Consider the following 144,179-nt stretch of genomic DNA (forward strand, 5'->3'; position numbering starts at 1 on the left):
GAAATAATATCATTGATATCAGAATCTACTAAACTTTATACTGAAAAAACAGTCTAAATATTATTTATGTCACTAAATAAATTGTGAAGATAGATTTTTTCTTACTTCAAATATTATTAATTATTTTTAAAACGAGCGACCCGCTAGGCTTCGTACTGACAACATTAAGTAATAAAGAAAAAAAAAATGTCATGAGTACAATTTAGGTATACCAGTATCAATTTTTTTATAATTGACTCACAAGAGGTACGAATTTCACCTATCTAAAATATTTGTAATGATTAAAAACTATTTCATATTAAACGTTCGAAATTCAAAAATAATTTGGAACATTTATGATTGATGATTGATATTTGAGTCTTTAATATTAAAATTCACAAGAGTAGTCACTGTTGTCCCATATCTGAGGTTGTCGTACCCTCAGTCGCCTCAACAAAGTGACTTTTATAAATAAACATGAATATCCTAACGTAACTAATAGACCATGGCTCAGTGCGCGGATATCCGTCCATATATCCCGGAGCGGTAATAAAAACCGTTATAATCTTAGCCCGGACACTGCGAAATGCGGGACGTCGTCTGCGAGCCTCCAGATTCGTACAGACAACGATCGCTGTTATTTTATATAACCATATATTATTACAAAGAAGTATTTACTGTTTGTTTTTAAAATTTATATATCTTGGTTTTAGTTAAACAAAAACAACATAAAACATAAGAGAACAAAATATGTACAAACATCGTTCTTGATAGGGCTTTTTGTATGGGTACCACCCACTCATGAAACACAATACACCCAAACAGAAATACTTGGTATTGTTGTATGTGTTGTGTTTAGTTTGACGTGTAAGTGACCTAGGGTAACAACATGCACAAGGGACATAACATCTTCGTTATTAGGGTTGATAGAGCAATGGTGATGTAAGGAATGGCCTACTTGCCAGACCGCTTAATTATATCATAAAAAATATATCCAAATGAATAAAGAGCTTGATATTTAACTTACTATCGACATTTAATTTTGCTATACTTACAATAATTCTCTGCTTTAAAGTAAATTTCCAGGCAAAATATTGTTTAAAATAAACATCAATGATAAACGTCCTTCTAAATTGATTACGACCACGGCACTTAATATCATGTTAATATGCTTTCAAAACCCAATGAAATGTCAATCCGACACATTACATAAAATTCAGGTATAAGATGAAATGGTTTTACGTGCATTCCAAGACAGCAAAGCAAAAGCAAAGCAATTTCCAAAAAAACTTTCACTAGCCCCTTGACTTAAAAAATGAGATCCACCCTGAGATCTGCAAACCTAGAATTTAAAAAAAAATAATCTAATCTAAGAAAAAATAGTTGTTATTAAAAACCATCCTGTATCTAAAATTCTTATAAGCTTAAAAATACACTCTCGTATCTCAAGACTTTACCGATACCCCAGAAAATATGTAAGCGTCTTATTCTGTACGTAACCAGGAAATTGGAGTCTGCGTTTATCGGACGCATCGGCAATCCGACCGTGATCGAGTAGAGATTGTGTGAAGAAAAACATAACGATAGTGGAAATATTACCGCTTATATTGAAAATGGCCTCCCAGTTCGGAAAAATAACCTTTATATCGAACTGAATATTGCAATATCTTATCTGATAAGACAGTAAACAGAACAAAAAAGATCGGCATTCAAATGGACTTCAAATTAAATATAATACGACTAATAAATGCTCTTATAGGGCTTTGTGCAAGCCCGTCTGGGTATCACCACTGTTGTGTTGTTGTGTTCCGGTTTGAAGGGTGAGTCAGCTAGTATCAGTATCGACAATGAAAGGAATGGGCCATTGTCTATAGGCGAACTTTACCAAATTTATGTACCTTAAGTACTTTCAAATTTTAAAAAGCGACTAAGATGTTTTTTTGTCAAATTCATCCTTGATTCAGCCATTCATAGATTCATCGTCTAAATCCATGTTCCTATATTAATGTTAAAATATACTATACCGATCTTAAATACCATGAATAAAAGCAAGCGTAAATATTTATACTGAATACATAAGAAATTTTGGAAATCACCGCCTGTCATCGTTCTTTGGGTGTAAACTTAAGACTTGGTGAGATTATTAGTCTGTTCTGCATTTCTCATACCTGATGAATACACTTATGCCTCTCATGGAGGTGTATTAAACCACATGACAATAATCTTAGCAAATATAGTTTATATTATTTTCTGTGTTTACATTCAGTCGTATTCTACACTTAAACAATTTTTAAGTCGAATGTCGTTCCTTCATACCAATGCACCTGCCAATACTACCTTAAATAGACGTATAAACTTGCAATAAATTTATAAGACAGATTTTTATAATTCTTCTATTCTAATCTCCTTAAATTACAGTAGTTAAAGATATTATGTAGTAATTTAAAACCAAATTAGTAAAAAACAATAATGTTGTATTTGGATTTGAATTTTCACGAGATCAATTTCACCATTTTTGCATAAAAGTCGAACTCTTCACTTTTAGTTGAGGAGAAATTCGCAAGAGGGAACCTAATGCTTAAGTAAGTTTAACCTAATTAAACTTTAAATTTCAGCAGTAATTCTTCAAATAAAGAGCCATCTATGATTTTCAGTAATGAAATTGGCGAACTTCAACCTGGCGCCGTCACTAATTGCTGATAACTTTCCGTAAGCCACTCGCGGGTCAGAGCATTTCCGTCGGCTGTTAAACATTCCTTAATGACCTCCGCTCGTTAAGAGGAAAGGTTTCGGCTATTCTTGAAAATTAACAGTTACACCGATTCCCGCGACCAATCTAACTTAAGCCACCACCCCTCCCGAATTTCTCACTACCAGCTAAACGTTTGCGGAACTCTCGTGTTTATGCGAAGTTCAGTATTAGCTGGTTAGAGGTTTTGCGGTGGGACATAAAGTTTTATGCATTTGAAATAGCCCGAAAATTGCTCATTTGACGTTTTCAAAGCGGCAAACAGCAGTTCGTTTATACCATGAACTAGAAATCTTGATTAGACTTGATGCAGTGTTATGCTCATTCAGTTAACGTTCATACTGATGGGCGATATCGTAATATGTTTAAGTGGATTTTGTGATACTGGATATTTATTATTAAGTGTTCATATAAAATTATTGCTACATTGAATAGACTCTTTGGATTAATATTTAGTTAATAGCTTTTGAACATCATTTTAATTGTTACAATTAAATTTTAGTTAAATCGCTTTTGAACAGAAACACTATGATAGCATCCACTAATATGCTATTAAGAATATAATAAATTATAACAACAATAATAATAATAATTCTATTCAAGTAAACTTCACAATGAAGCGTTTTTGAATCATTGATAATAATTGAATACTAGCACCGTTTCGGAAAGTAGTCTTTAGTGGGAAGAAAGGGTAAGAAACTCGCATCGGTGCATTTTTCAAATATACATACTTACAATGCTGTTCTTTACAACAATTAATAAAAACACGAGTTAACTCCAGGCTTTTCTTCCTAAAAAGTACTCTTTTCAACCAACTTCAAAAAGGGGGAGGTTATCAATTCGTCTGTATTTTTTTTTGTGTTCGTTAGCTCATAACTTTTCACGGAGGGAACTGATTTTAATATTATTTTTTTTAACGCAGTGCCTCCCATGTGGTCCCATCTTAATTTGGTGTATAATGTAGTTAAAATAATTGTTATATTTGGAGTCGGTGTCAGCTCTTGGATGGCTTGGTTTTATACGATAATATACTGGCGTGCCCGTGCCCGTGGCTGACACCGGAACCAAATATAACAATAACTATAACTACATTATATAATCGTAAATCGACTTTTAAGTAGTCTAATATTTTCATTTCATTTTACTTAGGAGAACTCTAAAATATATTTCGAATACGCAATTATTTTTATTACTTTTTAGTGCATATTCATTTCTTTTGTTTGAAGTTGGTCTTTCTTTTGGTTAAAATTGTTATTTATTTTATGAATAACCAGATTTATTTATTAAAGCCTTCTTAAATTTTGTAAATGGTAAATTGCATACTATTTCCCATTATCCGTCTGGGCATGTTTTACCAAGGTGACTATTCCCATAATAAGCAACTCCTCACGACTATTAGTATGAACTATAAGTTCAAATTCTATTTTCTTTCATTATTGGGACGCAAAATCCAACACGACCGAAAATTTTCAGACTAAAGACCATCGGCTTAACGTACCTTCCGGGATTGTTCTGCCAACTTCCAAACTCTGGATTGCTACTGAAAATTTAATTACAATATTACTTAATAAACTTTTATTGACCCGTTACAACCTAAGACCTCAAAATCCACAAATTATGTATCAGGATTCAGAAGACATCTCAATGGAATATCAATTACAAAGCTTGCCTATAAACGTCTTAAAGCGATCTTTCTAAATCATCAATATGGATAATCTTTTGGTACAGGAATGACAAAGTAATGTAAATACAAAATAAATACACACGTAAATAAAACTATTTATAACGGATGAATCGCGTATATTAATTATTTTTAAACATCCCGACGTTTCGAGCACTTTGCAGTGTTCGTGGTCACGGGCAGACTAAGATGACATTTGTCTATTTGAAGAACAAAGGAAATATTATTAACAACTACCGCCAACGATTTCTCAATTGGTATCTTGAGTAACGTTCCGGTTGCACGCAGAAGGCACTAACTGTATCTTTAGGTCTTGCAGTCTGTTGGATTTGGGATTTTAAATTTTTAATAAGTGGATCCCAGGTGTTAGAAAGTCTCCAACCATCTTCTCTATTGAAGTTCGGATGTTTTTGAATTTCAATAGCCTCGCGTATCATTCTAGGAATGAATCTGTGTTCTCTAGCGAGGATCTGTGGTTTATCAAATCGGATAAAATGGTTAGGTTTATCCAGAGCATGTTCACAGACTGCAGACTTAGAAGAACGCCTATTTTTGACATCTCCTATATGTTCCTTGACCCTGGTACCGATACTTCTCTTTGTTTGGCCTATGTAAGATAAACCACACTCACATTCGAGTTTATATACTCCTGGAGTTTGTAAAGGAATATTACTCTTGATAGGTCTCAAGAACTGGCTCACTTTCTTATGAGGCTTGTAAACGGTTTTAATTGAAGCTCGCTTCAAGATGTTGCCAATCCTGTCTGTAACTCCCTTCACATATGGTAGAAATGCAGGTTGTCGCTCAACTGTGGGTGGCTTGATACGGCTTCTGCGATGCTGGCGAGGCACGGGCAGCTTGTTCTGGTGGAGTGCAAGCTTGACCTGACGTAGCTCGTCCTCTAGGTGTTCAGCATCGCAGAGATGGTGGGCTCTCTGAAACAAAGATTTGCCAACGGTAGCTAACTGGCTAGGGTGGTGGTGCGAGTCACCATTGAGGTATTTGTTGGTGTGTGTGGGTTTCCTATAAACTGTGTGACTTAATGTATTGTCAGGATTCTTGATAATAAGGATGTCAAGGAAAGCTAAAGAATTATTTGCCTCCTCTTAGAGGCAAGCATCGCAGAAGCCGTATCAAGCCACCCACAGTTGAGCGACAACCTGCATTTCTACCATATGTGAAGGGAGTTACAGACAGGATTGGCAACATCTTGAAGCGAGCTTCAATTAAAACCGTTTACAAGCCTCATAAGAAAGTGAGCCAGTTCTTGAGACCTATCAAGAGTAATATTCCTTTACAAACTGCAGGAGTATATAAACTCGAATGTGAGTGTGGTTTATCTTACATAGGCCAAACAAAGAGAAGTATCGGTACCAGGGTCAAGGAACATATAGGAGATGTCAAAAATAGGCGTTCTTCTAAGTCTGCAGTCTGTGAACATGCTCTGGATAAACCTAACCATTTTATCCGATTTGATAAACCACAGATCCTCGCTAGAGAACACAGATTCATTCCTAGAATGATACGCGAGGCTATTGAAATTCAAAAACATCCGAACTTCAATAGAGAAGATGGTTGGAGACTTTCTAACACCTGGGATCCACTTATTAAAAATTTAAAATCCCAAATCCAACAGACTGCAAGACCTAAAGATACAGTTAGTGCCTTCTGCGTGCAACCGGAACGTTACTCAAGATATCAATTGAGAAATCGTTGGCGGTAGTTGTTAATAATATTTCCTTTGTTCTTCAAATAGACAAATGTCATCTTAGTCTGCCCGTGACCACGAACACTGCAAAGTGCTCGAAACGTCGGGATGTTTAAAAATAATTAATATACGCGATTCATCCGTTATAAATAGTTTTATTTAAATGTGTAATCATCGCGAAAATTTAAGACAACATTAAATACACACGTTCCATGTATCACAGTGATATTGTGATTAAAATCTCGCGTTTACATTCTGATATTGTAACGAATTATGTCAAATTAATTAATTATTTTCGATCCAATTACGAAGCTTGATACACGAATGGATTGGGTTAACGGTACATTTTGGTGATATAGCTAAAACCGGGCATTAATGCCACATCCGATTATAATACTAGGTAATATAAACCAGGTATAATAGCGGGACAACTATGAATATTTCACAATCATTTTAGTTAGAATTGCTACTTTAAAAGTATTGTCAAAATCAATTTATTTGTCCGAAATTAGTTTATCGAATTTCTTTTTAGGCGTTTGAACTTCATGTGTGCGTTCTTGCGAATAAGTGTAATTTAAACTTTAGTCTAGCCCATCGACTTAAAAGATTGTATTAAACCTTCCGTATATCATGCATAAGAGCCGAGATGGCCCAGAGGTTAGAACGAGTGCATCTTAACTGATGATTTCGAGTTCAAACCCAGGCAAGCACCACTATATCTATGTGCTTAATTTGTGTTTATAATTCATCTAGTGAAACCTGTATGTGTCTAATTTCATCGAAATTTTGCCACATCTGCATTCCACCAACCTGCATTGGAACAGCGTGGTGGAATATGTTCCAAGCCCTCTCCTTAATGGGAGAGTAGACCTTAGCCCAACAGTGGGAAATTTATAGGCTGTTTCTTTACTATATCATGCGTTTGTTTTAACTTGTGTAGAATATCAAATAATATATCATATTAAATTAGGGTTGAATAGAAGAATGATCAAGGATGAAACCCAAGCAAGCACCAATTAATTTTCATGTGCTTATTTTGTGTTTGTAATTTATGTCGTACTTGGCGGTGAAGGATCTTTCTGAGAAAACCTGCATATGAGTTCTTTAAAAGAAATTCTGCTACATGTATATGCACCAAATCGCATTGGAGCATCGTAGTAGAATGTGCTCCAAATATTCTCCTCAAAAAAAAAACGGTGTACACACTACTCGATCCCGGAGGTCGTCAAAATAAATGATTGAAAGAACGTCAAAATAATGAGGTAACTTATTAACACAAATTCAACTAACACTTAGTTACTTAGCAATCCAAAAGTACTTGCCTGGGCTGGAGCCCTAAATCATCAATGAAGATCCATGCGTTCTATCTACTTGGCCATCTCTGGTACTGTTATTTTATAAAGACAATTAATACTTCCGATAATTCTATATCATCTTGTAAAGCTATACTGTCAGGATACAGTTTCCAAGCTTAATAAATTCTTACGTAAAATTTTGCTTCTAAATTTAAGCGAATATTTTTTTCAATTTTGGGAATATTACATTTAAAATACACAATAAGCGGCTAAGAAACCTTATATTTTCAGAGGGAATAAACGAGTCGAACGGAACGGTTTTGTTTAAATTTAGCAAAAATACCACTTTTAAATATCGAATGGAATTTTTCGATCTCAAGTTAAGGTGCACCGCGAGTTCTAAATAAAATATTTCTTACAAAAATCGTAATCTCCAACGAAATTCAGACGTCCGTTTTTCCAATTGTAAATATTCAACGAGAAGAAAATTCTCGAAACATTTTACGGCACCTGTTTTTAATTCCAATTACTGTTTTACATCCACTGAAATATAGCTTAACATCGCGCGATATTGTTTATCGTCAGGATCAAAACCAGTAGAATACGTTGATTAAAATCCAGACAAGACTTACTGAGTTATCTTATGGTTTAGTTTTAATAATTCACCTCGTGCTCGGCATTAAATCCTATTTATAGGATCATCTCTCAATAAAGGTTGGCGTATGTGGTAAACTATCTGATAATGAAAAATATTTACCCATCCAGCCAAACAATAAGGCGCTTCCGACCCTGGGAATTAAGATGTTCCGTTCCGTTTGTCTGTAATGACTCTGGCTTCCCCTTCAAACCAGAACTCAACTATACCAAGTATTGCTTTTTTGTGGTAGAATTTGATGAGGAGGTGCTGCTCAGACAAGCTCACACCCATCACTAAGTTTCCGTCCTTACCATTTCCTGAAATGAGCAAAGCCTTTATCGTCTCCTTTTTATCTATATTACGTTTGAGCTGCACTTGACTGCTCTTTTGTATTAGTAATTACATGATAAAACGCCTTTAAGCTTGATCAAAGTAACTACTTTAGATAACCTTTGTGCTGATATCCTATAAATGGTAACTGATTAATGTAGGACTTAACTTGAAAACTGAGGGGTTTTTTACCATATTTGTGCAATGCTTTGAGATGATGGACGGCGGTCCTAAAGCCAGTGTCCCGACCGACGGGACCGAAACTCACTCAGCTGTCGGATTACTCGGGACACAAAATATTCCGCTAATATTCAAATTTTCCACTCGCTTCGTATAAAGTCATGGAAAAAATATCGTGTACAACAAAATATATATATATCATGATTACATATGAACCAACAATAAAACCCACAACAAACAATGCCTAAAGATAAATGTAACGGCGCTGAAATAAAACATGATGCCACGTTAAAAATCTATTACAAGATAGCGTTTCTTGTCAAATATTGTTAAAATTTGTGTCTGTACTAATTTTAAATGCAGTTTGACTATTAGCATTTTACTAAAACAAAACTAGCCATATTATAGTTACATTTGTCTTTTCCTAAGCTTTACGTGAAGAAGCATAAAGTTTAAGATTACGAAAATAATTAATTGGATTAATTTTAATATTTGATTACAGTAATACTTAGCATTATTATCAAAATCAATCGTATATTTGTATGAATTCGAGACGGACAGCTTCTAATAAACAATATAGGAACAGCCTATTAATGACCCGCTGTTGAGTTAACACCCCCCCCCCTTAATTTGCAAAGGATATAACAACAAACATGCTGCTTTAATACGGTTTGTTTGATGCACATCCGATGATTGCGGATTCAAACACAGATAAGCACCACAGGATATTCATGTGCTTAATTTATGTTTATAATTCATCTCGTGTTCGATGATTACGGAAAACATCATGAGGAAACCTGCATGTGTCTAATTTCATACAAATTCTGTGACATGTGGCACCAACCCGCATTGGAACAGTGTAGTGGATTATGTTCCAAACCTTCTCCTCAAAGGGAGAGGACGGCCTAGTCCAGAAGTGGGAAATTATTAGGCTGTTGTTGTTTCAAGTTTCAAATTCGAATTTGGAATTGCAGTGGTACTACTTTTTTCAGTTTAAACCACTATTCCGTCTAGTTTCTAGTGTTAATATTCTTGTTAATGACTTGTAGTTATAGCATAGTAATTTAATTATTGGGTAATAATAATAAAAGACAAAATATAATAATAAGTTTATGTCAACTTAGAAAAAATAAACATTTATTCTAATCCCTTATTAACACATAACTGTAGATGACTCGAACATAATATTTTTACCACTGATTCTGTAATATTGGAAAAAATATGCTTTCGTAAACGAACGATCACATGAAAATGATATCGTTTGCTATTTTTATTACAAGCCCGAATAAAGCCGACTACATACTTTAGACAAGAGTGTATATAAAATATGAAAGAAATGTACGAGTTTATGAATTAAAAAAAACTATAAATAAGTGATGTTGAAAACTATTATCGTGATAACTTTAAAGTAACAAGTTTAAAGTTGCAATATCTACTATTAAAAGCCAACTACCTAATTAAATAGTACATAATGCCGTAAAAAAAGAATTTTTAAACAATATCCTGATCAAAATTACCATCAAATCATTATAAAGTAACTAAACGATTTAAACATACATATGTATATACAGAATAAAGATATGTATGCCGCTTCACGACTGTATCACAATCAACTCTTTTAACAATATAAACAACAAAAACAGCCTGTAAATTCCCACTGCAGGCCAAAGGCCTCCTCTCCCTTTGAGGAGAAGGTTTAGAATATATTCCACCACGCTGTTCCAATGCGGGTTGGTGGAACACACATGTGGCAGAATTTCTATGTGATGTCACGATGTTTTCCTTCACCGCTGAGCACGAGATTAATTATAAAGACAAATTAAGCACATGAATAAGCGGTGCTTGCCTTGGTTTGAACCCGCAATCATCGGTTAAAATGCACACGTTTTAACCACTGGGCCATCTCGACTCTCCACTGGGCCATCTCGACTCTTTACTGGGCCATCTCGACTATACTATATAAACGAAGACGTTGATTAAAAACGGTACTTTATTGTTGCGATGACGGTCTTTTCGCTAATTTCAGCAATGTCCATTTTCAAGGTGCACGATAATTTCAAATTATAGTACAGTAAGTATATGGTCAAACCAAGTATTATTTATTCCCTCACTCTTCCACAACTCAGTATGATATGGAAATTTTAAAACGAATGGAAATCATTCAGGTCTTTACATTTCTTCTGAGGCATGAGAGAGCAAACACTGCTTATTTCCAGATTTGAGACTACTTTTGGAAATTGATTAGCCAACTTATTTTAGACCTTATGAGATACACGACCTAGACATTCACAGTTAGATATTTTGTTCACGTATAATAAGTAATTTGTATCTGAAATATCTAACCATTTTTTGGGTCGATTCATTCGCAGATGTCGAAACTTTTCCAAACTTCTAAATACGTGACAGACATGTCTCTGGACAGACAGACAACACAGAATTAAGACCTTTCCATCTTAGTAATAAAAGTCTTAATTATTTATCATTTCATCACTTTGGAAAGTAAGATTATCGACGGGATTTGGCATTCAATAACATTCTACAAACACCGTATTTTTGTACATGGAATGAACAAATAATAAACAAACTCATACATACATAAAACTCATACGTTTCTAAATCAAATAAAATAGTCCTCGAACAGAATTTTCAGTATTTTGATTTTCTAAAAACTGAAATTCAAATCTACTAACCCGTAACTATTCCACTGCTAACAAATATTTCTCTACCTTTGTACCTTTTTCTATAACATAGATAAAAAAGTAAAGTAAAGTATACAGCCTGTAAATTACCTACTGCTGAGGCCTCCTCTCCCATTAAGGAGAGGGTTTTTGGAACATATTCCACTAGGCTGTTCCAATGCGGGTTGGTGGAATGCACATGTGGCAGAATTTCGATGAAATTAGACACGTGCAAGTTTCTTCACGATGTTTTCCTTCAAGCGCGAGGTGAATTATAAACACAAATTAAGCACATATATATAGTGGTGCTTGCCTGTGTTTGAACCCAAAATCATCGGTTAAGATGCACGCGTTCTAACCACTGGGCCATCGCAGCTCTTAAACGAAAACATAGATAAACGAATGGACAAATAGTCTACATGCTAATAAATATTTACCATCGCCCATATACATTAGCGTTGTAAAACTAATATGCTTTGTCCCTTGTCAGGCACTAGTTACACTGGGTCACTTTGTTTTCAAACTGGAATGCGAAAATAAACACTAATGTTTCGGGGTAGAATATAACGTGACAAATAAATGGTACCTACCCAGACAGGCCTATTAAATATTAGAGCTTCTTTTCAAACTGCCATATTTTCTGGCAATATGAATTATAAATATAAATCAACCCATTGAAACTGAAAATATATATGTAGTTGAGATTTGCACTATACAATACCAAAGAGTTAACTAAGGCATATGAAAAATAAATTTGGTTTTGAAATGTTGGAATTAATAAATATTGAATTTCTTGTCGATTCTTCTATAGTAAAAATATACATATACAGCTATATATATGCATGGATAGCATATGTATCTGCAGCTGAATCAATGGTAAATAATGATAATTTAAGGTAAAATATCGATTCACAAGTACTATCTACTGAAAAAAAATTTGGTTAAGAATAAAGTACTAAAGACTTGTTTCCAGTCTGTAGTTTGCTTAATTAACGATTTATGGTCATTACCGCCTAATCGCAGATAACGTGATGTTTTTATGTTCTTCCATATCCTTATATCTTGTTAACGATTCTTTAATACACTTGGAGTTGCGTCATACAGCATATAAGAACATCATATTATATTTTATTCCCTAACAATAATTATATTATATATGAAGTTATTTTGTTACAATAAAAATTAATATCATCAATTGTAAAGAGTGTTTCAAATATGAGAATCTAAAATTTAAAATTTGCAAAATAATAAAAATAAGCTGCGTTGGCCGGGAATCGAACCCGGATCAACTGCTTGGAAGGCAACTATGCTGACCATTACACCACCAACGCAGATGACAGTTGCGATATATAATTTCAATGTAACCTAACAAAATAATATTTCCTATACAATTATAGCATTGTTTGGTAACGCACTTGTGTAAACGATCGCCAAATGCTATAAGCAATTATTTTTACTAACATGGAAAAACTAATCATCACTACACAGTATAAAACTAAGTTGCTTTCTCTGTCCCTATGTCCCTTTTGTATGCTTAAATCTTTAAAACTACGCAACGGATTTTGATGCGGTTTTATTTTTAATAGATAGAGTACTTGAGAGGGAGGTTTTTGTATATAATACATGGACAATATAGTAAAGAAACACTGATAATTTTAGAAGTTTGTATTGTGATGTCGTAAATAAACAAATTCTGTAGTATATTTAGTATCAGTATTGTACCCGTGCGAAGTCGTGGCGTGTCGCTAGTTCTTAATTATTTCAAGCATTATTGAAATTGTTATTATCGACCCGACTGATAACCGCGCCCATCTAGCTACCTATAGTATAAAAATATAACAATAAATAAAAACATCAAAATAATTCCTATTGTCCTAAAACCGAATTCAACATAACAAATTGTTCAAATAAAAAAACCCCGCACAAAATTCATTCAGACAATCGAAAGGGCTGAAAGAGCCATCTATGCCTCGATAATTGGCCAGGAATCGATCCCGGGTTTCCCGGTAATTGAATTACAATACCATTATTATTTGTTACGTTGGATCAATGACTTCACGGAGACAAAGAAACGGTACGGCTCGTGAAATTTTAGGGGGAAAAAATTCGTTTCAAATTTAACTTCCATTCTCTTCTGTACTTTTATATTGCCATTTGTTATTGAATTTCAATTACCCTGTATCATTTTCTTTGTTTAGATTTCTTATTTTATTTCTAAGGGAAATACGACAATAGAGGTGCGGGTACTTAATAATGTTTCTTTTAAATTGCCTAATACAAATAAGAAATATTCGCAATTGTTAAGACGTTTTTTTTTATCAAAACATTTCTCTGAGGGTTCGGGTTTCGAGGTCCTTGGGCTAATAAACAAAGGTTAATTTTATAATAAAGCCTCCAAAAGAGTGGGTCTTAAAATGGACATGGATAAGACGAAGATTATACATTAAAATCTGAGAATCCCTTGGAAGTTGTAGATATACCTGGGACAAACAATTCAACTAAGTAACTCCAACTTCGAAAAAGAGAACAACCGTCGAATCCAACTCTGGACTGGCTGGGTAGTGCTCGGGAAACTACGAATCCACTTGTCTTATACACCGCAGTGTCTCAAGACAAAAGTCTTCGACCAGTGTGTGTTGCCAGTCATTAAGAATCTGTTTAAATATTGTTAAAAATATAGCATTGGCTTTATAGTGTGATGCCTATTATATTGAATAAATTAAGATATAATAGTAAATATCTGATTGTTGGCGAAATATGCTGGCAGACCGGCAGTCTTTTCTGTGTTCTGGTCAGGCCAAATAGTCGAGGTTTTAGTGTAAAAATAAGTGAGATAGACATAACAGCTAAGTTCCTATTTATTATAAAAATATGGTAATCTTAAATAAAGTATCACAGTATACTGGTCATAGCTTTGAACAAACTTAATAAATTACTTTAAATATTAATATTATTAATTTATTAAGTCTATGTGGATTTTATTAGACGTAAAATATGCATATTATTATATATACCATTTAAATAAATAATAGGTTATTTTTCTCACAACACTTACGCCCAAAGGCTAGTGGCTCATTTCCCCGTCTGTATTATTTTTTAAATAAAAAAAGCAATTATACAATGAACTATTAAAAAAAATAATGAAACAGGGAAGTGATGAGCGTTGCTATAAATTTAACGCTCGATTTTTCTGGCTTCGGCTATATTCAAACGGCCGAAGTGAACTCGTGTTTCATTTCAGCCGTTTGTCGATAGCTCGTAAGTTACGGGCGAGCAAGCGCGGCGCATGCACTGCGGGTTAAGATGATCTTAGAAATATAACCTATAACAGTAAAAAGAAAATTACCAATAAACTTGTATCGAATTGGTCCGTAACAATTTCACAAATCCTGGATTTAATTTTTATCAGTAAATCGCAATCTTTTGGTATACATGGACTTCTCCCAAGTAGTGCCAAGCTGCAGTTCTGCTCCAGTTAATCTCATTTCAGATTATCCTTCAAGAATGCTCTAAAAATATATCACGCTCCGAAATTATCAAATAGTAAAGGAATGATTACTAATCCGTTTGTGTTTACTGAAAACTTGACTAAAATAATATGACTAATTCAATAATCCTAAATAAATGAATAATGACATAAATATAGAAAATTTGTTTTGTTATATTTGTCGAAGAAATAAATACGTATCATTCGGAAAATAACTCAAAGTTAAGCAAATGTTACTTCTTCTGTGTAGGAAATAAGAAAACATATATTCAATTTTGAAGTCTTGGGAATGGACATGGATGGATGCAGAGGGATGGGACCACCATAGATGCAATGAATGGATTGTATGAAAGGCGATATGGCTGGAAACAATGTTACTGTTGGGATGACGTCAGACAGAGTAGAATGAAAGAAATGGACATGCTGTACCGACCCCAAATAACACTGGTATAAGGGCAGGAGGATGAAGATAAAATCAAAATCAAAATAAACTTTAATAAAGTAGGCCTTTACAAGCACTGTTGAATCGTCATTTAACATCAAACCTATCAAATTGTAAGTTTGAAGGTAGAAATAGAAATGTCGCTGATGTTGTTTTTGTATAGAGTTTTAACTTTTACCCTCATTCACTAATTACTTTTGTAGTTTATTTTTAGAAATAAGATATAATAGTGACATCGGAAGAGTCTAGCGTTTAAGATACAGGCTCGGCCTAGTTTAAACGCTAGTGTTTACTAACCTCAATGTCAACATAAAATCATGTAAAATTAGGTATTATAGGTTAAGACTAATGTACATTTCTTGGAGTCAATAAAGATTATTATTATTATTTTTATTATTAATTAAGTGAAGCTACCACCGGTTCGAAAAACCGGCAAGAAAATCAGTAGTTGCTCTTTTTCTACATTTAAAAATTCGTGGCTATAATATGAACTACTAATGCTACTCGTTTTTTTATTTCGATCTGTTGATTGCATTTCCGAGTCAGCAGTTCTCCTAACCTAAACTAAATGATTTCGCTTATAAACTTAACAAATTATGTCATTTTATGTGATGTTTATATTAAGAGTTTTAATTATTTATGGTAATGTCTTAGTGTCTCATTTTGAAGTAAAACTGCTAAGCTTTGCTCAGTAATCATGTCATATATATTTACTGAGCTTAATATTAATCTCCTTAAGATATGTATTGGATGAAAATCTACCACGTCTATACAATATGCATTAGAGCTGCGAGGAATAAACTCTGAAATATTCTCCTCGAGAGGATTCCAAGAGGCTGTGCAAGATTTACGTTACTATGACACCTAGCGAGTTGATAAGTATTTTGTCTTACATTTAAATCAATAAAAAAATGGTACATCGAAATCGAATTACTTGGTAGGGCTTTGTGCTAGCCCGTCTGGGTAGGTATTACCCACTCATCAGTTATTCTATCGCCAAATAACAGTACCCAACATTGTTGTGTTCCGGTTTGAACGGTGAGTGAGCCAGTGTAACTACAGGCACAAGGGACATAACATCTTAGTTCCTAAGGTTGGTGGCACACAGGAATAGTTAATATTTCTTACAGCGTTATTGTCTATGGGTGATGGTGACTTACCATCAGGTGGCCCATATGCTCGTCCGACCACCTATACCATTAATATGTTTTCGTATCGATTCGTTGATAATTTATAGGCAAGATAATCGATAAGAACCACGAGCCGGCACGAGGTCACTTGTCGCGTCACTCTTAACGTTAATAAACGCTAAGTTTGTTTTCACCCGCGTTTTAAAGTCGAGCTCAGCAATTTCAAAGAGCCTGTAATCACCGCGGCTTTTCATTAAAAATTCAAAAGCGCTATTTGAACCAAGTTCAGTTTTCATTAATTGAGAAAACGAAGTTTCTGTCTTTCATTTTGTTTCTCACGAAGTTATAGAGCCTAACACGCGGAAACGTTTCAAAAGTCACGGCGTATCGTAAAAAATAAATGTATCACATTTTTCTCTACGTGAAAGGAGTTCATTTATAAAACATTTTTAACACGTTTCTTTTTAATAAACTTTATACGAGTTGTGTATTATTTTTTTATTATTTTTTCCTTTGTATTATTATAGAAAATTCAAATTTAAATGTAAAAAATAGTTATAACAAAATCTATATTAATATTATAAATGCGAAAATAATTCTGTCTGCCTGTATGTCGCTCTTTCAAGATCAAACCTCTGAACCGAATTTTACGAAATTTGCCATGAAGCAAACTTTTACTTTTTTGCCTAACACATGGCAACCAACGCCCTAAAATACGAGCGAAACCACGGGCTACTACTTAAGAATAAAAATGCATTGTCTTTTTGGCTTTGAGTAATATCATTTAAGTGAACGTTCATTATAAGATACAAGAATAGTGAAAAGCGTAATAGTGAATATGTAGTACAGTATCAATAATAACACCTGAGACTACAAAGCTTTAAGTTTATTTACTCGATGTAATAATTTACAATTTATTCTTAGAATAATTTCCAGTATACTGCAAATAGGAGGTGTTTGACGAATTCAATCCTTAAGACTTAGTATGTAATATATTTGACATTGTTATGTCATTTATAATTATAATTTTTATTGTTATTTATAATTTTTTGTGATATTTTTTATACTTATTGCCTAATTTCTTCAAAAATTTAATACTCGTGTGATTTTTTTTTCTTTAATTATTACTTGTAATAGCTTCAGCCTTTGTTAACTGTGAACTAATGTATTGTTGCTTGATGTGTACACAAATATTAGGGTGTAACTAATCTTCGAAATTTGTAATTTATTATTTAGATATTTATCAGTTATTATCTGTCTTGTGTGCCATGTAATAAATAAATAAACGTGGGATACGTTTATGCGTCATGCTCGTTTCTATTACATGACTGACAAAGAACAGAAAAAAATTTGAACTTTTCAATTCTCATGCAGTTTAAAAATATTTTGACTATATTTAATTATCATATTACTAACAGTAACATATATATTTCCTGGTGCTGGTCTAAGGGCTCATATCCCACTAAGGACAGGGTTTCGAACATATTCCTTTTTAATTATCATATCATCATTATGGAATTCGTTGAAAAACGTAAATTCAAATTTTTAGAAACAAGAGTCTTCGAGATATAATTTACATTCAAAACCACTAATAATTGCGACCAATAAAAAGTTCTTGTTAGGGCCTACCCCAATAACTAACCTTATTTTTAAACCGAAAATTATATCGTATTAAATCAAAGGGAATGCATATTAAATAATGGCTATTAATTATTATTCATCAATTAATATCAATAATCATCAATCACCCAATTATTTGTGTTAAGCAAATTAAACTTTGAGTTGACTTTTAATAAAATAGCAATAGTGTTTTATATTGTTATTGCTCTCTGTTCAAAAATAAAAAATAAATCAAAATCAAAATAAACTTTATTCAAGTGGGCTTTTACAAGCACTTTTGAATCGTCAATTAACAATTAAGTGAAGCTACCACCAGTTCGGAAAGTAGATTCTACCGAGAAGAACCGGCAAGAACCTCAGTAGTTACTCTTTTTAACATTTAAAAAATACAAAGTCATGTTAGTTAATACAGTTATTTCAATTAATATATCCTGCGTGGGGAAGTCAACAGGTTTTTATCAAGGAATGGTTGACAAATTCGCGTCTTTATCTGTAATGGTTTTTTGGTGGTTATTCGGTACGTCCTGGGCGAGCGACACATCTCCCTCCCCCACCTCGCTTTATGTAGAGGAACTAATGTTGAGGAGTAATGCGTTTTTCCAGCGACAAATAAGCTATTTGGGGGACGGCACAGCATAAATTTTTCCTTCTATTCTCCGCTATTACTCATCAAACGCTCGTCCATATCTATCCACATCTTCTTATGTCGTCTTCCTCTGCCACCCTTCATACTCATACCCATAACTCTATTAGTAACTTGATACAAGATAATAGTATAGATAATAGTACTTTTAAAATAGCATAAAAGATACCAAAGTAAGACAGATATTTTTTCATCGACAAAAAATCTGTCGTAATAATTGTTTCTCAATCTCATCTCACATTACAAATGAACTATAACAACTAAATTATCTTATCATGATTGACTCAAGCCAGTTAAAAATAATGCGACAGATTACTATGTTTATAATCTATGCCAAAAACGAAGAGACTTTTTTCTTTAATAGAAAGTCTTACTAGGAATGCTCACGTAATTTTTATATTTGAGCGCTCGCTGCGAGATCGTCAATCGTCGTGGGACTTGTGTCTGCCCGCAGGCTGTCAATCCGTCCAAATAAATGTCACGTCGAAGCTAACGCCTACTTCATACCCATATATATGAAAAAACAAAAATAATCTTGTCTTTAAGTTGTATTTTTTCACAATCACGTAAAATTGTCGGAAACTCTATGAGACTATGACCATTTGAAACGTCCACATTGTCAAGGGCTTATGAATTCCGTTATTGAAACTGCAAGGAGTAACTACTTATATATGTGACGGGCTAGCAAGATTGTTTTGGGGTCATCATCTTCGCCATACATATTCACGAAATAATGCAACAAATCTAGCTGGATTACCGTATATGGATATTTACAATATTTCATAGGCCGCTACATCATCTGTCATATTCTTCTACAGTTGCTTTCTAACATTATTCAAACTCTAATCTAAGTATTTAGTAATCATCTGATGCTGCGACATATATCATAATATTATGTGCTAAAACCTCCTTGTAAATGCGCTACATTTTCTGGTAAAACTGTGTGTGAACACTGATTTAATAATAGTTTCAGAAAAAGTTCATTAATAGAGATTTTATTTTTATCCAAATGTTTATTCGTATTCTTAAAATATATCCAATACATATTAGATGTAAACCACTCATCATATTACGGACTTTTTAGTCAAAAGCAAATCATTAACTTTACACAATTTCGGCCTCAAACACAAGATATATAAAGACAGTAATCGCGTGTATACCCCTGTATAAGGGAGACATGCAAATGCTGGCGAAACCTAGTCTCTAAGCTACCAATAAACATTTTACGGCCTACGTTTGGGGAATTTATGGCGCCGAATAAAATATAAGTCCTACTTGCAAATTTACTGCGCTTTGAGGAGCAAATTGAATGGAAACAGTATAAGCTTGTCCTTGTCTTATGTCTCTTCAGACGACACCTCAGAGATTGATTCAACGCTGAGGAATGTACGTCGTTTATATAAAAATCTATCAATGCTCTAGATAAATCCTCATATACAGAATGATGTATACGGATTAAGCAAATTTTAGTATAATTTTTACTTGTCGTTAGTACTTTGCACTTGGTAGGTACTACCCATTAGATATCGCCATCTACCACAAAACGGCAGTACGGTCTTGATTAGTGAACTAAAGATTCAAAGGACATAATATCTCGTTCCCGAGATTGATGGTGCATTGAGGATATACTGAATGTTTAATACTTTCTTAATAGTTTGGTGACTTATGATTTTGTCAATTTGCCTGAATCAATACCAAATTTTGATTCGACATGGACATATTGCAAAAATCCTACATTGGAGCATTGTGGTGGAACATGATCCTCGATTTTCCCCCAAAGGGAGAGCAGCCCTTAGTCCGATAGTGGAAAAGTTATAGGTTATTACTATTATACTACTACTACTATATATATAGAAGACAATGGCACTGTAAGAAATTTAAAGGTTCATTTGCCCTTCAAACTGGAATGTCAAGCTTAGTGACTTAGGTAATAAAGTAACTGGTGGTAAGGATTCCCTAGCACTTAATACTGAAGCTTAAATTAACATCTCAATCGAGACAAAGATGTAATTAAAACAACATCATTTTAAATTTTAACCATAACTTAAACTTTTTAAATGTACAATGAATTATCTTGGTCCAATAAATAGCGTATGAAAAGTCTGAAATAAGCTTATAATAGCCTGTCAAACTCCCATTGTTGTAAAGCTTCCTAAAGTAAAAACAAAAGATCATAAAAACTCAGTTGCTGAAAACGGTTTGTTTTCTAAACAATAAATTTAACACGTAACAAATTTAATATATGTATATAATAATAGTAAGAAGGCGATAAAATAAAATCCTCAAAACATAATATAGAACATGTAGGATATTAAAACAAAGTAAGTTAAGACAAGCAATGAACCGAAGCATCATAAATTTCGCGCTAGATTTTTCCCGCCTCGGCGATATTCAAACAGCAAAGGAGTATTTTATTTCAGCCGTTCGACGATAGTGAGTTACGACAATACTATGATGTATTAAACTTTAAAATGAAAGATTTACATGCTTATAGAATTTACATGACACATTTTTAATGTTCCTTTTGTAAGTTACTTTAATTATATCATGAATTGTGTTATCTTATCATTAATATATCTGCCATTTAAAGAATTACAAAAAAAATTGATCAACAAAAAATATTGGGCTTATTTTTTGTACCTTCATAAATAAATTTAATTTTTTCTTGGTCTGAGAAGAACCAAAAAATATCGGTATATTTTTTTTGCAGTTGTTAACAATACAACATAAGACAGAGATAGCCAGGAGGTGATCATTTCATTTCCATAACTGTGCGTGGTATAACACTATAATATAGTTTTACATATAATATAAAATATTTGACAAAATAATTAATATTTTATTCGGTCGTTAAAGTCGGCTAAATGAATAATCAAAAACCTCCTTCATAAAGCATGATCAGCAAAAGTAACCCTTTGTCCATTCAAATCAATAAAACATTCATAAAAACGTCCAAACAAAACTCGACAGACGGACGCAAACATTACTCATTCAGATATGTAAAAAATATTTCGACGTAAAACCATAAAAGACTTACATTGAAACAAAAAGGCAAAGATGCATTTATGTAAATGAAACAGCACAGATTGCAGTAAGAGAAACTAAGCGAAAGGGTCTACGTTCTTTTATTCAGAGCTACATAATTCGCTATTTGTACGGTGCATTCGGGCCGTTGTAGCCGAGCCATGAATAGAATTACCCGGCCACGAGCGGTTGGAACCCACCTTCCATTACCATAGTGAATGTCCAACGACTCTCCAACTTAGACGTATTTGTACGTAAATCGACTGAGCCGTCCGTCGCGTTAGACGCTCCGAATTTGAATTTTAAACTAAGCGTTCCGTTTTATGCAGAAGGTAAATTCTGAGAAAGGTTTTTACGCCAAGGATAATTTGGTTTTCGACTGTGCTGTACAAACTCCTTGCCGGTCCTTAATTAAAAGCAGTCTCTTATTAACATCACCGCCGCTATTTTATAAATTTACTTGAATTATCTCGGATTTAATCTAACTTGTCAATGTTTATGATAAAATTTACGATATTCTTCAAATCATATTTTAGATAATTTCGTCTTAATTAAGGCATCGTGCTTTAACATTTAAGAAATATAGAATGAATTATATTTTCAATTGAATAGACGTGAGACGTTTTATTTATTACAAAGTATCTATGTAATGTAAATTGATAGAATCAACTTTGACTTTTATGTAAATTCATTACTATTATACTTCAGCTTGCGAAATTCACAAGGGATTTCGAAATCTAGAATAAATTTGTCTATATAACATTAATTATCAACCGACTTCAAAAAGGAGGAGGTTGTCAATTCGTCTGTATTTTTTTTTCTTTTTTTTTATGTTTATTACCTCATAACTTTTCACTGGGTAGACCGATTTTGATATTTTTTTTTTGTTTGAAAGGAAATGCTTCCCGTTGTGTCCCATTTTAATTTTATCCTGTCCCGATGATGATATCCCCATGAAAACGATATATAAGTATATAAGTCTTAAATTTGCATTGTATATGTGCGTGATAAATAGGTGAATATCTCAAAATTGTGCTAACCAATTTTAATGATTCTTTTTTTATTATAAAGGATATACCTCAAGGATAGTTTGGTGAAAGTTTGGTAAGGTTCTGAGCATAGAATCCATGACAAAGTAACGGAACGGAAGGGAACGAAACAATTCTGAGGAGCACGTTAGCGATACTAGAATACTTTAAGAAATATGTTTTTACAAATTACCTTTTATACAATAACATACTGGGTCAATCAAGGGGCTCGTATCGCTTCTTTCTTTTGATTGTTGAGGCGCATGCCCGTGGCTAACACCGGCTCCAAATATAACAATAACTTTAACTACGTTATATAATCGTAAATTGACTTTTTAGTAGTCTTATATTACTCATTTCATTTTATTTAGGATGACTCTAAAAGTATGCTGAATACGCAATTATTTTTATTACTTTTTAGTGCATATTTATTTATTTTAAAATAGTGTTTTGTTTGAAATCGGTTTTTCTTTTTGTTAATTTTTTTATTTGTTGAGGATTCGATGGTTTCGATACAAACAGTGACAAGCATTTTTACTCAAAAAACTAAAAATGCATTTGCAGTACTAAAGGTTGACTAGATATAATTAATTATTCTTCCTAGGTGGGATATAACATTCAATTTTAAAATACCATAAACACCAGTGAAATAATTAAAATTTTAGTGGTGCAAAATGCTTCATCAAAAATATAACACCTCGCTTCATTGCCTCCACTGGTGACAGGAAGGCTGGTTCGTTATTTGCCCAGAGGATCGGAATTGCGATTCAACGGGGAAATTCTGCTAGCATTCTTGCCACCATTTCACGCGGTCGAGTTTTGTACAGTGACTAGTTTTAGTTCATATTTGTATATATTTAAGCATTTTAATGTTATGAATTCTTATGATAATAAATTGTAAAATTACCAATAATTTAATTAATTAAGTAAGAATTTGGTAAAGAATAAAAACAATAGTAATAATACCTCTAATAAATCAACTGCATCTTTGAATACCAGTAGTCATCTTAAAAATATTTATAAAGTAGACTAATTATACAGTACTATTTAAGGTAGAAGAGCTTAGAGTTAATATAAGAGTACTTCTAGGTAGTTTCTTGTAGGTTCTTCTCAGAATAAATTTATATTAAAATAAACTTCGTGAAATTATTCAAGAGTCCTTTTAAAAGCTTAATAAAGTATATTTAGATTTTCTTTGATCTGCCTATTGTGTCCATTGCGCTCATGAAGCCAAAATATTTCCTTGAACGTCAAGTTATTGATTCATCACTAACCGAAATGTTAAGAATAAATTTTATAAAGTCTGTTCAAACAAAAACGAGCGCAGAAAAGGATTAATTACACTCGGCCGTCCAGAATCCAGCACGAGGGTCGATTGGTTCAACTTTAACGGTCTAATTAGCCATTAAAACTTCTTTAGTAAAATTTCGCAAAGTTTTCGCTTGAAATAATTTTTTTTTGTATCAAATCTAATTTTAGATTACGCTAAGTGTAAATCGTTTTTGTTTTAATCGTCCCTTTCATTGATGAAGTTAATTATATTTTATTATTGACTAGCTGTGCCTGTGCTGTTAGAATTAACAAAAAAAATAATATTATTGTTGCCAAGTTACTCCTTATTATATCAGTTATCTGCCAGTGAAAATCACGTCAAAATCAGTCCATCTTTCTGGAGATTAGCTGGAATGAAAGCTGGAATACTTTAGTTCAAAGTTATAGGATGAAACAAGCTAAGAATTACAAATATATATATATAATAGTTAAAGCCAGAACGCGTGCACGTGTCTCTCTCTCTCTCTCTCTCTCTCTCTCTCTGTGTGTGTGTGTGTGTGTGTGTGTGTGTGTGTGCATACATATGCATTGAGTAAAAAAGGGCTATTTTAATATAACAAACAGACACTCCAATTTTATTATATGTATAGATGATTAAGAGCCTATTCAAGCTTTCCTGACGCTGATTGGTTTTAGAATTTATGTGACGTATGCATACAAAATCCTTATAGTTCTATATCAGAGATAAAATAAATGATTTATTGAATCAAATAAATAATGAATTAAGTACACCCAAATAGTTCTTGTTCCAAGTTATCACCAGTGGATAATCTTACCTTTATAAAGTTAAATAAGCTTCTAGAAAATTCGATATAAATTAACCATCATAACATAAAGACATTGTGGAGTTAATTAAAAGGTGAATCCGTTGAAGATTTTCTCTTTAAATTTGAGGATAATTCAATGCTTCCAAGTTCTTGTGTAAAATTTGGATTCGTAACTGTATTTTATATGCTATTGCTTGGCGGACAAACCTTTCATAAGAATATCTCATGAGTGGGTGGTAGCTAACTTGACGGGCTTGCACGAAGCCTTACCACCAAGTATCAAGCAATATTTTTTGTATTTATGTATTTGGTATATTTATTGAGTTGTATTCGTCATTATTTCATAATGTAAGTTATTACTGCACCACCATATTGCCGTCTTCCGTACACATTATTCTTCTAACCCAAAGGTTGGAAGAAATGGCTTATAAGCCATAAGACCTTTTTCTTGGCCAATTTTGTTTTAAAGAAAATATATTTTGTATCTTTATGTATATTTGGTGTGCAATAAAGAGTTAAATAAATAAATAAACAAAAACAAGCAACTAAAATTTTAAAACTAATTTTTATGTTTCTCATTTCTTAGATTCTAAATCATAACACGCTCATATAAGGATTAGAATATTTTACAGTACAATTTAACCCCTAAGAGTTTAGAATTTCATGCTCAATTTTCTCCTTACAAATTCCTCCTGACTTAAGCCATCGTAACTATTTCGCGTGATAAGCTCAAATTACATTTCGAACATAATAAAGAACGGATCCGTCGAACCGTTATGAAAGGCAATAAAACCTTATTCGTCCATGAAAATAATCAAAAAACAAAACACTCAATCAATGGACACTAAACCGATGGAGAGCAAAGCGAACTGCATTCAATCCTCCCACGAAATCTATTGAAGTAACGACACACATAAATCTCCCGGCGACATAGACACATGAACTTAAATTTTATTATATTCCCGAGACTATTGAAGTTTGTTTTGATAAAATCATTCGTATTTTAGCAACGCTCGAGATTGATGATGTTTCGTTTGCATATACGAATAGCTGTAACATACAAAATCTTTATTTAAGTGGGCTTTTACAAGTACTTTTGAATCCTCAGTTAACAATTAAGTGAAGCTACCACCGGTTCGGAAAGTAGATTTTACCGCGAAGAACCGCCAAGAAATTCAGTAGTTACTCTTTTTCAACATTTAAAAAATACAAAGTCATGTTAGTTAATACTATTATTTAAATTAACATATCCTGCGTGGAAGTCAACAGGTGTTAATTCCACGCTTTTTTATCATCTACAAAATCTTGTATCGAGTAATACGCCTTTTTTACCAATGTATTTTTTATAAAGGATTTGAATTTACGAAACGGCAATCGAGACTTTCTTACACCTGGGATCCACTTATTAAAAATTTAAAATCCCAAATCCAACAGACTGCAAGACCTAAAGATATAGTTAGTGCCTTCTGCGTGCAACCGGAACGTTACTCAAGATACCAATTGAGAAATCGTTGGCGGTAGTTGTAAATAATATTTCTTTCGTTCTTCAAAAAGACAAATGCCACCTTAGTCTACCCGTGACCACGAACGCTGTAAAATGCTCGAAACGTCGGGATGTCAAAAATAATTAATATACGCGATTCAAATCCGTTATAACTAGTTTTATTTCAATGTTTAATAATCGCGAAAATTTAAGACAACATTATAATTAACACATTTAGTACGTTAAAATTCGTGTTCCATCAAATTTGAATCCGAGCATCAGTCGTAATCAAGGAACGTAAGATCACAAATCAATCCAAGACAGTTTTAGTCCCGCTGATAAATAAGTGTAATGATTTTATATTGAACTAGCAGTGCCCGCGACCTTGTACGCGTTTGAACTTAACAAAAAAATATATTATTATAGCCTAAGTTACTCCTTATTATATCAGACATCTGCAAGAGAAAGTCCCGTCGAAATCGGTCCAGCCATTTTAGAGATAAGCCGGAAAAAAGACACAAGAAAGAAAGACAAAAATGGGAAAAAAAGTTTAATTTGGTATATATATTGTGTAAACATAGATATGCATTTTGTAAAAAGTAGTTATTTTAACATTACAGACATACGCTCCAATTTTATTATATATTGATATAGTTTTTTATTTATAATGTAAAAGCAAGCTGTGATGTTTCAGGTGCTCACCAAATATAATGTTTTGACTTAGATACATCTTCCGAAGCATAAATACCGTCAGCTGATTTAATTCTATTGACGACGAAAATAACAACGGAAAAGCTTATTTAGTTGATAAAAATAGCGTGGAATTATTTTTCGACTTCATATAAATTTAATTACAGTTTATTGAAATTATGAAATTGTTGGAAAAGAGTAACTAATAAATGCTTCTAGGTAGAATACTCCGGACTTCTAAGAACCTGCTGGAATAAATCTTCATTGGATTATGCTTTATTTTTTTTGTATTCTAAAAATATTGGAAGCATTGAAAAGCACAATGGAGAATGATTCTCCCTATAACTCAGAAACTATCGTGCTAAACGGGTGAAATGAAATACGCGCTCACCTCTGCCGTTTGAAAATAATCGAGGTAGGAGAGATCTATCGCAGAATTTATGACAATTCGTTTATTTTCAAGTACAAGAAGAAATACTGTTTCATCGGATATTTTATATACGTGAATGTATTTTAGGAGCTGAAATGAAATAAAATATGAACTAAGATAAGGCGTTTTAAAAGACATATAAAAAATATGTCCTTGTTTATATATTAGAAAATCCTTTCTTAGCGGATGTCTACATCCTATAATGAAGCTATTCGCCAAATTTCAAATTTATATGTGTTATAATTTTTGATATTTTGTAATTAATCAGTGAATGGTTTTTCTCTATTATATTTACAGATTAATTTAGTACTGATTATTTCTTATATATTTCCTTTACCAGATTATATTTTGAGCTCTTATTAAGAGTCCTTTATTAAATAATGAAAACAAAATCAATATCGGGCAACATTTACATAAATATTCACAGCATTTTCTCACAAGCAAAGAAACAAATGCGTCCATTAAGGACTGCCCTAAAACGTAGTCTATTAATCTAAAACGACCCTTTAGATTACAGTGTGTATAAACATTTTTCGTTACCACGCAGAAATCAACTACGTGAATCTTCCCTATTTAATATACAATACTGCATCAACAAATCCTAAATCCCAAACTTTATACTTCCAGCTAGCAATGTATTCGTTAAAAATTATGATGATTTTTATCCCTCAACTCAGAGGTAATCAAACATGGGAAGTCAATTTATGGATCAAATGAACTTCGCTAGGAAAAAATATTGTTTCTGAACTTTTACAAATAGGATTTCTATTTTTATCGAGATCATGAATATGTAAAAAAGCGTTCGCAATAATTGTAATAAAGCGATTTATTTGACGTTACTTACTGATCGTTTTAGGGTACAGGCACAAGTAGAACAAACGATTTATATATCTGCTGTTCAGCTGGCTGGCGGTAAACAAGATAAACGATTTTTTGTCACCTTTAACTTTGTTTCGTCTAAATCTATTTGATATTTGACACAAGTACAGTTTTATACCCAAACCAAAAAAATAATATGCATTTGATTTTAAGAAAACTCATTATTTACCATTAAAAAAAATAAAATTGTACAAAATATTTACTTGTTAAAAAACCCGTCTTGGACTGTATCAAGGTCAATCAGGCCCAAGTGCCTGTACGCCTAAATATATTACAAAAAAACTGACACTGATAAGTAGCATCTTTCTATATGTTAAGTAACTGAATGAATTATGCGTCAAATCAAATCAAAATAAACTTTATTCAAGTGGACTTTTACAAGCACTTTAGAATCGTCATTTAACAATTAAGTGAAGCTACTACAGGTTTGGAAAGTAGATTCTACGGAGAAGAACCGGTAAGAAATTCAGTTACTCTTTTTCAACATTTAAAAAATACAGTCATGTTAGTTAAATACAATTATATATGTATTTATAAAAAGCTTTTGCACCATGTATCATTATTTACATTGAGGATATGCCAAGCAATACATACATCTAAATTACACACACATACACAACATTCTGGTATAAACTGTCGAATTTTAAATCGTATATAAATGACAAAAAATTTCACATTCCAAATTTGAAATATATCTTTTCATATACTTTAATATTTTTCTTAATAACTTCGTTGAAACAACATGTATAACTTTGGTGCTCAATATTTGGTGTATACCAATATCGTTCTCAGAGACTGAAACCTATTCCTTAGTACCGTTCCATCTTTGAAATATTTTGTCCTCTCAGTTTAATTAAAAAGGATCGTCGGTAATCTCAAGAGCCCGCGGAAATTGATTCCGCAAGTTTGCGTTATTGGGAATTCTTAAATAGCTTGTCCTATTTTATATTTCATTTCATGGTTATTGAAATTTAATACATTTTCAGGGCCTTTTTATTTTTTCTCTATCGTAATTTTATTAGATATAGTCAGGTCACCTTCGCCCTAAAATTACTTCGTTCCCTGACTGTTATATGTTTCATTCCTAAATGTTTATTATAAACATTGGTTTCTTGCGTAACTCAACAATACAGAGTATAAAATCAAGTGAAGTCTTTGGAGTAGTCTAGACTAGTAGATAAATTCACTATACTGGGGAAATTGAAATTATTAGATACACATGTGATAGAATTTCATTGAAATTAAAGATCTGGAATCTTCACGATGTTTTCTTTCACCGCCGAACACAAAATGATTTATAAACATACATTAAACAAATGTAAATTTCGTGGTCCCATCATTTAAAAAATGATGGAAAATTGTTTTATTTTTCGTTATTAGGTATTAATTCTCCTCAATTACAATTTAGTGAAACGAATACAAATTTGGCAATACCAGTAATTTTTCAAATACATTTAATTTAAAAAATTAAAAATCCCCAAATTGTGGTTCCCTAAATTACTAAACTCTAAATTAATAACCAAAAAATAATTGGATTTTTTTATAAATTAAAAACGAATCAATTGATATTAAAGTCAGATCGTAACAACTACACTAAAGTACAAACGACCATACTTATGCAAAAACTATCCCAGACTCAAGAGCGGGCACTTAGCGTTAAGAAGGGCTATTAACATTGTTAAATTACGTCTATTTCACACTTTCCGAGACATTTAAAGAGCTTGTATAAATGAGAAGTGCAGTTTTGTCTGTACTTTAACTTATTTATATATATGTACTCGTACATTCTGAGATGGCCCAGTGGTTAGAACACGTGCATCTTAACCGATGATTTTGGGTTGAAACCCAGACAAGCACCACTATATTATATACGTGCTTAATTTGTGTTTATAATTCATCTCGTGCTCGGTGGTGACGGAAAAAATCGTGGGAAAACCTGCATGTGTCTAATTCCATCGAAATTCTGAACAGCGTGGTGGAATATGTTCCAAAACCCTCACCTTAACGGGACAGAAGGCATTAGCCCCGCAGTGGGAAATTTACAGGCTGTTACTTTACTTTACTTTTACTTGTACATTAATTATTTATCGTACTTCTCCAAATTTTAACGGCAAATATTATTATTTTTTTACGAAATAATAACCTAATACAATAGTATTGGTGTTATAGTTTTGTAATAGCCCGCGTGGGTAAATACCGCCCACTGAGTCCATATTTGTCTGCATATAAGTTGTGAATGAGTTACATTCAGAATATCTGCGTTACGGCTTAAAAAATGAGTGACGTAGAGTAGCTGCAGGAATTTAACATCTTAATACCTAATATTGGTCACGTATTGGTGATACATTTGGCTGTCAATCTTCCTATTAAAAAAAAAAGGTAAAATATTCACATCACTACATGGTATAAAACAAAGTCGTTTTCTCTGTCCCTAAGTCTTAAATCTTTAATACTACGCAACGGATTTTGATGCAGTTTTTTTAATAGATAGAGTGATTCGAGAGTAAGGTTTTTGTTTATAATACATGGATAATATAGTACCGAAACACTGATAATTTTAGAAGTTTGTAAAGTGATGTCGAAAAAACAAATTCTGTAGTATATTTAGTATCGGTATTGTACCTATGCGAAGGCGGGGCGGGTCGCTAGTAATATATAAAACCAAAAATAAGAAACGTTTTTAGTCTTTTCACGAACGCACTCCAACACACTGTTATTCGAAGATCCAAATTGGATAAATAATAGAAAGATATCGTCATAAAAACAAAGAATATTTGCTCGTTCACCCAAATCAGCATTTTCCGAAGCGATATCAACCCCTAACTCGTTTTCTGACATGAGATGAGACAAACATGTCACCGTGAGGCACTTCACAGAAAGTCCAAGCCCTTTGAGAATTGACGTGAAATCATCAATCAGGATCCTTATTAGGTGTCATTTAAGCTTGCACAGCCATTTTAAAATTTTAGGTAACTTAAACATTTAATTTGCTTTTGAAATTTTCGTCTTTTTTATATGAAAATGAAAGTATTAGTAGTAAAAATGAAAAAAAAAACTTTTTTAGACCAAATTTTGATTTTATTGTAAAAATATAAAATTAAAAAAGTATAAATAAAATCGCCGTAATTACAGCCGATTGGTTAGAACGCGTGCATCTTTGACAGGTTAAAACCCAGTCAAGAACCACTGAATATTAATGTGCTTAATTAATAATAATAATAATAATAATAATAATCTTTATTGACTCCAAGAAATGTACATTAGTCTTAACCTATAATACCTAATTTTACATGATTTTATGTTGACATTGAGGTTAGTAAACACTAGCGTTTAAACTAGGCCGAGCCTGTATCTTAAACGCTAGACTCTTCCGATGTCACTATTATATCTTATTTCTAAAAATAAACTACAAAAGTAATTAGTGAATGAGGGTAAAAGTTAAAACTCTATACAAAACAACATCAGCGACATTTTTATTTCTACCTTCAAACTTACAATTTGATAGGTTAGACCACAAAATCTATGAACTAAACATAAGAATAAAATGTAATACTTTAATTTAAATTGTAAACGTAAATATGAAAAAATATGTTTTTTTTTTTTTTTTTTTAACTTAGCTTAACAAATAGAAGAAAATAAAATATTAATACTGTAATAAAAGGATTATAAAAGATTTGAAAATTTTGATTTTTTATATGTTTATAGTATTGTTTATTTTAGAGTAACAAACAGTTTTTCCAATTCCTCATAATTTTGTGTTTTTAACCAGGATAATAGTGTGCCTTTACATTTGGTTCTATTGAGTGGATAAAAATTTAACAATTTATTTATTTTATTATAAAGCATAGGACCGAGATAGCACTGGAATTTTTTTATGTAGTCGGTTTTGTATGGAATGATAGGACAAGCGTTGTATTTTCGCCGAGTGAGTAATGTTGCAGGATTATATACTATTTTTTGATGCTGGGACATTATTGTATTTTTAATAAATAGTTGTCTTACTGTTAGTACATCACATTCGGAGTAGAGGGCGACTGTTGGGTGCATATAAGATTTGAATGTCATAACTTTTAATAACGCTCGCTGTGCCCTTTCTAGTTTTATGAGGTGTGTTTTTTTGGCTCCACCCCAAGATGTAATACAGTAAGACAAAATTGACTCCACCAATGCAAAGTAGATTGTTTTTATAAGACTAAAATCAGCTATATGTCGTAAAGCTTTGAAAATATAAATAAGTCTACGCGTTTTGTCTGACAACTGGTTTATTTGAGGGGACCATGATAATTTTTCATCTAATACAACACCTAAATACTTTAAAGTTTTTACACGATCTATAAAGCTACAATCACAAGTGTTTATTTTAATATTTTGACAAGAATGAATGCGGATTTTTAATACTTGCTCATTCGGAAGTGCACGTTCGGTATTTGTAAATAAAATAAATTTTGTCTTGCTAATATTAAGTGTAAGTAAATTTTGATTAAGCCAGTTTGCCATTGTTTGTAGTCCTGATTCGGCTTTTGATTTAGCATCTTCCCAAGAATTTCCGTTAAATATCAGTGCAGTGTCGTCAGCAAAAGTGAAAATTTTGCAGTTTTGAAGCTTTAATTTGCATAGATTATTGATATATATTAAAAACAAGGTTGGACCTAAAATACTGCCCTGTGGAACACCATGCGTTATCGGAGTATCCTTACTTGTGTAACCGTTTATAGTGACTCGTTGAGTTCGGTTTCGTAAATAGTCAACAAATAAATCAAGTGTTGTACCCCTTATGCCAATTTCCTCCATCTTATTTATCAATATTGATATAGAGACCGTGTCAAAAGCTTTTGACAAATCTAAAAATACTCCAATACATTTGTTTTTGGTGTCAATATTAGTAGCTACGTAGTCAGTGAGGTTAGATACTGCTTGGGCTGTTGATCTGCCAGGTCTGAAACCGTATTGATTTTTTGAGAAGAAATTTATTTTGTCTAAATAAGATAAAAGACGCTTATTCATTATCTTTTCTATAATTTTTGATAAAGCAGGTAACACCGAAATCGGACGATAATTATTAACACAATCCTTATTACCTGATTTAAAAATGGGGTGAATAATTGATGTTTTAAACACATTGGGAAAAGTTCCAGTTTCGATGCATAAATTGGCGATGTGCGTTATAGCAGGAATAAGAATAGCTTTGGCCATTTTTAATACTTTGGTAGAGATTCCGTCCCACCCTACAGCACTATCAGACTTTAAATTCATTAAAATAGATTCAACTTCCGACTCAGATGTTCCAAGCATTACCATAGAACTAGCTGGTGTTATTGTGTCTTCATATTGGTAGGAAATCGTGTTGTTATATTTTGGAATTTTATTTGCTAAATTTACGGCCACACTAGTGAAATATTTATTTACTGTGTCTACAGATTTTTCAGGTGTACTTTCTATTTTTAGTAAATCTGTCGAGTTTGTTTTACCTTTATTTTTGTTTAGGACCTTATCAATAATTTCCCAAGTCTTTTTTGGATTTTTAGAATATTTATGTAGTTCATTCCTTTCATAATTTCGCTTTAATCGTTTTAGTAAATCATTACAGTAATTTTTATATTTATTATATGTTATATTAAGTATTATATTATTTGGGTCATTTTTACTCCTTAAGTGCATTCGATCACGATTTTTGATACAACGAACTAAACCAGGTGTGATCCATGGTTTTATGCAGTATATTTTCCTAGGTGTTATAAGATTTAGCGTATTATTTAAAATAGAAGTTCTTAAAATATTAACAAGTTGATCCGCAGCCCAATATGAATCTCGGGAGTTTAAAATTTCAGTATAATTTTGAGATTTGAGATCAATAATTATTCCATCATAATTTACTCTTTTATAAGTTCTAACAGATAATTTGATGTGATCTTGTTTTAAGGGAATACACGTCAGAACGGAAGAATGATCTGTAACAGGGGCTTCGAAAACATTTGTGAAGGCTGGGTTTTTTGATTTAATCATAACATGATCTATACAATTTTTAGCTCGAGTGGGGAAAGTGTGACTTGGTAATAAGCCATGAACTGCTAGCATATTTAGATAGTCTGTGGCGCTTGCATCTTCATTATTTAGCTTAATATCAATATTAATGTCACCCGTTAATATTATATTACTATATTGTCTGTAGGTAGTTAATAATCTGTCCAGTGAAGCTATAAAATTTTCAAGTTTTTTATGTGAAGGTGATCTGTAAATCCCTATAACAATAGCGTCATTCTGTATTTTGATAACTAAGCAAGTAGCGTCAGATAACATTATTTCCTCGACAGAACAGCTTAAACCATGTCTTATGTAGGCTACGACACCATCGTTTTGGTTGTAATTATTTTTAGTGTAGTGAGTGCTGTAATTTAATAAGCATGGAAAATTTATAGTTTTAGAATTCCAAGTTTCGGTTAGAATATATAAGTCACACGGAATATCTATACGAGCCAGGAAAACTTCAAATTCTGAGATATTTTTGGTGATACTTCTAATATTTTGTGTCAAAATTTTTAGGCAATCGTTGGTTTTTATTTTGTTAGTATTTAGAAGTGTTTTGCAAGCCTCGAGGCAGCTTAAAAAGGATGTACCTGCATTTATTTTATCAATGTTATTTAATAAGTTAGCTTTGCTTAAAGAATCGAATTTATTATAATGTTTTTAATGACTTTACGTGGACGGCAATTATTTTTACTTTTGATTAAAGATAGTGAAACCCAAGTGTATTGACACATTATTTTACAATAAGTGTTGGAAACGTTACTTATATATTTCTTATTTGATATTTGGAAATAATAAATCAATATAAAAATCCTTAAATAAACCTCCTTAACAACCATTATTTTTGATCTTAATAAAAATAAACAGTGATTTAAACTACTTACTAGATATAGTCACTTTTGGTTTTTAAGATTACTCAATTGTGTCTCCGTCTTAATTTCAATATGTGGTGAATCCGATGTTTTGCGAAGATACACTCTTCCATTGTTGGTCCAGCAGTAATTAAAATCTTGTGTCTTGGCAAAGTCTCTAGCAAGGAAAAATAATCTTCGTCCCTTGTTTGTAAGCGCTTCAGAAATAAAGATAGGTGTAGTTGGTCCACTCAATCCTATGATGCTTGAGTTAAGGCGTTGATTAGGGTGTTGCTTATTGTAATTTTTTGCTGCTTGTATCACATCTTTTTTCAATACGACTGTAGTGAACTCAGCAATGATTGTACCCTTGCTTGATTTCCCATTTATGCGATAGATATCTTTGATAGTCATTTGTTCAACATTTACATTTAGCACTTTACATGTGTTTTTCACGATATTGCATAAATCACTTTTTGTTTCAGTTTTTGTAGGAATAGGCACATTTCTTATTTCTACAGCAGTCAGCTTTGAGGTTTTTTGCATATCTTCTATTTTCTCCTCAAGTGAAGCTATTTGGGAAAGAAATTGTTTACGTTCAGTCTGGAGACCTTCGACCTTAGTTTTCATGTCTTCATATTGTGCGTTTAGGAAATCTAGTGATTTTGCGATTTCTTCATTTGAGAGCTTAATCTGATTGTTCTGTTTCTTTATTTCCAAAATTTCCGACATAAGTTTATTTAGTAAAGTGTTTTGGGTTTCTTTCCATTCATCAAGCATCATACGAATCTCATCTTTAAAAGAAATTAGTTCTTCATCACTCGATTGCCGCTGCCTTTTGTTTCTTTGGGAAACAAAAGCCGTTGTCGATGTGTTTGGAGGTATATTTGTAACATCTGTATCCGATTGCGTGTGGAGTAAGTTACTGCTAGAGGGCGATCTTGCATGTCTCGGCATATTTCCACAACGTATTAAGTCCTAAGTTTTAGTGGTCGCAGTTTGAAACGAGTACACGTAATTAATGCACTTGCTTAGAGGCACTTTTGTTTCATGTGCGCCTGGTACTTTACTACTTATTTACTTGTTACTATTTTATTTAAAAAATATTTTTAAGAGTGTACACGTCTAATCACTTTCGCAGTCTGAGGGGAAGAGGAGAATTAGTGTTTATAATTCATCTCATGCTCGGCGTTGAAGGAAAACATCGTGAGAAAACCTGCATGTGTCTAAATTGTTGTTGTTGTTAAACAAAATCAAAAATTAATTCTGTTTCAGTGCATTACTTTCTCGGAAATAAGGTAAAATGTGACCTGATTATTTCTACAATTTTGGAGACAATTCACAACCAAGTAAAAATAGCCTCAGAGATATATCCCACAAAGCGAACAGTGTCGCTTACAATTTATATCGTAACAAAACGTTTCGCTGATAAAATGCTTTTTGTCTAGTCCAAGATAAATGACACAAAACTATGGAACTGTCACCGCAAAAGGTTACACCTTTAAAACTACATAAAGGTCGAGAGAGGTCGTAATTCCGTACATTTTTCAACAAAACTGAAAGGCTGACCGTTGATGGACGGCGTGGACTGCGTGATTGATGCACCTTTGTCCCCGCCCGGACAAGTCCTGAACTAATAAACTGTAGAACATGAATATTCCTCACGTTTTTGTCCAAATATTCGCTTCGGTGAACAACCAATTTTTATCAATGGACTGTTGCGAGAATCGCAGTCGATATCCTAATACCTTTGATGCATACCGGCAATATGGTATTTATAAACTACTAGTGACCTGCCCCGGCTTCGTACGGATGGAGTAAGTAACTTTTATTTATATTTTTGTTGCTTTGCTTCGCGTTCTATGTCAACTTATTTACAAAAAACCTTAATAAAATGATATACCTAAACTTTCCTTATTAAACCTCATAAAGATCCGTTCAGTAGTTTTGGAGTTTATCGCTAACATACAGACAGACAGACGCGGCCGAGGGACTTTGTTTTATAAAATGTAGTGATTATATCCAGGTGGTTATTATAATAATAAAAATATAGGAACTTAGATTTTATTCCAAGGAGTTCGATTTTCTTCTATTTAAAGTAAGTCAACTTATTCCTCAAAGACCAGCAACGTCAGTCCATTTCCATAGGAGATGCTATCAGAAATATTAACTAAGATTTGGTTTCTGATACAGAGTCAGTAACACTGTCTAACTTATCCTTCTAACCAGTACATATTAATACCAGTATTGCTGTGTGACCAACCCACACAGCCTTAACATGACGGCTTCATCATGTCGTTTTCTATTACGGTATATAAAGTGCTCTCCTCACCCACATGACGGGCCAGTATATGTTTCACATGTACAGTTATACACATACACATTGTTCGTTGATACCAATGATGAAGAAGAGTGTTGAGGTGAGGAGAGGAGAGGATAGGGGTTAAGACAGTTATGATGACATTTAACAATTATGATCATTGAAATAAAGTCTACCCGTGACCACGAACGCTGTAAAGTGCTCGAAACGTCGGGATGTCAAAAATAATTAATATACGCGATTCAAATCCGTTATAGCTAGTTTTATTTCAATGTGTAATAATCGCGAAAATTTGAGACAACATTAATTATGATCATGTTTGCGTAGTTTGAGAGTTGAGTTGAGAAAAATAATTTACATCAATAAAGCAATTAGTAAATCAAGTTGAATTATTACTGTTAATTCTTTAATTTCACAAGTTATTATTTATTCTAGTCTCAAATTACGCTTACCAACAGAATTTCAGTAGAACAACAAAAATCAGTCAGAAAATAATTGATTCCTTTTGTAACATTTCACGAAAACTCCGTTGAAGTAACTATCGCAAATATATTAACTGTGTGGAGGAATGCGTGCGGCGTGACGTCATTAAAAGTTTAATTGTGCGGGCCGTAGCGCGGTTGATTGACAGCCCCTGGCGCTCGCACGTACAGTTGCCTGGTTCATTGTGGTTTATACCCTAACTTTGTAGTTACATAAAATATCGATAATGTTTCTGATTTACGTAAATTGCTGTTCTGTTCATATTTCTTTGCAACCGACTTCAAGGGGCTTACAACTTGGTACGCAAATGACCATTTAAAAACTATGGCAATTATGGAGCTTGGACACTGTTCTGTATGTTTGTTTTATGTATATTTTGTATAGTAAGTATATAATAGGCGGACGGACAAATAGGTCATCAAATGGATATTCTTATCATATATAATTCTATTCCCTTAAAAATAACTATCATCAATAAACTTTATTGATGATCAGTCAAGTAGTGTAATCTTCCTGGAAGCTAAATGCATTAGGAGTGAATAAAACAAAACTCCTTGTAGTAAATATGATCGTTCTTATAACTTTGACACCTTTTTAATGGTAAATGTTGACGGACCAGCATAGGGCCTGATGGTAAGTGGATCACCCATAGACAATGACGCTGTAAAAAATATTAATTATTCCTTACATCGTCAATGTGCCACCAACCTTGGGAATTAAGATGTTATGTCCCTTGTGCCTGTACCTACACTGGCTCACTCATCCTTCAAACCGGAACACAACCATACTGTTATTTGGCGGTAGAATAACTGATGAGTGGGTGGTATCTACACAGACGGGCTTGCACAAAGCCCTATCACCAAGTAAACATCATTTTATCTTTGATTTCTCAATATAATATTATTAAGTCGTATAAATAATTATATTAGCAAACGTATATTTATATTATTAGTTTGACATATATAAAGAAAACTCTCGTCAAACATCATATACAAACACGATAAGTGTTCTCATATTGATAGTCCTTCAAAAAAAAATACGTATTTCTTGGATTAAAAAAGAATTTCTGCGAAAATTAAAACTTCGTGATCGTAAATATCAGGGATCCGACACAAAGGGAGGCTTCTGAAGTTTTAATGAAGGCGTTCTCGAAAATCTGTCCATCTATACTAATATTATCACGCTAACGTTACTAATAATATAGAGGCAGTACCTTGACAAGCTTACTTGATAACTTGATTAAAGATGACTGGACAAATTACGATTAAAACTGGTGGAAGAGGTAAAATAAATATTCGAGCTGCACGTATGGTTTTGTCAAGCCTACTATGTATATTCTGAGAATAACCAATCTATAAAATATAGTTGTATTCATATATCTCGGAATTACATTTTTTTTGTATATAGCAATTTTTCACGGATTAATTCTGCCGATCGAAACAAAACGGTTGCCGTGGATTCCAATCGCGTACAAACACATAACAGCAAAAAATTGTATGAAGATAATCTACGGATACACTTTATACTTTATCGAGTTAAACATTTTGGGAATTTTTTTGGGGCACAGTACTCATTGGATATTGAAATTTCGAGAAGACACATCAGTTTGAAGTTGATTCTATAATATAGGAAGCTGCTTACCCTGTACCAATAGCATCATGTCAGAGTGTCTTTCACTGATTTCATAGGTCATTATGAGACAGTCCGATATCATTGATGCAACAGAAAATACAGCTATGTTTGCGAAGACAATTGTACAATAAAATAATGTATGAAGCTCATCATGATCATCCATCGAAGCCAAAATCGGTCTAGAATTTAGCTTCGTTGAATATTATTACTCCAATAAAATATTAGGGAATATATTTTAAATTATAGGTATTCATTTGATTTATGTTTATATGTTTAACATTAATTATTGGCATTACTCGTAATTTTCAAAACATACATAATTAAACAAATCACGTTTTGCAACTTGCAACAATGTAAACAATTTTGGCTGGTTAATTTAAAAAAAATGCAATAATCGTTTTGTAATTATTTTATTAACAAGTAATGACAACTATTTCCAACGCATTAATTTTAGTTCATGATCGAGGAATAAATTGAACATGCATAGGCTCTCCAGCAATGTACCATATCGTCCGAGTTGATATTTTAATATCAGCTGGTTTCGGGGTGTCAGGATAGGGCGCCACCTTGTAGTTTAACAACATTGCCACCAAACCCATTCTTACTGCCAGCAATCCGAATCTCTTACCTGGAATAAGGCGGTAATTTGTTCAAAAATTGTTGGGGTGTACTGACAGTTTGAAGTTGTACTAAATGTATTATGAAATAGATTACAAGATGTTTTTAGCGCGAAAAACCAAAACGTTGATTAAATAATTGCAACAGACCTCATATTGGTTTTAATCCTTTCAGATCAAAAATGTCCTCATTGGTCATGGACTACCAGTTAAACAACCTAAGAACTGATTTTTAAGAAGTCATTAAGGACTACTACCACATTCACGTACTACATTTATTGCGCTTTTTTGCAAATCCATTCTAAATATTCTAAAATCAAAAATTTAATGATGACTACCCCTTTCCCGGCTTCGCACGAGTGCACATATTTTTTTTTTACACTTATTTTTTTTTGCCTTTTCCAATATGTTTAACAATTTTCGTTCCATTTCAACCTATTTACACAAAAATCTTAATCAATGATATGCTTAAACCTTCCTCATGAATCCCTCTATCTATTAATGAGAACCGAAAATCCGCTCAGTAACTTTGGAGTTTAGTGCGAACATATAGACATACAGACGCAGCCCGGTGATTCTGTTTTATAATATGTAGTGATGTAAAATTAACTCACCAATACAAAATCTCGGTCCATCTCCAAATGGTAAATAGGAGAACGGTTCGATCTTATTTCGATTTTCTGGTAAAAATCTATCAGGATCAAATTTGTATGGTTCGGGAAAATATTGAGGGTCGAAGTGCATTCCGACACTATTTATGTACACAACGGTGCCCGCTTCTATAGTTAGCTTATCGTCTATTCTGTAGTCCTTCTCTGCGATTCTATCAAGCCAGCCCATTGGAAGATACTTTCGAAGGGCCTCTGTAAGATTAAAAGCAGGATTATTTCTTAATGAGACAACTCCACATACATAACTCTGATCCCAATGTAAGTAGCTAAAGCATGGTATGGAAAATCAGAAGTAACGACCGTACCACAAACACCTAGACCCCAGACAACATAGAAAGCTAAAGGATAATCCAGACAACATAGAAAGCTAAAGGATAATCTACACCGACTCGGCCGGGAAGCAAACCCGGGACGTCGGTGTGACGTACCCATGAAAACTGGTGTACACACTACTCGACCACGGAGGTCGTAAAAAGTAAATGCGTTTTATTTTTATGTTCAAGATATATCAACATTGTCAGATATATTACTTATTTATTTTTTAATAACATTCACACTTCATTATAATTTATTAAAAATTCTACATTGGTATGATAACAACAAGCAACAACAACAACCTGTAAATTTTCCACTGCTGCGCTAAGGCCCCCTCTCCCTTTGAAGAGAAGGTTTGGATCCTATTTCACCACACCGTTCCAATGCCGGTTGCTGGATTCATACATTACAGAATATTTATGAAATTAGATACATGCAGGTTTCCTCGCGATGTTTTCCATCACCGCCGAGCACGAAATGAATTATAAAAAAAAATTAAGCACATGAATATTCACTGGGTGCCTGTGTCTGAACCGGCAATCATCGGTTAAGGTGCACGCGTTCTAACAGCTGGGCCATCTCGGCCCCATGCTGTATGATTAGAACGCATCAATCATAATAATTTTACCTTTAACGACGCAGTTTAGATATGTTAACTCGGAGAGGACTTCCATATCGAAGTCCCTACTGCCGTTACGTTGGGCGGCTTCTATTAATTCTTGATAAAGTTTTTCCTACAGTAAACATAAATAGTTATTAAATATAAATATAGCTTAAGGTTTTTTTATGGAATAGGTTGGCGGACGAGCATATGGGCCACCTGATTGTAAGTGGTCATCACCCATAGACAATGACGCTGTAAGAAATAATAACTATTCCTTACATCGTCAATGCGCCACCAACCTTGGGAACTAAAATGCTATGTCCCTTGTGCCTGTAGTTACACTGGCTCACTCATCCTTCAAACCTGAACACAACAATACTGCGTACTGTTGTTTAGCGGTAGAATATCTGATGAGTGGGTGGTACCTACCCAGACGGGCTTGCACAAAGCCGTACCACCAAAAAAAGGTTACTATAAAGTAGTGAAGTAATTATATACCTGTATTCCTGGGTTATGGGCCAGTTCATACGTAATGTACGTCATAAGATTTCCCGATGTATCAAACCCGCCCAGTAAGAAAATAGCGGCCTGCGCCATTATCAGCTCATCTGAGTAAACTAGAAAAATAAATTTTTAATATATTGTTTAACACTCACTGTCTACTAAATCACATTGGAGAAGCAGAGGATTCAAGTAGAGAAGACTTTTAACTACCACTAATAAATTAGTTAAGTAAAGTTAATTTAATACTTTTCTTTCATAATCTTAAGTTAATTTATTTAGTTTATAATAAAATAGAAAAAAGAGCAACTTACATTTATTGTGTTTTTGAATTCTTATCAGTATATCAAGTAAGTCTCTATTTTCTTCTTCCGTCCAATTTTGCTCTCGGTTCAAAACGGCATCATTATATATTTTTCTAAAATACTTTATTGAAGTATTTGGGAACATTTTAAATCTAAAAAATAGAGGGTAATTATTTTACTCGTGAAATTTTTTGAAAAATTATCTATAGCACACAAATCCCCATTTTACTCATTCGAAGAGTGAAAAGTAGCTTGCACCCTTCCCAAGCACCCACCATTAGCTATAAAACAAATCTTATCTTAATCGGTTTAGCGTTTTATCCGTGAAGAGGTATCAGTTTGCCTATAACTGGCATTGAACTAACATACGAACTTTCGCCGGCGGTTTTCCGCACGACTTGTTGCAGGCCATGAATTGCCCTCGTGTTTTAGTTGTCCATGGGTGGTGGTAGTCACCTTTCATCAGATGATCCTCCGGCTCGTAAGCCACCTACCACATAAAAAAATACAGTATTGATAAGTATCTGCATTGCACACAATTATTGGCCTATATTTTAGACCAAATCATCAGCATTTAACCGTTGAAATATCTCAATATAAAATACATTGTCATAAGCTCTGTTGACAAACACAAAGCAGATATTTAGAACAACAACAACAAAAGCCTGTAAATTCCCACTGCTGGGCTATAGGCCTCCTCTCCCTTTGAGGAGAAGGTTTTGGAACATATTCCACCACACTGTTCCAATGCGGGTTGGTGGAATGCACATGTGGCAGAATTTCTATGAAATTTGTCACATGCAGGTTTCCTCACGATGTTTTCCTTCACCGCTGAGCACGAGATGAATTATAAAGACAAATTAAGCACATGAAACAGCGGTGCTTGCCTGGGTTTGAACCCGCAATCATCGGTTAAGATGCACGCGTTCTAACCACTGGGCCATCTCGACTCACGATATTATTATTTTTATTATTATTATTTAGAAACGACAAAAACATATCAACACCATATATTTCCAGGGAACATTCACGTCAAAAGGTAATTGCTAATACAACATACCGAAAGATATCGACCAGTTCCGGTAAAAAGAATATGCTACACCAAGATATACTTCTATGGAGACTGTATTTCGTCCACTCGTTCGTTACATCCCTCAAAGGTCCGCCCTTTGTGAGTGTGGCGTCGCTTTTAACGCCAAACGCAGAAGCACCAATTATGTCCGTAGTGTAGTCTACAAACATTTTCTGAAAAGAAATTGTCATGAAACATTTTGACATAACACTTTAACTAGCAATTATAAAATAAATCTTGTAAACTTCTAAACGTCAACATTTTTACTACTGGTTCTCGCATTTTAGTGGTTGGTTATTATGTAAGGCAAAAAAGTAGCCTATGTCCTATCTTGGAGCTCAAGTTTGCTTCTTATCAAATTTCATCTTATCAGTGGTTTGGTAGTAAGGGCGACATACAGACAGACAGATAGAGTTACTTTTATTTATAATATCAGTATAGATAAATGAGTCAATGTAAATAAACCAACCGTTTTTAATTAATCAATGTCATTATAGATTATTAAGAATAATCATTTTCTCATTTCAATACCAGCAAGGAGAAGAAGTATGTTCTGTAGCTGATACAAAATATGTGTTTTACTTGTATATATAATGTAGTCAGAATGGCATATGATCCACATGATGAATAATAAAAAAGACACGTACAACTTTGGGAATTAAGACTTAACATCCCTTGCACCGATTGTACTCATTCAGTCTTCTATAAATAAAAACTAAGCATTACAATGTGCTGATAGAATAGGTGACGAGTGAGATGTACATAGGTAACAAATAGCCAATCAGGTGACTAGAAGATCATTTAATTCAAAGCATTCTTGCTCAACCACAAACAACACCACAGTATAAAACAAAGTCGCTTTCTCTGTCCCTATACATCGTAAACTACGCAACGGATTTGGATACAGTTTTTTATTTAATAGACATAGTGAATCCAGAGAAAGGTTTTTTTATATAATACATGGACAATATAGGAAAGGAACACTGATAATATTAGACGTTTGTAATGTGATGTCGTAAATAAACAAATTCGATAGTATATTTAGTATCAGTATTGTACCCGTGCAGAACCGGGGTGGGTCGGGCGGCTCGTTATTAATAATGAACAATATAAAAAGTAAATATGTACCTTTAGATCAATCTTGACGTCACTGTCATTATGGATCCTTTGCACCAGTTCCTTGGATTTGCTTCTAATGAACTCTTGGACAGATTTAAGTTTACCCGCTGAAAATATGGTGCTAAGTTGTCTTCGCAGCGGTGACCATATCGGATCCTGTCATTAAATCAATATCAGGCACTTTTAACTATGCCTTTTCATAAATTTAAATAATTAAAAAAAAACATTGGTAAAGGATGCATATTATTCAATACAAGATTATGTAAATGATAACATCAGTAGCTTCTGATTTTTTTGCCGGGTCTTCTGGGTAGAATCTACTTTCAGAACTGATGACAGCTTCACTTAATATTCAAGAGTGCTAGTAAAAATCCTACTTGAATGAAGTATAATTTGATAACATTTTAAAAGGGTTTGATATATTCCATTCCTGTTTTAAAATAAATCCTCGAAATTGTGACTTACGTTAACAGTGAACAAAGACAGTCCCCCAATAGGATCCGTATTTCCGCAGCCCATTGAGCGATTCCTGAAGTTATTGAAGTCCTTGACGAGAATGTTGCGAGCGATGTCCGGTGAGTTGACGACAAGAGCTGGTTTCCAAAATACCCAAATTCCTATATATGGGCACTTGAATTGGTCATTTAACTTACGCAACCAAGTTCCCTAAAACATTTAAGCAATTTGTACCAAATGTACTTTAAAATGGAATTGTTTTTATTGTTCGTCTAAAAAATCTTATGTACAGTCAGAGTAAGAAAACCTTTGTCATTTTTCAAATTAATTCCTTTATCGAGTCTTAAACTCTTAGTACCTTTTGAATCTAAACATCAAATCATTGCGACGTAATCTGTCATTTTCGATCGATAAAGACCCGGAAATAGATCTTAAGGTGACGAATCTTTTCTTACCCCGAGTGTACATTCAAAGATGATGACTTACAGATATCTTTGCTGTAAATATTAATGGCGACAGACCTTCTCTTTGCATTGAATAGTGAGGAAAACGATACACAAATCCCGATAAAATAAAATTTCAAAGGACGACTGACATTACTATTTAACAAATGTCTCAATTTTTATTTGCCGTTCAAAATTAGGAATTAGTTTTAATTTAGGAAACTCAATTCTAAAAACATATTATAACTGTTATAGAAATTTAAGTCTCATTATTTTTACCGATAAAAGGGCTGCTTCATTTTCAGCATATATTTTTATGTTACTATGAATTTTAATTTGTATATAATTTAAGTCATCTACATATCATCATAGTTCTTATTCGAGTAAAAGGACGGATTCTTATATCAAGATAATCAAGACAGCAAATAAATAAAAGTTAACTAAACTCATTTATTCATGCATACTTACAATATTCTCTCTTTGTAGGAAACTAAAATTGCCCAGTAGTGGTACGGGCGGTAAATGAGGTACTCCTCTAGCTGACCAATATTTCTTGATATTCAGCCATTTAACATAAAGCCAAACTACAAAACACACAACTACCCCGAGGTACAGGAGATACATGATTCTGCAACTGAAAAAAGTAAAGACCAATTCTAGGTTCAGAGTGTTGAAATTTTGGACATTTAGACGACCATAAAGTTGACTTGTCTAAGGGTCAAATGTGATTGGTCTATAAAAGCCACAGTGGTTGGATTGTATTTACTTATCCATAATTAACAGATACACATATGCTGATTGATAGGTCATTTGACGGTTGAGTGATTGAGCAAACTTTGGGCACTAAATGCACATAATACCATTTTAATCACATTATATCCACGAAATATATATAATCTTATTATGTTTTGAATATTATAAAAAGGAGGTTTAATTATAAATAATTCCCTGTGAATTGACAAATATTTTAATAGTAGCTGTATATATGAAAGTTTGTCATTGAAAATATTAAAATTGTCACCAGAATTTACGCACTTAAAATTCCTTTCAGAGTTACTTTCGCCGGTTCTTCTCAGGTCCGAGGTTTTTACTTCAGAAATGATCGTACTTTTTTGACAATCAAGCAATCTTCACCCTTCTATATAACACGAACCACTAAACTTGACTTTGTCCTTTCTTTCTACATTTATATGCTCATCGCCATCAAAAACTTCTCATTCATTCACTTCATAATCATGTCATGTCATGAATTTATATTCACGTATAAAAATGGAAAGATCACAACAATACCACGTGACGCTATCAAAATATGAACAAATAAAATTAAGATTTAAACTTCATACCCTAATCAGGTCGACTTTGGATTCATCTAGAACTTTATCACAGTAACATTGTACGTGGCACTTGAATAACAAATACAATCTGTATTAGTTATATTAATATTATAAATGTGAACGTAACTCTGTCTATCTCTCTCTCGGTCCTTCACGACTAAACCAATGAACTGAATTTGATGAAATTTGGTGTGAAGCAAACTTGAACTCCAAGAAAAGGCTACTTTTGCCTAACACATGACAACCAACTCGATAAAACGCAAGCGAAGCCACGGACAACTACTAGTATATATTCTCTATAAACAACGATTTGATATTAAATCACTGATCACAGCCACTGAGACACAATCTTAAACTCAAATGAAGTTCACAACATCGTATATTCCTTTATCTTGTGTAATAATCTTCTACGGGACTTGACCTTGCCTTATATATGTATCATTGACATGCATTCTTATCGAATCACAATAACATTTAAACAGATATAAATTGCCCTTTGACTTATGTTATTTTTTTGTAATTAGTGTACGACTACCTCTGTGGTCGGGAAGTGTGAACACCGGTTTACATGGGTACGCCACTCCGAGGTCCCGGTTTCGATTCCTGACTGAGTGGCTATAGATTATCATTCGTTTCTTTTTTTATGTTATAGGTTGGCGGACGAGCATATGTGCCACCTGATTGTAAGTGGTCACCATCACCCATAGACAATGACGCTGTAAGAAATATTAACTATTCCTTACATCGTCAATGTGCCACCAACCTTGGGAACTAAGATGTTATGTCCCTTGTGCCTGTAGTTACACTGGCTCACTCACCCTTCAAACCGAAACACAACAATACTGAGTATTGTTATTTGGCGGTAGAATAACTGATGAGTGGGTGGTATCTACCCAGACGGGCTTGCACAAAGCCCTACCACCAAGAAAATGTCTATGTTATTTCTATGTTGTCTTGGTTCTGGGTGTTTGTGGTACCGTCGTTACTTCTTATTTTTCATAACAAAAGTGCTACTCACATTGGGATCAGAGTAATGTATGTGATACGGGTAGTCAGACTAGCAAATGGGATACTGGGGTAAGGGTAATCACTTAGTGCCATAGATGTTTAACCTTTAACTATTCCTTATACACCACTAAATACATAATTTATAACAAAAATACACTTAATAATTTGAAGTCTGCATATTTACTTTAGCATCTTCACGTCCTTGTTTGCGCGGGTCAGGCTCAGCGACGAACGTTATCGTCAGCGATTAGCGTTTCTTGACCAAGTATAACGATAAATTCATTTAAACATTAGTGTGTACAAAAACATTTAGAAATATACAAAATAATGCAAGTTGCGTGCGTCTTTACCAATGATTGCAGGTTCTAACCCAGGCAAGCACCACTGAATTTTCATGAGCTTACAACAACAACAACAGCCTGTAAATTCCCACTGCTGGGCTAAAGACCTCCTCTCCTTTTGAGGAGAAGGTTCGCATTGGAACAGCGTGGTGGAACATATTCCACCACGCTGTTCCAATGCGGGTTGGTGGAATACACATGTGGCAGTATTTCTATGAAATTTGTCATTGTCATTCCATGAGCTTAATTTGTGTTTATAATTCTAGTATTCGGCGGCTTATGTTATGACATACATATATGCCGCAATTGATCTTTTTTTATTAATCAGATTACATATACAGCACAGTACAGTATAAATAAATAAATAATAAAAAAATTGGCAGTTAAATGGACTGCCGATAGAAGTGAAAACGTAGAACTTTTAGTAATAAATATTAAAAATTTCTTGATGGTTAAATTAAAATCATCAACATCAATCTGATTTTCACAACTAATGACACTCCGAGCAACAATTACATGGTTTTTACTATATAATTATATTACGGACTGTACAAGATCATGACAAAATGTATTGAAACTACAACTAAAATAAAATACAATCAATTATTTGTAGATAGTATGTGTGTTTGCCCAAATTTCAATGTGATGATGATTTTTAAAATTACTTTAATTTTTTGCATCATTAATTTCAACAATACTTAGTCTTTAATGACTTTCAATGATGACATTTCTTAAACATTTTCTGCCTCGCGCAACAACTTTATGGAACCAGCTTTCGCCGGCGGTTTTTTCGAACCGATACGACATGGCAACCTTCAAGAAAAGAGCGTACACCTTTCTTAAAGGCCGGCAACGCACCTGCAAGCCCCCTGGTGCTGCAGATGTCAATGGGCGGTAGTAGTCACTTTCCATTGCCACATATGTCATAAAAAAATGTCATTGTGTTGTAAAATAGATATATTGACTTATGGTAACTATAATGAGAAATGAAAATGTTTAATTGTCTAAGTATCGGGTAAAAACCGCATCAAACTCAAACTCAAACTCAAATAACTTTATTTAATATAGAAGCATTACACTTTCTTATTGATGGTCAATTGAAACACTACCACCGGTTCGGAAAGAAAATACCCTGACCTGAGAAGAACCGGCGAAAGAAACTCAGCGGGTTTTTTTTTTGTTTGTCTTATGTATCATATAAATAAACAATTTAATATGAGATGAAATAGCCAGGAGGCGATCGTTTCATTCCCAAGGTGTGCTGTCGATCATAAACTCATTAATTGTATAATAACCTTTTGCACACAAGCGTTCCTTAATATTTTTTTTTAATTTGGCAACAGAGGCATTTTGAACGCTTTCTGGGATCCTGTTGTAAAACCGTATACATTGCCCCACAAAGGAGTTACTGACTCTATGCAGTCGAGTAACAGGAGTAACAAGTTTGTGTTTGTTCCTTGTACCAATGTTATGAGTATCACATTTTCTCATGAAATCATTAATATTTTTTCGTGCATACATAACATTAGAGAATATATATTGAGAAGCTACAGTCAATATCTTGATTTCTTTAAATTTATTCCTTAACGATTCATCAATCATCGTTTTATATATTGTAGTACTGAGATTTAGGTCATTGAACATATTTTAATTATGTGTTTCATTTAGAAATTCAATTAATAGTAGATATATAATCTGTAATAATATAATAATCATCTGCGAAGTTGATATTGAAGTCTCTACTTAAAATCATCGGTACGTTATCATATTTTTCGCCAAATCTTTTTTCGAGTATTTCATAATATTTCTTTGTATAAACCATCAAAATTTTTAATAAAAATTGTTTATGTCTCATAGATTTTCCAGGCGAAATATAAACGGCAACTATTAAAACGTATTGTCCATTCCCATAATTGCAACCAATAATATGCTAAATTCGTTCGAATTGGGAGTCATATCTTTAATGACAAAAAAAAATCAAATGTTTTTTAAACCACTGTCTATCAAAAATATCACAAACATGGCCCAAATTATTTTCAAGGAAATCGTTTTGAAATTCTCGATGAGCACTGGAATTTTGTTGAAAAGAAGAGAATGTTTGTACAGATAGGTTATGTTGGGAAAAATTGTTTTAAATATTATTTTGAGCAACACGTGGAAGGATATTTTGAGGATATTCATCTAATTATGGAATATAATTTAATTTTGAAATAATATTGTATTGAGTGTCGGTATATACAATTTATATTTCACCACGCTGTTCCAATGTAACCCACATTGGAACAGCATAACCTATAATTAAATATTACGATAAAATAATTAAAGATATATTTTTGAACTTGAAATGAATTTGCTTTGTTATTATTTTTTTTTATTATTATTTTTACATCAAATATTTTACCGAATTATACAAAAGTAAAGTAATAGCCTGTAAATTTCCCACTGCTAGGCTAAGACCTCCTCTCCCACTTAAGAAGAGGGCTTGGAACATATTTCATCACCCTGTTCCAATGCGGGTTCGTGGAATGCACATGTGGCAGAATTTCAGGTTTCCTCACGATGTTTTCCTTCACCGCCGAGCACGAGATGAATTCAGAATATTTGATCTTCGTGTTGAGACCGCTTACAACTATCTGGGCGATGGTAAATAGATACCTTGTTCGCCTGTTCTCAAATAAATAAAAAACAGTCAAACTTGTTAATAACTTATTAAATCGAATGTAACAACTGTAGTTGGAGTTATTTCCTTGGAATAAATTCAACGCTCAACGTTTCACCGGGCACCAACAACAGGCCACAGTTATCCATCTTAATATCTTCAGGCTTAGGCATGTTCGGACAAGATTTGATCTTGTAATTAAGTAAGACCGACGCCAAGCCGAATTGTATCGTCATTAAAGCGAATCTCTTGCCTGAAACGTAACAAAAAATATTTTAAGAATTCATTATAATAATTCCCGTAAATTTACATAGACGAATAAATATGGGAGTATCCATCAATTAATCAACATTTTGGGAAAAGAGTGTTTTTTGTTACATTTTTATTTAGTCGCATTATATTTCGATATATTAGTTGTGTGTGTAAGCGCAAACTCATGTGTTGTCTCATCATTAATCTATATTATTTTATTCTATACCAATGCTGAAAGTTCCTATGCAGGACCCGGTATAGAAATACAAACAAAACAAATCAATTGTCTTTGAATCAACTAGAGCGATGGTTCTTCTACATAAAAAAGTCCAACAGATTAAAATTTTGTGTATTTTGCTAACAAATAATAAGTAACTATTAAGTTTCTTGGGATTTTTTCATGGATGATTCAACATTCCTCTCGATCGTGTTTTCTAAATATATATCTTTTTAAATATATTTTTAAAAGACAATTAATATTTCTTTAAGAGCTTACTTAAATAAAGTATTTTTTGATTTCATATAAAATTAACTTTTACAATTTCAGCCAGAATAAACCAACTTGATGTTACTAATTTTATATCCTTACCTAAATATTTTTTTTACAAATATTTATATAATTACAAAAAATATAAGAAAAATAAATAGTCTTACCAATGCAGCCTCTTGGACCCTCTCCAAAGGGTAGATATGAGTAAGGTTCGATCTTAGATCTGTTTTCTGGTAAAAATCTATCAGGATCAAACTTGTGAGGTTCTGGGAAGTATTTAGGGTCATAATGCATTCCAATACTATTGATATACACGACCGTACCAGCTTCTATAGTTAATTTATCATCTATTCTGTAATCTTTCGCAGCTATTCTATCGAGCCAGCCCATTGTTGGATATTTGCGAAGGCCTTCTGTGAAATTTTGATTAAGAATATTCTTCAATTTGTCTCTTAGTTCTTTCATAAAAATATCAATTGTTAATATTAAGCAAATGTTAAACAATTAGATGATAATCCACAATTGTAATGTATGAGCTGCAAATTTAAAAATAATATCAGGGTGCCAAAGGATCAGTGCAGTCTCTCCCTCAGACTCTTAAAATCTTAAAACTGAAAACTATCCATACGACAAAAAGAAAAATAATCATAGCCATTCGGCCAAAATTGAAGTTCTTCTTTCCCTATATACTGCACCTATGAATGTCCCACTTAGGTGTTTAGGTTAAGACTTATTCTCTTGATGAGGATGAAGATTTAGAGCTAGGTTAGATATGTGATCGTTTTTCATTCATCGGGTTTCCTCACTGTGTTTACCTTCATCGTCACCTTGAGAACTAATATGTTACATACAATATGTCTGCGTTTAAACTGGTTCAGTATGTTATGTTAATTGTCTGTGCTGCCTACTATGAAGGGCTTGGATGCTGCCATAGAGCCGTATCATCAAGAAAATGAATTATAAACACAAATCATTAACAAGAAAATTCTGTGAGTCTAGGAGAGTCTGTCTGTGAGAATAGGTTGGCGGACAGGCCATTTAATATTATGTGGTCACCAGTCCTAGACATTAGGGTTGAAAGAAATATTGACCTTTCCTTAGATCGACAATGTGATCAGAAATCATTGGTTGATATTTAAGTGTTTTTACCACAAGACCATCTCGGTTGCATTGTTAGTATTAATAAATTTGATTTAAATGATACCTTTAATAACACAATTGAGGTAGGTCAAATTTGAAAGAACGTTCGTATCAAATTGCTCGCTTCCATTTTGTTGAGCGGCTTCAGATAATTCTTGATATAGTTTATCCTGTAATAAAAGACGACAATATAAATACACATGCACAACAATTGCTTACCAATAAATAAGAAATAATTCTAAACATATCCCAATGCTGTGCAATAATTTGTCAATAAAAGATTGTGCTTATTCCTCAATATCACCTCAATGTGGTTTGATGAATATGTTGCAGATGCCATCCGTCACATTAATTTTTTCACAATGTTTGCCGTTACTTAATTAAATAAAAACTTGGTGGTGCTGGCCCAGGTTTGAAACAATGTTAAGACTTTACTAACCAATCATATCAAATCCAATATCAAATATCAAAAATATACCGAAGAAAAATAACTAAAGGCTATGAAGCAAATTAAAACAATAAAATAAATTAAATTGTCTAAATCCTAAACACTCGGAGCGTTACAAAGAAAGCACTAAAATAAACAAGGGAAATAGGCCAGACGTCACTTGATCTTGACCGATTTATTTGTCTTTCTTATTACTATTCTTGTCTACTTATCTGTCGTTCATTAATCTTTCACTATCTAACAAGCTGAGCCGAGATGTCCCAGTGGTTAGAACGCGTACAACTTAACCGATGAATTCGGGTTCAAACCCAGGCAAGTATTTTTTTTTTTTTATGGCATAGGAGGCAAACGAGCAGGAGGCTCACCTGATGGAAAGTGACTACCACCGCCCATGGACACCTGCAACACCAGGGGGCTTGCAGGTGCGTTGCCGGCCTTTCAAAAAGGAGTAGGCTCTTTTCTTGAAGGTTCCCATGTCGTATCGGTTCGGAAAAACCGCCGGCGAAAGCTGGTTCCACAAAGTGGTTGTGCGAGGCAGAAAATGTCTGAGAAATCGCGCTGTTGTGGATTTTCGGACATCAAGGTGGTGCGGGTGAAACTTAGAATTTTGGCGAGATGTCCGAAGGTGAAATTCAGCAGCCGGGATTAATCCGAACAATTCCTCGGAACATTCCCCGTGAAAAATTCGGTAGAAGATGCAGAGTGATCCGACATCTCTACGCAAAGCCAAAGGATCAAGGAGATCGGAAAGGGCTTGATCGTCGATAACTCGAGCCGCTCTACGTTGGATGCGGTCAAATGGAAGGAGCTGGTACTGGGGAGCACCCGCCCAGAGGTGAGAGCAGTACTCCATGTGAGGCCGAATTTGCGCCTTGTAAAGTTTTAGGCGATGGGCCGACGTGAAATACTGTCTCGCCTTGCTGAGCACACCGAGCTTCTTTGAAGCCAATTTGGCTTTGCCTTCCAATTGACCGCGGAACTGAACGAGGCTCGAAATATCAACGCCAAGTATTCCGATACTACCTGTAGCGGCTATCGGAATGTTCTCAAATCGTGGAGATACGACAAATGGTGTTTTTTTAGCGGTTAACGCGCAAACTTGCGTCTTTTTGAGGTTGAAATGGACTAGATTTAGCCGGCCCCAATTCGAGACTTCGTTTAATGAAGACTCGATTTCAGACACAAGTTTGTTCCGGTTCTCTTCGACGTTTTCCCGAGAAATATTAGCGCGGCCGGTGTATAAGGTGTCAACGGTACTGTCGTCTGCATAGCAATGAATGTTCCCGATTTGCAACAAATCATTGATATGCAGAAGAAACAGAGTGGGTGATAGAACGCAGCCTTGTGGAACACCAGCATTGACGAATTTTAAGTCAGAGCATGCACCGTCGACAACGACCTTGATGCTCCGATCTGCCAAAAAGCTGGTAATCCAATTGCATAATTTCCCGGGAAGCCCATAGGAAGGAAGCTTCGAAAGAAGCGCTTTGTGCCATACACGATCGAAGGCCTTCGCTATGTCCAAGCTGGCTGCTAATGCTTCCCCCTTGCTCTCAACTGCTTCAGCCCACCTGTGAGTAAGGTAAACTAGAAGATCACCGGCTGACCGACCCCGACGGAAACCGTACTGGCGGTCGCTAATCAGCTGGTTCACCTCTAGATACCGCAGGTTATAAGGGACTCCATTATCTTGGAGAGCAAGGAGGTGATGGCTATAGGCCTATAATTGGACGGGTCTGAGCGGTTGCCTTTTTTAGGGATCGGATGCACCAAAGCTGTCTTCCAGGAATTCGGGACGACGCCTAATGTGTAGGATTGCCGGAAAAGACGCGTTAAGACCGGTGCCAACTCGGGAGCACATGTCCGTAGCACGATTGGAGGGATACCATCGGGTCCGCTCGACTTATGAATGTCCAAGGAAAGAAGTGCTTTACGAACTGCACTTTGCCGGAATTTAACCTCCGGCATCGTGGTATCACATCGCGGAATGGTTGGTGGAGATTTTCCTTGGTCATCCAGAGTCGAGTTCGACGCGAAGAGAGAGCCTAAAAGATCAGCTTTCTCTTTCGCGGTATGGGCCAATGACTCACCGTCTCTGTGCAGAGATGGAAAAGATGGCTGACAGAAATTCCCTAAGACAGCCTTAGCGAGAGACCAGAACGCTCGTGTTCCTGAAGGGAGACGCACCAGTCTCTCGCCAATTCTGCCAATGTACTCCGTCTTCGCCCTAGCAATTACGTTTTTGAGGGACCTAGAGGCAGAGTTGTATTCCTTTTTAAATGCGCTGGTATTTACATCACGAGACGCAGATGCATTAGCCCAGGTTTGATAGCGTTCCCACTTTCGGCGTGATGCCGTTTTGCAGAAGCGACCAAACCTGGGACTTGCCACCGATGGGTACTGCAGAGTAAGGAATGAATAGTTCCATACCCTGAAGCACCACATCGGCAACAGAGTCAGCAGCAGCGTTCGGATCATCCGGCGAGAAACAAATCTGCCCCCATGGGTAAGATGCAAAAAAAGACCGTATCCCATCCCAATCTGCTGACTTGTAGTGCCATACTCGGCGGCACCCAACAAAGCGAGGCCGTGAGTACCGCACAACCGGCACTGTACTCCGGACGAGACAGTGGTCAGACGAGCCCAGAGGGGGATCGACGATAACCTGATAGCCATCCGGATGTGAAGTCAGCAGAAGGTCCAACAGGGAAGGTGTATGATCCTCCACATCCGGTATTCGCGTTGGCGAGTTGACCAGTTGTGTCAGATCATATGCTAGAGCGAAGTCCAGAACAGATCTACCCGCATGATCGGTGGTGCGTGAGCCGAGCCATTCTGCGTGGTGAGCATTAAAGTCACCCAGAATAATGATCTCTGCGGATGGAATCTGCTGAAGCACGGAATCTGTAGCCATTTGGACTTGCTCAACCAGTCGGTCGGTTTCGGCATTACCGCTATGGGACCTATAAAAGCACGCATAGATTCGCGGATGGTCATCGCAGTCTACACGCAGCCAGATAATCGATAGGTCCTGTCCTTCAAGGCTGCCGAGGCGTCGAGAACAGATATCATCTCTGACGTAAACGCATACCCCAGCTCGTGGTATAAAGGAATGTTCCAATTTGTACCCAGGGTACGAGAGAAAAGTCGTATCGGCAGGAGAAGATATCTGGGTCTCGGTTAGAAAGAGCAAGGCCGGCTTCGCCGTTTCCAGATGGTAGTGAACGGCGTTGAGGTTGGAGTTGAGTCCCCTTATGTTGCAGAAGTCCACAGCGAGGGTGGTAGGGGTTGCCTTATGATGCCTGCTCCGCTTGCCCCGAACAGTGGCGAGCGCAAAATTGCCCCCCCCCCAGAATTCGGAGGGCAGCCTGGGCATCCCTGCTCAGGTGGTGTATGTCCTGAGCATGGATGCCCAGAGAGGGATTCTCCACCGCTGTCGCTGATGGTACCCTCCTGGGGTAATTTAACCAAATTCTGCACAACCATCAAGTTTTGGGGGGAAGGGGGATTGGGCCTCCGGAACTCTCACTTACCGGACGAAACGCGGTAGCATAACTACCACTTTACGCCGATTTTAAGTGAGAGAGTGGTACTTCCCCGGGCGTGCCGGCCCATTCGGCTGTAACCCGAAGGTATACAGCGTGGCACTACCACTTGAATTAGCAAGATATACCAATTAATATTCATCTGCTTAATTTTTTCTTCATAATTCATCTCGTGCCCGGCTGTGAAGGAAAACATCTTGAGGAAACCTGCACGTGTCTAATTTCATATAAGTTTTGCCACATGTGCATTCTATCAACCCGCATTGGAACAGCGTGGTGAAATATGTTCAAAAACCTTCTCCTCAAAGGGAGAAGAGGCCTTAGCCCAGCGTTGGGAAATTTAAAGGGCGTTGTTGTATCTAACAAGTAGTTGTGACGAAAGCGTTATCTTTAGACTTAATATAAGTAGCAATGTACATCTAAAAATTTTAAAGTTAAAATTTTGGAAATCAGTATGGGTCGACAAAAATTGTCTGATTAATTATTATTATTATCTATCTTGGTAGATAAAACTCTTTCACAGTAAAGATAAATCCAAAACATATATAATCGAATAATTAAGTTTTACCTGTAATACGGGATTATGAGCTAGCTCGTATGTAATGAACGTCAAAGCGGTTCCTGAAGTTTCAAATCCACCGAGTAAGAAGATAGCTGCTTGAGAAATTATAAGGTCATCTGAGTAACCTGAAATTGGAAAGTAATAAGTACCAGATTGTAATGTTCCACTACTGGGCTAAAGGAGACCTTACGAATTCAGAGCTCCTACGATTCGGAGTATATTCTACCACATTAAAAATCTCATCCTTCTCATTTTTTTTTATGGTATAGGTTGGCGGACGAGCATATGGGCCACCTGATGGTAAGTGGTCACCATCACCCATAGACAATGACGCTGTGAGAAATATTAACTATTCCTTACATCGTCACTGCGCCACTAACCTTGGGAACTAAGATGTTACGTGCCTGAAGTTACACTGGCTCACTCACCCTTCAAGCCGGAACACAACAATACTGACTACTGTTATTTGGCGGTAGAATAACTGATGAGTGGGTGGTACCTACCCAGACGGGCTCGCACAAAGCCCTACCACCAAGTTCTCCTTCTCATGCTTTCTTCACCACCAAGGATGGGATGAATTTATAGATACAAATTAGTTAAGATTCCTCTGATTTAATACGTCGTTACTGGAAATTATTGCAAAAATCCCTAATTGCATCCGTGCACATTATTCAGCTAAATAAGTATGCGAATGTATGCAAAGTATAAAAAAAATGGGTTGACAGAATTAAAATGTCGTAAATAGCTCTTTTATTGTGTCTTATAAGTCATTCTACTACTTAAACAGAAACTTCGTTGCATATATTACCTTCATTTTCTTGTTGAATTCTGATCAAAATTTCAAGCAAATCTTTAGCATCATTTTGATAAGTTTTACGTTGTTTTGACACGGCATTAAATATTTTCCTAAAATATTTCGTCGAAGCCCTTGGAAAGAATTTAAATCTGTAACAATAACATCATTATATTATCAATCTCAATTAATTTTATTTATTTACATTATCAACAAACAAAAATATACCGATAAGCATTCTAGGTCAGGTATTGTACATATGCTATGTAATTGTATTTAGAGCCTTCTATGTCTGATGTAGACGTAATATGATGCTGAGACGATACAGATATTATATATTGATAGATTGAATTGGTATTACGTTATGTTAAATTCAGAACTAGTGAGAGACAGCAGCTGTATAATAGACAATGAGACAAGACCACGTAACATACATAAGTGATGAAAATTACGACAATCTATACCTATATATGATTAAACTATTATTTTATTATATTATTGTACACATATACATATTCTATTGTGTATATTATGAATTTCAAAATTAACTTAATATCACATTGTCATTTTACAAAACACAAACGAATACAATTAGATAAATTGAGATAGATTGCGGCTCTTTTTGTTTTGATTTGTGATTTTGAGAAAAATAAAACTTGTAAACTAAAATAAAAATACATTAAATTTATAGCAGAAGATGCAACGCGATTTAGAAAGTTTTAGGATATAATATTATTAAAGGCATAACAATAAATTTGATATAACAAGCATTAATTAAAAGTTCGTGTATTGATATAGTTTTAACATACCTAAAGATGTCAACAATTTCTGGAAGAAAAAATATGCTGCACCACGAGATGCCTCTATAGATGGAAAACGCTGAGAAATCATTTGTCACATCCCTAAGAGGCCCAACACTCGTGAGCGTCGCGTCGCTTTTAACACCAAACGCTGATGACCCAATTATATCGGTCGTATAATCTATATACATTCTCTAAAAAAAAAGTAAACAAAAAATTATATTAAATGTTTTGTAAAAGCAGAATTTTCTTTTATTTTCAGATAGGCAAATAGTTCTGATGGTAAGTGGTCACCATCGTTCAAAGACATTGGTGTGGGACCAACCTTGGGAACTATGTCCTTGCGCCTGTATGCTCTTACTCTTACAACCGGAACACAATAATACTAAGTGCTAACGATCGAAGTTAAAATTAAAACTGAAAACATATGCGCTTTACTCAAGAGATGCTTCTTTACAAATTAAATCAAAAAGTCGTTGTCGTCAGTTTTGCCTTTTGAAGATGCTTCAGTTTATGTTTACGCACGAACAATAAGTAATGCTGTTCACCGACAGAATACCTGATGAGAATGGAGCTTAGACAAATGAGCAGAGCCTCACCATTTAATACCGCTAATCCATTTTCTCAACCATTGGATCCAATATTTCGGTTTGACAAATTAATACCGATGTTGCTATACGGAAATGCAAAATATAAACTCGCAGTATTTTTATATTTTAAACTAGCTGTGCCCGCGTCCTTCTACGATTGAATTTAACAAACAAAAAAAATTATAGTCTAAGTTACTCCTTATTATATCAATTATCTGCCAATGAAAGTCCTGTCAAAATCGGTCTGTAACATCTAGTTCCAGAGATTAGCCGGAATAAACAGACAGATAGACAAAAATTGTAAAAAATGTTATTTTGGTATATGTACCGTTGAGTGAAAGGGCTATTTTAATATATACAAACAGACACTTTAATTATATGTATAGATTTAAACATATGTACTGATTACCTTAAGGTGTATTTTAATATCGCGATCGTTGTGGATCCTTTGCACCAATTCCTTGGCTTTGGTTTGCATTAAATCTTGGAGAATCTTAAGCTTAGCGGTTGTGAACACACCGCTGAGATGTTTCCGCATGGTGGACCAGATAGGATCCTATAAAAATAGCCATAAATATACGATTGATCAATAGTGTTGATAGTCAAGCTAAGAAGAATTCAGCATCACTCACATTTACGGTGAACAAATTGAGTCCTCCAACTGGATCTGTATCACCGCTTCTTAAAAAGCGATTTCGGAAATTTCCAAAATCCTTTATTAAGATGTCGCGCGCAATTTCTGGCGAATTGATGACTATTCCGGGTCTCCAGAATATCCAGATTCCAATGTACGGGCTTTTTAGATGTTCGTTCATACGACGGAACCAAAGGCCCTGTGAAGGAAGAAAAAAGTAACCGTGACCAAAAAATAAATCTTTTATTTATTAATGAACACAGCCTTGTACCTTATCAATAAATCAAGATTTGAATAAAACCTTGCCTTTTGTCGATACAGTATTTTATTCAAATCAACGCAATCATCAAGATGAAATGTTTTTGAATCGTCAATATTTAAACACTTTCGGAAAGCAGCCTCCAGCAAGAAGAAATAGCAAAAAACTCGCATTTTTGTTCTTTCATATGTAATTGTTAATAATATATCATTGTAAATCAATGCTATATTTAATAATTATGCATTATATAATATACTATATTTGATAATTATGCATATATAATATATGAGTTGAGATGGCCTAGTGGTTAGAACGCGTGCATCTTAACCGATGATTGCGGGTTCAAACCCAGGCAAGCACCGCTGATTCACGTGCTTAATTTGTCTTTATAATTCATCTCGTACTCGGCGGTGAAGGAAAACATCGTGAGGAAACCTGCATGTGACAAATTTCATAGAAATTCTGCCACATGTGTATTCCACCAACCCGCATTGGAACAACGTGGTGGAATATGTTCCAAACCTCCTCCTCTAAGGGAGAGGAAGCCTTTAGCCCATCAGTAGGAATTTACAGGCTGTTGTTGTTGTTGTTGATATAATATGCGTGATGGAACCTGATTCTAAATCCAGGCATTTTTCTTTTTATATTATTATTAAAGAAGGGTGATATACAACATATATATTATAAAATATACTGACAACAGACTTGAAACTTTAGTATCCTGATCTTCTTGTAGTAGTCAACAATTATCAGTTGACTTGGTGAAGACGAAAAACTTTGGGAAGCAACAAGTCGGTTTTTTATTTTTTTATATTTGTCACTTTTCTGATAAACTTGTTAGACCAAGTTTTCGACTTCACAAAGTTAGTACGACCTTCTGTTATATTCGTTTCTTTACTAACAAATTGACTAAAGACTTCACATTTGTCTATAAGTAAATTGAAATTGAAAATTGAAATTTAAATATTATAATATAATAAGGTATATTATAATAAATGCATATGTATGTATTGCAGTACAAGATTGCAGATTATGAAAATTATAGGAGAACTTGTAAAGAATATTTTAATAATGATATTTCGTAATCAAGCCTATCATAAAGAGAGATGGCCCAGTGGGTAGAACGCGTGCATCTTATCCGATGATTGCGGGTTCAAGCCCAGGCAAGAATCACTGAATATTCATATACTTAATTTGTGTTTAAAATTAATTTCATGCTCGACGGTGAAGGAAAACATCCTGAGGTAACCTGCATGTATCTATCCACTGGTATCCACCTACCCGCATTGGAAAAGCGTGGTGGTATATATTGCAAAACCCTAAGAAGCCTAAGTCCAGCATTGGGAAATTTAAAGGCTATTGATAATGTTGATGTTCCAATATATTATCAATTTTAAGGTGATAACAAAACAGTAATAGCAGGACTTACAGCATTTTCTTTCTGAATGAAGGTGAGATTTCCCAGTACTGGAGTTGGAGGTAGATAAGGAACGCCACGGTCCGCCCAGTACCTCTTGATTTTCGACCATTTTATGTATAACCAGCACACGAAACACAGGACAGCACCAAACACAAGTTGTAGATTCATTCTGAAACATCATCAAATCATAATTCTGACTAAATTAAGAGATTGTCAAGTTTCAAGAGAGTAATGTACCACGAAGAATTGAAGCTCATTTTTTATATCTGACGGTCTCCGTGGTCCTGTGGTGTGCAGACCGGTTTTGATGAGAACGCCACTCCGATGTCCGGATGCGATTCCCGGCTGAGTCGATGTAGATTATCATTAGTTTTCTATTTTAGCTTTAGCTACTTAAATATTGGACAACATCACACACATTACTCTGATCCCAATTTAAGTGGCTAAAGCACTTGTGTCATGGAAAATCAGAAGTAAAGACGCGGTACCATAAACACCCAGACCCAAGACAACATAGAAAACTAATGAACTTTTTCTATATTGGCTCTGCCGGGAATCAAGCCCGGGACCTCGGATTGGGATCAAAGTAATGTATATGATGCTGTCTCATATATATTTATATTAATTTATTTAAAAAAAAACACTGGTTTTATATCAGGCGGATTTTAAAGCGATTACAGACACATGTGCTCTGGGTTGTTCCCTCCATAACGATATACGATCCTATTTGATAAAGTATTCCGGTAGATACGTGAAAATTACTCTTCCTGGCTTTAGTTTCAATGAGGGTATTTTTACAAATTTTAGACTGAAATACAAAAAAAAAAAACAAAGTATTTGAAATTCTCGGTTTTTCTTTACTATAATATGCATTTATTATATTCAGGTTAAAGAACTTTTATTATTCATAAACAAAATGATAGCTTATTTTTTTAGTGATCAATACATGTAAATTGTAAACAAAGTTGGGTTCAATGCCCGAATCTGTGGCAGTATCAACAATGAACCAAATTAAAGAAGATATATAAAATTAAATTTTAAATATAGAATAATATTTACTGATTTTAAATATGTACATTTTCCCTCAAAGAGCTCAGATAGCCCAGTGGTAAGAACTCGTGCATCTTAACCGATGGCTTCGGGTTCAAACTCAGGCAAAAATATATATATGTATAATTGTGTTTATAACTCATCTCGTGCTCGACGGTGAAGGAAAACATCATGAGGAAACCTGCGTGTGTCTAATTTCATAGAAATTCTGCCACATGTGCATTCCACCAACCCTCATTGGAACAGCGTGGGGGAATATGTTCCAGGTCCTCTCCTTAAGTGGCAGTGGAAGCCTTAGCCCAGCAGTGGGAAATTTACAGGCTGTTACTTTTCTTTTTAACGTTACATTTTCCCTAACAAAAATAAATAGTTTCTTTTAAAGATACTTGCACACGCTTTTGTATAATTCGGTAAACTATTTGATGTAGAAATAATAATAATAATAAAGCAAATTCATTTCAGATTCAAAAACATATATTTAATTATTGTATCGTAATATTTAATTATAGGAAAGGGATATGGGAAGACAGGGGGGATATCATATTATAAGTTTTACAAGCTTTGCCTGCGACTTTGCACATTTTAATTTAACAAAAAATATATTGTTCAGGTTTTACTATAACTTATAATTAGTTATTCCTGTGTTACAATAATGATGACTCGTTAATATATATTGATACTTTTATAGTGTTGTATACACCTGTAAAGGCAAATCATACTGGATTGTATATTTAGTGCATTATAATATTGTGTTAGTTATTATGATAAGTCGATGGTGTATCTTAATAATAAATAAATAAAATAAATAAATAAAATAAATAAATAATTATATATGTATGTGCGAATAGTTCGTTGTGAACTAGATAAAGAGTTTCTAGATTAAAGTAAACATATAAAGCTTTTCAAGTTTTCCTGATTTAAAAATACTCCGTATATTAACATATATAAATAAAAGTGATCAAGTGTTTAACAAAGAATAGGCTGTTGGTTTATGCATTGTATCGAGGCTCTTTAGAGTTTTACGTTTATTATTTGCTTCAGATATTCAATTTACATCAAATTAGTTTCTTCGTTATTTCTACGAAGTAACTGTACGTATTTAAGGTACTGCATGTACTTTACTAGCTTTCCTAGATCAGTGTACAAGCGAATATTACCTTTATTAACATTACATTACGTAACATTATCCGCTGATGTAAAACGTAGTTTATGATTACGATATTTTTCTGAATGAATTATCTCTGTTTAGTTCCGGTGTACTAAAAACAATAATATTTTTTGGCATTCTGATCGCTCTTGTAGCTCCTAGATAGCGTTTTCATTAATAAGCGGTCGCGATTTTGTTATAGCTTGAGTACATTTCGATTGTACTCGATGTGATGTGACCCGACTTTGTAATTGTAAATCGGTTTCAAGATTTCTAATACGATTTTACATTTTAATTTCAGTGATATCAGTTGGTAAGGCTTTGTTTTCTTGTAAATTAATTTTATTTGTTGTCATTAATGATGGTCAGTCTTAATACATTTTACTGGGTGTTAGGGCTTTGTGCAAGCCCGTCTGAGTAGGTACTACCCACTCGTCAGTTATTCTAACGCCAAACAGCAGTACTCAGTATTGTTGTGTTCCGGTTTGAAGGGTGAGTGAGCCAGTGTTATTACAGGCACAAGGGACATAACAACTCAGTTCCCAAGGTTAGTGGCGCATTGACGATTTAAGGAATTGTTAATATTTCTTACAGCGTCATTGTCTGTGGGTAATGGTAACCACTCACCATCAGGTGGCCCATATGCTCGACCAACAACCTATACCAAATAAAAAAACAAATCATTTTCATTATCTTTTTTCGAAATTCTGAATCATTCGAAATCTTGTAAACTTCTGCGTTAACAAATGTTTCTTCCCGAGAAATATATGTAATATCAGGATTTGAACCGCCTCCGCCTCCGCCATCGCTGTACGCTTATTATTAATAAACAAAGTGATTAGAAACTGCACGCTTCGTGCTTTGTACAAGTTAAATAAATATATATATTTGACGTTTTTTACCCGAACGGTGAGAAGTGAAAAGTCAGCGTGAGGCCCTCCATATAACTATTTCAATTCTGAGTCCCACAATAGTCACTATGTCAATATTGTAAGATGAATTTTTGGTACAAGAATTTATGGCAAATCTCCAATTGCACTATCAATTCAATTAAATAATATTATAAGAATTGCAAACAAGAAAACGTCCTTTCCGATCGACCATTGTCTGTTATACTTGATTGAGGAGATTGTATCATCTTTAAATTATTCACATAAACCTACCTCACGCTACAGTCTGTTCATTGGTAATAAACACAAGTAAAACCTGTTTACAAATAATTTATTATACAAGACGTTAAAAAAACTTGCTAGATCGCGTGCAAAATTAAAATAAAAAATTAAAATAATATGACTTAACAAATAATAATAACAATGGCAAACACTTCACAGATACAAATAAAAACGTATTATAATAAAAGATAAACCTGTTTTTACACTTGTGTATATTGAAATTATCTCAAAACCCTTACTTATGTTATTATTAATAATTTTACAATACATATAAAAAGCACTGTGTCATTATGTTCATATGAAGTTTAGTTTTGAACATAATTTATTCTCATAAATACAATTACATAATTCGAGAACACAATTGGAAACAATAAAAACTATTTACAGTGTTTATTATTAACTAGTAGGTTCCCGCCACTCCCTTCGTTTGACTTTAAGTTTTAATAGGGTATGTTTGAAATACCTTTGTACATTTACGTCTGTCTGTAAGTATCTATACGGAAAGACAGATTATCCTTTTTTATATAGATGCCTTTTTTGGTGTTCTACCGTCGATAAAAAATTAAACAACAAAAAATCGAACGTTTTAATTTTAAAATTTAGTCTTGTAATATTATTGACAAGTAATGATATATTGTATGTAACTGCGTAATAAATAATCTACGGTATCACACGTACCGTTGGGGATTAAAAAGTAGATTTCTTTGCAATCACGAACGTAACAAGTACAAACTCTATATGTTACCCCAAGGTTACTACAGTGCATTAGTGATTACCGCATCCAAACCAGTTAAGTCGATTACGAGATTAGTGGTAACAAACGAAGAGACAAACAAAAAAACTATCATGTGATCTATTGCGTTAATACATAGCGGGCAATATTTTTCTCAAATATCTTCAACGTTCATTTACTACTTTAATATATATAGATAAATAAAGCTAAGATTATGATTTTGCATGTAATATGAATAATAATATGTATATATTAAAGCCTTTATATACATGTAGTATTTTTCCAATAACTTGTTATTTATTTTTATTATTTATCAAGAGTTAACCAAGACCGAAGCACTGTTTGCAAGGTTATAGCGGATCTGTGTCAAAACAACAGCTTAAATAAAACAGATTATAAATACAATTATTTAAATGACTAGATGTAAAAATAAGTAACAGCCTGTTCATTTCCCACTGGTGAGATAAGGCCTCCACTTCCGTTAAGGAGAGGGTTTGGAACATATTCCACCACGCTGTTCCAATGCGGGTTGGTGGAATGCACATGTAGCAGAATTTCGATGAAAATGCAGGTTTCCTCACGATGTTTTCCTTCACCGCCGAGCACGAGATGAATTATAAACACAAATTAACAACATATATATATTGGTGCTTGCCTAGGTTTGAACCAGCAATCATCGGTTAAGATGCACGCGTTCTAACCACTGGGCCATCTAAGCTCTTGACTAGATGTACTAACTATTAATATTTTCATCATTATTATAAGAACACTATTGTAGTACTTTTTTGGGTATAGGTAGGTCTGGCAAATAGATCAGAAAACGTATCATCATCATTACATAGTATAAAACATAGTCACTTACCTCTGTCTCTATATATGCTTAGATATTTACAATTACGCAACTGGTTTTGATGCGGTTGTTTTAATAGATAGAGTGATTCGAGATAAAGTTTATATAAACACATGTACAATATTGTAAAGAAACAAGAAACAATCCGTAGTATATTTAGCATTAGCATTGCACTCGTGCGAAGCCACGAAGTTATTTATTTATTTTATTATAAACAGGAATATATATATTTTTTTTTACCTACTCAGATATAAATTATTTCAATAATGATCAATTTCGATATTCCTCATGAGCCGTACCCATGAAGGATCCGCACGATTTTTAGTCCCTCTTAGAAAAAAAAAAATAACCACAATTTTCTAGACACTAGTAATTATAAACTTGTTAACACATTTGCACATAGGACTACATATTTCATATGATATATTTATTAATAAATATATATATTGTAAGTAAGATCCTATATCGAAGGATATATATCTATTAAATGAAAATAAATAACTTGTTAATAATAGAGTGTATTTAAAGATAAATAATCAAATATTTGATAAATAAGAATTTCGAACAAGAAATTTTTTTCTATATTGTTAACGTTTACATTCACATTATGGTTTTAGTTATTAACTATTTTTAAACTAAATAAATTCATATTAATTAATAATCATTATCACTCTACTAATTTATAGTTTTATTAATTAGAATTAATTTATTTAATGAACTATTTCAATGGGTTGTTAGGCTCACCTGCTTTATAACGTCGAGTTATCGCCATGTAATATATGTACGTACAGTTTGGCTTAAAATCTCTAACGTACTGTTTCTGTAAACAAATCTGTTGACCGCCGTTGGTAGTGCTGCGTCCACTTACAGCTCTATTGACGCTAACTACAGCGATATTTTTAAGGGAATTTGAAATTGGAATTCCAAATATTCCATTTATGTAAAAGAAACTCGGTCTTTGTCTGTCTGTCTGTTGTCGTTTCATTTACAAACTACTGAACCGAATTTATTGAATGAATGAATTTGCTATGAAGCAATTTTGAACAGCAACGAAGGACATAGGCTAATAGTTTAGTATCAAGTCATCAAAAAGACAGAAAAAATTATGAGCAAAAAACTGCAGACAATTTTTTTTTTATTCAAACAACGGTTATCTACGAGTATGGTAACGCTTAGCTAAAAGTGGAATAAAGTACATAATATAATGAGAACTACATGTATATAAGTATATAATAAAAAAAAAACTTTACTTAGGGCATTTTCGAATATTTGTGATCTTTGCATTTATTTGCAAAATTAATCTTTAGATATAAGACATTATGGTAATTATCACAGGTATACTTAATACTTACACTTGGATGGAAAAGTTAGCAAGTTAGCTACCTCCCTAGTTTCTGGCCGGTTCTTAAAGGTATCTATACTCTGGAAGTAACCACAATAATTTAAATCATGTAAAAAAATTACGTACGTGCTTTTGAGTGTTTTTTCGAATATTTATTTTCCTCATAAATACTATGCCTTAACTAAATCAATAGACATTCCAAAATTATACCATTAAAATAATTTATATTAATATTATATAACAATTATCAGATGCCTAAACAGTCCACTTGAGTGGATGAGTGTAAGCTTGTTTAAATTTACACTTACAAATCAAAACAAAAGTTTGTAAGGGAACTCTATAATAGACAAGAAGAGCGTGATATGAGATATCGTTTTTGACATTTAACATTACGTTATCGAGAAATAGATATTTATGACACAAGTGACCTCTTCTCTATTAAACTTTATTATATAATGTTGATATAATTATCTTACTTGGTGCTGTATAAGGCCATCTAGGTAGGGACCACACACTCATCAAATAAATTACATAATAGTAACAACAACAACAGCCTGTAAATCCCACTGCTGGGCTAAAGGCCTCCTCTCCGTTTGAGGAGATGGTTTGGAACATATTCCACCACGCTGTTCCAATGCGGGTTGGTGGAATACACATGTGGCAGAATTTCTATGAAATTTGTCACATGCAGGTTTCCTCACGATGTTTTCCTTCACCGCTGAGCACGAGATGAATTATAAAGACAAATTAAGCACATGAATCAGCGGTGCTTGCCTGGGTTTGAACCCGCAATCATCGGTTAAGATGCTCGCGTTCTAACCACTGGGCCATGTCGTACTCACATAATAGTAACCACCTGTTAATTTTTCACAGCTGCCTTAAGGCTCTCTTTGAAGGGATGGTTAGAAGCATATTCCACCACGATGATTCAATGCGGATTGGTCGTTATTGAAATTTGACACATGCAGGTTTTCCTTATATTATCTGGATATATGACAATACATATATGAAGTAGCAGGCTTTGTTAAAATGAACTAAATAACCTTGAATATAATAACCCGATGTAAAAATACCTACGGTTATATACATATAGTTATACTATGTAATTATAATCCCATCAAAAACAATACTTGTCAAAAAAACCAAGTCTCGCAACTCAGTTGTTCTACGGTAAAAAGTTGTGAGTGAGTGCGATGACCAAGTCAATATATGACGATCGTGGTCTTAGGAAGTGGACGTATTAAGACAGGAAGTCGCTTAAGTATTACATGGATAAGACTTGGTATTACATGGATCTCACAACTTTTTACCGCAGAACAACTGAGTTGCGCGACTTGGTTTTTTTGACAAGTATTGTTTTTGATGGGATCTCATTTCTTTTTGTATTTTGTAGACAGTTCTACTTTTTTTCTTTTCGGTACCTTCTACTTATCTACCAGCAACTAATTATCTTAAAGCCCTCTCTCTGACTTATTATCTTTTCTTATTTTTGTAGGTAGCCTTCCGTTTTCTCTTTTCCGGTACTACTTCTTGAGCTTCAGCTACAGTTTTTCTAAGAGCCCACCCCCTGTCTCTATGTGTAAATAATAATAAAAATAATAATATATATTATCCATTATAATATGTTATAATAATATAAAATATCCAAATAATTAATGATATTATAAAATAAATTAAAAAATAATAAATAAATACAGGAAAAGCGGTTTTTGGAAATGTAAAGAAACATGGTCATAGTTTACTCTGGTCTTGTAATGATCTGTGTGCACTAGATGTGAACGTAATTACACAATTAACAAACATTTTCGAAAGCTTATTAATATAATAAATTTATTATATTGTTATTATAATAATATAATAAATAATCTTCCTTTGTATTTGTAATAAATAAATATAAATAAATAAATAAATATGAGACAACATCACATACATTACTTTGATCCCAATGTAAGTAGCTAAAGCACTTGTGTTATGGAAAATCAGAAGTAACGACGGTACCACAAACACCCAGACCCAAGACAACATAGAAAACTAATGATAATCTACATCGACTCAGCCGGGAATCGAACCCAGGACCTCGGAGTGGCGTACCCATGAAAACCAGTGTACATTCCACTCGACCACGGAGGTCGTCAATATAAATAATATAAGTAATATTTTGTAATTTTTTTTTTAATTTTATCATTTTATTAATTATTTTAGTTTTTCCTTGATTCATACACCAAACACTACTTATATTCCAAATTCGAAGCTTCTAGGTCTGCTAGAAGTGCCTTAGAATATTGATGATCGGTGAGTCAGTCAGTGAGTGAGTAACAAAATTAAGAAACTTTGACCCGTTATAATTCTTAAACTACTGGTTCAAATTGAATGAAATTTGAAATATACCGTGTCTTTACAATGCCTGCATTGTTACTGAAAATTCAGTCTTCAAGAAAATTCAGTTAGTTTTATCCACAACGAAATTACAGGGGGTCGAAAATGGCCTGAATTGCTTCGAGAAAAGGATGGTACGGCCGTGCCGCTTTTTTGCTCGACTTGGTGGGGGCACTGCCGTGCCCCCAGATAGACATACTAAATAATTATTTAGTGATTTGACTTAAAACATGAAAGTACTTCAGCACTGATATACCGTCTAAGATTCGATTTTTAGCATTACGCTTTGATAGATCAACATATAGCAGAATCGAGTCAAATTTTATACTATAATGCTCTGTAATCTTTCGCTGATGTAATGTTACAAATTGTAACTTAACATTCGGTGCACTAGAAAATGTAGAGTGAATGAAGAACCCTGAGATGCTTCAAAAACGCTCCCAAAATAAATATAAAATCGGTTTTTAAAACTTTCTTCATAGACAGATAAATGTATCGTACAGTGTAGTAGTTGGAACTCGTTGAAAATAACTAAAATTAAATAAACTTAAAAAAACTTGTAAAATATTTATAAAAGCCTCGAGTAACAAAATAAACTTCAATTTCCATACTTTGGACTGCCGCTGAGCATTTCTTGATGGCAAAACTCGATAAAGGATTAAGGCCTGAAATTGGATTTATGCCTATAATATTATCATAATATATATGAAATTGCCCAGTGGTAAGAACGTGTACATCTTAACTGATAATTGTTCAAACAGCCAAGCATAACTGAATTTTCATGTGTTTAATTGGTTTTATAATTCATATCGAGCTCGGCGGTAAAGGAAAATATCGTGAGGATACCTGCATATGACTAATTTCAATGAAATTCTGACATTTGTGAATCTACCACACCGCATTGAAGTAAACTGATGGAATATGCTCCTAAACTTCTCCTCAAAAGGTGAGGAGGCGTTAACCCGATAGTGGGAAATTTAAAGGCTGTTACTGTTCTACTGTACCTTTTGAACTAGTAACAAAAGGTTGTATTATGTGTTGTGGATTAAAAGATACATGTCATTAAATATTACACCTTTCAAACTGGTTCATAGTGTAGTTCTGTATTGCTAATTTGTTTATTTAGATTAGCAGTAACCAATTTAAATCATAAATTAAAGTTGATTAACTATTTATATTTCGTTGGAGCGAACATTTTTACTAATAGTTATTTAAACCATTTAGATAATCTCCATACTATGGATCAATGAGAAAATCTATCCGAGAAGAGATAAAAGATAATGCGCAAAACACGTGCGCGGTGGCTGCGGTCGCTCGAATGTGTCACAATTTGCAGTGGACGTGACGAGTCGGCAGGTCGGGAGCGTGACGGTAGGTAGCCTACACAAATGAATAAATTAAAACATAATGCAGTATAAAAATCATTTTTACACCTTACATTACGGAGTCAGAGAAAAATTAGAAATTTACTAAGAAAGTACTTTGGGATATCTGTTAGCAAGTGATCACCAACATATATTATGTGTATTAAGGAATATGAAAAGCTACTCTGTGGCATCTGTTGGCAAGTGATCACCAACATATTTTATATGTACTTTAAGGAATATAAAAACTGAGTTATTGCTGGCTAAGGTTGCCTTAGTTCATTCAAACTTACACGGAACACCACAGTGTTATAACTCACCGTATGATGCCTGAAAATACTAGAGTTAAAGTACATACATACATAGAGACTTGCACGAAGTCCTACTTCATTTTATCAAATTAAATAAGAACTATTATAAATACCTTCATGAGTTTTGCTTAATAAAAATAATAATAAAACATGAATAAAATTATCTCAATGGAAAAATAATGTACAACATATTTTCTAATCTCTAATCTTAAATTTATGTTTGGCTTATTCTCGAAATACTTTAGGCTATTGAAACGAAAGTCGGTTAATTAATTACAAGAATGTAAGTTTTTTTTTTTAAAACCCTTTGGTTATATCTTTATAACAATGAATTGCTTTTGGCGCTCAATAAACTATACGCTGCTATTGAAACGTCTAAATATAAAAATATTTTGCCAGAGGTCTGTATTAACCATAATGATATTAAAAAAAAACATTTTTTGCCTCGCACAACCACTCTGTGGAACGAGCTTTCACCGGCGGTTTTTCCGAACCAATACCTTCAAGAAAAGAGCGTACTCCTACCTCAAAGGCCGGCAATGCACCTTCAAGCCCCCTCGTATTGCAGATGTCCATGGGCGGTGGTAATCACTTTCCATCAGATGACCCTCCTGCTCGCTTGCCCCCCATAACATAAAAAAGCATTATAAACTTATAAATACACAACAAGACAATGAGCGCGATATTACCGATTAACCGAAAGATGGATGTAAGTGAGACGCAAGTTTAATCTGATATTTTACTGACTTTAGTTGCGCTCTTAACATAAATAATATTATAATCTGTATTTCCAGCAGTACGTACTACATACCATCACGCATCCACCGATCGTCAATTTCGCAGTATAGGAAAGAAAAGAGAAATAAAATACTAGTACGACTCCTAGCGGTTATTGCGAGCACGTTGTGGATTTGACGTGTCAGCGATGTTACGTCGATTTTGTAATGTTCAAAGTGAAATAAATCGTGTAAAATATTTTGCATCTTTTAATTCAATAATGTTATAATTTTAACTTCTATTGAATTCACTTATGACTTTTCGAAATAAATTGAAAATAAAAATATAACATTCAGAGATAAATTAATAGGAGATATACGACTAAAATAAAACCAAAATATACTTTAGTCAAACAGCCTTTTATAACCACTTTTGAATCGTAGAACCGAAAGAGTCTTCTTTTCAACATTTACAAATACAGTCATGTTAGTTAATAACGATTATATATACATTTAATATATCCTGCCTTGAAGTCGGCAAGTATTAATTCTACGATTATTTATCGTCTATATAATCTTGTATTGAATAACATGCCTTCTTTACTAATGTTCTTTACTAATGATTTCAGTCACAGTATCTAGTCTCAATAGAGTGGTAATGTAGAATTATTATAGAGCATAAGCATAATACGTGCAGAGTGCACATTCTATTCTCACTCTTTCGAAGTCTCATAAGAGCAATCCAAATCGAACGGAGAGAGTTTAGGTACTCAAAAGTCTCCACAGTCTCCTTAACTTCGTGTTACAAAGATGTTTTCTAAATACAGGTAACCTGAAGAGTCGAGATGGCTCAGTGGTAAGAACGCGTGAATCTTAACCGATGATTGCGGGTTCAATCCCAGGCAAGCACCGCTGATTCAAGTGCTTAATTTGTCTTTATAATTCATCTCGTGCTCAGCGGTGAAGGAAAACATCGTGAGGAAACCTTCATATCACAAATTTCATAGAAATTCCGCCACATGTGCATTCCACCAACCCGCATTGGAACAGCGTGGTGGAATATGTTCTAAACCTTCTCCTCAAAGGGAGAGGAGGCCTTCAGCCCAGCAGTGGCAATTTACAGGCTGTTGTTGTTGTTGAACACAAACTACAACTAAAACAATCTAGGAATCTGAAATTCCATACAGATTGATTGACAAGAATTTAGAAAAAGTAACAGATAACAAAGAAAATACTATCTAAAATTGCAATCAAAAATGTTTATCGACTCATTAAACTACGAAACTCTATTATATTCTTTTACAGATAAACTTCAATACACAGTTTTATTATGTACTAGTTTAAAGAGTGATTGAATATCACAACGAGTATCTTAATTCTCATGCTAATTTATACAGCGCTATATCTTCTGACAGTCTCATTTATGTGGTGGCACATTTTCCAGTCATAAAAAATAACCTTACAACAGGAAGACACAATAGCCTCAGCCAATAAGTGTAGCGATTATTAGAGAAAATTAAGAAAAAAAATGTGCTCTTGGCAGAATTCCCAACAACCTTAATTGAGTCGACTAGGTCAGAACCTTGGCCCAAGCCAAGTATTGGAAAGCAACAACTCAGCAATTTTTTTCAAACAATTGGTTGCATCTTCAATAAAATATATGTATATTCTTTGAATGTGTAGCACATTTAAATATGAATATTTTAAAACCATTTTAAATATTTTGTTCGATGGCGAACTGGTTATTTTTTGTCAAAAGCATTAAATACTTTCAACGTAACGTCATCAAGGCACAAAAGATTGGGTCGTTGCCTGTCTGATGGATAATTAAAAAATAATTTTGGTAAATCAAAAAACGAGGACGAACGTCGGACTTTTATGTAATATATTACGTTTTATAATACTCAACCGGATTGTTTTATCTGCTAGCTTTAATTAATAATCTTGTTTGACTTATCTTACCTTAATATTCTTTAAAATATTTTAAAAACAAATATTTTGACTCTTTGCTTATTTTACAAGTAAAGATTCAACTCTGTTTAAAAAAGGAACGCAGTTATCAATTCGAATAAAAATTGTTTTTCTTAATTGTCTCGTATCATATAAAACTAACATATAAATTATTATCTTACACGCGTCTCTAAACCATTCATAAAATTATAGCATATCATATCGTTTCAGAAAAAGAAAAATCGTTAATGTATTATATAAATTTGGAAAAACTTTTAACATTAAAATGATCAAAATAGAAAACTACCGAAACGCGCCGATACAAAAACCTTCACATCTTGGGACTCAATTGATTAGTGCTAAAAAATATGTAGTTAATACTATCGACAAATAAATTTAGTATTTGAACAAAGTTAACAGTGCTTGAGTCGAGATGGCCCAGTGGTTAGAACGCGTTCATGTTAACCGATGATTTCGGGTTCAAACCCAGGCGAGCACCGCTGATTCATGTGCTTAATTTGTATGTATAATTCATCTCGTGCTCGGCGGTGAAGGAAAACATCGTGAGGAAACCTGCATGTGTCTAATTTAATTGAAATTCTGTCACATGTGTATTCCACCAACCCGCATTGGAACAGCGTGGTGGAATATGTTCCAAAAACCTTCTCCTCAAAGGGAGAGGAGGCCTTTAGCCCATCAGTGGGAATTTACAGGCTGTTGTTGTTGTATGGTATACATAGTGAAGTACATCACTATATCGTTACTATTTTAATATGCGAATATATCGCGAAATTTCAAGGTCTACGAAGGTATTACGTAAACGTACTAAAGGATTAGGGATGGCTTAAGAAGCCGTGTACGAAATTAGTCATACAAACCGTTGAACAATACGAATTATGGTTCAAGAGACATACGTTTGGGAATCATCTAGTAAGGATGTTCTAGGATCAGAAATCTATATGGAAAATGTATACGAAGCGATAGATTTGAGGTCTTAGATACGGATCTAATTTGTCCTTGAGTTATTGAGATATTGACTTTATAACGATGATTGATAGACAGCGTCTGAGGAAAATCCAGTGAAAGATAACCAGAGCCTTAATAACCTTACATGAAATGTCAAGCACTAAATTTTACAATAGAAATCGACAAATTGACAATGACGACCTCCGTGGTCGAATAGTGTGTATACTGGTTTATATGGGTACGCCATTTCGAGATCCCGGGTTGGATTCCCGACCGAATCGATGTAGAATAAGCTTATTAATTTTCTGTTTTGCCTTGGGTCTGAGTGTTTGTGCAACCACAGTTACTTCTGATTTTCCATAACACAAACCCTTTAGCTAATTACAATGGGATCAGAGTAATGTATGTGATGTTGACAAATATTTACTATTATAAATGTAATAAATATATAAAAATAATAAATTTTTCTGGAAGTGTATATATTTCTATAGGGGTGAATGTATAGACAGAAGAATAACCGACTCTCTGTTCTCGTTAATATCACAGCAGTATATCATATCATATAATAAAATTCTGCAGACATTTTTAACTTTGCCGTCTCGTAAATTCAAATCGTTTATAAAAAATACTTTGGTAAAAAAGGCGTATTACTCGATACAAGATTTTGTAGATGATAAAAAAGCGTGGAATTAATGCCTGTTGACTTCCACGCATGATATATTAATTTAAAAATTGTATTAACTAAAAAAGACTGTATTTTTTAAATGTTGAAAAAGAGTAACTACTGAGTTTCTTGCCGGTTCTTCTCGGTAGAATCAACTTTTCGAACCGGTGGTAGCTTCACTTAATTGTTAATTGACGATTCAAAAGTGCTTGTAAAGCCCACTTGAATAAAGTTTATTTTGATTTTGATTCAATTTTACATCCAAGATTCGCCAATTAAAGTTTCAAGTCTATAACAATACGTCTACAAAAATTATGATGGCTTATTAAATGATATGATTAAAACGATACACAAAATGGATAAGAAAATAGCGGAAATTACTTACTTGAGCTTGTTTTTTTATTACAGTAAGCAACATGAGATTTAATAGAGATTATGTGCCATAACACATTAGCGCGGAATGTCACGCGCGAACTGCCACATATAGTCGAGCAGGGTAACCATAACATAATATAAAACAAAGTCACCGCAGTTTTCTTGGTGGTATGGCTTTGTGCAAGCCCATCTGGGTAGGTACCACCTACTCATCAATTATTCTGCCGCCAAATAACAGTACTCAGTATTTTTGTGTTCCGGTTTGAAGGGTGAGTGAGCTAGAGCACAGGCACAAAGCACATAACATATTAGTTCCCAAGGTTGGTGGCACATTGACGATAATAGTTAATATTTCTTACAGCGTCATTGTCTATGGGTGATGGTGGCCCATATGCTCGTCCGCCAACTTATACCCTAAAAAAAGACAAAAAAGTCTCTTGCAATGTATGCTTAGATCTTTAAAATTACGCAACAAATTTTGATTTAGTATTTTTTTCATAGATAGAGTGATTCGAGAAAAAGGTTTTTGTATATTATACATGGAAAATATAGTAAAGGGTCACTGATAATTTTAGAAGTTTCTTATATGATGTCGTTAATAAACAAATTCTGTAGTATAGTTAGTATTGCACTCGTGTGGGCTTCACACGAGGGTTGGGTCGCTAGTAAACGTAAATTAAACCTGGGTTTGAATTCGTTATCATCGTTTAATATTCATCTAAAACATCTTGGTTTTTTAACCCTATTACGAGATCTCTACGGAGATAGGCTACAAAATAACCCGTAATAAAGATAATCATTGTCGTATCGCTTAGATGTAAAAAAAGTACCTTTATAATGAGTTTTAAAAGCCGAGATGACTCGTCTTAAACTACGCTATCCTCGTGGTCATTATCTCAAGTAATTAGTGTATTGTAATATGTTTATTGTTTCTGTAGCTGAGATGGCCCAGTGGTTAGAAAACGTGCATCTTAACCGATGATTGCGGGTTCAAACCCAGACAAGCATCACTATATATATATGTGATAAATTTGTGTTTATAATTCATCTCGTGCTCAGCGGTGAAGGAAAACATCGTGAAGAAACCAGCATTCGCTAATCTCATCGAAATTCTGCCACATATGCATTCAACCAACCCCCATTGGAACAGCATGGTGGAATATGTTTAAAACCCCCTTAATGGAAGAGGAGGCCTTATCCCAGCAGTACGAAATTTACAGGCTTTTGCTTTTTTATTGTTACCATAAGCTGTCCATTAAATATAATACAGCTTTTATAAAATAAAATCTTATTATTATTAATGTGTTAATTGATAAACGAATGATTAAAGCGTGTTGGATAAATATATCTTGTTTGTTTATAAAAAATATTTCCTTAATTTAATTTGCAGAAGAAAAAATAGACTCAGGCTTAAAAAAAATCTATGTCTATCGTCAGTTCTTCTTTCGATAGAAAAAAAAGACTCAGTAGGTTATTGGTATTTTAATTGTATAAGTCTATGTCTTCATTCACATCCTGAAATAGAATTTTACAGATATCATCTTCTAAGTCCTAGACATATTTGAGCCTAGAAGTGTGACATGTAATTTATAAGCTGCTATAGTACGACACAACTTAGATGTAGCATCGGTATGTTCAATAAAACCGATAACCAATAGAAATAGCTCTCTATCGCGCCATTTGACGCTATTCGTCGCTATAGATTTTTACATCAGTTCGCAAGAAAGCAAGTGCATATAAATCGACGTATCAAATTGATGAATAGATTAGGTCATGTGATATTACAAGTTATTACGTTTGCGTAAAGATCATATTCACAGAAGAAATTAATATTGATAATTTGAGATAGCGTACTTAATTCGGATGTTATGAGTTTTACGAATTTTGCCGATGCTACATCTAAGTTGTGTCGTACTATACATAAAACAGCAATTTTGTACAACAATGACGACTGTAATAGTTGTGTCAAGTATATATTTTATGTATGTGTGTGTGTGTGTGTGTTAGCTGTGTTTGTTTGCGTGACAACATAAAATTATTATCCATTAATTATTTTATATAACATCATAAAATTTATTACTGGAAAATTTAAAAAAAGTATGCTATTTCATTTTATCTGTTAACGAAGTATTATTCTATTTAATGAATGAATGTTATAATTGTGAAGCGTTTTCCAACATTTATATAAGCTCAGTTTAAAGAGTTTTATAATTAATGCAGAGTCATTAAAAATTAAAAAAATATATTATTTTTATATTCATTCAATTTTAATCCGTTTCGTGCTAAAATATGTAAAAAGGATGGAATTAAAAATACATTGTGTAATTTATAAGTCACTGCGTTCAAAAATTTTGGCCTTTTTATGATGAATGTCTACCTAACTTAATGGTATACTTTTTGATTTGAATGTCACCTTAAATCTTAAGCGCCATCTTTGTTTAAATATGAATGCAATTATATTATATTCTACCGTAAAATATCAACATTAAGTACTGTTGTTTTTTAGCGTAAACACATGTTGACTTTCAGGCAAGATATATCCTATATTACATACATGTATGATTTTATTTGAACCGAAATGGCCAAGTGGTTAGAACACGTGCATCTTAACCGATGATTTCGGGTTCAAACCCAGGCGAGTACCACTATATATGTATATGTGCTTAATTTGTGTTTATAATTCATCTCGTGCTCGGCGATGAAAGAAAACATCGTGAGGAAACCTGCATGTGTCTAATTTCATTGAAATTCTGCCACATGTGCATTCCACCAACCTGCATTGGAACAGCGTGGTGGAATATGTTCCAAGCCCTCTCGTTAATGGGAGAGCAGGCCATTAGCCCAGCAGTGGGAAATTTACAGGCTGTTTCTGTGTTACTTTACTTTTACTTTATATAATTTTAGTTAACTAACATGACTTTGTATTTTTAAGTCTTGAAGTAGAGAAAGAGGAACTACTGAGTGTATTGTCAATTAATCTAAATAAATAATAATGAACCGTTAGCTATTACTAAATTTTCTATAGTAGCAATGAGTTATTCAATACTAATGTTTGATTCATTAATATTACAGTTTCAGTAAATAAAAATCCTTACAGTTTATCACGTGATCAGCTGCTATCTACCAATTACATTTGAGATTAAAGGATAAGTCCTAGAGCAGTGTTGCCAATGTGTAGGGAATTCCCCAAAATGCGGGGAATCGCAAGTCGATCGGGGACTGGTGTGGGGATTGTCACTGTGCGGGGAAAACGAGTGGAATTAAATATTATACCAAAACGAACGGTAACTGATACTTTAGCCGATGTTTTGTTTGTACGAAAATTTAAATTGTGGTCGATTATTAGTAAGCATGTTAGCAAATACTTTGTCTATAGGGCACTTAGTTTGTGTATAGTAAATGACTACTAAAAAAAAGGAAAACACTTTTTTTCCTTTATTTCTGTGTAGGGAATTTGTGGGAAATTCTGTCATTTCTTTCCCCGACTTTGGGGAATTTCGCTTAGATTTTTGGAGAATTAGGTGAATAGGCATTGGCAACCCTGTCCTAGAGGTTTATCTGTTTCTAAAACATTTTCATCGCTTTATTTAACGCTATAACAATATTTTTATTATGACCTTCCTTTAATCATTCTTGCTCTCAAACCAGAGCACATAATTTCCCAGGATTGCTGTTTAGAGGTAGAATATCTGGTGAGTGGTTTGTTACCCAGACATGGCGTGTATATAGCCTAATAATTATTTCAAAGAGTAAAACGGAAATAATTTTTCACATTTAAAGTTTAATGCGAGGTAATTAGAACGTAAATTTTAAAGCAAAGACCTCGAGCGCTTAGAACTGGACGTCTAACTGTGATTAATCTCTCGGGAACGGTTCTGGACAAGCTTAATCATTGTAAAGAGAGAAATTTTAAGTTGTGTAATGAGTTGTAATTATTACGCTGCATAACTAACAGCCTCGCTGGTCTAGTGGTCAGTCGGTTGGATATCCAGAGGTGTTTTGATCGAATCCATGCTATCCACCATGTTTACAAAATTATTGGGTCACCATTGCCGTAGACATCGGTCCTTTCAGAAATATTAATCATTCCTCAGATCAATATTGCTTCACAGAAACTAATGTATTTTATGCTTGTGATTTATGTGCCACAACACAAAGAGTTACACTGGCTCACTCATCATTCAAACTTGACCCCAATAATGCTTGTTGTAGGCTGGACCTGCAAGAATTCTACCATAAGTAGTGAAATAAATATATATTTATATAAATAAAAATACTTACAAATTTTTTTACTGTTTATAAATATAAACATCAATTTATGAACGGTTTTTTAATTGATGAGTTTGTCTTTGGTATAAGCTGACCACTGGCTAAACGAGTGTACTGGCAAACCGCTGAGCAAGACTACTTAGTTGGTGTTGAAATAAATATCATGAAAAATCTTCCAAGTGTAGGCTGATGTTTCGCAACAATTTTTTTATGCTATAGGGGGCAAACGAGCAGGAGGCTCACCTGATGGAAAGCGATCACCACCGCCCATGGACATCTGCAACACCAAGGGGGTTCGTAGGTGCGTTGCCGGCCTTTAAGGAAGGAGTATGCTCTTTTTTTGAAGGTTCAAAATGACATGATTTTTATGACATCACTTATTAACCCTCACTGTATTTTCGCAGTAGAATACCGGTAGTAGTATTTCAAACACAATTACATAAATTGTTTATGATAAAAAATCGGTTCTTATCAGTAGAATCTACTTTCCGAACCGGTGCTAGCATTATATTGATTCAACACTGTAATATAACGCTTCGTTAACGCTTCATTATTTCATTTCTATAATAAGATGTATTTTCAGGAATGAATCACGAACAAGATCTGAGTAAAATAAATAATTACCATTCGATGTAAATAATTTATCCTATAAGTTTGCTCATTAAATCACTTTTCCAACTATTACGAAGTACTTGGCCAAAACCAAAACACATTAACTTAATCGATTTGAAACGCTACCACTTGTGAAATAAAGTTTAAAACCGCTTGTATATTTGTCACTATCAAAGAGAGACATGCAAATGTCAACGAAACTTGGTCTCTAAGCCACCAATAAACATTTTACGGCCTACGTTTGGGGAATTTATGGCGCCGAATAAAATATAAGTCCTACTTGAAAACTTACTGCGCTTTGAGGAGCAAATTGAATGGCTATAAGTGTACGTTTTGATGTAGTTCGTTCTGATTGATTTATGGCAAACAATGAATGGAGATGTTCTCAATTAAAGGTCGAAAACGTAGAAAAAAGTCAATAACAATAAATGTTGGTCAAACAGGTAATCACCTTCCTTTTTTGAATTCGATTAAATATAAAAAAAAATAACAAATATCAACAATATTTCTTACGCAAATCAAAGGAGTAGAGAGCGGCGGAAAAGGGGAGGACGAAATGTCATGAGAGCGTAATTTCTTTCGCTGTCACGGCATACGAGTCTATAATTCCCCTAATCGCACCACTAGACGTGTCAATACTAAATAATCTTCTAACGTAATAATTATAAATTTCATTAAAACGTAATATGTTCATACAACTCTGATGGGTCCACGACGCCAAATTTGGAGAGGCGGCACCGAAATCTGTAGTCTATTACCTCCCGTCCTACATACACTTTATACTCATGCATCTCATTAGAATCGGCCCTCAATCACACTGTCGTAATGACTCCATACGTACGAAATTAAAGATTTTTTTTCTAAGGGCCTTCCTAGTCCACACTTACATAGTTGAGGCCTTGCACCCAGTCAAAATTATTAATATTATTACTCTTTATATAATCGAATACATCTTATTATACCAGATTAAGTACCATGCGTATTTTTTATCAAAGTATGAAAACAGTTAACAATAACGATAGAACAACATTACAGTTGTGTGCGCGGCTAGAGGGCTGCCAATAGAAACGGGGCAAAATTTGCATCATAATGTGTGCTAAATCTACCCTTGAACGGTTTATTACACTAGTATTTTGCCGCATTTTCATTCGTACCTACATAAAAAATAAACTTGAATATTTCGGTTCGAATCGGCTTTATATTGACAAAATTCTTCTACATATTAGAAAAAAATATGGAGTCCGCGTCTTGGCAAACGTAGTGTAGGATGTCCTCAGGCACGGTGGAGTGACGATTTACGGAACGCGGCAGGCAGGAACTGGATGCGAGTAGCCGGAGAAAGACCACAGTGGCGTGCACTTGGAGAGGCCTATGTTCAGCAGTGGACGGATACGGGCTGATGATGATGATGATGCTGATGACGATTAGAAAATATATTGATAGCTCAGTTGTGTGAACCAATTAAATACAACTCAGAAATGGTCTTCAAATGGTATAGAGTAATTATTATAACAATAAAAAGGTGTGTGAAAATGGTGTATTACTACTGTATGGCTTCAAAATTTCAGGAATTATTAAAACTACCAGTTCGATGTTTTTCAAAAATAAAATGTATCCTGTACAAAAATCTACTTAGTAAACTACAGAATTATGACTTTCTGTAAAAGACTACTAAAGATTATAGACTAAAGAAAAATAATTTACAGTATTATATTACAAATAGGTATATATGTTTTGAAAACCGAGTAAAGTATTCCAAATTTCTTGACCTTAATGATGTCCCTTTTGGGAGTAAATTAATTTCTATTACCCCCAAGGTATATCTTATTCAACACCTAACAAGTGCATTAACACAATCAAAATTTAGTCACGTGATAATCCCCGTTTTAAAGACGACGAAGAACATTTTATTAAATTGACCCAATAGTGCGTTATTATGATAATCAGAGGCCAAAACAGACGTCAAACGCAGAGCATCTACATGTAAATTGGACAATAATACTGAGATAAGCATAACCCTAATTTATTCCACATCAGTTCGCAACCAACAATAGAATGATGCAAGTTCTTGTTATAAAAGTAGTAAAGTAAAGTAACAGTCTGTAAATTTCCCACTGCTTGGATAAGGCCTCCTCTTCCATTAAGGAGAGGGTTTGGAACATATTCCACCACGATGTTCCAATGCGGGTTGGTGTAATGCACATGTGGCAGAATTTCGATGAAATTAGGCACGCGATACACCGCCGAGCACGAGATGAATTATAAACACAAATTAACATATACATATATAGTGGTGCTTGCCTCGGTTTGAATTCGCAATCATCGCTTAAGATCCACGCAATCTAACCACTGGGCCATGTCAACTTTTGTGATAGCATCAGCTTTATTGTTATAACATTATATTACTTCTTGATATAAAATATAAAGGGGGTAAGACAGACTTGTAAGCCTTGACCGCAAATGGCATAATCCTCTGTTTTTTGTTCACACAGTAACCTTCAGAAAGGTACCCGGACCCCTGGGAGGATGGAGTCGGATTATGTGGGCTATGATGCTCTATTTTGCTATCATACAACCTGTACCTCGCTGTTTCTTATACTCGAACATCATTAATATGTAATTAACTAGTGACCCGCCCCGGCTTCACACGGCTGCTGATACTTTTAACGTTCACGGCTTTTTTTCATTTAACTAGTTTTAATTTTTCAACCGCAAATTTACCAAAACTCAGTCAACGGATTTGACTGTCGATGTTGACCCGTTGATATGGGGACCCGTTATAGTATTTTTGAACACTTAGAATGCTTGGATACCATTGGCGAGATGACTGTAACCATGTTTATGGCGGTCTGACTGAAATGATCTTTATGACATTTTAAACGTGAGCGCGTATATTGTTGACAACAATAAGGAAACTTTGTTTGTACCGATATTATTGACTTTTTGGTTGCGTCTAATTATTTGAATACCCTGAGTGTCTCTAATTATTTGACGCTGACTGTAACTTGATTGTTTTAGTTTCCCACGATATTTTCTTTCATCACCGAGATGGTCCAGTGATACATCTTATCCGATGAGTGAGTGAGTTCAAACCCAGGCAAGGACCACTAATTTTCATGTGATTAATTTTTGTTTATGATTCATCTCGAGCTGAGCGGTGAGGAAATCTACATCTGTCCAATTTCAACGAAATTATGCCACATGTGAATCCAGCATTAGAGCAGCGTGGTGTAATATGAGGAGGTCTTAGCCCAGCAGTGGGAAATATACATGCTGATACAATGTACAGAGCAGATGTGCTTAGAACTCAGACCGGTCCTAACCACTGGGTAAATGTCACTTCTTGCAATATTTCTTCTTAATATTAAATTTCTCGACTTCACTGTGACTTTAAATATGATACATGTCTTGAAGGGAATAAGGAAAAGTTATTTATTTCGGCTGTAAATTGTAATTCCACAAGCATCTAGCCATTTCGATTTGATGGTAAAAATATCTAAGACCCCAATAAATCATACCCGGGCCCATGCTATAGTTTACAGGAGATCAGATAATACTGGAAGTGACAAGAAATATGCAGGATGATATTTTAAGCTTCATGATAACGAAAGGTTAATATTTTGTATATATATATTTTGTTAGTTAGAAATGTTATCTGAACTAAATTGGTATTGGACGATAAAATAAATATATATATTTTTTTATCCTGTACCATATGTAGGTAGATGAACAAATGATTCACCTGAGGATAAGTCACATCTGCTCATAGATATAGACGACGTAATAAAATTTAATTATTCCTTACCCCCTACATTCGCCACCTACCCTTGGGAACTAAGATGTTATATTCCTATCTATGTCATTACACTAACTCACTCTAGTGTTCTAACTGAGTATACTTCGTAGTAGGACATATACTAAATAAGTGTTACCTATCGAGACATTTTTTTGCAAAAACCCTGCCAAAAACCAAGTAAATGATTACCGTAATTAATTAATGGATGCTATGAATATAGTAATTTCTTCTAACAAATAAATACTTCAAAATTATATGAGTGTTCACTAATTTCCATTGAGGCGAGATGGTCCCGCGGTTAGAGGGCGTGTATCATAACTCATGATTGCGCGTTCAAACCCAGGCAAGCACGGCTGAATATTCATGTGCTTGAATGTGTTGTGTTTATAAGTCATTTCGTCCTCGGAAACAAAACTCGTGAAGGAAAACATCGTAAGGAAATCTGCATGTGTCAAATTTCATAAAAATTCTGCCACATGTGTATTCCACCAACCTGGGCCCTGATTCTGTATGCCACAATTCGTAACGAGTCAAAATGAGTGACGTAATAACAAACTAAGAAACGCAAACGCGTTTTCTTAACACGCCGAGTTATGTTTTCTTAAAATGGTATTCTGTATGCCATAAGAGAATTTGTCTATGCTTTTTCGAGAGATTTCACAAAGTACATTCCAATTCATTTCCGTTATCTTAACAAAATTTTACCGATTTTTTTCTACGTAAATTTATTGATTTTTATTTATCTAAAGACAAATATTTTAGCATAAAATACTACCAAAACTTTTATATTTATAAATGCTATCGACAAAAACGTAATTTACTCGAATTAATACAAATATTTAAAAAATTAAAGCAATAACATTTTTTTAAGTAAGTTGTTCGGAACGTATTGAAAAGAAGACAGACGTCATTGTTAACGATAATTGACAAATTAAACGTAAACATGTCATAATAATTATATTTATTTACTAAAAGAAATGGTTTCTTAATCCTTCATGAAATTCGTCATAGCAAACGATCGAATTGATCGGAGCAATAAGATATTGACATAAAATGGATGGACAGTCGATTCGAGGCACATCTTTCACTTTTCGACTTTACGTTAACGTATTGAATATTATTAATTAGTTTTCCACATTATACTGAAATACGAACTTAAAATATTTCAGTATATTGTTTAAAGGTAGCACTATAGCAGCAGAAACATAGTTATCTATAAAGGTAAGAGATATTTTACCTAGAATTCAATTTATTGAAGTACCTATCTTAAATCTAACCTTAATATAAAGCACATTTCTTTCAGATACTAAACACTATTTTTTCTGAATAAGGACTGTAATCAAAGGATTTGGCAGTGCCTACTAAGCTTTCCTTGGACACACTAACATTAGATGATGAGTTGAAGAAGGGAAGAACAACTACAGAATACTTAAGTGTCCAAAGCCAACCTTACACATACCTTGGTATGAAATCAACTGAGAATGAGAATAAAATGGAAGCAATTTTAAATTAAGCATTTTTTAAATAATTATGCAACTTCTAAAGAACTGAAAGATTGCCTTGTAATGTAAAAAATATCACAAGTATTGTTTATGATATATTAGGTACCAAATCATTTCAAAAAAGGATATTAGATGCTTATATCAGATTGGAAATCAATTAGTTTTATGAATGTTATTATTATGCAAAATTGCTTTAGCAAATAAATATATTTAAAGTCGAATATATTTTTTCTTATTGTTTCATTAATATGTTTTAAATATTTATCTTATACATAGGTAAAATAAAAGTAATAACTTATTGGAATTATTTTATTACTTCTCAATATGTTAATAATTAGATAAATAGGTAATGTGAAATTGGAATTAATCAATACAGTTACAAATTTTAAAACAGAAACTTAATTAGTATTTTATTAAGCAAAGAAAATCATAAAATATGTACAACACAAATATATTGAAATTTATAAAATGACATAGTGTAACATATAGGAATGCTTTATTTTCAAATTTAGCATAATGTTTCTATCAAAATATTATTTATCTGATAATAGTTAGACCATAAAAAATAAATAATCTTATTAGAAATACAGAATTATAAAATATATTATTAAAAATCATATTTATCTAGCACAGTGAGCTAGCAAATTATTAGTTTAACTAAATTACTAACTAAAGGAAAAGACTATATAACACAATCCTTATTATTTCATAATATTTGAACGGGCTGATTTTACATAAATTTAAATTTATGGATTATTTAAAATATTTCTATAGTTACTTCAAATAAATAATTTACACTATTTCAATTTATATATATTAAATTATGTATACATTTAAAATATTCTTCTCATTTTAAACATTTAAAAAGGCAATTATAATTGTTTGAAAAATAATAACATTTTGAGTCTTAATATAACACAATTTTATCTTAATATCTTATAAACATTAATTTTTGTTTGAGGATATATTTAGTTTTATTATGATAGAACTTTAGTGGCTAAGTAAACACAGATATTTTTTTAGTAAAACTAGTCACCTTTTTATGAGTTTAATGTTAAAATATTTATTTACTTTCACACACTTGTTTCAAAGTTTCTGGTATTCCTTTTTTCTGTCGATCACCACCATCTCTTATAAAAATAGTTTAAGTTTAACACATTGCCCGTTCTTGACGTAGAAAGACTTCTTTACAGTCTCATTTTAACATTCTTGTATGGATATTATATTGTTTAAGGTTCTTAATGTTTTGATATTATTCTTCTTTTAATCACTCAATTTAGATTATAAAATTATTAGCGAGCATTGTTAAATGTCGCATATTAATGCACACTTCATTTTTAAAGCGAATGTGGGATTTTTAAGTCTTTCATACTCACATACGTATGGAATTTTTTTTATTCACCTTTATGTTTTTGTAGCGTAATATGAACCAGAACACTTTTTTAATTAAATGTAACTCTAAAAACCAACAAAATAAATTAGTAATCACATTAAAAACATTATATTTATTATAATTTTTATGACAAATGACAGCCACGTTTTCAAAACACGAGGATTGAAAGCGTGTAATTTTGACATTTCAAAACGAGTTAAAGACGCCCTTTAAACAAACCTAGGTATAGTTTTTGATTTGACAGTGGCATTCGGAATACCGTTTTTAGCCAAAAACGCGTCGCGAGCTCGTTACAAGCGCGTTTGCGTTTTCGGTGGCATACAGAATCAGGGCCCAGTTGTTGTTAATTTTCATTTTTTTTCTTAATAACCCTTTGAATACATATCTACAAACAATTACAACATAATGTCCTTAAACAGTATTCAAATTGGCAATTTCAATTATGGAGTTCTAAAATTTAATTTAACTTTTCACAAAACATGCTATTTGTTTTTGAATTGCAATATTGTTAAACGTAATGGGAGTTATATTTCAGAGTGAAATTTAAGTACAATAATGCTTTGTTTAACGCCTAGGAAAAGTTTTTACACTGAGTAAAATACACTCGGAATCGATTGGATGGCTGGTGGATATTTGTATGAAGGAGGATCAGTTTTGGAATGGCATTAGGACCTTTTACACCTCCCACTACTCTCTGCCATCAAATTCACGATACGTGGTAAGTTGAATATTTTAGTTGTCAAGAATTTATCCTTAGAACAAGGACTTCAACTTTCAAGTATTCCTAGTTTACTTATCACTCTCAGTAATTTATAAAACATAAACTTGGTTAACTTTACAATCCATTGCCGCATCAATGAAACGAGTGATTTTCAATACGAGAATCAAGTCAGCAACGTATCGTGTTAAATTGCAAATGTAGTTGTATAGGACTTATACGTGGTACGGGATTAGGGTACGAGGTCGTATATGTTTTAAGGCGAGTGCTCATTGAATTTCATAAGGCGGGGATTACAAGACGCCGGTTGTTCGGAAAGTTTCGTCGATGGCTGCATCCTGTTGTTTGTGTAATAGATTTTCCCATCGTGATCGTGAGAAAGCCGATTTCGTATCCGTACAAGCTTAGAAACAATGGAATTATTGAACGAGCATTTGTTATTACTAGAGATTGTCTATTAATAATCGCCTATTTTTATTTGTTTACACTGGCATATTTTTATTCAAATATTTACTAATTAAATGTAGAATATTTTTATAATTTAACACGTAAAAGTCAGAATCTGTTCCACGACTGGATGAAGACCTTCTTTTATCTGGAGTCGGTTCCAGTTTCCAGCTTATTCCACCACACTGGTTCAAACTCGATTGAAGTCTAAATATTTGACAATCGATACTCCCCCTATTTCCCACAATGTTCTCCTTCAAGGACCAAATAAACAATTAAGACCAGTAACCACTTTGAAATAAAACGGGCAGTCTACCCGTGACCACGAACGCTGTAAAGTGCTCGAAACGTCGGAATGTCAAAAATAATTAATATATGCATTCAAATCCGTTATAAGTAGTTTTATTTCAATGTGTAATAATCGCGAAAATTTAAGACAAAAGTAACCACTTGTCTGTATTAGTTCTTATAAATCATTATCGTATCGTATATTTATTGCATAAAAATAGCGAAAATACATTAGCATATTTGGCTACGTAATACAACGGTAAGCATGAGTATAACATCTTCGCTCTGCACAAATAAGTGTAAAAACGATGTCAGGGTCGTCTTCTATTTCGCAATATCTAGTATCTCAATAATAACAGATGGAATACGACCTCGGCCAACTGGGCCCGCGCCAGCCAATTCAATAACCAACTATTCACCCATATTTAGACCGTATCGCAAGCACGCCCTTATGGAATCTCAATAGATGCCTGTCCCAGCCATTTGCAGTCCCGAATATATTTTCCTAAATATTCTAATAGTAATTCTAAAATATTGACACATCAAAATTACAATATTTTTCTTTGGTTGTAAATTGGTAAGAGGACTGGACCAATACACCTTCAACCTTGGAAACTAAGAATAAGGGATGCCTGTAGTAACACTGGTTTACGATGAGTAAACCAGTGTAACTACAGGCTTTAAACTGAAACAAAACTATACTGTTTGACGGCCTCTATGGTCGAGTGGTGTGTACACCGGTTTTCATGGGTACGCTACTCTGAGGTCCCGGGTTCGATTCCCGGCCGAGTCGATGTAGATTACCATTAGTTTTCTATGTTGTCTTGGGTCTGGGTGTTTGTGGTACCGTCGTTACTTCTGATTTCCATAACACAAGTGCTTTAGCTACTTACATTGGGATCAGAGTAATGTATGTGATGTTGTCTCATATTTATATTTATATTATACTGAACATCTTTTGGTATACAACATTAGCCAAATTGAAAGCCTGCTTGATATCTCCCGACAGACGCCGAAGAAGAATAGTGGAATACCCTCCAAACCCATTCCTCAACAACCTTGGCTATAGGGCAATATGAAAAACTCCTGAATGATATGCAACTATGATTAAACTATATATGTGTCAGGCAACTTAGTACCACTATATATACTTTGATTGGCCAGTATTTTAAAAATCCATTAATATTATAGAAAAAGGTCCGATTATCTAAATCACAATCATATTGTGACAAAATTCTACGATTTGAGTTTGAAAGAAATTAACGGTATTTGTTTGGATTTTTCAATATATTTATAATATTTGAGTGTTTTATACATTATTATTTATATGTGTATATATCAAATATTTTTTATTACATGCCCTAAAACACTTAGAAAATCCAATACTGGAGCCTTGGCAATGTAAGGTATAGTGCCAATATGTGACCACTTACCATCAAGAGGCCAATTTGCCATTCGATTTACCTATGTCTAGCCAAATAAATCTTATCTTACCAGCACAGATATTACAAGTATTTCGCATCAAATCTTTGAAAATCGTATCGTAAAAGGTCAAAGAAAGCATCTTTGGTGCATTACCGGTGAGGAAAGAATTCGACGTCGCACAACCTCGTAACGGGTTGATATTACTTTTAAATTTATCTCATATTTTATCCTCATACATGATCCAACTATTTTGATCGGCGTCGTCTTATAATATCTTTTAATATTAAACCAATAACACACCAATGCTATGTCATGATTATTTGTGAAAGAAATTTTACTAATATTATAAATAACATTCTTGGAATATTTCGGTAAAATTAATGGAAAAAAATAAAAGCAAAAATAGTTTTTTCATTCAAGAAGACGTTTCGACAAAAACTCAGTAGTTACTTCTTTTTAATAAACCTTACGTATTTCATAATATAAAGAGCTGAGAAGGCCCAGTGGTTAGAAAACATTTTAGGTTAGAAAGCATTGGAACAGCGTGGTGGAATATGTTCCAAACCTTCTCCTCAAAGGGAGAGGAGTCCTTAGTCCAGCGGTGAAAAATTGAAAGGCTGTTGATTTAATTTTTTGGATTTGATTTCATAATAGACATTAATTTATATTAAAAACTGAAAATACATATTTTTCTTGGTGGTAGGGCTTTGTGCAAGCCCGCCTGGGTAGGTACAACCCACTCGCCAGATATTCTACCGCTAAACAACAGTACGCAGTATTATCGTGTTCCGGTTTGAAGGGTGAGTGAGCCAGTGTAACAGGCACAAGGGACATAGTACCTTAGGTCCCATGGTTGGTGGCTCATTGACGATGTAAGGAATAGTTAATATTTCTTAAAGCGTTTTTCCCATGGGTGATGGTGACCACTTACCATCAGGTGGCCCATATGCTCGTCCGCCAACCTATACCATAAAAAAAAACTAGGTCGACATAAAACTGTAACCAGAAACTGCAGAGTATTTTGGAAAAAGATTTAGTGTTGTTAAAAATTAGAAGAGATTAAACATATGTCACAGGTCATTATCACAGAATCATTATTTTGGTTTTAAAGAATATTGTTTTAATTTTTCCAAAAATATTTATCAGTCTAAATCTAATTAATCCAGTCTCCTCCCTTTTATATAGAATCTTTTCTCGTATATCAACAAGTCAAACTATTAGTTGTGGAAGCGCTCTGATCCCTAACCCCCCAAACTTTGTCCTGACATATCGGGTCACCGCAACTTGCATATTTACTAAGTTCATTAACTAAGTCAAAATGAGAATGTCCTGTCGGTTTAAATCCTACTTTTTCTACCAAGCATTTTAATTTTGTATAATTTTCAGTAGATGCAAAGAAAGAGTCAGCAAGTTTGTGTCATTTAAATGAAGTCAGCAAAAATTCAATAAATTCAGAGAGTATATTTTTAGACTTTTAAACAATTAATGACGACCTCCGTGGTCGAGTGGTGTGTACACCGGTTTTCATGGGTACGTATACGTATGGGTATTTGATATGTACCAAATCACATAAAATCATTATAAATTGTGGCCTACGTGTTATTTTGATATATAACCTATGTTATAGTAAAATTTCATCCAAATCCATCCTCACTAACTTTAACATCATTACACAGTATAAAACAAAGTCGCTTAGCGCTGTCTGTCCCTATGTATTATTAGATCTTTAAAATTACGCAACGGATTTAGATGTGGTTTTTTTTATATAATCCACAGCCAATATAGTAAAGAAACAAGAAAAAGTTTATAGTATACTTAGTATCAGAATAGCACCCGTGTGAAGCCGGGCGGTTCACTAGTGTATAATATTAGTAGGAATAAATATTGTATCGTCTGCATGTTAATTGACGTACATATCAGTGAATGTCACGAACTGTATGTGTTTCTTTCGAATAAACTATGTATATTGTTCATGTACCTTTTTAAATATATAACATGTGTTTTTTTAAATAAATATGAGACACCATCACATACATTACTCTGATCCAATGTAAGTAGCTAAAGCACTTGTGTTATGAAAAGTCAGAAGTAACGACGGTACCACAAACACCCAGATCAAGACAACATAGAAATCTAATTGATAATCCACACCGACTCGGCCGGGAATCGAACCCGGAACCTTATAGTGGGGTACCCGGGAAAACCGCTAGACAAACCACTCGACCACGGAGGTCGTTGTATATAAGAGGAAACTTTTTACTATTATAAAATATACACAAAAAAAATATAATTACGAGTCCCTAATAACCACTTTGTTAATTCCCTTACCGTCAAATGACTTAATATTGTTAAACAATATAAACCATCACAATGGCCGAAATTGTCTCAAAACGAAACCCTTTGTAAAAGGATATTGAATATTCATAATATTTTAATGCCCCCTAAGAGCATCCGTTTCGTAAAAAACCTTGATTGGATTTTTGTTAAAAAAAGGGCAATTTGAAATTCTATGTTGCGGGAATATCTATATTTATATACTATTATAAATGTGAAAGTAAATCTGTCTGTATGTCGTTTTTTCACGATCAACCAATGAACCGAATTTGATGAAATTTCCTGTAAAGCAAGCTTAAACTCCGAGGAAGAATATAGGATAGGATACATTTATTTGGTGGTAGGGCTTTGTGCAAAGCCCGTCTGGGTAGGTACCTCCCGCTCATCAGTTATTCTATCGCTAAACAACAGTACGTAATATTGTTGTATTCCGGTTTGAAGAGTGAGTGAGCCAGTGTAACTACAGGCACAAAGGACATAGCATCTTAGTTCCCAATGTTGGTGGCGCATTCACGATGTAAGGAATAGTTAACAAATCTTACAGCGTCATTGTCTATGGGTGATGGTGAACACGTACCATCAGGTGGCCCATATGCTCGTCCGCAAACCTATACCATAAAAAAGGCTATTTTTTTTACCTAACTCATGACAACCAACCCCATAAAACGAAACCAAAGCCACAGACGGAAACTAGTACATATACAGTTATGTTGCAAACTTCGTCTATTGCTTTATGTGACACATAAAGGTTTGACACTACTGGTTTTATCACGCGTTGGTGAAATACATGAAGCGGGGACTACTGGAATTACATATTCATAGATTGTCAGCTTTTTGGAGTAATAAATGAATCATTAAAAAAATATAAAGGAAGGGAACGATTTAAAAAGAGTAATTGTATTACTTAAGTTTGCTATGTCTCAACCATTTCATTCTGATAACAAGCATCAAAAAGTTTAATCAGGATTTATTTATTATTTTATCGTACATGCTGGCAAAGCCACTATGACGTAGATATGACAGAATAGCGATTTTTCAGGGACTATTGAAAAGAGAGATATTACGAACGTAAACACCTTGACTTATACTTATTTCGAATATCATCATAACTGATAAAGATTTGATGCGTAACTCCTCATTATATTAATGTTATCATATAAACATAGTTTATTCTCAATACGACCACTAAACCTTGTAGAACCCTTTTTTGATGCATATTATAATGTAAAAACTAGTTTTAATATCTTTATCTAATTTTTATTAATTACTGTCATTATGTGTATGTGTATGTATAAGTGCTTAATTTTTCTTTATAATTCATCGTGTGCTCGACGATGAAGGAAAACATCGCGAGGAAACTTTCATATATAAAATTTCATAAAAATTCTGCCACATGTGCATTCCACCAACCCGCATTGGAACAGCGTGGGTATATGTTCCAAAAACCCTCTCCTTAATGGGAAAGCTTTAGCCCAGCAGTGGGAAATTTACAGGCTGTTACTGAGTCTTAACAATTAACCCTTCATTATCTGAAACGGTTTATTTGATTCTTTTCAAAAGAACGCCTTCCGAGCCCAAAATTAAACTTAGGTAACTATGAATGTTCAACGAACATCTATAATTAGTGCCATTGACGGAATCCCATTAATATTAAGAGTCTAATGGATATTGGATCGTCGGTCTAATGAGATTAAAATTCGTTCACTCATTACCCTGAAGGGATCGTAAGTATCTGAGTCGCTTTGTTCATTTCTTAAATTGCTGCTCACTGTCATTACGCCTTTTATTTAAATTTCATTTCACTTATTTTGCTTGTAAGCGCTCTTTATAGTAATCATTATCATTACATAGTATAAAACAAAGTTGCTTACCGCTGTTAGTCCCTATGTATGCTTAGATCTTTAAAATTACGCAACGGATTTTTTAATAGATAGAGTGATTGGAGTGGAAGGTTTTTGTATATAATACATGGACAGTATAGTAAAGAAACACTGATAATTTCAGACGTTTCTAATGTGATGTCGCAAATAAACAAATTCTGTAGTATATTAAATATCAGTGTTGCACCCGTATGAAGCCGGGGCGGGTCACTAGAATTTCGATAAACGATATTGCCGTCGTTGGATCCCATGATTCTTGATTAAAGTTTATAGTTTTTGTGTTTTTGATTTGTGTTAAATTTATCAAATTGATCAAAATCTGTCAGATGCCTATTTACGAAACTTTGAAGCGTAATGGAATAAGCTCTAAGCCCAAGCACTAGCCCAGCAGTGAAACATACATACATAATGTTACTTCACTAAGAGAGAATTATTTTAAAAAAAATGTGTAGCTAGATATAAATGACTTTATGAACTCGTCCGTTTCATTAATGGTAGCTATATATAGGTTAGCAAATATTTCAGGTGCCGTGATTACATTTAAGCAAAGGCATGTGTGTGCAGAATGCAGAGAGAGTAGAGCAGAGATGGCCCAGTGGTTAGAACGTGGCATCTTAACCGATGATTGCGGGTTCAAACCCAGGCAAGCACCGCTGATTAATGTGCTTAATTTGTCTTTATAATTCATCTCGTGTTCAGCGGTGAAGGAAAACATCGTAAGGAAACCTGCATGTGGCAAATTTCATAGAAATTCTGCCACATGTGTATTCCACCAACCCGCATTGGAACAGCGTGGTGTAATATGTTCCAAGCCTTCTCCTTAAAGGGAGAGGAGGCCTTTAGCCCAGCAGTGGGAATTTATAGGCTGTTGTCGTTGTTGTATGTGTGTGCAAACTCCAGAAACAGTCGTACTCATAACACGTATTGGAACAGCAACGCAATACCACCGAAAAGAGAACAGCTGGAACTATAACAAAGCCAGCTTACCACAGAACTCTGAATAATTTAAACCTAGAACCTCTGGGTCCCACTAGACCAAATGCCAGTAGCGTACATGTGTTTCGAAATGAAATAACTTTCCAAATACAAAAACGTAACGAAATAATAAAATCCATTTCTCGAACAGCATTCCATTCATTACATAAATCAAGAACACGGTTGCGTTTATTTAAAAAAGAAAACCCTCCGAATATGATTTACCGCGAGTAGATGTAAAATGTAATATCGCTCCGTTCGCCGCGTCCCGCCGACGTCCCGCCGACGTCCCGCCGGGACGCACATATGGAAATGAGACAAAAAGTCAATACATTGATAACTCGGAAAATATAACTTTTTGTTGTGGATGAAAAATCTCTTTTGTAAATAGTTGATGCAATGGGGAGTTGCTGCATTTATATGTAAATATAAGTCTGTAAATCCCACTATTGGGATAAGAGTAATTCTCATGTTTAGGTATGGGGTTAGAGCTTAGATCACTACGCTGTTTTAACTTCACTATCGAGTAACTAAGGATTTTGGCCCTTTGATACTGTGAGGAATATTTAATATTTCCTACGGCGTTATTTTTTATTAATAGTGATGACAATTAACACATACTAACAGTTGGCCTATATACCAGTTCACATTTCTTTGTATATATTAAAAAAATAAGTTAAAAAAGACAATTTATTTTAAGTCAAATCAATTTATTCGAATTATTAATATTTACTTTTGATAATTTGTTTCTTGGTCTATTGGCTTGATAAAAAACCTCGGTCCCAAAAATCTTTTGTTCCAAACCCAGATCTGAGAGTTAATTCCTTATTGTGGTTCTCTGTTAAATAAAAGTTTACTAGTTGCTGGGAATTTGAATGATGAAAGTGTGTAAATTATAAACTTCGGAAATTATAAGGAGTAATTTATGCTGCATATGAATGGATATGAGGAATATACAATCCACCTACGTTTAGACACGCGCAAAATATTTGTACGTGTCGAACAGTGGCGGATTTACAAATCTGCCGCTAGTAGGCTAGTAGGCTATACAATTATTGCCACCCCTAATTTTTTTGCAACATTTATGATTTGTGTTCTATCGTCCCCGTTACATCGCTTTTTTCCCGTTAGTAGTGTGATTATAAACTAGGTGATATTTCAGTCAGTTACTAGATTATTTTTCCAACCCGCTATGTAGTGACGAGTATACGGGTTACATACGTAATGTGTATGCATATAATAAAGTATTTTTTTTTTAATTTCTGTAAGATAATAACAAATCTGGCCCAAGGCTCCAACCTGCTTAGCCTATTGGTAAATCCACCACTGATGTCGAATCATCAGAAGGACCTTTAAAACCTTCTTGGCTGTTCCTCAATGATGGGCGTGATAATGGCGGAATATCATAAATAAAGATACATTGTAATAGTTCAGTGTACTATTATTTTATTCCCCAGTAAAAATAAACAAAATATAATATGATTACGTTGATTAACTTAGATTGAGAGCCAATAGATTAGAAAGTGTCAACTTCTTGCAATAGTGACAAGTTGAATGAATCAGCTGTCAGTTCGTCTGCTTGTCACACTACCCTATTCGGGACTCGGTCTTAAAATATATATTTACAAATAAACAATTTGTTATCACAAAAATCACGATAATTATCAGACCGGATACAAGAATTTGATCACAATAATACGAGTTCCATTAAAAATGATCATTTATCTAAAATCAAGATCAAAATATTCATTAATGTCATGTGTTAGGCAAAATAGTAGCCTATAATCCTTTCTTGAAGTTCAAGTTTGCTTTATACCAAATTTCATCATATTCGGTTCAGCGGCTTGGTCCTGAAAGAGCGACAGACAGACAGAGTTACTATCACATTTTTAATATAGATTCAAGTGCTCATAAGAGCAATTTTAACTCGTCATTTAAAGCTACCCCAATTTGGAAAACAGATACCATAAAAACCAAGAGACAATACATGACTAGCTAGGAAACGTTATTACAATTTCAACATGGCGGAACTAAAGTAAAATAATAATAATAGTTTAACTAAAAACCACGCTTTCAGCACGCACTATAAAGCGTAGAGACTTTTGTCCAAAGAGAAAGTACTATGTGTTTAAAACTATTATTTTTATTTTTTATGTGAGCGTGAAATTTTTAATAGGCCAAGTTAAAATAGAAAAAACTGCCGTGCCCAGGAAGGATGTACTCACTTTGCGAAGTCGGAAACTAGGTGTTATTGTTTTACCTGCCTCCCTCCTCATATCTAAAAATGATTGTCTTTTTTTATGTTATAGGGGGAAAACGAGTAGGAGCTGATGGAAAGTGCCACAGCCAATGGATATCTGCAAAACCGGGTGGCTTACTGTTGTGGATTTTCAGACATCAAGGTATCGATTAAAGCATACTGTGAAACAACAACAAAAAGCCGAGATGACCCAGTGGATAGAACGCGTGCATCTTGATCGATGATTGCGGGTTCAAACCATAGCAAACACCTGTATATATATGTGCTTAATTTGTGTTTATAATTCATCTCGTGTTTGATGGTGAAGGAAAATTTCGGGTGGAAACCTGCATGTACCTAAATTCGTCGAAATTCTGCCACCTTTCCAACCCGCATTGGAACAGCGTGGTGGAATATGTTCCAATGCCTTCTCCTCGAAAGAAATGAGGCCTTAGCCCAGCAGTAGGAAATTTACAGGCTGTGTTTGTGAAACAACTGTAAATTTAATTACTCTATCGAACTAGAATCAATTAGAGATTCCAGCTATCTGTAGTTAATGAAGACCAATTATGGCTTTCGAGTGAATTATATAAAATCAAAACATATTTAGTGCTAGCTGTGCCCGCGACCTTGTATGCGTTTGAATATAACAAAAAATATATATTATTGAAGCCTAAGTTACTATTTATTATATCAGTTATCTACCAGTGAAAGTCCCGTCAAAATCGGTCCAGCCGACAGACAAAATTTGTAAAAAATGTTATTTTGGTATACGTACCGTGTCCATGTGTATTGACACTCAAACGAATGGTTAAATTCAAACAATAAAATTATATGTATAGATGAGCACAGGTAGGGCTTATTATTTTGTTGTTAAAGAATAATTATTTACATATAGTCTTAGTAAATATTTTTGTTTTGTGTCTGGTATAAAATATATTAAATTATAGTTGTGAGTAATTACGACGCAATTAAAATTAAAATTTACGTAAATAGCATAACATTTATGATTACAATCATTATTTAGGTCATTCGTCATTTTCAAGGTCAAACTGTGACGCATTCGTCTGGGAAATAATATATTTCTAACGACAAATAATGTAATAATTGTCTACATGTAAATTGCATCTTTAATTTTACCTCGGGTTGATTCCAGTATTCGGACCTAAGTACTATAACTAATATGATAATACACAGTATAAAACAAAGTCGCTTACCGCTGTCTGTCCCTATGTATGCTTGGAATCTTTAAAATTACGAAACGGATTTTGATGCGGTTTTATTAAACAGATCGAGTGTTTCGAGAGAAAGGTTTTTGTATATTATACATGGACAATATAGTAAAGGATCACTGATAATTTTAGTTTCTTATGTGATGTCGTAAATAAACAAATTCTGTAGTATATTTGGTGTGTTTTCGAGAGGAAGATTTTTGTAAATAAGAAACACTAATAATTTTAGAGGTTTCTAATGTGATGTCATAAATAAACAAATTCTGTAATAGGTTTATTTTTTATCAAAATCAAAATCATTTTTTATTCAAGTAGGCCTTTACAAGCTCTTTTGAATTGTCATTTTACAATTAAGTGAAGCTACCGCTTCGGAAAGTAAAATCTACCGAGAAGAACCGACAAGAAACTAAGAATTGCACCCGTGCGAAGCCGGCGCGAGTCGTTAGTTATATATAAAGTCGAAACGAAACAGAATAAACAACCGGTATTCTGTATAATCTATATATTAATAGTATACAACGTGGAAGAGAATATTACATTAAACACGTCGTATTAATTACGGCGCTGTAATAACAATTATTTACACTATAAGTCTTATATTCACTTAGATGAAAAATAACCATCGATAGGAAACGTATTCTGACACAAATTGTACATTCTTCCGAATTTATGCAGCAATATTTCAATAAGGCGCGCTATATTGTGCGCCCGGATAAATACTGGCGCCCAATTTATAAAGTAAAACAAAGTTTTTTTTTTCACGAATTTTACCATTAACATAAATTGGGTTCTTTATAGTTGCGACATTTAAAAAAAAACACCGCATATTCTTTGCGTAAATTTTGAATTCGAATTTTAAAAAAAATATTTCGGTGATATGTTTTCTTTTTTTTTTAATTGAATTTATTCTATAAAAGAAAACGGAGGTATAAACGGATTCTGACTTCAACAGAGTTTTTATTTTAACGCGAATTACGAAACTGTTTTATATTCCATAAGCATATTACGTTTTAACAACTTACTGTCTAGACTATTCTAAATGTCAAGAGATAGAATGATTTAGATATTTACGAATAATTTAACCGACGTTTTTTTATTTATTTGTTTTTTTGTCAAGACGTGTTCTTATTAATATCATTAAAATTATTACACATTTATAATGGTCCATTATGTAGAAAACGTGAATCTTGAGCGATATTTCCGAGTTCAAATCCGGCCAAGCAATACGGAATTTTTGATTAATTAATCTGTGTGTATAATTCATCTCTTGCCGATGAAAAAAACCATCGCTAAGAAACATGCGATTATAATAGCAGTAGGTATATTATATGACTCCAGTTACGGCGATCATATCATTTTACGGCTCATTATTATTACATAGGAATATATTATGTACATATCAATATTATTTATTTTCGGAGTAGAATAACTACTAGATAATTGTGTATATTGCCAAAATAAAATGAGCTAGTTTGTAAAAGCATACTTGATTTATGTACACCTTACCGCGGAAGAAATTTAAACTAATTTAACAAATTATAATAAATAAACAATATTTTCTCATATAAATAAATAAATATTGGACAACACCATCTAACGGACTTGTGTTATGGAAAATCAGAAGTAACGACGGTAACACAAACACCCAGAATTGAATGAACTTTTTCTACATCGACTCGGCCGGGAATCGAACCCTGGACCTCAGAGTGATACAAATGAAAACCGGTGGACACACTACTCGACCACGGAGGTCGTCAAATAAAGCGTACTAAAACATTTAAATTAAGAGGTTCTGAATGCTTACTATTGCACTAAACAATCTATCATGGAATATCGAAAACATTTTAAAGACGACAAATCTGGGAAGCGTCTACTTTGTGAAAATCACTTGTAGCGTAAAGTATTTTTCGATTGAATTGTATTTACAGACGCTACGTCAAGTTTACTCGAATATATTTCAAAGCAATTTAAACTTTATCACTTCAGAATACGATTCAAAATACAATGCAATCAAATTGTGTATGTATGACGTATAAAATTGCAATCTTTCATATTTAACCGGCATAGTTAGAATGTACGATACAAATATCGTTTTGATCGATTTGGCGTATGTATTTTTTACAGCGTGTATTTTATAATATAGTATATGTTTGTTATTTACGTTTTTAGAATGACTAGTGCTGCATGTTGTAAATGTTATTTACGTTTTTAGAATGACTAGTGCTGCATGTTGTAAATTTTTTGTTTGAGAGATTCGACCAAATTTTTGTGCATTTTTATGAAGAAGCGACTACTATTTCCCCTTTTCTGTTGAATTCAATTCGTTTATTGAAAATCGAAACTTACAATGTTGGACGGTACAATACAAAAGTATTCGTCATCGAATCGAATTATATAGATGTATAATTTCAATTTTTTTATGTCATATTTTGCAAACGAGTAGGAGACCCGATAGAAAGTGATTACCATCCCATGGACATTTGCAACATCGAAGAGCTTTCAGATGTGTTCCGTCTTTTAAGGAAGGAGTACGCTCTATTCTTGAAGGTTCCCAGGTCACATCAATTTAGAAATACGAAAGCTTCCACAGAGTGGTTGTAAGTGGTGAGTTAAACAGTCCATTTATTGAGAAATTTTGTTTATTGTATAACCAATCTTTTTAATTGTATAGGTTGGCGGACGAGCATATGGACCACCTGATGGTAAGTGGTCACCATCACCCATAGACAGTGACGCTGTAAAAAATATTAACTATTCCTTACACCGTTAATGTGCTACCAACTTTGGGAACTAAGATGTTATGTCCCTTGTGCCTGTAGATACACTGGCTCGCCCAATACGCCATACGCTGCAATCTCCATTTAACGCGAGTAAAAACGCGTGTCGCGACTAGTGCTATATGTAAACAAAATGTACGTCAATTTTCATAGACCGCGTATTTTTATATCAGGCTGATATAATAAATTTCAAATATTGGCAAATATCTACGTTTTGTGTTTAACGGAATTCAGAGTATCTCTTTGAGAAAACGTTTGAATTTGTCTATTTTTCGATGATTTCCATGAAATTAAGTTGACAAAACATACTATAATATCCTTATGAGGGTAGGGTATTGGACTATCTGATGTTGAGGGATCAAGGTAGCCCATACCCATAAAGCTCATAGATATAGACTGTAAGATATATTAAGCATTCAAAAAAAATCAAAATAAACTTCATTCAAGTAGGCCCTTACAAGCAATTTTGAATCGTCATTTTATATTTAAGTAAAGCTACCACGGGTTCGGAAAGTAGATTCTACTTTCCGAATTTGATTAACATGACTTTGTATTTAAAAAATACAAAGTCATGTTAGTTAAATATTTATTTAATTTTTAAATTAATATATCCTGCTTGGAATTCAACGGGTATTAACTCCACGCTTTTTTATCATCTGTATAATCTTGTATCGAATAATATGCTTTTTTTACCAATGCATTTTTTAAAAATGATTTGAATTTACGAAACGGCAAAGTTAAAAATGTCTGCGGATTCCTTCCTGTCTAAGGATTCATTCCTTACATCGCCTACGCACCAACGAACTTGATAGCTGTATTTGAAGTTACAATATCCACCGACTCGGTAGGTAACCTACATGCACTTAAGACTTTCATTAAAAGTAACCAAGCAATAAAATATTAAACATTTATTCAAAGATAAATAATAGCAGAACAGAAAGGGAATTCTTCGTGGATTTTAATCTTTTTTGAAAAAGTTCTGTGTTCAGAATTATCAATATATTGACTTTTTGACTGATTACCATATCCGTCCCGGCGGGACGGCGGCGCGTTGGCGGCGGGACGCGGCGAACGGTAGAGCAATATTACACTTTATGTCTAAACGTGGTAAAATATGTTTTGATAGCATTATTTTTACTATTTGTCGCATTGCTAACAGTTATATAAAACATGTTTTTCTAAAGACAGAAAAAAATGGCTCAACAAAGCAAATGCCAAAACTAAGTAACTAATTTTTAACTTTGACATGACATTTTATTGGTTGTATGTGAAACGCATTGCTTCTTGGTAGGGCTTAGTGCAAGCCCCTCTGGGTAGGTACCACCCACTCATCAGTTATTCTACCGCCAAACAACAGTACTCAGTATTGTTGTGTTCCGGCTTGAAGGGTGAGCGAGCCAGTGTAACTACAGGCACAAGGGACATAATATCTTAGTTCCCAAGGTCAGTAGCGCATTGACGATTTAAGGAATAGTTAATATTTCTTACAGCGTCATTGTCCATGTGTAATGGTGACCACTTACCATCAGGTGGCCCAAATGCTCGTCCGCGAACCTATACCATAAAAAAATGTTTCAAATGTCATTGAAACTTTAGCGATGCCTAATTTCATGCCGTGTAATTTTCATAAAACGAGGTACATCGTTTTTGGATGGCATATTAATTCATATATAGTTAATTATAAGTTACATTGCTCAAAATTTACTGATACTGAACTAAACAAAAAAAGTATGACATATTATAAAAACTATCACGATGAAACAAACTTAAATAACTTTATACAATATAGAAGCATTACACTTTCTTATTGATGGTCAAATTAAACACTACTGTGACTGAAAGACAACTGCATGAAGCGGAGATGAGAATGTTGAGAGGAACGTGTGGTGTTACGCGAATGGATAGAGTAAGGAATGAGTACATGAGAGGAAGTTTGAAAGTGGTACTGATAGCCGAAAAGTTATGTGGAAGGAATGAGGAATATATCGTGAGAAAGGTCTTGAGTATAAATGTGGGTGGATAAAGAGGTAGAGGACGACAAAAGGGTGGATTGCGTGAAAGATTGTGTGTTTAGAAAGAATGTTACTTGTGAGATGACGTCAGATAGGGAAGTATGGAAGGAGAAGACATGCTGCGCCGACCCCAAATATTATTTTTTCAAACAGACCACCTGTTTAATTCTAAAACGCAAGTACAACCACGAGTGGTAACTAGTAAGTTGTCTATTTTTAAATACGTTGCAAAAAAGTTCTAAGCAAATAAAACATATGAAGTTATAAAATTTGATCGATATTTATAACTAAAATATTTTGCGTGGGTACACATGTGAAATTAATACTCTTCTCGATGCAAATAAAAAAGTCCTTTAAAAGAGCTTCGATTTTATTCGGTAACTTTCAAAACATTCATAACTTTCATCTGACTTCAAAAACAGTATGCTATCAATTCTGCTGAATTTTTAATATTTAACTGACTGTACAAGAAGTTATGAATTCCATTTTTTGTAGGTGTATGTGGGTGCAGTATAATATTTATATTTATTTATTTAGATTTAGATTCTGGAGTCACTGCCAAGCTCATGATATTAGGCCACGGCAAACCTATTTATAGCCTTCTCAAATCGAAGCATTAAATCAACAAAAGTTTTAACAAAAAAACCGACTTTATATTAAGCCTTAAGCTATCTAATTCGGAATGAGATCTACCGAGAACCGCTAAGAAACTCAGTAGAAACTTAGTTTGTAATACTAATTTTCTAACACGGCCTCTACCTAGTGTTGAGTCGGAGTTTGGTAGTAGGTTTTAAATATAAAATGTTACCTTAGTTTCAACTTGCATTATACTGTCATTTTATAAAATTCGGTTTAGTTCGATCGATTTACTATCGCACTAATCATTTGTTTAAATATCTTGCTTGAAAATTCACAAACACAGTACCAGGTATACTATATTTCTTTTCCAAAATATATGTTGGTCCCATTTGTTGAAACACCTTCTTACTTTGGATTAGTAATACAAAAAGCTTAATTCCTCCACTGATGATAGGAAGACTGGTTATATTTTGCCCAGAGGATCGGTATTGCGATTTAACGGTAAAATGCTGCTAGCATTCTTTTCACCACTCCACTCATGATTTATACATTAGGTATTTACTTATATATAGCTAAGAACTTAATGCTAATAATCATTACATAGTGTAACCCAAAGTCGCATTCTGTCTGTCCTTATATATGCTTATACCTTTTAAATAACGCAAAGGATTTTGAAGCGGACTTTTTTAATAGATAGAGTGATTAGAGAGAAAACTTTTTGTATATATAATACTTGGACAATATTATAAACAAACGCTGAGAATGTTAGAAGTTTCTAATGTAATGTCGTCAACCCCAGTCGCGCGAAGCCGCGGCGGATTGTTCTTACTTGTATATATGTACTTTGTAGTTGTGGACTCAACGCTAATAATTCTTATTATAAAAGTATATTTCCATGAATTAAAATAGAAACCTAACATTTGTTTATCATCGAAAACATACCCCACAGTCAATAAGTCGTTAAGCAAATGTATAAGCATGCTAGATTATACTGAATGTAATATATCAATAAGCATAACATTACAAGGCGGATGAGCATTATACTTACATGAACCGAAGCTGTAACTTAACAAGACCGATAACCATATTTCCAGCGTGTTCTTTCGCTATATTAATTTCCATAATTCATTTGATATCATCCATAATGCATTCCATTTCATCTGGCTATTCGGCTACCTACTCGAATCGGGTAACCAAGCGTCAAGTGTTCAACGGACAATAAAATCAAAATATACTTTATACAAGTAGACTTTTACAAGCAGTTTTGAATCGTCATTTAACAATTTTATATTTATTTTGTTTGAAGCTAGCGCCGGTTCGGAAAGTAGGTTCTACCGAGAAGAACCGGCTCTTTTTCACCATTTAAAACTGATTCAAGATGCCAATAAATATGACAAGATTTTTTTAGCCCATGTCATACTTTTTCGAGTTAAATGCCAATATTAGATGTTTACACTTTTTTATAATTTAACCTATTTAAATACATTTAATTTAAATACATACATATAAAACGTTTTTGTTTATAGTACAATTAGATAGGTAAGCAGGCTGCCTGATGTTAAGTCATCTCAACCGCTTTTAGTCATTGACGCTATAAAAATATTAGTCATTCCACATAGTAGAGTCCTAGAGTGGAGACCGCGTCTCGGATAGCGTAATGTAGGGCGACCTCCGACCCGCTGGTCCGACGACATTCGCAAGATCGCCGGTAGAAGCTGGATGAGGGACGCAGAGGACCGAGCGTAGCGCGCTCTGGTGGAGGCCTATGTTCAGCAGTGGACAGCAGTGGGCTGATGATGATGATAACTTAGCAGACAGGCTCCAAAAACCTTACCACAAAATAATTGAAAGACCTGAATTTTAACAAAGTCAAAGAAAAATAATAATGATTTTGTGAGAAAATTCCCTCATAACATTAGGACAAGGAACAAAAACAAACTAATTATTCCTGTTAATTACGGCTCCATAGAGTCAGTAACTCTTTTGTGGGGCAATGTATACTGTTTTACAAAACACAGAAAGCGTTTAAAATGCCCCTGTTACCAAATTAATATATACCAATATATTAATTCAGCCTTGAAACTCACAATTTGTGAGTCTCATGGCTGAAAGTAAATCTTGGCAATGAAGGGATCGCAAACTATTTCTTTTTTAGATTTAAATGTATGGATATAAACACAAATGAATCAAAAAGAACCCTTGAGTTTCATTCGCTGGTTCTTCCTAAGACACGATTTTATTTCCCGATTTGGTAATAGTCGAGACCGTCTTTCACCTATTGTTGGCCCTGGGTATATAAGGCTGATGGGGCCCTAATGAATAGATAAATAAGGTTATATATTTATTTTTACTAATAATCACATATTTATATTATACTTATTAATTTGATCTGATGAGGCCCCTGTCGTTCGCGGGGCCCTGGGCACTTGCCCAAAGTGCTAAATGGGAAAAAGGGGTCTGGTAGTAGACTATATTGATAAAAGGGATTTGGGTTAGACTTCATGGTTATGCAATAATGATCATATAAATAATAAGGGAATGGTGTCCAAAATTCCGAACGAATGGTCACACTAGTACATATGAATGAATGACAGAAGAACCGATGAATGTATTTTAGGAATAATTTTATTGAAATATGAACATAGTAGATTTTTGCTTCGTCTTATTTATTAAGTTATATGTATAAGTTAAAATATGAGACTTATATTTGACTAGCGACCCGACCAGTCTTCGCACGGATGCTATGGTGATACTTAATATAGTACAGAATTAAATATACACAATAACAAAAACAACAACAGCTCCTAAATTCCCACCGCTGAGCACGAGATGAATTATAAAAACAAATTAAGCACATGAATCAACGGTGCTTGCCTGGGTTTGAAGCCGCAGTCATCTGTTAAGATGCACGCGTTCTAACCAAATCAAATCAAATCAAATTAAACTTTATTCAAGTGGGCTTTTACAAGCACTTTTGAATCGTCAATTAACAATTAAGTGAAGCTACCACCAGTTCGGAAAGTAGATTCTACCGAGAAGAACCGGCAAGAAACTCAGTAATTACTCTTTTTCAACATTTAACTGCGCCATCTCGACTCAAATATACACTATCCCCGCATTTTAAATCACTATTATCGGTGAAAAATGGTTATTATCTGATATCCATAAGAGACATAAAATCACTTTTTTGAACCTTTTAGACCTTTTATAGGTGTAAAATACTTAATATACATATTACTTTGATCCATATCGTTGGATTCAGCAAGCGTTTGCAATGTAAGCGCAAAACATATGTTTATGGTGTACAATTTTACATTAGTTCCTTTTTAGATTTTCATACTGCAATGTATGCATGATGACCTGAGATGGCCCAGTGGTTAGAACACGATCGAATCGGTGATTTCGGTTTCAAACCCAGGCAAGCACCGCTATATGTATGTGCTTAATTTGTGTTTATAATTCATCTCGTGCTGGAAGGAAAACATCGTGAGGAAACCTGCATGTGTCTAATTTCATCGAAATTCTTGCATTGGAACAGCGTGGTGGAATATGTTCCAAACCCGATCCTTAATGGAAGAGGAGGCCTTATCCCAGCAATGGGTAATATACAGGTTACTTTACTTCTGTTTTTAACATTATGTATGCATGTGTTTGTTGTTGAATGCCAGAAAAAATACTTAAAAATAGTGATTTGGCAGTTTAAGAATTCGAAAACGAGCCTCTATTTTGAATGAAACGCCAAAGAGATAATTATTTTTATTGAAAGAATATTCAAGTTTCAATTTATGTATTAATTACGTCATTAGATTGGTTGTTTCTATTAATAAATTTCATTTATCCGTAATTAAAACTTTAACGTTAATTAATATATACATACATTAATACAATCAGCAAGTCCGATTTCTTCGAAATAACGCAAACAATACCTGTCACGTGATCATAATTTTCGGGAATCCGATTGTAAATAATTGAATTTCCGGTGGAAGAGTTCTAATTATTCCACATTTGTGGAAGCACCCTGCGAGTCCATTAAAGGCGGCAGCTGAATGAGGAGTGACGCTTCGGGAGTTCGACTAAGTTTTATGAATCGATTAAGAAGCTTCGAAAATACGATAGAGAAATTATATTAACTTTGCCTAAAAACATTTTACCCCTTGAAGGGGTGAATTAAAATTAGTAGCCTATGTCATCTTGGGCTCAAATTATAAGAAATATCATTTAAATTCATTCAACGATTTAAGAAAGAAAGAAATGTTTATAAGAACACGACATCATTATACAAAGAATAAAAAGTATAACCAGTAATGAAAAGAAAAACAACAACAAAACAAAACAATATTAGTTAACGTGTCCTAAGGATGTACCATTCACACCTACCCAACGTTGATTTTCAATGTTAGCCTATGTGATTGAGACGGGCTGTGACAATATAACATAATATTTAATAAAACTACTTAAACATACAATAACAATATATATTATTTAATTATTAAAGAAATGATTATTATACATTAGAGATAGAAGTTGAGATGGCCCAGTGGTTAGAACGCGTGAATCTTAACCGATGATTTCGTTTCCAAACCCAGGCAAGCACCACTTGCAAACACCACACATATACACGTGCTTAATTTGTGTTTATAATTCATCTCGTGCTCGTGCCCTCAGTCTAATTTCTTCGAAATTCTACCACATGTGCATTCCACCAATCTGCATTGGAACAGGTAGAATGTGTTCCAAACCCTCACCTTAATAGAAGGGGAGGCCTTAGCTCCTCAGTAGGAAATTTACTTTGCTTTAAAGACAGAAGTGGTAATATTAAAAACTTAAAGAGGTAACAGTATTATTTACAGACTACGAACAGCTTCTATGAACACAGAAAACGGGCAGGTGCTAGCTGCACTTTATTGTTTCCTGAAGCCTGACAATATCATTTAGGTATATAGCTTTCCCATTTATATTATTAGTATTTACCAGGAAATCTTACAATGCCAATTATATTAGAATATCTCGGAAAATGAGGTGTTTGATACACTTCATCAATCTGACTTATTTAAAGAAATGTTTATTTCAGTAACAACTTAATTGAAATGAACAATCAAGATTATTTTATCTTCAGGAATTACTTCACACGACTGACGTCTGGTAAACGCATTCATTGAAGCGACATGCTTTACATAATCAGAGATTGCGCCGAGTGTATTAATAAAGGTTACTTCATAATTCTGCAGTGATTATATATCGAGGGTTATTAGTACCCATAATCATCAAACCTGCTGCAAAATGCAACCACTGAGTGTCACTTCAAGGGTTTATGCTTGTTATGAAATAGTTGGCGGGTGAGCGAATAGGAAACCAGTTGTAATTAGACTCCGCACCACCGACCTTGGGAACTGAGATAACATTCCTCGTGTGCCTATATTTTTACTTTCACCCTTCAAACCGGAATTGTAAGTACTTTGAGATAAATTATGTAAAGAGTGGGAGGTAACCAATTAGATAGGCTTGCACAAAGAAATTCGTTGGTTGAAAGTTCAAGAGGCCTAAACTGACTTTGGTGTTTGGTTCTCGTCGTAGTTTGTTCCTTATTCTTACACTTTATTGAAGAAATGTATGGATATTAGTAATTCTACGAACAAATACATACATTGAATGCAGTCTTGAAAATGTTTTACAGTGAATACCACCTGTAATACAAAGATTAAGGATGTAGTCTAGGAGCTAGTAGCATTTATTCGATGCTTAAATAATTTTGAAATAAAATTATGATTTATACAGAAAAAAATATCATTGTTAAATAATAATTCAAAGATGCTTGTAAAATAATAAGGTTATATTTGAGAAAGGTTTATTTTTGTTGATTATTATTGACCGTAACGAGATTGGATCAGTTTATTAAGCTGTTTCCGCGGTAGTACGATCGGTGTAGATATTAATCTTAAATAAAACTGTTGCTACACTTTGATTATAGCCAAAGGAAAAGCGATAACGCATTATCAAGCGACGGAATCAGTGGAAAAACAAAAGACTGTTTTTAGAAAGGAGTTATTTTAGGCGACAGTGAGCATAGCGAACTGAGGGAAACGTCACGAAAGGAGAAATCTCTTTCTCATGTTATTTGATTTTGATTTGATTGATTTTCTTTCCTATCCTGTTGTTATGAGAACAAAAAACGTGTGAGCTTCAAAAAGTCTTACGCACTTGGCGTCTTTAGTTTGAGTATTACCGTCATAGGCAATATTGGGAAAACATCATCATAATATCAATAATATAAATCATACCGACGTTTTACCGATCGGTTCCTGGACTATATTCACTCTCTGTTGAACTTTTAACCGCTAAAGTTCAGAGAATATTTAAATTTCAATGCAAAACGATGTCTTCCGTTCTTTCGTAAGGCCACAGTTATGCAAAAACTAACCGAGGCACAAACTAGCTTTAAGACCACCGGTAATCATATAAAATTACAACGTTCTATATTAAAGTAAAAGAAATGGAGCCTCAACGTCATACAAGGCTCTTCCCCTGTTTAGAAATTACTTGCGAGTCGAGATGGCCCAGTGGTTAGAACGCGTGCATCTTAACCGATGATTGCGGGTTCAAACCCAGGCAACCGCTGTTTCATGTGCTTAATTTGTCTTTATAATTCATCTCGTGCTCAGCGGTGCAGGAAAACATTGTGAGGAAACCTGCATGTGACTGCATGTGAATTTCATAGAAATTCTGCCACATGTGTATTACACCAACCCGCATTGGAACAGCGTGGTGGAATAAGTTCCAAACCTTCTCCTCAAAGGGAGAGGAGGGCTTTAGCCCAGCAGTGGGAATTTACAGGCTGTTGTTGTTGTTGTTGTTGTTATAGTAATACGGATTAGTAAGCTAACGATGTTGTCTGTCAATTCGACCTCCGTGGTCGAGTAGTGTGTACATCGGTTTTCATGGGTACGCCACTCCGAGGTCCCGGGTTCGATTCGATTGTAGAAAAATTTTATTACTTTTCTACGTTGTCTTGGGTCGGGCGTTTATAGTACCGTCGTTATTTCTGATTTTCCATAACACAAGTGCTTAGCTACTTACATTGGGATCGGAGTAATGTATGTGATGTTGTCCAATATTTATTTATTTATTTATAAAATGCAGATCAGTAATATTATAAACGTGAAATTATCTCTATCTGTCTGTCTGCCGCTCTTTCAAGATCAAACCAATGAACCGAATTTGATGAAATTTCGTGTGAACCAAACTTAAACAAGGATATAGGCTTTTTTGCCTGGCACATGAAAAACAACACGCAAAAAGGCGAGCGACGCCGCGAGCGACAACTAGTAAATTATAAAGTCTAATTTGCCTGGTTTTGAACCCACATTTGATTTAGCTCGTGCTCGATACTAGTATTTTTCCAATGTGTTTTACATTTAAAATAAAACAATCGCCTCCAGACGTTTCAAATAATGGATGAATAAGCAAATATTTATTCCACAAATCAAAGATATTGGTTTAAGTCGAATTATGACTTAAGTTTTAAAATACCTTAAAGCTTTAATTAATAACGCTTATAAAAAGGGATCCTTGAAATCCAAAGAAGAAGTAAATTAAACGATAAAAATTAAAAGAACTTTATAAAGCTAAAGATTGACTAATACACGCTGAGCTTTGAATACAGCGACAAAGAAGTCGTTGACAGCGTGACAAGGCAAAAATGGAGGTTCGTTATAAAGACTCGCGTGAAGAGCTTTGTGGTAGCAGCCTGTCCGTAGCATTCCTGCTACGGGCTACGTAACACAGAGGAAGTAGATTAAGCTCATATTATAACACACTTTGATCGAATAGCTTCTTAATTAAATATCAATTATATTTTTTCATAGTTCAACTTAACTATTTATGTATCTTTCCTATACCTATATTTACAGTGAAATGTAAAAAATATAAAAAGCATTGATACATATATAATTGTATTTAAATAACATGACTGCATTTTTTAATGTTGGAATAGAGTAACTACTGAGTTTCTTGTCGGTTTTTCTCTGTGGAATCTACATACATACCGACCGGTAGTGGTGGCATCAATTAATGTAGTTTTTGTAGGTTGAAATCGAAGTAAACAATTTTAGAGACCGTCTGAAACGGAATGTTAGCTTAATTTTGTTAATACTGGGTGTAGAAATTAAATATTACTCCTTTGTTAGTTATGGTACTAATATAACACAGGTATCTTATTAAACTGAACTTTGATCTTAGAAAAAAAAAAACTTAACTGGAACTATATTTTTATACCAATATATTTTCAATATTGAGTCATTAGACAATCGACATATGACGACCTCCGTGGTCGAGTGTGTGTACACCGGTTTTCGTGGATAGGCTTCGAGGTCCTACATTCGATTCCCGGCCGAGTCGATGTAAAAAAAGTTTATTAATTTTCTATGTTGTTTTGGGGTCTGAATGTTTGTGATGCCGTCGCTACTTCTGATTTTCTATAACACAAGTGCTTTAGCTTCTTACATTGGGATCAGAGTAATGTATGTGATGTTGTCCATTAGGAAGGAATATAAATTAACGTATTTGTGCTTTCATTTTTCATTAGATGGGTAAATAGTGTTTCGATGTATTTAATTCCCAAAACAATCCGTTTATTTATTACCCAGACGCAGGAAACGGCCAAAGCGAAGTTCGCTTCCCTAACGATGTTTGTCTCTTGAAATAGTCTTATTTTACTTGGAAAAGTTTTATTTTTTTACGTTCCTAACTAGTTTTATATTGCGTAGTTTGCTTCTACAACTAGGTATATACTATTATATCTTTACTTAGTCTAAAAGAAATTCGGTTAGCACTGTCTGCCTCTATATCTGCTTAGATCTTTAAAATGAGCACATCATCACATGCATTACTCTGCTCCCAATGTAAGTAACTAAAGCACTTGTGTTATGGAAAATCAGAACGACGGTACCAATAACACCCAGACCTAAGACAACATAGAAAACTAAACATAATCTACATCGTCTCGGCGAGAATCGAACACAGAACCTCGGTGTGGTGTAGCCATGAAAACCGGTGTACACACTAATCGACCATGGAGGTCGTCAAACGATTTATTGCGGTCTTTTTCAATAGATAGAAAGATGCAAGAGGTAGGTATATATGTATAAACACGCTCGATATCGTAGAGAAACCCTGATCAATTAAGAGGTTACTGAAGTGTTGTAAATAAGAATTTTTTTGCGTTTACATTGCAAACACTGGAAACCAGAAGACAGATCCAAATAATGTTGGTAATGTGGTTTGTATTGTCTAATGACCAAAAAACTTTGGACGTTGTTAGACGTTCTGTATCGTATTTAGTATGAGCATTGCACCTGTGAAACTGGGGTCACTAGTTAACTTATATAAAACCCAGGGATAGTCAATAACAGACATACATCACATTGAACCAAATTGATTCAGTGTAACTACAGGCATGAGAGTCTTACCATTTTAGTGACCAAGGTTTGAGGAGTATTGGCGACATAAGGCATGATTAATATTTCTTACTAGCTGTGCCCGCGACTTTACAATAACTTATTAATTCTGTATTAGGCGGTTTTGTAATATTACAGAGGGGTGGCATACGCAAGGACTGAGTGTGGTACTCGACAATGCAGCGTGACTTTATTTTATATGTAGTTCTAAAATAAAAGTCACTCCTTATGACATCAGCATTCTGACACTGGCAGATGAAACACAAATTCCCGTTAAAATCGGTCCAACCGCTCCAGACATGACTGACATGACCTGGAGCCGACAGACAGACAGACAGACGGACAAAAATTGTAAAAAATGTCATTTTGGTATATTTACATACGCATTTAGTAAAAAGCGTTTATTTTCATATTACAAACAGACAACATAATTTTATTATATATATAGAAAGTGGCAACGTCAATGGGCGATGAGCGATTAGCCAGTCTGCCTACATATTTAATAAAAACATGCAAAACGTGAAGGAAATGAGATGTATTTCGAAAATACGACAATAAAGAAATTACCCAATATACAAATTTCAACGAATCGTTAATTTTCAATTATGTTCTCGCGTTACATTCAAGTAAAAGTTTGATGTTAATTATTATCTGTTGTATTTCCATTCAATGGACGCCATTTTATCTAATTCAATATATAACACACTATATCCTAGATGAAAGGAACTCATTAAGCTTTAACGAAGAACCAGTGACCAGTGCGTCATTCATTTGCAGATTATTTAGAGCGTATTTAGTTCGGTAATCGAATTCCCGACTCTTAAATAAATTACGGTAAAAGCACGCGATTTAGTGAGGCCCACGTTCGACTCTTATTTGTCAAGCCCGCGCACTCTGAATTGTAAATGCAAACATTTTTCAGGCCTCCGGAATGGGAGCAATGAAATGCACGGAGGCTTTGGATAATATTGCAATATTTTAGACCATTTGGCGTGGCATTTTAGTTACGTCATGGAATAGTCGTATGAATTTAAATGTAAGTCGAATTGAAATTTGGTGTGAGAACAAGCATTTTCATTCTTCTTTGACACTATGACTGCATTTACTTACTATATTTACGTTCAGATTCAATTTGTTTGTTCTTTAAATATTGGGATTTTATGTTAATAACTAGTGAGTTTAAGAGTAATTTATTTATATACTTGGTAGGACGACATTTAAGCCCGTCTTGGTAGGTACAATCCATACGTCAAATTTATTCTATCGTCGAGAAGTATACTTAGTATTGATGTGTTCCGGTTTGAATGTTGAGTAAAAGTAAAGGAAGGTAACAGCCTGTAAATTTCCTACTACTGAGATAAGGCCTCTTCTTCCATTAAAGAGAGTTTGGAACATATTACACCACGCTGTTCCAATGCGGGTTGGTTGAATGCACATGTGGCAGAACTTCGATGAAATTAGACACATGCAGGTTTCTTCACGATGTTTTCCTTCACCTACGAGATGAATTATAAACACAAATTAAGCACATATCATATAAATAGTGGTGCTTGCCTGGCTTTGAACCCGCAATCATCGGTTAAGATGCCCGTGTTCTAACTGGGCCATCTCAGCTCTTTCAGAATGTTGAGTGAGCCAGTGTAAATACAGGCTAAAGAGATAAGTCATAAATATGTAAGTTTTTGCGCAGCGCCAGTGTTTAAGGACAATACTGAACAATCACCATCCGATAGTTCAATGGCACATCCACCAAAGAATGCCATTTGACACCGACTCCAAATATAGCAATAACTATAACTACATTATATAATCGTAAATCGACTTTTAAGTAGTCTAATATTTTTCATTTCATTTTACCTAGGAGGACTCTAAAAAATATGTTAAATATGTAATTATTTTTATTACTTTTTAGTGCATTTTTATTTGTTTTAAAATAGTGTTTTGTTTGAAGTCGGTTTTTCTTTTTGTTAAAATTTTATTTATTTTTTGATTTTTAGTGACGCTGATGTAGACTAACTATTTTTTCTTAATATGGATAGATTAAGCGTTCCGTTTATATGAGTTAAAAACTACTTCGAGGACAATTTCAAAGGAAACTTGCAAATAAAGCAAAAATAGACTTTCGAAAATGCGGCTTTATTACGTCATGCGGCATAAACTACAAGGATCCCTCGAAAGAGCTGTAATCAACCTCAGCAAAAAAACTTTGAAAAAGAGCTAATATATGTCTTACATCATATGACATCACATCACATACACAAAATTTGATTAAAGATATTGAAGTAAGAAATTCTGCCCCATATCGTACCCTAACTGTGAGCCGTATAGGAGTTTCATCACTACATAGTATAAAACAAAGTCGCTTTCTCTGTCCCAATATCTTTAAATCTACGCAACGGATTTTGATGCGGTTTTTTTTAATACATAGTGTGATTCAAGGGGAAGGTTTGTGTATATAAAACATGAACAAAATAGTAAAGAAACACTGATAATTTTAGAAGTTTGCGATATGATGTCGTTAATAAACAAATCCTGTAGTATATTTAGTATCAGTATTGCACCCGTGCGAAGCCGGGTGGGTAGCTAGTTGATTATAATATTCGACTATGATAATTACATAAACATAACCACATTACGGAAGGTGACTCAAATATCCAAATAAGCTATAAATAAAAGTTTCGACCGAGTATCGCTAACGTGCTCCTCAGAATTGTTCCGTTCCCTTCCGTTCCGTTACTTTGTCATGGATCCTATGCTCAGAACCTTACCAAACTTTCAAAAAAACTACCCTTGAAGTATATATTTTATACTAAAAAAAGAATCATCAAAATTGGTTAACGTGATTTTCAGTTATTCACCTATTTGTCGCGCATATACATAATGCAAATTTAAGACTTATGTCGTTTTGAGATGGATACCATCATCGGAAAAAAATAAAAATTGGACCCAACGGGAAGCAATACCTTTCAAACAAAAAAAAAATTATCAAAATCGGTCCACCCAGTGAAAAGTTATGAGGTAACAAACATAAAAAAAAATACAGACGAATTGATAACCTCCTCCTTTTTGAAGTCGGTTGAAAATTAACCAATATTTTTATCGATTGCAAAGTTAACCTCAAATAAAGTAATGATTCCGTCCATATTTTTTATTTGTTTTTAGATTAGAAAAGGTTCTTAATTAAAAGAAATATACAAACAAACATCTTAATAATTAGGGGCATTGTTTACGTAAAGCTGTGTCCCACGTAACATCAGATCCTTCGTAAAACAAAAGTAATCCACGTGAAAACAGTGTCTCATGGAAGTCCGAAATAAGCTTTCATTATAAGTTAGGATTGAGCCACCATTTATACAAAAAGTTTTTGAATATTGGTTCGAAGAAATACGATGAGATTTCTTTATAAATATAAATGTGTCATATCATTATAACAATAACAACAGCCTGTAAATTTCCCACTGCTGGGCTAAGGCCTCCTCTCCCTTCGACGAAAATGCTTGGAACATATTCCACCACGCTGTTATAGTATGATTTAGTCATAATCCATGAACGAATAATTTAATATGATGATTTTTAAAATTGAGTCGAGATGGCCCAGTGGTTAGAACGCGTATATCTTAACCGATGATTACGGGTTCAAACCCAGGCAAGCACCGCTGATTCATGTGCTTAATTTGTCTTTATAATTCATCTCGTGCTCAGCTGTGAAGGAAAACATCGTGAGGAAACCTGCATGTGACAAATTTATAGAAATTCTGCCACATGTGTATTCCACCAACCCGCATTGGAACAGCGTGGTGGAATATGTTCCAAACCTTCTCCTCAAAGGAAGAGGAGGCCTTTAGCCCAGCAGTGGGAATTTACAGGCTGTTGTTGTTGTTGTTGTTTTAAAATTGTATGATATTGACCATGATATTGCAAAATTACATGAATATCCATACATAAGTTTTTTTTTTGTTGCTTCTTGGCGACATTTTTACATATTAAACAATTGTAGTTCTATTTCAACTTATTTACCCAAAAAGCTCAATAACTTATACACTTATCCCTTCCTCATGAATCATTCGGTCTTTTAGTAAAAACTGCATGAAAATCCGTTCAGTGGTTTTGGAGTTTATCGAGAACATACAGACAGCGGCCGGAGAAAAATTTCCAACAAATATTACTCAATAGTCTACATACACTTGTGATAGAACTGTTAACCCGACAAAATTCAGAATACAGTCATAAAATCGCGAACACGAGTCGGGTTACTACGTGGAGAAACATCGAGACTACCTATGGAATATTGAAGTAGTTTTCTCTTTCATTTAAAAACTATACAGTATTTCCAGATTGCTTCTCAGGCAACGCACGTGTGAAATCTTGGGCGATTCAATCTGAGGGGAATTAAGAGTAGAGAATGTATTACGTGGACTATTTATTAAGGTGAGGCCACGAACAGCGCGATTATAATTAAAAAAAAAAAACTTTACTCAAGTAGGTTTTACAAGCACTTTTGAATCGTAATTTTACAATTAAGTGAAACAGCGTAATTCTTATTGTAAAGACTGTAGAATCTGTTTGATTCCAACGTTAAAAATGTGTATAATCTTGATATCGTGACGGCAATCCTCGGTCTGTGGGTACTTTTGTCTGTGGGTTAGTTTCCATCAACATATAATATTCGTAAAACCGATCACAGCCGACTTAATTACGCCATGCCAAATTATCAATATTTATTTCTTAGGTGAATATGATCTTTACACGATCGTAACAACGTGTAATATCATATGACCTAATGTATTCGTCAATTTGACAAGTCGATTTGTTTTCTCGGATTGAACTGACGCGAGAATCTATAGCGATGAATAGCGTCGAATGGCGCGATGGAGAGCTATTTATGTTGGTTGTGTATGTCGGCATTAATCGGTTTTACGAATTTTGCCGATGCTACATCTAAGTTGTGTCGTACTATACGGGCTGTTAAGTCGCTAACCACTGATAACAATGTCGCGCTTAACTCTTTCTTAAGTCGGTTCTCTCGACACCTACAAGTTGATACGGGAAAGAGGTTATTTATTTGTCTAGTGAAAACAATGCGTTTAATATACACATATAAATGTAGAATAAAATAATCATAATTCGAGGATTCTGGTTGTTTATTTTAAATTTAGAATTCCAAATCTCGAATTCATTAAAAACTTCTTCCTCCATCAAATTATTTTATTATAGTCTAACATAAGTTGTAATAGATTTGCTTGAGTACGTGTCATTATTTTTTAATCAAAATCAAATTATATTTTATTCAAGGAGGCTTTTACAAGCAGTTTTGAATCGTTGACGTAACAAGACCTGTAAACATTGATATCAAAGATGTGGTCTTGAATTTTGAGATAGATAGTATTTTAGATATTTTTGGACGGCAGGCGGTCACTTTCCATCGAGTTAGCTGCTTCTACTTAATAAATTACATACATATTGCATTATTAACATTTATCATACAGTGTACCTTGATAAAATTATTAACAAAGATAATTGTAAAATTGTCTTGATAATAATTTATATATATACATGTTTACTTAATATCTTACATCCGCTGTTACAGTGGCCACACCGCAGGGCACGCAGGAACAAAGGAACCGGCCTCATTGTAAGCGATACGCACAATTAATCACTAACTCTTCGGGACACTATATTTACGTCAGTCGTGATGAAGCACGTGGAAAAGTCTAATGTGCCCTGATTATAATTACCTGAAATATTAGGTAACTTCTCGCAGGTAAGCCTTAATTATATGTTGGTATATAATGACACATATTGGTCTAATTATCACGTAAGGTAAAATGTGATGAAGAACTGGCAACTGTTAAATATACTAGGTTTTTGTATTGGCTCTAATTGAGACATAATAAATTATGATTTTCATAGACGAATTAAGTTTACTCAACGATATATATCTATTTCTATTGTATACTATTTATTTTATTTTTATAATATTATGTTAAGTTGAACTGCTCCACTGCTCTTTCAAAAATATCTTAACCTACCATTACGACAACAAATAGATTATAAATTTTTCTTTTTTGGGTTCACCTCTGTTTTACGATGGTAAGCAGTTAAATTCATGTATTCCTAATTAACAACCACAGCCTGTAAATTTCCCACAGCTAGGCTAAGGTCTCAAAGGGAAAGGCGCTTTGAGGAGAAGGTTTAGGAACATATTTCACCACACTGTTCCACAGTTGGGTTGGTGGAACACATATGTGGCAGAATATCTATGATATTAGACACATGCAGGTTTCCTCACAATATTTGCCTTCACAGAGCGCGATATTAATTATAAACACAAATGAAGCATATGATTATTTAGTGGTGCTTGCCTAGATATACTTGCCGTTCTAACCACTGGGCCATCTCGGCTCTTAATAATATTTATTTAATAATGTATATATTCATCTCACTTTCCTTCAATGGAAAATTTATTATAGTATAATTTAAACGTCACTCCCCAATTCCAATTGAGAATTTAACACGATCTCCTTAATAAGAAACGTTTCTCGGGCTCATTCCACACACGTCTGTCAGACTTGAAATTGTTACAAAGAACATTTGTCATCACAATTCCCCTTTTTGTAAATATCCGAGGCACGATTAACCGGCCAAGTTCAAAAGCCCGCTAAGGATAAAAAAGGGAGAAGTATTATTTCGTATACCTTTGTTGTTATTACCCCGTCATCTTCGGCCTGGGGGACATTATTTATTAACGTGTAATGATTTATCGTTACATTTCTTTCTAGATTGCCCGAATTTTCGATGCGATGTTTTGTATTATATTTTGATATTCTTTTTTTAGGATCACATTGACTTCACTACGTAGTAAAACAAAGTCGCTTCCATAGGGACAGCCCTATGTCCCTATGTATGCTTATATCTTTAAAACTAAGCAACGGATTTTGATACAGTTTTTTTAATAGATAGAGTTATTTTTTTCTTGGTAAAGGTTGGCGGACGAGCATATGGACCACTTGATGGTAAGTGGTCACCATCATCCATAGACAATGACACTGTAAGAAATATTAACTATTCTTTTCATCGTCAATGTGCCACCACCCATGGGAACTACGATATTATGTCCCTTGTGCCTGTAGTTACACTGGCTCACTCACCCTTCAAACCGGAACACAACAATACTGAGTACTGTTATTTGGCGGAAGAATAACTGATGGGTGGGTGGTACCTACCCAGACACAACCTAGCACAAAGCCCTACCACCAAGTAAAGAGTGATTCGATACTACATGGTCATTTTAGTAAAGAAACACTAATAATTTTAGAAACTTCTCAACTGTGATGTCATATAATTGCACCTGTGCGAAGCCGGGGCGGGTCACTAGTATTCTTTAAGACAAGTGACTCTAAGTAAATAATTGCGGATTCAAAACTGAGGAAGCTTCAGGAAGTTACAGGTGGCTGAATTTGTGTTTATAATTCAACTCGTGCTCGGCTTTAAATGAAAACATTTAAGAGTTCCAAAGTTTTGGCATCTGGTATCAGCTTGGTGGAATAAATTCCATAGAAGAAGCCTTAGGGTACTAAAGAATATTTTTCCTATTTTAGTTCATATCCTGTTACTTTTGAAGAATAAAAATCGATGTACAAAAAAAACCTATTTAACCTCTTTTTTATTGTAACTAAATTTAGCAGCTGATTTATCCAGGAATCATAGATGTGCAAAATGGTATAATCCTGCCCGGGACAGATACTACCGTGACTAGTAAGTAGACTTCAGTTGTTTTTTTTGGCATGCTATGTGCAGAGGCGTCGGGGAGCCGCGAACCGCATACCAAAATCCACATATGAATGCACGCTAACAACTGGCAAGCTGCGGCCGATTGTACGTTCTTAAATACTTTATTGAACAATGTCTATTTTCACTAAGCGACTGTTTGTTTTATAACCACTTGTTGCTAATCTATTTAATTCGCTGTGTCACTTATACTAACCAAATGTTTATTAATGAGTTATAAATACTGAACAAAAAGGTGCGCCCATCCAGGTTATAATTATTATCGACGACCTCCGTGGTCGAGTAGTATGTACACCGGTTTTCGTTTCGTTGTGGGTACGCCACGCCGGGTTCGAATCCCGGCCGAATCGATGTAGAAAAAGTTCATTAGTCTTGCGTCTGGGTGTTTGTGCTACCGTCGTTACTTCTGATTTTCCATAACACAAGTGCTTTAGCTACTTACATTGGGATCAGAGTAATGTATGTGATGTTGTCCAATATTCATATTTATTTTTATTATGGCGTCTATTTGTATGAGTGTTTGATCCTTGTGTTTACAAGATATCTTAGTGTGCGTGAGATGACTAGAATGAAGACAACAAAACATATATTAAAAATTAATTAATTTTATGTGTAGTGAACCACCTTTTAAGCAAATTGATCTACGTTGTAATAAAATAAAATTAAATATAGATATTGTCAGCTGTAAAAGATCCGTTTTACGAATATTGCCGATGCTACATCTAAATTGTGTCTAAACTATACATTTGTGAATCAACAAACAATGCTACAGCTCGCCATTGAGTGGATCCTATTAAGCGTGCTTACACTAATCTTTCATCAAGATGACAATGCCAGATTTAGTCACCTTAAAAAAGGTATGAAAATAGAATAATAACCTGCTAGTCTGTAAAACTTGCGAAAAAATATACCGAAAAGGGAATTAATCGACACCCTTCCTATTTCCTGTTTTTCGACCGAAAGTAAATGGGCTACTTTGTACGCATAAAAACTGATCAAAAACAGTTTTGTTAGTAAAAATATATTGTTTATGTATACGAACGAATGTTTTTGATTAAAGATCTACATGTCATTGACTGTGTACGTTTATGCGGAGTACCGATACTTATGAAAGTATTTTGTTTTATATCAGCTTTGTAACATCTTCCGTCTCGCTTTTCTGCATACGTGGAAGGGAGATGCGTGGGATTTCGTGAAAAGGGACGGAAGTGAGTAACTGAAATGAAGGAAAGCGCGCGCTATTTGATTTGACCAATGAGCGCGCTTGGTTCTATAATTGGGTGACAGATGTTAACAACCTATGATGTTCCTTTTTACAATTAGATATGTATCAATAAACCCGCATTGGAACTTGCGTGATGAAGTATGTTGTAAATCTTCTCCTAAAAAGGGAGAGGCCTTAACATTGAGACAGGCAGTTATGAAATAAATCTTCTTACTTGTAAAGTTCAGGGTGTAATTTTTAACGAGAAAAAACAAGCACAAACTGAGTACTACTTTTAAATTCTTGTGTTGTTGGACAAACTTTTTTATTAACTTAAAAATGAAAGTATAGTACGACACAACTTAGATGTATTATCAGCAAATTCAATAAAACCGATTACTGCCGATTTATACAACCAATAGAAATAGCTCTCTATCGCGCCATTCGATACCATTCTCGCGTCAGTTCAACCCGAGACATCAAATCCATTTAAAGCGACGTGTCAAATTAAAGAATATAGTATTAGGTCATATGATATTACAAGTTTTTACGTTTATATAAAGACCATATTAATATAAAATAAATATTGATAATTTAGGATAGCGTACTTAATTCGGATGTGATCGGTTTTACGAATTTTGCCGATGCTACGTCTAAGTTTTGTCGTATTATACTAAACAGGACTTGAAAAATCGAATACAAATATAAATTAAGGTGTTATGTTTTTTATTTACTTGTGATTAATATTTTTTATACAACTTTTTAAATATTGTCAATTCGCTGCTAATAAATAAAAAAAAAATAGTAGAGTAAATAATAAAGTTGCTCTTATATAATATCAAGGTATTACTCATGGAATCCTAAGGGTGATGAAACAGAGATGAGAGTATATTGTGCACTTTCTATTCCATCACTAGTAATCATGTGAAACGGCAAATCTAAAACAACTGATATTATTTTTCACCGACTTCAACGAGAGATTATTTATTTATTTTATTTATTTATTTATTTATTAGGGAAACATACAGCATATCGTATATTACAACTTAATATAATAATCATATTTTAACACTTATGCCAGTTAAGTTTCCACTACTGTTTTAACAGGGAAGTAGGATGTTACATAAAATATAACTATTTGTGACAAAGTAAAATTTTAACGTGAATTTGGTAATGGTTAATTACTAATAAGTATTTTTCACAAGATTATAAATTTTACTTAAACTATTTTTAAACAGATCAATGTGGTTGTATCTTCTATTATGACTATCACAAGATCTTAGAATAAAAGAATTTTTGAAATAATTGGTTTTACAAATAGGTATTGAAAAAGTATCCTGAGAGCGAGCGTTAAAAGGAAGACATTTAAATAAAATCTTACTGAGCAGATATGGAGAATCAATTAAATTGTTTAATATTTTTCTACTCTTTGTTCTCTACGTTCTTCAAGTGGCATAAAAACAGAGTCAGGAAAAGTAAATTTGTATCGCAACCTCCTGATAAATTTGTTTTGTATACTTTCAATTAAGTTGACATATTTTGCATATTGTGGATTCCAAACAGTCGACGCATACTCTAAATCTGATCTAAGGAAAGCATTGTACAAAATTACAAAGGTATGAATATTTTTAAAATCTTCCCCTTGCCGAAAGATAAATCCAAGCATTTTATACGACTTCATCACTATTTCCTCAATATGCTTATCGAATATGAGTTTGTTGTCTAGTTGTACCCCAAGGTCTCTCACCTCGGTTACCCTTTTTAATTTAGTATTAAATATGGAATAGTCAAAAATTATTTGCTCTTTTTTTCTCGAAAATGTAATTACACAACACTTGTCAACATTAAGCTGCAAATTATTAGTAATGCAATATTGTCCTAATTTATTTAAATCCTCTTGTAAATGAAAACAATCTTGATTATTTTTTATTATCTTAAAAAATTTCGTGTCATCAGCGTATAATAAAACTTGAGAATTTTTGAAACAATTAGTTACGTCATTAATGAAAATGTTAAAAAGTAAAGGGAAAAGGTGAGGACCTTGTGGTACACCCGATGTTACAGGAATAAAACTAGACGTATATCCTTTAATAGCAACGGCTTGAGATCTTTCGCGGAGATAAGATGTAAGCCAACGTAGAAGGTCACCATGTATACCGATGTTGTTAAGTTTTTGTAATAACAAATTGTGCGATATCTTATCAAAAGCTTTCGAGTAATCAGTGTATACGACATCTACCTGGAAACCAACTTCCATAGCACTCAATACAATCACAGTCAATAGTGGCAGATTAATCAGCATTATCAGAGTATAGAACGACATAAATTAGATGTAGCATCGGAAAATGAAATAAAACCGATTACTACCGATTTACTCAACCAATATAAATAGCTCCCTATCGTGCTATTCGACGCTATTCGTCGCTACAGATTCGCGCGTCAGTTCAACCTGAGAAAACAAGTGCATGCAAATCGACGTGTGAAATTGACGAATGTATTAAGTCATATGATATTACAATTTATTACGTTTGTGTAAAGATCATATTCACATAAGAAATAAATATTGATAATTTGGGATGGCGTACTTAATTCGGATATGATCGGTTTTACGAATTTTGCCGATGCTACATCTAAGTTGTGTCGTACTGTACATTTGTGATTCAACAAACAATGCTACAGCTTGCCATTGAGTGGATCCTATTAAGCGTGCTTACACTAATCTTTCATCAAAATAACAATGCCAGATTTAGTCACCTTAAAAAAGGTATGAAAATAGAATAATAACCTGCTAGTCTGTAAAACTTGCGAAAAATATACCGAATAAGGAATTTATTCGACACCCTTCCTATTTCCTGTTTTTCAACCGAACGTAAATGGGCTACTTTGTACGCATAAAAACTGATCAAAAACAGTTTTGTTAGTAAAAATATATTGTTTACATATACGAACGAATGTTTTTCATTAAATACCTACATGTTATGAACTGTGTACGTTCATGTGGAGTACCGATACTTATGAAAGTATTTTGTTTTATATTAGCTTTGTAACATCTTCCTTTCACTTTTCTGCATGTGTGGGAGGGAGATGCGTGGGATTTCATGAAAAGGGACGGAAGTGTGTAACTGGGAAAGCGCGCGCTATTTGATTTGACCAATGAGCGCGCTCAGTTCTATAATTGGGTGACATGGTACCAACCTATGATGTTCCTTTTACAATCAGATGTGTATCAATAAACACGTATTGGAACAGCGTGGTGAAATAAGTTGTAAATCTTCTCCTTAAAAGGGAGAGGCCTTAGCATTGAGACAGCCAGTTATGAAATAAATCTTAGGTTACAAGTTCAGAGTGTAAACTTTAACGAGAAAAAACGAGCACAAATTCAGTACTACTTTTAAATCAAATCAAATCAAATCAATTTTATTCAAGTAAACTTCACAATGAAGCGTTTTTGAATCGTCAATAATCAAATACTACCACCGTTTCGGAAAGCAGCTTCTAGCGAGAAGAAACGGCAAGAAACTCGCATAGTTGCTCTTTTCAAATAAACACATTTACAATGCTGTTATTGACAGTAATTAGCGTCCTATGATGGAACCCGAGCCTAACTCCAGGCGTTTCTTTCTAAAAAGTACTCTTTTAAGGAATAGTATGATTTATTTATTAATTTAGTCTTAATAATATTTTTAAATTTTGAAAATGGTAAATTGATTATATTTTCCGGTATCTTATTATATATGCGTATACCATTGCCCAAAAACGTTCTATTTACCGTATGCAAACGGAAACTGGGGGTTACAAGTTTATTCTTATTTCTTGTATTAATAGTATGTACATCAGCATTGATAGAATAATTTTTAATATTCTTTTGTATAAAGATTATATTATCATAAATATATTGTGAAACAGCCGTTAATACACCTATTTCTTTAAATTTTTCGCGTAATGATGTCCTGGAGCTAATATTGTAAATAGATCGGATAGCTCTTTTCTGTAGAATAAAAACAACTTCAATCTCTGCTGCATTACCCCATAACAACATTCCATATGACATAATACTGTGAAAATTACTAAAATAAACTAGTCTAGCAGTACTTATGTCCGTAAGTTTTCTAATTATTTTATTGCATAAATGGCACTACTTAAGTTTTCTTGCCAGGGCATACAAATGGGTGCCCCACTGCAGTTTGGAGTCAAGGGTTATCCCTAAAAAGACCGTCGACTCAACAAACTCAAGCCTTTCATTTTTCAAAATTATTGCAGAAGGATTTGATTTGACATTTGGCAAGGAAAACAAAACACATTTAGTCTTTTTAGCATTTAGTACTAAATTATTTAAATCAATTAGTCAAACCAACCAAGAACCCGCGACAGAGCACTGCTTACAACGTCATAGTTGTTTATTTTTCTATCAAGTTTAAAAATGCGGGATGTATCATCTGCAAACAGTACAATATCGTAAGTATTTTTTACGAAATAAGGTAAATCATTTATATATATTAAGAACAAGAGAGGTCCCAAAATTGAACCCTGTGGTACACCCATATGCGCCACAGCGCCATTTGATTTTGCACCATTAACCACAACCATCAAAACTCTTTCACTAAGGTAGGAGGAAATTAATTTCAATGCAGGGCCCCTGATACCATAATATTTAAGCTTTTCTAGGAGAATATCATGCCTAACGCAATCGAAAGCTTTTGATAAATCACAAAAAACTCCAATAGCGTTTTGTGACTTTTCCCATGCATCATAAATGTGCTTAACAAATGCTACACCCGCATCAGCAGTCGAGCGACCCTTAGTAAAACCAAACTGTTGAGAATGCAATAGCTTATTCGAGTTAAAGTATAATAGCAATTGATTAAGCATGACTTTCTCAAAAATTTTACTTAATACTGGCAAAATAGAGATCGGTCTGTAATTGTTTGGATCATTTTTATCATCGGACTTAAATAATGGGATTACTTTACTTAATTTCAACACATCAGGAAAAATAACAGATTGTACACATTTATTAAAGATGATAGCTAAATAAGGAGCCAAGTCAACAATTACATTGTTAATAATTGTGACTGATAAATCCCATAGATCACTGGTTTTTTTCTTTAGTAGTATTCAGAGGAATATTAGAGAAATATTCTTCGAATTCATTGGCCACATCTAGATCTTTGCCTACAATTTTGCCTTTTATACTAAGGGATAACTGCCCTGTATCAAACTTCAACCTACCTGTTTCTGAACTTATAATATCCCAAGTAGTTTTCATTTTATTATTAGATTTTAAGATTTTATTTTTAATATGCAACGAACGAGCTGTTTGACAAACTTGTTTAAATAACTTGGAATATTTTTTTAACAAAATTGATAAATTTACATTCACGATTATATTTCTTAAGTTCATATAGCTCATACAATTTATTTCGACTTATATAGATACCGGTAGTGGCCCAGTCTGAGAACTGCATTTCATTGTTTTGATAAAAGGTTTTTAACTGAAATATTTTATTGAATTCCTTATTAATTACTTGTAAAAGAGAATTATATAAAGAGTTGGGATCATTTGAGCTAAGATTCACTTTTGGAAGGCTACAGTGTAAAGCATTATTGAAGTTGATTAAACCTTTTACAGTAATTGGCCTACAAGTGATTTTTCGTTTCTTTTGATTTTTTTTTTATACCTATTGACACAATTTGGCCAAAGTGATCTGATGTAAGGTTTGATAAGATTTTCTTATTAACGGCCTCACAACTACAAAACACGTTATCTATGCAGGTTGCGGAAGTCGCTGATATTCTTATAGGTTCACAAAATATGTTATTTAGATTATAAGATTGAAATAAATTTATGAACCTAGTACTTATGGAAGATTGCACTAAAATGTCAATGTTAAAATCTCCACAAATAACTATATTCTTTCGCCCAGTACAGACTCGCTTAAGGGCGTCCTCCATCACACATTCAAAAAGGTTAAAATCCGATTGTGGAGGTCGGTATACGCACATAGCTATAGTATGCTCGAGTTCCACGCATGACAGTTCAACAGTGCGCTCTATTGAAAGATCCACAATGTCTTTTCGCTCTTTACAATGTATATTCTGTTTTGTGTATATTAATGATCCTCCATGTTTAGTTAATTTTCTAAAGAACGCACTTGACAATTTATAATTATTAATACTAGGTGGTAGCTGATGTGACAAGATCCAATGTTCGCTAATACAAAATATGTCAATATTATAGTACTTTAAAAATAATTCAATTTCGTTATCTTTGCTGGATAAGCTCTGTATATTCTGATGTACAATACTAATAATATATTTACAGTGCTTATCCGTTGTCTTATTGCTTAGTTTTTAAATTTATTATTGTTAGTAGCACAACTACTAATCAAGGGTATAATATTTTTTTTTAATTGTAGTGTCTACAATTGGATCAAATATATTGTAAGCTAACAATGTAGCTATATGTCGTTTATATTTAAGTGGCAGGTACATTGTATCCTTTGTCAGCTTAAAGTTAAATATAAAAAATTAAATAAAAAATTTCAGAAACCCCCGCCACAAAAAACATAAGCTACCTTTAAAAAGTAAAAAATAATAAAAGAAAATTAATCCTAAAGTACCTATATGCATAAGTATGTATTAATATTAAAAAAAAAACTTCGCGTTGGGGGACCGCACCTAATTAATTAGTGTCACATGCTTACCTATCTCATCTTTTATATAACACTTAATATTATTTTGTACAATAGCGCTCGGTCCCCCAACGCGAAGTAGCTTATGTTTTTTGTGGCGGGGGTTTCTGAAATTTTTAATTTAATTTTTTATTTTATACTTTTTAAAGGTAAGCATCCCTATAATATCTCTGGTTAAGTTGTAAATACGTTGGTTCTTGTTGATTTAAAACATATAAGTTAAGATTACATTTTAAGGTCAATCTTGTTCTTTTTTATTTTAGTTACTAATTATTTTTTTTTGTTTCTTAATTATTTTTTTTTATCTAATAATTTTATTTAATTATTAATTAATGTTTTTTGTGATGTACAAGTCATAACATTTCATTTGATACCCCAATTGAGCATATTTGCAGACATTCGGTTTTTCTTCCCCACTTTAACCCCCCATAACTTTTAAACGGCTAAACCGATTTTCATCAAACATGTCTAAGAACACTCGCCCGTAAAACACCTATAATACAAAAAAACTAAATTGAAATCGGTTCATTCGTTCGGGAGCTATGATGCCACAGACAGACAGACACACAGACAGACAGACAGACACGTCAAACTTATAACACCCCTCCTATGCTTATAGTTTCGCTATAAGTCTAAATGGATGGATATGGATATGGATATCAAATGATATCAATATATCCATAAAGCGCCATTTTGTAGAGGCAGCCATCTTGGATTTTAAATTTTTCATACCTAATAGGATTTCACTAGTCAAGCCCTTTAATTTGATACCCATATTGATCAAGTTGTAATAAAAAAATGTAAAGCACCATTTTGTAGAAGCAGCCATCTTGTATTTTAAATTTGTCATATCTAATAGTATTCTACTAGTCAAGCCCTTTCATTTGATACCCATATTGATGGAGTTTAAAAAAAATATCTAATCTGTCATTTTGTGGCGGCGGCCATCTTGGAACAATTTTCATCAAACTTACGTAAAAACACTCTCGACATTTTCTACTGTCAAACAAAAAAAACTAAATCAAAATCGGTCCATCCGTTCGGCGGCTAGAGTGGTACAGACAGACACACACACACACACACACAGACACGTCAAACTTATAACACCCCGTCGTTTTTGCGTCGGGGGTTAATAAATTTATTTATGTCAAAATTAATAAATACGTCACTATGACGGCATGTCATGCTATGTAAAAATAGATTTAAATTATAGATGTATTTATTTTGTGCTTTCTTTTGTGCAATATGGGAAAGCACATAGTAAATATTTACATTTATAATTTTTATTTATGTCAAGAAGGATGTTTATTGATTTTAAGACATCTTTTTTCCTAACTGATAAACTGTCTCCATAGAAAATTATAATATTAGAATTTTCCTTATATTTAGTTTGTTTAATTTTGTTTATCATTTCTATGTATGGAATCGCTGGACTACAAATGTTAATTACTTTTTGCTTCAAATTCTTACTTAATAATGATCCCATGCCCTGGTCTACCTTGTCCGAGTACATATATGTATTTAGTATCCAGACTATTTGGACTATTAATATCGGTAAATATCGGTATTACTTTTAATATCGGTTTAAATTCTTATGTTGATAGACAAACTTTTTTATTAACTTAAAAATGAATGTGTAGTACGACACAACTTAGATGTATTATCGGCAAATTCAATAAAACCCATTATTGCCGATTTATACAACCAATAGAAATAGCTGTCTATCGCGCCATTCGATACCATTCTCGCGTCAGTTCACCCGAGAAATCAAATGCATTTAAAGCGACGTGTCAAATTAAAGAATATATTATTAGGTCATATGATATTACAAGTTATTACGTTTGTGTAAAGATCATATTCACATAAGAAATAAGTATTGATAAATTAGGATACCGTACTTAATTCGGATGTGATCGGTTTTACGAATTTTACCGATGCTACGTCTAAATTGTGTCGTACTATACTAAACAGGACTTGAAAAATCGAATACAAATATAAATTAACACCTTATGTATTTTTAACATGTGATTAACATTTATCACTTATTACATATGTCAATTAGTTGCTGATAAATTCAAAAATAAAATGAAATAAATATAGTAGAGTAAATAATAAAGTTGCTCTTATATAATATCAAGGTATTACCCATAGAATCTTAAGGGTGATGAAACAAAGATGAGAGTATATTGTGCACTCTCTATTCCATCACAAGTAATCAGATGAAATGACAAATCTGAAACATTTGATATTATTTTTTAACGCTTCAACAAGAGATTATCGTTGATAGATCTCTTTAAAAAAAGTATCAAAATCTTTAATCTTGAATTAATTGCACTATTTTTCAAATATTAATTAATACTTAAATTCCCTCGAGTACACAATTCGTTTCCGTACTCCGACGAGGTAATTTTAAAGGTAAATTTGACGCCAGCAAAACACTTAGGGTTGTTCAAAAGTATGTAACAATTTGTCAGCTATTATAACTTTCAGGGAATCAATTATGCTTTATTTACGACAAGGGTGCCACCCTCGAGCCACCCTCATTTGAATAATTCCTCTCGATTTTAATAAATGCTTCGAATTTTTTAGCTCCCGCCCCCCTGAATATTTTCTCGATTTAATGTCCCGTAACTTTTTAATATTGAAACAAATCATTCGGGTATTTTTATTTCACTAGTTTAAACGATACAATAACTTTTTTTTATTGAATATTTCTTAATTTTTACTTGACTGACTAACCTAACACTTCGAGCCCTTCCACAAAGCAATATTTTTACATACCATAAGGAATATTAAATGTCTTGTATACTTTTATTACACTTACATTATATACGTTATACATATATGTATACAACGATACACAAGAATCGACTATTTATCGACTTTGACATTATGAGACGTAAGTAATTATGTAAGTAATTTGTCACTGCTGAACTAAAGCCTCCTCTCCGCTTGAGGAGAAGGTTTGGAACATATTCTACTACGCTGTTTTAATGCGGGTTGGTGGAATACACATGTGGCAGAATTTCTATGAAATTAGACAGGTTTCCTCACATTGAAATAAAACTAGTTATAGCGTTCGTAGTCACGGGTTGAACGCTGTAAAGTGCTCGAAACGTCGAGATGCCAAAAATAATTAATATACGCGATTCAGATCCGTTATAACTAGTTTATATTTCAATGTGTAATAATCGCGAAAATTTAAGAATACATTAGGTTTCCTCACGATGTTTTCCTTCACCGTCGAGCACGAGATAAATTATAAACACAAATTAAGCACACATATAAACAGTGGTGCTCAGCTGGGTTTGAACACTCAATCATCTGTGTTCTAACCACTGGGCCATCTCGGTTTATAAGAATTTATTAATAACTCCATTATGTAAAAAACGTCCTATTTCCTTTATGTCATTAAAGTTTATTAGTTACAGACGAAACCGCTGTCAACTGCCAGTAGTTTATACAAACAAACATGTATAAATAGAGCAACAGTCAGACATAGTGGCCAGAAACCGCAGCTCAGTCAGGATACCCTCGAGGAACTGCGGTCTCTGTCATGTAACTAAGTATATTCCGTCTTAACTAAATATATAAATAAACTTTGAATCGTGTCAAGTTCGTAACACAGAATTCGAATACATAAGTACATAGATAATAAATCGTGAGACAAATTGCTTCTCCACAAAATATGACGGCGTGTAAATAATCTATCACCATTGTTGGCAATAAAATGGGGTTTATATGCCTTGAAAGGGGTTTTTGTACTTTGCTCCAAGACCGAAATTATTCACCAACAACTATTTGTACTTTGTTTTTTTTATTTAATGTTGAGTACTGTCTAAACTGTCTATCATTATAATTATCATCTAATATTATAAAATCGACAATAACTGTGTATGTATGTTTGTTTGGCATGAAAAATCTTTGAACCCCAAGGAAGAACGTAGTCTAACAGACCTTTAAAGGGCTCTAAGCAAGGAACAACTAGCTTATAGTAAATCGAAGCTATTTAGATATATGACAGTTTTCAAGTCTTAATTTGAGTTTGACTAAGCTAAATTAGTATCAACGTAAATCGTCTGAAGAACTATAAAATCAAAAATGTTAGGATGGGAAGCAGATCTCCAAAACAATATTTGTACCTAAACACGTTTTGTGATTGAAACGGAAATGCCAATATAAATCAATGAATTGTAATTACTTTAGTTTCCAATGAACACGTAAAGACCACAATATGTAAACGTATCTATCTATACCTATACCTGTCTGCGCTGTAGTTCTTAAATCCTATTAAAAATGAAGTAGAAAAAAAAACATCAGTAATTTTTCGTTTTAAAAACGTTTTCACGGGCAAGTATTAAAGGCGTACATTTCATAGTCGGGAGCGTTACAGTAATTATTTCGAAATGTCTTTTATGACCGGTTTTCATTTCTCCCGCTTTGCTTCGAGGGTCTGAAGTGAATTTTATTTACAATTCCCTTCGCTGGTTTTTGTATAATATACGATATGTAAATGTATATGGCTAAACGACTCGTAAAACGAAAGTTATGATTAACATGTGGAGGTATATTTCCTTGGCGTGATTTTTAGCCTAAAGATGTCAAATGATTTCGATATATAAGGGTTTAAATTTGTCTTTAGTACCATGTTGTTAGTGATATAGGATATATGTTATGTTCTATGCTCTTTTGGGTTTGATGGATTCTTGAGGTGGTGTAATGTGGTGTGATATGTGGTGATATGTGGAACTCTTTGGTGCCCGGGATTCTCATTGCTTTCCATATCTTCGGCGGACGCTACGGAATCGTTTTAGCACGAAGACATATTTTTTACATACAGATTTACTCGGCCACTGTAACTAAATTTAAAAACTGTAAAACTATCTGAAGGTGAGTGGTAATAATAATTTGTAAAACGATTTTTAATACTCTATTAAAATTCAACAATAAACTCAAAACTGACGCATAAGGTTATACAAATTTAATTAAAATAAACATAATAACACAATGTATTTAAAACTAGCTGTGCCCGCGAGCTGGCACGCGTTTGAATTTTAAGTTACTCCTTGTTATATCAGTTAGTTGCCAGTGAAAGTCTCATAAAAATCGGTCTTCCAGAGATTAGCCGGAACAAACAGACAGGCAAAATATTATTTTGGTATATGTACCATGAATACATACATATGTATTGAATAAAAAAGGTCTATTTTAATATTACAAACAGACACCCCAATTTTATTATTTGTATAGATGGACATATTTTTATGATATTTTATTTATATATATATAATACCTTCTTTATATAAAACCACATTCAACTTTTTATGGTCACGAAAGCTCGGAAGGAAGGTCGTTTAAAGCCATTTATCTTCAACCAGACGCCGTAAGGAGGTAGCGAGGAACGCCTCACATTGATCTAAAGGTCCTAGATATGGTTCGATGTTTTTAAAGTAAACAACATAAATGTGCTTTGAAATGAACTATAATTGAAATTTCTCTCAGCAACAATATCCATAGACAATGGTGACCACTTACCAATAGGTGGGCCAGTGTCCCGTTTTCTTACACAATGAAATAAAAGAATTAAATATATTGCAATGCGATGAAATATTTAGAAGTACTGATAATATTCGAAACTCCAGAACAAGATATTTTGATAGAATAACTCAATAATTTTATGAATCCCAGTCCTCAAGCTCTCTACTGTGAAAGCAAGCCAACCAAGCGAACTTGTGTATTTCATCTCAGCTTATTTCATTTTGTAAAATTCATTCCGTTGAATTCATCCGATAATAGATGAAACATATCGATAAAAGATGTCGCTATTTACAGCATTATCGAACACATATCTGATGTTGAACTTTATAAATTAAAATAACATTAATTAATTAAGCTGTGAAATTTAATATTACCTTTCAATACACTTCAAACTTATTATGTATTAAAAGCTATATTAAATGAATCTCGAGATCGCCGAAACTGTGGGCGTGGGGTGAATTACCCGTATGAAGTCGAAAGACCACTCGTTTCGTATAATATTAAATATATAACCAAATGTTTTGATATGTTTTTTGTATACAGGTATACATATATATGTATATATATTGGACAACGTCACATTACTCTGATCCCAATGTTAGTAGCTAAAGCACTTGTGTTATGGAAAATCAGAATTAACGACAGTACCAAAAACACCCAGACCCAAGACAACATAGAAAATTAATGAACTTTTTTTATATCGACTCGGCTGGTAATCGAACCCGGAACCTCGGAGCGGAGTACTCATAAAAACATGAACTCCAGTCAAAGTCAAAAATCTTCATACAATATAGAAGTGATACTTGCTTATTGATAGTCAAAAATCTACTACCGGTTCGGATTATGGTGATTTAACGTTTCAATTAATAAAAAAAATGCAAATTAAATAAAGGTAAGCTTACGAAACATTGAACCAAATAAAAACACCAGATCAAAATTCGAACAAAACAGCCCTATATAGAACTTCACGTCATTCAAAATCAAAGTCAAAAATCTTATTGCTTATTGATAGTCAAAAATCTACCACCGTTCGTTACCATCTACCACCGTCTACGAATGTCTTGTTCACTCGTGAACAAGACATTCGTAGACAATGTCGAAATATCGAGCTCCACCGAACAAAAATAAAAAACATGGTAAATATCCCGAAATTAATAACTTTAATAATAAAAATAACCATGTTAGTTTAAAATCCTAATCTACCACCGTTTCGGAATTTAACAACTCAAAAGAACCGGCGAAAGAAACTCAGCAGGATCTATATTGTTTGCCTTTATATTTTCTTGGTAGTAGGCTTCTGTGCAAGCCCTTCTGGGTAGGAACCACCCACTCACCAGTTATTCTACCGCCAAATAACAGTACTCAGTAATAAGAGTATTGTTGTGTTCCGGTTTGAAGGGTGAGTAAGCCAGTGTAACTACAGGCACAAGGGGACATAACATCTTAGTTCCCAAGATTGGTGGCACATTGACGATGTAAGGAATAGTTAATATTTCTTACAGCGTCATTGTCTATGGGTGATGGTGACCACTTACCATCAGGTGGCCCATATGCTAGTCCACCAACCTATTCCATAAAAACAAAAAAACAAAAGCGTAATGTTGATTTCGTCTGTTGCAATGATGACTTCTTATGGAAGGTTAAACCGCACCGTTACGTAACGCGTTACAGCAGCTGTCTATCTCGATTCCCTTGTTCTTACGCGTTTGGCAGCCTTAGGTTATGTTATTGTTCTGCCAGGCGTTCGGAGACGAACATATATATTTTTAACCGACTTCAAAAAGAAGGAGGTTATCAATTCGTCTGCATTTTTATTTATTTTTTATGTTTGTTACTTCATAACTTTTCAATGGGTGGACCGATTTTGATATCTTTTATTAATTTTTAGTTTTTCGTGGCTGACACCGACTCCAAATATAGCAATAATTATAACTACATTATATAATTGTAAATCGACTTTTAAGTAGTCTAATAATTTTCATTTCATTTTACTTAGGACGACTCTAAAAATGTGTTGAAAACGCAATTATTTTTAATACTTTTTAGTGCATATTCATTTGTTTTAAAGTAGTGTTTTGTTTGAATTCGGTTTTTCTTTTTGTTAAATTTTTTTTTTATTATTTTCAAATTAGGTCAACAATGCCTCTTCCATATTCATCACGGTCTGCGTCCCGCCGCATCTTGTCACGTCTGTATTGAAGCAAGAACGCTGAACATGAGAGAACAACTCAAATGCTTTGTAATGATGGGAAGATTAATGCTGAGAAAAAAACTATTTATGGAATTGGGTTAACAGGTCATCGACATGGAAGTAAGTGATTTATATGGGGTTAAGACTTGAGTTTTACATACATGAGTATAATTGTATATCATAACAATAAATATATAATCACTACACTACTAGAGTGGAAATGGCCCAGTGGTTAGAACGCGTGTATTTTAACCGATGATTGCGGGTTCAAACTCAGGCAAGCACCACTGTATATTCATGTTTATAATTCATCTCGTGCTCGGCGGTGAAGGAATACGTCGTGAGAAAACCTGCATGTGTCGAATTTCATAGAAATTCCACCACCTTTTGGAGTAGCGAGGTGGAATAAGCTCCAAGCCTTCTCCTCAAAGAGAAGGGAGGCCTTAGCCCATCAGTGGGAAATTTACAGGCTGTTGTTGTTGTTTTCACTACATATTATAAAACAAAATCCCCCGGTCACGTCTAACTATCTGTACGTTCGCGATAAACTCCAAAACTACTGAACGGATTTCCTTCAATTTTCACTAATAGATAGAGGGAGGATAAGAAAGGTTTAGGTATATAATTTATTGAGGTTTTTGTGTAATAAGTTAAAATAAAATAAAAAATATATTAGGAAAAGGTAAAAACATAAAAAGACAGGTCGGTAGTATATAAATATAGGACATCATCACATACATTACTCTGATTCCAATGTAAGTAGCTAAAGCACTTGTGTTATGGAATTACAGAAGTAACGACGGCATAACAACACCCAGACCCAAGACAACATAGAAAACTAATAAAAATTTTCCACATCTACTCGGAGGAATCGAACCCGGGACCTCGGAGAGGCGGACCCCTCAAAACCAGTGAAAATACTACTCGACAACTACCTCGATGAGTTTTGTTAAAATTCCACACGATCCAGAGATTTTTGTAAAACTTACTTTTATATACATTAATTTGTAGAATTAATCTTAGATATAGTCAGATGAGGAAAAAGCGTTATGTGCCCTCCAGGTGACATTTCACTTCCATTCTTGTTCATATGGTTTAAAATAATATTATTTTAAGTTATTTTGTATAATCTATTCAATTTACTTTAAATTATTCGTAGACGCTGTTAATTTATGTCATTATGTCTGACATTTAATAGCTTTTCCAACAGAGTTTCTCACGACAACGTTCTTTTTTAACATAAGCAATGGTATATTATATATTTGTTGTTAATAAATGAATAAATTATTATAAGGACCTAAAAACATTCAAAAACTAAAACTAAATTAACAAAACAGAAAGACAATTAAACAAATTCAAACCTACAACTTCAGCTAAGATCCACAACATACGAGTGTCTATCTCTTATAAAACATAACATTTTCTCAAGACATACACAAAAACTTATCTAATGCTCAGTCTAACAGAGCACAGCATCTCGTCTAACGATTCCACTCAAAGTAATAATCTCTCTACTCGAGAGTTCTTAGCTAAATAAATATCAAAATGTAATTTTACGTATACTGTAATAACTATGTCAGAGCATAATCTGTCGTAACGATACAATAGCTAAACGATGCAGCAGCTTATCAGTGGTAGGGAGGAATTTAATAATGCGGGTCCCCTGATTGGTTCCTAAGAGCCTCTGCTTTGGGAGCCACGTGAGAGGCTTCATGCAGAGGAGGTAGCGATTTCATTAATACATTTTTTTGTTTAACAAATGATAATGCTGTCCCAACCTGTTTCAGAGAGAAACAGAAAGAACAGAATAAGTGTGACAAAAATGTACTCTATATTCTCACACGTAAGGATTTCAAGAGATTCCAAGAGCTGAGATGGCCCGGTGGTTAGAACGCGTGCATCTTAACCGATGGTTGCGAGTTCAAATCCAGGCAAGTACCACTATATATATGTGCTTAATTTGTGTTTATAATTCATCTCGTGTTTAGCGTTGAAGGAAATCATCGTGAAGAAACCTGCATGTGTCTAATTTCATCAAAATTCTGTCACATGTGCATTCCACCAACCTGTATTGGAACAGTGTGGTGGAATATGTTCCAAACCCTGGAAGTGGAGGCCTTATCTTAGCCGTGGGAAATTTACAGGCTGTTACTTTACTTTTCTTTTTAAGGATTTCAAATCCAAAACGAATGATTAAAGTTCAAACGTTGTAGGGTTTGAAGTGTTTTTGAGGCCCGAGAACGTAAACTCTGCCAATTTCCAGCAGGGCTGTTCCAAGCAAATAAGAATTTCTCCATAGAAACAGCCAAATTTTTGTATGGTAGTTTAAGGTAAATCTTTTGACCCCAGTTTTCAAAGCTGTAGCTGTTATTTATATTCATATATAACGGAGCACATTGTGCGGGCTTGCTTTAAAAAAGAATGACGTCAGCAATGCTGTCTGTCAGTTGGATAACTATCCATCCTCGGAGGTATGAAATTAAAGTCAGGCAATAATCATCTCTCATTCATATTAACTCTCAAGAATAAATAGGTACATGACAAATAAAGATTATCGTATTTCTTGCATATTAAAATCGTAACTGTGACAGATGTAATACCAAAAACACGCCACATGTATAAAGATTGTCAGAATTTAGCGCTTGGACTATTTGCAATATTTATTAAAGTATCATATTTACCGACTCTTTTTGACAGGGTAATAAGAGAACGCACTGATATGTATATTTCTTTTTTTCTATTATAGAAAGTATTAATCAATAGAAACTTAAATCGTGGTAGTCTTGTACCACACACCACAGAGTAAAACGGCACAGGAGCTATCCCCGCATTTGCATTCTCTCTACGTGTTCAGTCCTATCCTTCCTGCACACTCTTGCACGCTCACAAACGTTTACTGTTACTAAAGAATAGTGTTGGATACTTTAAAAGAAATAGTCCCACAATTACCCGATTTTTATAACAAAAAAATTAACAAGTTTTATTTTTAAATATGTGAATAAGGTATAGTAGTTTAAAATAAAACTAGTTTTAACGGATTTAAATCGCGTATATTAATTATTTTTTTATTTTTATCATCCCGACGTTTCGAGCACATTACAGTGTTCGTGGTCACGGGTATAGTAGTTTATTTTACCAACTCTAAAATTTGCAAAATTTAAAATCATACGGTTGGATAACACCAGTTTAAACTGGTTGCTAATTTGACCCACACGTAATAACAGGTGAAGTTAAAAGTCTTTGTAAGGGAATATATATAAATACATAATATAGGTTTACATAGCTTGTGAGCAAAAGGTATACAATTAGTGAGTTTCTGGTTGACAGCGCACCTTGGGACTGTTACGATCGCCTATTTCTTTGCATAGTATTAGAAGTATTTGCAGACAAACTAAAACTGAAAAAACGTCGAACTTCTTTCACCTATTCTTCTCAGGTCAGATCAGGTCAATAATTAAGTGTAATACTTCTATATTTAAATAAGAGTTTGATTTGATAGATTTGTGACAGAAAAAAAACCAACTCGGAGCAAAGCACAAAATGAACAAAACTAATATATTTTATGACTGCTGGGAGGTGCCTGAATTTTTAGTTATTTTTCTGGTAAAATAATCCTGGGCTTAGCCACGGGCTTCATCACATTACTGATTGAACAACAAATGTGAATAACAGCATTGATAATGACACTGTTTTTTTATAATAGAGCAACGATGCGAGTTTCTTGCCGTTTCGTCGCGCTAGAGACTACTTTCCTATGTAGTGTTCATTATTGACGATTCAATGTTTCATTGTGAAGTTTACTTGAATAATATACATTTGATTTGGAACACCTACATTAAAGTTGAGTAAACTCCAAACCAACTCCAGAAAGGTGAACTTAGCCCAGCAGTGGGACAATTACAGATCATTACTCTTTTGTTTCCCCCGGTGGTAAGGAAAGTCCTACATGGTTTGACCATAGATTTAGAGGAGATACCGCAAGCCGTCCAACCAAGCATGACTGAAGTTTGTGCTGGACACAAACTTGACGCGCTTCTACTTGAGTTTGTGTTCGTGTAAGTATGCTGTTATAAACTCTAAACTTTTCTCCATTCAAAATCGAGTCAATTCATTTGCTCAAATTCTGTTATAATTTTTAAATACTTATACTTAAATATGTGGGACATTGTATCCCACACATTGTATCGATGCCGTGACTGCTTAAAAGATAGTAAATCTATTAACAAAGAGCCAAGAACTAAGCAGTTTACTATTTTTCACTCATCTGGTCAACGAAACATGCAAATGGTAAACCATAATTATATATTCGTACAAAATTTCATTGTAATTTAATCCAAAGTACCGTCTTGGCGCTTCAGCTGTCCTTCCTTGCACTGACGATATATTTTTTTCAAATGCCTAAGCAAGATCTTTATTGATAAAACAATTATTATCAAAAAGGCCTCATAAAAAAAATAGAAATAACTAAACTGTACAAACCTACCATTCCAACAGATCATGATTGCAGTAATCACATCACAGAAAAATATTTAAAATTATTCTGCGTCCTTTTTTTGACAATCACGGATCCCACATATGATCCAATACCTTCTCATCAAAAAGGTGGAGGCCTTAGCCCAGCAGCGGGAAATTTACAGACTGTTGTTGTATTTGGATCCCACATAGGGAAATACAATTAAATTAAATAACTCAAGCCGGTTTCAGCCAGCTCCGTGCCACTTTGCAGGCGAGTGAAGTTGTAACATAAGTTAGTACTCGTCTACACGGGCGTTCTATGTACACTCGGGGTAAGATAAGGCTCATCACCTTAAGATCTATTTTCGTGTGCTCAGTATGAGCGATAATCTGCTTTACCGATCGAGAATGACATATTGCGTCACAGTGATTTGATGTTTAAATTCAAAAGGTACTAAGAGTTAAAGACTTGATAAAGGAATGAATTTGAAAAGGTTTTCTTACTCTGACTGTACGTCTCGGCCGTAGCGTTCGGGATTACAGGGACTGTTTGTGCCTGTTTCAGACCGCTTTAGAGATAGTTAAATAGTGTAGATAACAGTGAAAATACGAGCTAACTATTTGCCTGTTTGTTCTACTCCGTACGTGTACATCGATGTTATGAATGGTTCCAAAATATATCGCCTAAGTTCCACAATCGCTTATATATGTATATATCTTATATTAGTATCAGCTTTTGTCTGTTTTTAAATAAATAACTGTGTTAAGCGATTTATTGGAATTTTGAACAATTTCAGGTAACTTAATGAAATTGTGATATCTAATTACTAGCTTGGAGGTTAGCTCGTTAAATATTTCTCTAAGGTTTTAAGTCTAGATTAAAAGAACGCCATTGGTTGAAAACCAAGATCAAAAGCTGATATACATAGCACAGTGTTTATACAGATCAAAATGTTAATTATAATTAAAATGAGACTTTTTGTTCCACGCTAACATAGGTTATATAGTGTACTAACTACTTCATACACGGGATTGAACGTTACTTTGATTATTTTGTTCAAATTGAGCATTTAGTTCTTGACGTCGTAGAGGTCATCTTATCATCTGTTAACATTCCCGTAACAATCCGACCATTTCAGTGTCATCTAATTCGTATATGTAACAGTAATTTCATCATCAGGCATATGTTTGGTTGTCTACTAACTTGTTCTAAATAGAACCCAAACATTTTAAGCATTACACTACTCGTCTTTTCAAAAATATACAAATCTGCTACATTAGAAAATCAACTCACGGTCGTCCCAATAAAGCTTAAAATCCCGATTAAGTAAATCGGTCGCTGCTAAATAAAATTCAAAATAATTTGTATCACCTTTAAAGTGACTAAAATCAATAAAGGTTTATTCTTTATGAAAGCCGTAAATGTCGTCGATACACAAGAATTACACTGTCATGAACGTGAGCTTTAAAATGACGCTGAAACTA

The 144,179-nt window shown here is 33.9% G+C and overlaps 3 protein-coding genes, 1 long non-coding RNA gene and 1 other non-coding gene across 6 annotated transcripts; 1 reads left to right on the forward strand and 4 right to left on the reverse strand.

Moving 5' to 3' along the window:
* Positions 1-12,496: 12,496 nt before the first annotated feature.
* On the reverse strand, positions 12,497-12,568 carry Trnag-ucc. The gene has a single exon. It is a non-coding gene; the product is annotated as a tRNA-Gly (tRNA).
* Positions 12,569-35,109: 22,541 nt separating this feature from the next.
* On the reverse strand, positions 35,110-36,024 carry LOC124534919. The gene has a single exon (XM_047110963.1). The coding sequence runs from the start codon at positions 36,022-36,024 to the stop codon at positions 35,110-35,112; it is 915 nt and encodes a 304-aa protein (XP_046966919.1).
* Positions 36,025-39,898: 3,874 nt separating this feature from the next.
* LOC124534881 (cytochrome P450 6k1-like) lies at positions 39,899-48,161 on the reverse strand. The gene is made up of 10 exons (XM_047110922.1): positions 48,132-48,161; positions 46,074-46,239; positions 45,172-45,372; positions 44,716-44,862; positions 43,576-43,760; positions 42,525-42,667; positions 42,208-42,326; positions 41,734-41,839; positions 40,734-40,982; positions 39,899-40,130 (listed from the first exon to the last, which is right to left on the reverse strand). The coding sequence occupies exons 1-10, from the start codon at positions 48,137-48,139 to the stop codon at positions 39,958-39,960; spliced, it is 1,497 nt and encodes a 498-aa protein (XP_046966878.1). The 5' UTR covers positions 48,140-48,161; the 3' UTR covers positions 39,899-39,957.
* A 2,819-nt stretch (positions 48,162-50,980) lies between these two features.
* LOC124534893 (cytochrome P450 6k1-like) lies at positions 50,981-67,689 on the reverse strand. Of its 2 annotated transcripts, none has more exons than XM_047110933.1 (10): positions 67,577-67,689; positions 61,890-62,049; positions 60,200-60,400; positions 59,977-60,123; positions 58,987-59,171; positions 58,193-58,329; positions 57,391-57,509; positions 52,894-52,999; positions 51,854-52,102; positions 50,981-51,200 (listed from the first exon to the last, which is right to left on the reverse strand). In XM_047110933.1, exons 2-10 carry the CDS (start codon positions 62,046-62,048, stop codon positions 51,028-51,030), a joined length of 1,476 nt encoding a protein of 491 aa, XP_046966889.1. In that variant the 5' UTR covers position 62,049; positions 67,577-67,689; the 3' UTR covers positions 50,981-51,027. The 2 variants fall into 2 exon arrangements, with proteins under 2 accessions (XP_046966889.1, XP_046966890.1); XM_047110934.1 differs by lacking the exon at positions 67,577-67,689 and adding an exon at positions 67,077-67,097.
* Positions 67,690-86,070: 18,381 nt separating this feature from the next.
* Positions 86,071-87,300, forward strand: LOC124534749. Its single transcript, XR_006966753.1, has 2 exons — positions 86,071-86,794; positions 86,877-87,300. It is a non-coding gene; the product is annotated as an uncharacterized LOC124534749 (long non-coding RNA).
* The last annotated feature ends 56,879 nt before the right edge of the window (positions 87,301-144,179 follow it).

The sequence above is a fragment of the Vanessa cardui genome, chromosome 13 (genome assembly GCF_905220365.1).
Source record: "Vanessa cardui chromosome 13, ilVanCard2.1, whole genome shotgun sequence".
Taxonomy (NCBI): Eukaryota; Metazoa; Arthropoda; class Insecta; order Lepidoptera; family Nymphalidae; genus Vanessa; species Vanessa cardui.

Bases quoted from the DNA above. Each gene is read 5' to 3' on its own strand.
- LOC124534919 (XM_047110963.1), bottom strand. From the start codon at position 36,024: ATGCCGAGACATGCAAGATCGCCCTCTAGCAGTAACTTACTCCACACG.
- LOC124534881 (XM_047110922.1), bottom strand. The intron at 44,863-45,171 runs GTAAGTCACAAT...ATTTAATGACAG, and splicing joins TGTCTTTGTTCACTGTTAAC to GATCCGATATGGTCACCGCT. The intron at 40,131-40,733 runs GTGAGTTAATTT...GCCTTATTCCAG, and splicing joins TGGACCGAGATTTTGTATTG to GTAAGAGATTCGGATTGCTG.
- LOC124534893 (XM_047110933.1), bottom strand. From the start codon at position 62,048: ATGAATCTACAACTTGTGTTTGGTGCTGTCCTGTGTTTCGTGTGCTGG. The intron at 60,124-60,199 runs GTGAGTGATGCT...CTATTTTTATAG, and splicing joins TCAATTTGTTCACCGTAAAT to GATCCTATCTGGTCCACCAT. The intron at 52,103-52,893 runs GTATCATTTAAA...AAAATTTCACAG, and splicing joins CCTCAATTGTGTTATTAAAG to AAGGCCTTCGCAAATATCCA.